The sequence below is a fragment of the Lontra canadensis genome, unplaced genomic scaffold (genome assembly GCF_010015895.1).
Source record: "Lontra canadensis isolate GAN:19392208 unplaced genomic scaffold, GSC_riverotter_1.0 scaffold73, whole genome shotgun sequence".
Taxonomy (NCBI): Eukaryota; Metazoa; Chordata; class Mammalia; order Carnivora; family Mustelidae; genus Lontra; species Lontra canadensis.
The window spans coordinates 8643882-8768188 of record NW_022631067.1 but is presented as its reverse complement, the minus strand read 5'-3'; the positions used below and the strand labels follow the sequence as shown (position 1 = coordinate 8768188).

At 41.1% G+C, this 124307-nt stretch overlaps 5 protein-coding genes across 13 annotated transcripts; 3 read left to right on the top strand and 2 right to left on the bottom strand.

The window, feature by feature from the left end:
* Positions 1-7534: 7534 nt before the first annotated feature.
* On the bottom strand, positions 7535-19450 carry POGLUT2 (protein O-glucosyltransferase 2). 2 transcript variants are annotated; one of them, XM_032881077.1, is made up of 10 exons: positions 18928-19450; positions 17100-17305; positions 16772-16977; positions 16338-16415; positions 13850-14022; positions 13491-13728; positions 11748-11957; positions 10957-11046; positions 9618-9725; positions 7535-7773 (listed from the first exon to the last, which is right to left on the bottom strand). In XM_032881077.1, exons 1-10 carry the CDS (start codon positions 19107-19109, stop codon positions 7756-7758), a joined length of 1509 nt encoding a protein of 502 aa, XP_032736968.1. In that variant the 5' UTR covers positions 19110-19450; the 3' UTR covers positions 7535-7755. The 2 variants fall into 2 exon arrangements, with proteins under 2 accessions (XP_032736968.1, XP_032736969.1); XM_032881078.1 differs by lacking the exon at positions 17100-17305 and having other exon boundaries at positions 18928-19016.
* A 123-nt stretch (positions 19451-19573) lies between these two features.
* BIVM (basic, immunoglobulin-like variable motif containing) lies at positions 19574-61183 on the top strand. Of its 5 annotated transcripts, none has more exons than XM_032881071.1 (10): positions 19574-19959; positions 25058-25657; positions 31602-31728; positions 38711-38806; positions 39420-39524; positions 39747-39841; positions 54438-54570; positions 55528-55611; positions 58226-58322; positions 59513-61183. In XM_032881071.1, the coding sequence occupies exons 2-10, from the start codon at positions 25180-25182 to the stop codon at positions 59804-59806; spliced, it is 1509 nt and encodes a 502-aa protein (XP_032736962.1). In that variant the 5' UTR covers positions 19574-19959; positions 25058-25179; the 3' UTR covers positions 59807-61183. The 5 variants fall into 5 exon arrangements, with proteins under 5 accessions (XP_032736962.1, XP_032736960.1, XP_032736965.1 ...); XM_032881069.1 differs by having other exon boundaries at positions 55525-55611; XM_032881070.1 differs by lacking the exon at positions 19574-19959 and adding an exon at positions 21248-21264 and having other exon boundaries at positions 55525-55611.
* LOC116881274 (basic salivary proline-rich protein 2-like) lies at positions 19766-20959 on the bottom strand. The gene has a single exon (XM_032880974.1). The coding sequence runs from the start codon at positions 20957-20959 to the stop codon at positions 19766-19768; it is 1194 nt and encodes a 397-aa protein (XP_032736865.1).
* Positions 61184-64008: 2825 nt separating the features above from the next.
* On the top strand, positions 64009-93483 carry LOC116881328 (DNA repair protein complementing XP-G cells-like). Of its 3 annotated transcripts, none has more exons than XM_032881068.1 (15): positions 64009-64530; positions 68002-68177; positions 70250-70365; positions 70865-70951; positions 72325-72385; positions 74715-74858; positions 77284-77491; positions 77929-79020; positions 81766-82013; positions 84518-84637; positions 84809-85022; positions 85786-85930; positions 89948-90148; positions 91292-91366; positions 92793-92904. In XM_032881068.1, the coding sequence occupies exons 1-14, from the start codon at positions 64443-64445 to the stop codon at positions 91344-91346; spliced, it is 2955 nt and encodes a 984-aa protein (XP_032736959.1). In that variant the 5' UTR covers positions 64009-64442; the 3' UTR covers positions 91347-91366; positions 92793-92904. The 3 variants fall into 3 exon arrangements, with proteins under 3 accessions (XP_032736959.1, XP_032736957.1, XP_032736958.1); XM_032881066.1 differs by having other exon boundaries at positions 64010-64530; positions 91282-91366; positions 92793-93483; XM_032881067.1 differs by lacking the exons at positions 64009-64530; positions 68002-68177; positions 70250-70365; positions 70865-70951 and adding an exon at positions 73467-73560 and having other exon boundaries at positions 91282-91366; positions 92793-93483.
* A 4474-nt stretch (positions 93484-97957) lies between these two features.
* Positions 97958-114395, top strand: LOC116881331. 2 transcript variants are annotated; one of them, XM_032881076.1, is made up of 7 exons: positions 97959-98090; positions 98213-98435; positions 99128-99207; positions 107328-107379; positions 109304-109464; positions 110190-110307; positions 113697-114395. In XM_032881076.1, the coding sequence occupies exons 5-7, from the start codon at positions 109342-109344 to the stop codon at positions 114098-114100; spliced, it is 645 nt and encodes a 214-aa protein (XP_032736967.1). In that variant the 5' UTR covers positions 97959-98090; positions 98213-98435; positions 99128-99207; positions 107328-107379; positions 109304-109341; the 3' UTR covers positions 114101-114395. The 2 variants fall into 2 exon arrangements, with proteins under 2 accessions (XP_032736966.1, XP_032736967.1); XM_032881075.1 differs by lacking the exon at positions 107328-107379 and having other exon boundaries at positions 97958-98090.
* The last annotated feature ends 9912 nt before the right edge of the window (positions 114396-124307 follow it).

Below are 124307 nucleotides of genomic sequence, written 5' to 3'. Positions count from 1 at the left end.
CCAGATGCACTCCAAGAAGGGGGACCCATCTCTCCCAGGGCATCCCAGGGGACCCTGAGATTGCTACAGTCTGCTCCCAGGCTACCTGCCCTCCGTCTCCACAGGAGCACAGCAGCTTCCTCAGGGCTCCACGCCAGCCATTCCACAGACCTCTAAAACTCCAGTTTTTGAGCCCTGCTGGTTATAAAAATTCACAAAACTCAACCCTTCTCATTTTCCCAGGCAACGGCTCTGGGGAAATGTTTTCCTTATGCAATTCCCTGTGTGTTCTCTCTTCTCAATCTATCTCTCTTTCTCACCTTTCTCCATGACAGGGCTCCCTCCCCCTGTGATCTGTTTCTCCCCCAAATCATGTCCCTGAACCTCCAACATTCCATAATGTGGCCTCTTCTCTCTCTGTAGTTTGCAGTTTGTCCTGTCGGTCCTCAGGTCAATTTTTTGGGCATTCAGAATGATTTGATATTCATCTAGCAGGGCTCCAGGGAAGAGGCAAGCCTGAGGTCCTCCTCCTACTCAGCCATCTTAGCTCCGTGGTTTTATATTGTCAAACAACAAAAACTCAAGTGACCAATTTAACAGATTGAAAAGAAGAAAATATTCTCTATCTTTTGAGATCTTCCAGGTAGACTAAGAATTACAGTTACATGAGACAGATTAACAGGAGAAAAAAAAAAACAGCAAAGTTTTATTACACATGCACAGAGGCCCAGTTATGAAATTGAGATCTAAAGAAATGATCTAGACAGGAAATTTTTATACTTTTTAGGCAGAGACAATAAATCTGTGAAGAGTTGACAGAACGAAGAAAACTCCGGGGGCTTTAATCCGTAAGGAATTCTAAACAGAATTTGGGTTGTGGAAGCAAATTAGTAAAAAGTAACAAAGATTGTTTATACAGCTTTTTCAGCTCTAAATTCTCCATCTCTGGTGATAAGGATAACTCTTTACCCACTAGTACAGAGAGAGTACCTTTCGCAGGGGAGATTCATTTCCTGCTTTCAGGGGGACAAAAGAGGGTCGGAGTGTCCTTGCATGAGCTGTCACATAAATAACTTTTATTTAAAATAATCAATATCCAAAGTGGCACATTTTAAGGCAGACTGCCCTTGACCCCTTCAAGATCCAATTGGCTTTACTGAATGATTCATGAATTGGGCAGCATCTAGCAAATAAAAGGGAGCTCCATCAAGCTGTGAAAGAAGAAAGGTTTTCTAAAGGCAGGGGGAGGGGTGTTGGGGGAAAGGAAATCATTAGCAAGTAATGCATTGTTTTAGGCAAGGTCCTCCTTGAAGGGGAACGGAAGGGGTCTCTCCGTAAATGTCCTAGTGCTGTAGTGCTAACCAGGAAATTCCAGGTTGACTGGTTAAAGGTTACATTGGCGGTGGGGGTGGGGATGGGAACTGCACTTAAGTTAGTATTAAGTCTTGGTATCCTAATGTGGGGTCTCACTATAAGTGACTCCATTTGGGGCCTGTGGTTTTCTTTTTAACAATGTGATCAGTCCGGTCACCTCTTACCTTTTTGTTTCCTACTGGTCATCTTCCCTAGCTCCTTCAGCTCTAGGCATCCAGGCCTCTTTACGATCCTCAAACTCGAACCCGCCAGACATGGTCCCAGTACAGGAATTTTGCCCTGGCTCTTCCTCCTCTAGTGGCTAACCCTGCATCTCCTTGGGGTCTCCACTCATGTGACATTTTCTCAGTGTGGCCTTCCCTAATCCTATGCTTCTATCCTGGTCCCCTAATATATTGTGAATATATTGTGAATATCCTTCTATCATCTCTTCCTATCCTCCTATCCTGGTCCCCTAATATATTGTGAATGCGTCTGTCGCCTCACTGAACTGAAAGCAGGGCATTTTGTCGTCATCATTTTACCTTGAGTCTCCTGTGTGTAGAATCATTCCTGGCAAATCAATATTTCTTGAATGAATAAATCTACCCCAAGCCCAGTGCAGGGGGTAACTGCCCTCTTTCCTGTCACTCATTTGTGGGGGTGTGTGTGCACATGTGTGTGGCTCTATGTAGTTTTATCACATATTATATTCCACTAACCAGCACTGTGATCAAGATATAGGCTGATCCATCACTACAAGTATCCCTCACGCTACTCTTTATAGCCACACCCTCTCTCCATATCTTCCAAGGTATGCTTTTTAAGAAAAATGTAAGACTATGGAAAGGTAGGTGAGGGGGAGGGGTGCAAGAGCCTCTGGCCCCCCGGGGTCCCAAATAGACCAGGTTCAGCTGCTCCCACTGACAAAATCCACAGGCAGAGAGATAAGTGGTGGTGACACAAGAAAATTTATTTCAATGAACCCAACACCCAGAAGACAGAGCATCTCAAAGACCATCTCCAAAGTGCCAAAAATACTTCCAGGTTCATATAAGGAAAATGTGGGGCAAAGGTTAGTGGGTACATGCAGGTGGGCATTGAGGGTCAGGTTGGTCATTGTGGAGAAGTCAATCATAGGGTGTCCTGTTGGCTCAGGAAGGTTCTTATTGCCTGAGGGGTAGTTTTGGTTCCATTCAGAGGATGCTTTGCCCCAGGGTCTTTTTCCTAAGTTAAGAGAAAACTGGAAAGAAGAACTTCATTAGGTTTGCATTCCACATGGAGGCAGGGAAAGTCCTCTTACAGAAATAGCTTCATGATATATTATGGTTTTCTTTTTTGTTTGTTTGTTTTTCTTTCTTTCTTTTTTTTTTTTTTTTTTTTTTTTTTTTTGGTGTTATCAATGGCAGGACTATTTTACTATGAACACTTGATGGGTAGGATAAATCTAGGCACATGCCAGACTTCCTTCTCCCTTCTCACACCATGAGGAGCATTACAACTGCAGGCATATCTTCCCATGATCCTTGAGGTATTGTTGAGTGAAAAAAAATTGCAGGAAAGTGAAAAGGTTGCAGAAAATGTCTTTTGGAGAGGAAAAAATTATATACATTTATATGAGCATATGAGGCTTTCAATTCAATTTCTCATACCCTAACTCAAATGTTCAAACTTAAGTCTGGTTCTCTAAACCAGACTTTGAAGGGAACTGACCCATGAGACTTGCCAAGGTTACCATCCATCAACAGGTCACACCTTCCACACTTAACAATCGAAGTCACTCTCCCTGAATTCCTTATTGGAATCTCAACTCTCCTCATTTATGCTTAAACAAAAGATTTATAAGACAAGAAGAGATATATTATGAATGCTGTCCTGTCAGCACCTACTTCTCTCTTATTTTTACAATGAGACACGGTGTTCAGAAGAGGAATTCTTGCTATGCTGTCGTGTCATTTGAGGCCCAGGGAACACACACAGGCCATCAGGGCCAGTGTCATTGTGATAGATTGAAATGGCAAACTTCTCAGGCTGAGGGGAGAAAAGACTCGTGCCATGAGAAGCACATGTCCCGGAAACATCTAGAGTTTTTGGTAAAAACTCCTAAGGCTTTATTTATCAGACTCATAGTAGACTCATAAAGTGAAGGAAATAATAATTCTTTAGCCATTTCAGCTGCTAAAGTTTATACTACTAGCATAATGTAGAGATAGTCTCTTTGCTGATTAAAAATATTGTTTTATGTTTTGTCACTAATCTTTCTGGAATTGATCTTTGGATGTAGTGTGTGCTAGGGATCGAATTGCTTTTCTTCCATTTATGGGTACCTGTGATATGTGATTTATAATAAGAAATATATGTAGTTGATCTTTATCCCCATTTCTGGCATTCAGCTCCTAAAACACTTGGAATTTTCTAAAAGAATGATCAATGTGTCTTTTGTAAGGGCAACGAGGTGACTTTTGTAGAGTAGCTAGGGGGTGGGGGCTGGTTGCCAAGAGAACCAATTAGGTGATTAGTGGTTTGGAACTTTTAGGTCCACCCCCCCAATCTCCCTTGGAGGGAAGAGGAGTTTGAGATTGAGTCAATCACTAATAGCCAATGATCTGATCAATCATGTCTCTGTAATAAAACCTCCACAAAACCCCATAAGGATGGGGTCAGAGAGTTTCCAGGCTGGTGAGCCAGAACCATGTGCCGCTGGACCCAAGAACATAAGCTCCTTTGTCAGGGATCTCATCCTCTGTATGTCTTTATCTGGCTGTTGATTCATATCCTTTGGTATCTTCTGTAACAAACCAGTAATCTAGTGAGTAAACTAGTTTCCTGATTTTTGTGAACCATTGTAGCAAATTAATTGAAACCAAAGAAGGGGGCATGGTAATCTATGATTTATAGCTCATTGATCAGAAGACAGGTAACAACCTGGATATGAGACTGCGGTGGGAAGTGGAGGGCAGTCTTGTGGGATGGAGCTTTTAACCTGTGGAACCTGATGCCATTTCTAAGCAAATAGTATAAGAATGGAGTTGAATTGTAGGACACCCAGCTGGTGTCTGAGACTTGCTTGGTAGTGTGGGGAACCCTCTCCATGTTGGAATGTGGACCAGAATCATTAAACCCAAGTGTCCCAGCTCCTTGCACTGCAATGTACAACCTTTCTCCAGCTTCTGCAGTTTTGACTATAGATTGAATTTCCATGTACACATGGGTCTGTATCTGTTTATGAAGCACTATTCTGTTACTGTTCTGTATTTTGTATCCCTGCATCAATTTCACATAGTCTTAAATACTACAGCATTATAAAAAGTCTGGCTGCATAGTGGGGAAAGTTCTTACAATTCATCCTTCCTCACGAGTGTTTAATTCTGGGTGGCTCAGATGGTTGGGCATCTGTCTTCAGCTCAGGTTATGATCCCAGGGGTCTGGGATCCAGCCCCACATCGAGTTCCCTGTTCAGTGCGGAGCCTCCTTCTTCCTCTCCCTCTGCCATTTCCTCCGCTTGTGCTCTCTGGCTTTCTCTATCTCTCTGTCAAGTAAATAGTTTTAAAAAAATATTTTTTAAAAAAAGAGTGTTTAATTTTTCTGCACGTCACAAACCTGTACATTTTTAAAGAAAACATTTACAAAGTTCCACATAAAAAGGGGCAGGGTATTTTTTGGTTGGGGTTACATTGACTCTATATGCCATGTGGGGGAGAAATAACATCTCTTATATTGATTTTGTCAATCCAGGAACATGTAATATTTTTTAAAAGATTTTATTTATTTATTTGACAGACAGAGATCACAAGTAGGCAGAGAGGCAGGCAGAGAGAGAAAGAGAGAAGGAAGCAGGCTTCTCACTGAGCAGAGAGCCCGATGTGGGGCTCGATCCCAGGACCCTAGGATCATGACCTGAGCTGAAGGCAGACGCTTTAACCCACTGAGCCGCACAGGCACCCCTGAACATGTAATATTTTTTAACTTAATTAGTTTTTTTTTTAAAGTTTTCATAATCTCTATAAAGGTCTTATACATTTTTGTTAGAATCAGTTCCTCAAATATATACTTTGTAGTTTTCAAAGCTATTCTAAGTGCTATCTTAAACATTTATTTCATTTTCTTTTACTAACTGGTATGTTGAAATGCAACTGACCTTTATATGTTGGTTTTGTATTTAGCAAATGCAGAATTCTCTTGTTAATTCCAATAATTTATCTGTAGATTTATTTGGGTTTTCTGCCAAGTAAAGTTGCAGATGTATATAATCTATAACCCAGAATTTTATTCCTGAGCAAATGGAACCAGGAAACATGAATAGGAATGCTCATAGTAGCTTTCACTGGAATTGCCAAAATGGGAACACACTAATGTCCACACTACAATAGAATGGATAAAAGAGTGATCCTATTCACACAGTGAAATCATGTATATGTGTATAAATGAGTGTACTGCCACTATATGCATCAACAGCAAGGAACAACAAAAATACGTTCAGTATGATCCCACTCATGTCAATGTAAAAATATACAAGATTCAATTACATCGCTTAGGGAAGTATATGTAGGTGGTAGAACTGTAAATAAGTGCAAAGAAAAGATGATCACAACCATCACAGTAGTGGTTACATTGGAGCAGGTGAGGAGATAATGGGGTGAGAGACAGAGGTACTTTTTTTTTTTTTTTTAAGATTTTATTTATTTATTTGACAGACAGAGATCACAAGTAGGCAGAGCAGTAGGCAGAGAGAGAGGGGGAAGCAGGCTTCCCGCTGAGCAGAGAGCCCTATGTGGGGCTCAATCCCAGGACCCTGGGATCATGACCTGAGCCGAAGGCAGAGGCTTAACCCACTGAGCCACCCAGGTGCCCCTGACAGAGGTACTTCTAAGGAACCAGCAGCATTCCATTTTTGAACCCGAGTGGTAATATCAAAGCAAAATCAGAGCAGACAGTAAAGTAGTAAAAAAAAAAAAAAAAAAATACACGCACACAGACATACATACATACATATGACTCAGGACTATTGCAAATGGGGGAAAGAGATCCCAGAATTAAACCAGTTCAATTCCAAATACAGCATGGGCAAATGGGAATTTACAGCCAAGGAACAGGGTGGAGGTCAATGGATAGAAAATTACTAAGGAGTCATCAAGGATGACTGGAGGGATTCTGGCAAATCTGACCCAATAGGTTCTTGCTGAGAACACATCAGCATGATCAGTCACTGGGGGATGGTGGAGGACCAGGAACCCAGTTAGATTACAAGAGTGATGGGATATGGAGGATGGGGATTCTTTCTAAACTGACTTAGCAGAGTGCTTGTCCAAACCAGATTTTACAAGGAAGTGCAGATGGCCCTTGAAGGTTCAGGAGCTTGACTGGAGCTTGGTCAAGCTGAATCTTTGTAATTACAGGGGTGTTTTCTAATTATTTTCAAGATGCAGATATGTTTTATATTCTTCTGTGTATAGGATAAATCCCACAATTTAAAAAATTTGAAATAGATTACTTAACCAGCAGATAGATGGAAGGGAAACTCTTGGGTAAAGGAAACTCTAGGTCATTATATTATGGTTTCAGTCTTAGGTTTTCTAACTCCTTTTTCATTCTCTAATCACATTTCAAAGTGATTTTCAATATCCACCCATTCGATATTGAGATTTTCTAGTTGCAGGCACCCTAGTAGATTACATGGGAGATCATGATCTCTATAGTCAAGTTGCTTCAAATCTGGTGAGGACGAGATCGCTACCACACCGTGGGGTAACAACAGCGATACAAGTTTGCAGGCGGGGAGATTCAAAAGAGGGATTCTTGAGATGTGCACTGGAGGGTACTCAAGCCAGAAGAGAGTCCTGGCATTCCAGAGCAAGAGGAAGCATAACTAAGTAAGGTAAGAAGCAAGACCCCAACAGAACGGTAAGGGGCTGGTGTTGCTGGACCTCAGGGTACATGTTAGCAGGTGGTGAGAAGCTGGATTAGAGAAGCAGGTAGAGGCCGGTTATGAAAGGTCTTGTAAGGTCTAGGAGTTAGAGTTATGTTTGGCCATGAGGCTAAATATCCAAAATCCCAGTGGCATGAAGACTTTCACTGCTGTGTCATATAGACCACGTGTGCGAGTAAGTGGTGGCTGTTGTGATGTTCCACACCGAGGCCAGGGTCCAGGCCCCCTGTGGGTCTGCTCCATGGTCCAAACACAGCAAATAATCAGCACAACACAGGCCTTTAAAATAAAAGTGGTTTTATTACAAAATTTAAGACCGTGCTTTAAAGGATCGTCCTGGGAATACTGCATCATAAGAAGAAACATATGTTTATAATCCAGGCAATCACACAGTGGATTTTATACTGTCCATGGAATTAATATTTAAAAAACATTCTTCTTTTCAGTTAAGAAGAGTCTTCAGAGCACCATTATGTGAAGGGAAGGTATTTTGCATATCAGAGTTCATCTTTGGTCTGCAATCAAGAAGCAACATATTTAGTGCCATCAAGAAGTTGTAGATGAGTTAAGAAAACTTACGTTAGTCTATTAATTATATTCCCCTAAAGATGGGAAGAGGAAAAAAGGCAAGTTGGTGCTAGAGGCTTGTGGGACCTAGGACCATGCTTGGAATCACCCCTGGGGAAAGTCACACTGTGGTATATGGGACTACTGATGGACAACACGAATATCTAAGCGTCGGCATTCCCGTAAAGGGCCCTGTGCTGTGAATCAGGTCAGTGAAGGGCTAGGGCAAACAAGGAGGAAGCTAGCAGAGCCCCTCAGTGCACCAGTCAGGGGAAGATATGATTCGGCATTCCTCAAAATCACTTAGACAAAGAGGTAAAGCGAAAAAAAAAAAAAAAAGGGGGGTGGGTGGGTGGGTGAGGGGACTGGAGAAAGGAGCTGCCCAGTTTCATCAGGAGCCAAGTGTTATGATACCAAATCACAAATCTCATGAGGAGGTACGTTTCAATTCTGGCGATTTTTTAAAAAAGATTTTTATTTTTCAGTTATCTACACCCAATGTGGGGTTGAACTTAAGACCTGAGATCAAGACTTGCATGCTTTCCTGACTGAGCCAGTCAGGCGCCCCCGATTCTGGCAATTTTTGTTTGCTTGATGGCTTTAATTCATTTTATGAACTTTCAGCACTGATGGGTTAATACTGGTGAAGTACCACTTCTCTAAGGGTTAGTTACTTAGTGGCAAGTCAGTACTCCCAATAAACAAAAGAAAAACAAAATAACCAAAACTGATTTGTAGCACCTGCTATTGTCACGTGACTCTCCCAACAGGCCGATTCCAACTACTGGAAATTAACCAGTGTGTAAAATTCCTGAATGTGTCAGATAGTGAGCTTGTATCAACTGCTTCCATCACACCACTTTATATGGAGATAGTGGTCACTTCATTCCTTTTGAACCTCTTTGTGAGACAGGCATAGTAATTGCCAAATCTGCCTTCTCATCTTTAGTCACAATACCAGTTTTGAGTTTGTCCATTTAGAGACATGAGGATATTGTTTAGAATAACGTCAAGCCTGTATATTATCTAGGTATATGTACGTATATAACACATAGATATGTGTGTGTAATATGTACTGTAATTTTATACAATATATGTTCATTCAAACAAAAAACAAGTATAATGCCATATCATGTCTTTACGCACAACCACACACACAGTCTGATGATGGAGACTGGTTTTTGGTCCTAACTTTGCTATAATCCAGCTAGAGGACTCTGAGCTAAATTCTTCTTCAGGCTCACTTTTTTAACCATAAAATGAAGGCATTTACTGGGTGACCCCTAAGGTCCTTAAGGTCCTTTTTAGCCTTATAAGTCTATGTGAATCTGCCTTTTATAAATGAAATCAGTATGTGCTGCTATCAATAGAGATTGCTTCTTAAATGAATAATGTGATAATCACGGTCATATATTGTTTTAATCTCTAAACCCAGGTAATGAACTTTGCCAAACCTATTTCACGTGTTGCACGTGAAAATACTTTTCAAACTGTAAGCATCTATTCAAATGCTACGTGATCTGAATTCTCAGATCATGTAGTCAAGTCAAGTTTCCTCCACTTTGCCAGGTGGAGGGAGTGGCGGGGGTTCCTGTGTCTTCTCTCTTCTCTTCTCTCTCATGTCAGCTGCCTCTCTTTGGCCTGGTCGTCCATGGCCTCTGCCCGGTGGACTGAACTGTACGGAGGCCCCCAGAGGAGCTCAAATACTTGTTGTCTGACTATCTAAAGAAACGAATGAGGACTTACTCTTACTTTGACAGTTCTTACTTGGACATTGGCCAGTTCTGGTTACCTTTTTCCTATGGCACGTGCAAGGAAAGAGGTCCTCCTCAGCCTGTGGTTCTACCCTCTTCATGCCCTCTCGGATTTGGGGCTCCCTCACCTGCAGGCTGGCATATTCCTGTGGAAGCAACAATTCAAAAGTGTTCTTAAAGTACATTCTTACTTTACAAGTTACATACTTATAACTTAAAGTACATTCACCAAATTCGATGCACTGGAATTTGCTAGAATATGCTCCTTTTAACTCATATGTGACAAGTTCTGATAAGCAAAATTCTTCACATTCCCCTTAAAAACCCCAATACCAGAGCTTCTGAGAGGTGGCTGTCCTTTGGACACTGGCTGCCTCTTGCTAATGGACCTCTTCTGATTCTATCCTTTATTTCTATGACTTGTAGGGTTTGGGTTTTACCACTGTCTGTCTTGAAGTGAAAATAATTGTGCACACGATCTCCCGTAGACTGGGAATTTTAGGATAGAGCGTATTCCCACCATGGCCTGCACAGCCTCTACCTTCGTTTATAATGCACTTGCCCTGTGTGAGGCTCTGGGCTGGTGATGATGCTCTAGTAAATCCAGTCAGAGTGAACGAACACAAGCCCGTGCATCTATGAGAATTCAGACAGTAAATCCCCAGATCCTTCAGTTTATACATTTCACCATCTCCATCACCATCTCCATCCCTTCACTGTTCCCTGGGGAGGTGAAAAAGGGGGGGAGGGGCCAGTGTAGACCAGAAACAGACCAACTTTGTTCTGTAGCAGAGTCTAAGATTTGGTGCTCAATACTGGCAATTCTGGGATTAAAACAAAAAATCTTAATTTACATCTAGTAGTGTTATTAGCAAATTACTTGTTTACTACTGTGTTTTTTTTTTTAAAAGAAGCCTTTTAAATGATCAGATATACTCTGATTATTCCTAAGTGCTTAGTTCCAGGAATACACTTTCCAAAAGACGCCATGGCTCATAGGGGGTTAGCACTGTAGGTCGGAAGATACTGGGCACCGTTTAGACAAGGAACTGGTAAGGCAGCAGCAAGAGAGTACACAGAGAAGATACAGATCTGCGTACAGTAACTTTGCAGGACCAGAAGCCAATTTCCTAACCACACAGCCCAGAGTGGGAACATAAACACTTTTCCCACATTGTAGCATTCTCCGCTAGCTAATCTTTGGTTTGTCAGTGTTTTCATTACTATTTGATGTTGATCCCTGGTTTTTGCCCACATAAGTATATATACATATCTCTCCTTATATTAATATGCTTTAAGAAATTATTAAGTGAAATATTATTTGCTGCTAACATGTCTGATTACAAATGTATGTCTATTCTCTTAGAAAGTACTGACCTGGAAAAGTTTAAAATAATAACAGAATATGTCATCTCCCATGAGATTATTTCTTGCAAACTCCTGTCCTGCTTTTGCTATCTTCTTTGCCTATGGGAACAATGACAACAAAAGCCTTTAATGAAACACATTTTTTTCCTCATGCAGACATATGCAAACTGATGTTCAGAATCCATGTATAGTGGGACAAAGGCAGGAAGAATATCTTTGAGGGTAATCTTATGTATTAAAGCAACATTTAAGAGGGTATGCTCAGATTAAAGGAGGTTTTTTTTAAGACTTGAAAGTTTGAGGAATCATACTAGACCTTCTAGAATTAAGCCTCTCTGGCAGAGAGGGCATACATTAAATGGAGTGACAATGACCTTGTAAAGTAAATGCAAGACAAAGTTTAACGCACTGCTTTAACACTTCTCAGCAATTCGTTTGAAGTGTACTTCATGCAATCCTGCCTTTTAATCTACAGCCATTAGTTTTTCTTCCTGCTGGACTGGCCATTCTTAATTTTCATATTGCTAGCAGAGATGAGGCAGTGCTTGGGGCTCTGACCAACCTGCCCAAAAGAGAGAGTGTCCTTGAGGCCAACATTGCAGCTTTTCGTTTTAAGTGCAGAGTGGACAGTGAACCCAAGCCCAGACGTCTGTGCTCACCCTGAGGGGGCTGATGTGCGCCATGGGGAGGCGGTGTCCCATTTACAGGTAAGGGTCCATATCTGAGCACCCTGAATGCTTTTCAGGGACAAGACATTTAAAATGAACCCTTGCTATGCATGTAGAAGAGACTGACCTTACCTCTTCATCATGATCTTTGGCCCACTGGAGCTTCTCTAGAAGATCACTCAGGTTGCTTTTGACAGGAATGTAATGTTTCCAGGGCTGCAGCTCGTTGTAGAAATGCTCGTAGTAGATGGAGTCCTGCTTTAGCACAACACTGTCACCGACAAGGAGATATGGCAGGCGATAGGCGGCGACAGTGCCATCGACGTTTATTTGATACTTATGCTGCAGGACAGCGGTAAAATAAAAGCCATCATTAGATCACCTTTCTCCACTCGTGATTCTCCTCCTCTCTCCAACTTGAAGCCTCATCATCGTCAGGTGCAAACTGGCCAGATTTTGCCCTCCTTCCCTGCCATGGAGTAAATGGTATCATAGGACACCTGACCTAGAGCTAAAGGCTTATTGCAGTGCTCTCCTAAATTTCCCAAAGGGGCCACGAGTCTAACGTTAAAGCAGACAATAAAATAGTAAGACTGCTGTCCTAGGAAAGACAAATTTATTGTGATTTTGTAATCCCTGTACTGCTTTACTGATCACCTGTACACACCTGAGGACGGCAGCCTAGGCCATATTAACCACCCCTTTTACACACCAGATGGCTACATGCAAGTCTTGAGGAAATTAACAAGCTCTGGGGTGAGAGCATCTATGAATAAAAATATTCACAGAACTGTTGGTAATTACTTAGTCTTTAGTTGTAGCAAATGCAACAGGTGGGAATAAAGAACATTCTCTGAAGGGGGATGGCTAAAGACCGCTCCCTCGGGTTCTAAGACCAGCTCTTTCAAAAGTCTTTGTGATATGCAGATGGAGGAAAACACTGACAATTCAATTTACGGCATTGTGTAGGTCCACCTGCTGGCATGTAACCCATCAGAAGAAAACGTGGCTATCTACAGCACAGATAGAGCTTGCTAATCACTTGCCTTCCCACATACACTGGACAGGTGACTACCTTTTGTCCACCGTTCATTCCATGACACGGGTCTTTAGAAAATGCTTAGTGGTTTGGAGTAAAGGGCAGTGCTCCACTGCCTAGCAGACAGAGTTAGAAAAAGGATCCCTGGGGCGCCTGGGTGGCTCAGTGGGTTAAAGCCTCTGCCTTCGGCTTGGGTCCTGGGTCCTGGATCAAGCCCTGAATCGGGCTCTCTGCTCAGTGGGGAGCCTGCTTCCTCCTCTGTCTCTGCCTGCCTCTCTGCCTACTTGTCTGTCAAATAAATAAATAAAAAAATCTCTAAAAGAAAAAAAAAAAAGAAAAAGAAAAAGGATCCCTCCCTAGGAAACATGAGTAATCCGCATTTTAGATACAGAAAGCCCTCCCTAATCCCCAGAACTCCTAGGCAATAATTTGGATGGGTTTCAAGACATTTCCCTATCAGAAAGTCTGAGAGAGACACCTGTTTTATATCTTCTTTAGGCTGTTGTGATGTTTTGGGAGAAGTATTTGTAAAATCACATACATGTATTTAATAATAAAGGATTTGGAGCTGAAATGTGCTTACCTTGAGGGTTAGTTGGGAAAAAAAATTCTAGCTCTACCCAGGCCCCACGCTCCCTTGCTGCATACTTAAGGTCAAGTCTGGGTGCTCTGTATAACCCACATTGCCAAAGCGGTCCCTGGGGCCTCACTCCTTAATGTTCACTAAATTTTGTGCTCACCTCTCTCACCCCCTATCGTTTATAGGCCTCAGTTTTCCTCCCCCAAATAAGGACATCTGGAAAAACAAAAAGGACTGGACACAACTGATGTCATACCTTGAAGAAATCGAAAAATGAAATGTGTTTCACAATAGGACCATACAGGCTTTCATCATGTTTAAAGAAGAAGAAGTTGGTGAAGGCAGCGTCTATGAGTTCCGGGTGTTTCCTACTGAGCTTAACCAGTTCGAGCCTCTCTTTGCGACTGTCGCGCCCTCTCCACACAGCGGTGGAGTTCTTGCTTTCCCAGGGCGGACCCGTGTTAGCTTGCACAGACATCATGTCCAGGCTTACTCTGGAAGACAAAAAGTGCAACAGATTTTCCTCCCAGACCATCACAGCACAAAGGTGGTTGAGAAAGAACTCAGCAAGGAAAGAAAACCAAGGCTCTGGGTCACCTTAGACCCGTCTCTCACCGGCCCATGGTTTCTAGAACAGAGTCCGTCAAGTCGTAGGTCGGCATCACGATATCCTTGGAATCTGTGGAGCCACACCAGGAAAAGATGGGATGAATATGTGAGCTGGATTTCTTCTTTTCCAAAGGCCAGTCTCCCAAATTCACAAAAAACTCCACATCTGGCATCTTCACCTGGAAAAAGAAAATAAAGAGCTTATCTACATTAGCTGTAGTGGATAATCCCTTCTGTGGGTCAGTGTGTGGGGAAAGGCAGCCTCGTGCATGCAGTCTTTCCACTCCTGCTTGGCCATGTAAGAATGGGTCTCAGGTCTGGAACACTTCTTTGCCAAGAGACAGAGCCTCGCAGTCTGGGCTGGGCTCACCTTGTACTTCTTGTTCTTTTTTTTTTTTTTTTCTTTTAAATATTTTATTTATTTATTTGAAAGACAGAGAGCACAAGTAGGCAGAGAGACAGGCAGAGAGAGGAGGAAGCAGGCTCCCTGCTGAGCAGAGAGCCTGATGCAGGACTCAACCCCAGGACCCTGAGATCATGACCTGAGCCGAAGACAGAGGCTTTAACCCACTGAGCCACTCAGGCGCCCCTGTACTTCTTGTTCTGCTCAAGCGCAGCTGTCCATGGCCCTCAGGTTGCCCAGCCTGCTGTATCTCAGACCCCACAGGAGGGTCCCGGGGCAGGGCTGGGGGAGCTGATCTGCAGGCCCAGGGGCACCGCCACACAGCAAGGATCCTGTTCCCTATCCTCTGCTGTAAATAAGTACTACAGCCCTTGAGGTGTGTATGTTTGCTGTCTATTCTCAGCAACCTCGAACCCCACACGGGTTTCTTCCTTGGTTTGCATTTACCTACCTTTTCACTTTGGCCGGATTCACGTAATACCCTCCCCTGAAGCACCGCTGACCACCCAGTGAGCAGTGAAACACAAGAAAAATGAGAACTTGTACTAAATGAAAGACCAACTTTACAAGCTTCCGGTGACGATAATTACCCCAATTTGAATAGTGGGTAATTTTTCAGAATACTCTCATATATATATGCATACTAGATACCCTTTCTGTGGACGTGCAAATTGGCCAATAGACTGGCTTCCAAAAGAGATGAAATGACGAAGAAAATCTCGGTTCTAAAGCTGCCGAGAGACTGGAGGATGATCAGAGACAGAAAGGGAATTACTGGAAAACAGTTACAGCTCAAAGCACTGGGACTCTAACCCTAGTTCCTGGTTAATGAGCCAGATGTGCCCAATTAAAATATATACACGCCCCACCCAGACCGTGGAGGGACCAGAATCTCAACTCTGGAAGCCCAACAACAAAGCCAGCTCCAGGGATTTCCCATCTAGACCACCTCCACTGACAAGTGGCACAGTGTGTTCGAAGAACCTGTTCTTCTTCTTCTTCTTCTTTTTTTTTTTTTTTTTAAATCAAGCCATAGGTAAATGTTGGGGGCTTTGGTCAGTCTGAGGAGCATCTCGAGAAACTGGAGTCCTGAAGAATAGTCTTATTTTTCCATGGACTGACACAGATGAGCAAGGAAAACCTGCCGGCATCCCGAAGTCTTTGCCGAAGGAGGCAGAATACAGATGCTTAGTAGCTGCCTATTTTCAAAATAAACTCACTCAAAGAGCTCTCAACCTGAGAAGGTACTGATTTTCCATGAGTAATTCAGTCAAGATATAGACACAGATTATCCAATAAACTGTTATTAAGCAACCAGTAACAATATGAGTATAGTTTTCCCAATCAGCCAGTTTACTATCACTGAGAGGTACCGCACTAGAACCCTGAGAAAATCACTTTATACCAAGGAACAGGATTCAGCATACAGTAAGCCTTCTCTGGGCTCCAAGTGGATTTAGTATTGAAACAATTTTATTTGAAGACATTTTCCCTTATAAGGTATTGTGTGGGTTGAATTCTGTCCCCCCCAAAAGATAAGCTGAAATCCAAAACCCAGTATCTCAGAATGTCCTTATTTGGAACTAGGGTTGCTGCAGATATAATTAGTGAAGTTGAGGTCATACTGGAGGGGGGCGGACCCCAATCCAATATGACTAGTGTCCTTGCCAGAAGGGAAGAAAGAGACACACGGGGGGAAGCTGTGCGATGGGCAGAGGCTGGAGTGAGGAGGCTGCCAGTCAAGGAGCCCCAAGGGTGGCCAGCAGGTGATGAGAAGCAGGGACAGGAAGGAAGGGTCCTGCCCTACAGGTCTCAGGGTGGTGAGGGAGGGGTCATGGCCCTGCTGACATCTTGCTCTCAGACTTGTAGCCTCCAGAACTATGAAAGAACAAACATTTCTGCTGTTTGCAGTACTCTGTGACAGTAACCCTAGAAAATTCATACAGGTAGCCTATGTGACATAAAGCTCCAGAATAGTATTATAATAAGGTTCCAGAATAGAACACTACTGATGCTATTATTTTTTAAAAATTATATGGAAAAGCCTGGGCTGAAACTGTCTATTATACCTAAGAGAAAAGAGACACTTACTTTTCGAGTCAAAGAAAGTAGTATGGCATCCATGAAAATTCGAAAACCTACATGTTCACCGTGAGTCTTGATATAAACCTAAAAGGGAATCGAACATGTATTAAGTTAACGGTTTATTTTCCATCGCCCTTATTTCCATTTTGTTTATTATGTTAATCTAAAAGTACTGGCAGGTTTCATTGAGATAAAGCTTATCACAATGATACTCAGAATGATTTTTTTCTAAAGATTTTATTTTTAAGTAATCCCTACACCCAACGTGGGGTTTGAACCCACAACCCCGAGATCAAGAGTTGCACGCTCCACCAACTCAGCCAGCCAGGCATTCCACAGAATGGTTTTTAATAAAACACTGTAGCTACTTCGAGCTGTATGGTCAGAACAAACAAATAAGCAAATCAATAAGGCAAACAAACCTTAATCACAAATCGTACCTTGTTATCCTTCAGGGTATAATGACATAAGCTTTGTCTTTGTCCAAATCTTTTTGGGATTTCTTCTGCAATCTTTTCTGGATCAACAGCAGGGAAATACGCCAGATCTCTCCGAATCTGAGTAATGGTTTGCGGGCAGTTCATCTCCTGTAACCAGGCTGCGCTATCTTCCAAAGGACAGTCACAGTTTTCATGGTAAACTGGCCCTAATGACACAAAAGAAACAAAATATCACAGTAACAATTTCACTCAGCACTCAGAACACCAAAGACCTACCCATGGTGTGGCTTCATAAATACTGCTCTTTTAAAATTATGTTACAAGTTACCTTTTAAAATATACGGAGATTTGGCAACATGTTGACCTTGGAATTTAACTTCTACCTTCAGATTTTGGTAGCTTGCATACATTCTGTATCTTACTATGAAGGACCCATCCTTTCGGTCTAAAACCTGGACTCCAACCCTAGTGAACTGCTCTTCTGGTGCCGAGATTTTAATTTGGAACACCTTTTCACCCGGAGAAGATGCGAACCTGGAAGAACAGCGAGATACAGAGATGATTTCAAGGCACAGATGCACAAAGATTATGCTCTCCAGTCTGTGAGCCTTAGCGTTTTCCTCCATACTCTCCCCCCAACACGTTTGCTCCTTCTCTCATATGCTTCAGTACCAGAATGAACGTGATGAATCAGAGATTTAAAAAAAGGGGAGGATGACAAATGTCCACACATAAACATTTCAATAGAAAATTGCAAGGGAAAAAAAAATTGCAAGGGAATATGTAAACACTACATATTTATATAAACCTAGAACCCACTTATTTATTCTATACATACAAATATTCTTATCAATCTACTATTTATTTCATGCAACTGGAAATTTGCCTCTAAAGACAATGACTTTTTGAAAAATCTCTCTCAAAAAGAGCAGTGTAACACATCATGCTCAGCACAATCATTGAGCATGCTTGTGTATCAATCTACATGCTCAATTGTGTAGACTGATACACAATCTACAGGCAAAAGCCAGTAGATTGTGTATCATTTAAGTGACACTGTATAAAAGGTGGTTATTTTTAAGTGAGTGCTTTTGCTATGAAGATTTTGAAGATGGTATTTAGTTCCCCCAATTGTTATAACCAAGTGACAAAATTGATAACTTTCCCCCCCTCTGCTTTGGAAAACTTCCTGGAAGTTTTTCTTTCTTTTTTAAATTTCTTTTCAGCGTAACAGTATTCATTGTTTTTGCACCACACCCAGTGCTCCATGCAATCTGTGCCCTCGCTACCTGGAAGTTTTTCTTAAAATATCCAAGATTTTTTTTCCCCCTACCAAATATACACGGTCAGCATCCACCAATAAAAAAAGACAATCATTTCAGGAGTATGTGAATTCTAAAACTAAGCTTTCAGTTATTTTAATTGCTGGAATTCAGTGGAATGAAATAATGTTCGTTACAAACACGCAGGAGATTCACACTTTGATACTTTCCCTCTCAAATGTAAAGTTTCAAATAGTGCTTCATTTTTCTTTCTGCGTTTCATATCATGCTTATCTGCAGATGTGTCCCTGAAAACAGAGGGTAGCCCCAGGGAAAGATGAACCAACTGTTTTTAACGACTGGGTTTACATTCCTTACAACAGCTTATGCAAAAGTGGGTGGAAATAGTACTTCCAGCAAAGGGCAGGGGCTTTGTCTCTCCAGTCCCGTGTGAGTTCCCACCAGAACAGCCAGGAGGGGGCACCTGGGTGGCTCAGTGGGTTAAGCCTTCAGCTCAGGTCATGATCTCAGGGTCCTAGGATCAAGCCCCACATCAGGTTCTCTGCTCAGCAGGGAGCCTGCTTCCCCCTCTCTCTCTGCCTGCCTCTCTGCCTACCTGTGATTTCTCTCTGTCAAATAAATAAATAAAATCTTAAAAAAAAAAAAAAAAAGAAGAGCCAGGAGAAAAGCTAATCTGGAATTACTTCTAAAGCTACAGAGAAAAACTGATTAGGACGGGGAAAGGCTGTTACAACCAGATGTGGATAGCATCCAAATATCCTGGAATTTAAACTGCTGTGGAAAAAAGAGTTCTTGGGCAGCTAAAACTTAAAAGGAGAAACAGTACATTTTAACTGCATTCCAGAAGAGTTAGGGAGCTGTTTCTCGACTTACTTATTTCCTGATGTATCCACCGCCTGAATGTAGAAATAGCGTGCAGGAAGGACGACGGCAGCCTTTAGCCCGGGTCCCCATACTTCGCTCTTCTCCGGACTGAGTCGCCTCTCTCCGCCGGTCTCGGCAAGTGCTGGCACTGTCCCCAGAAAGAAGCAGTAAAGCAGCAAAATGCTAAACATTTACAAGACCGACTCTCAAAATGACCCACGGATAAATGAAGTCTAAGAAGTGGTCGGAACCAGCCGCGCCTGGGGCGGGGGAGGAGGGGCACGTTGGCTGATCGCGGCAGCAAACACGACTCCAGAAGATGTCCCTTGCTGTGCAGGGCAGGCGCGCGGGTCTCCACTTTTCCCTAGGAAAATCACAGGCGGAGCCGGGGCTTGTCCGGCTGATGGATGCCAGTCGCTTTGCTCAAACGAGCAGGAACCACGCTACTCCTCCTTCTCGGGACAAAGATAAACTTCTGTTGCTCCTGCAACTGGAGCATCATTGGGGGCGAATCCGTCTCAGGTTCCAGCCCAAGGTGCAGGCCGAGGGGATTGGCCTGCGTGCCGGCGGGCTGAGTAAGGCCTTCTCCAAGTGGCTGGCTCAGGGGCGCCGGTGCTCAGAGGCTTCCTGGGACATGTAGTTCGCGACAGGACCTGCGGAAATCCTGCCAGGTTTCACCACCTCTCACTCGTTTATTTACTTTGCGGTCACCGCTTCCAGGCACCAGTTATATACTCGATGCCCAATAGAGTGGCATGCGGGGACACAGCTAAGATTTTAAAAAAATTGTCACCATATCCTCCGCACGTGCAGAGGGCAGGTATAAAACGATGAGAGGAAGGTGTTGTCAATGATATCTGAAAACCGGTCGCCGGGCACAGCCGTCCAGGGCGCTATCCCCGCGCGCTCCAATGGGACGAGAGACGCCAGCCCCAGGGTAACCAGAGGCGCGTCGCGGGCCGCGCGCGGGAAGCTGTGATCCAGGACCGGTGCCCGCTCTGAGGCGGCCGCAGCGACTCGACCCCGCCGCACAGGCCAGAGGTATCCGGGGCTGTGGGCTGGGCGGAGGTGGCGGCCCGCTGCTGTGCGCCCAGCGCGGGGGACCCTCCACCTGGCGCCCGCGCGCCGCGGCCCGGGCCTGCCACGCCCGCCAGCTCTGGACGCCCCCTGGGCTGCCTGGGCGGGGGGGGGCGAGGGGCCACGCCTCTCGGGAGCCCTGGGGCCGTCCGAGTGGAGGACGTTGCATCCGTGCTCGTCCTCCTCCCGGGAAAAAGTCGGGTGAAGAACTGGGCCGCAAAATGGGGGAAGTGTTAGGGAAACAAGGGTCGGGTGTTCTGGGGAACAAAGCCTGTCTTGGAGATGCCCGCGTGGATGCCGGTGGCTCCTGCCCGGCGCGGGTCTCCAAGCCACGCAAGGCAGGGCCTGGACCGTAACGGGCGGCGACCGTCCCTTCTTCCCCGTGTGCCCGCTCTGCGGCCCGGGGGTCACCAGGAGGGGTCACGGTCAGCTCCGGAATCGGACCCAGAGCCTCCTGCTTTTCCTCCCTCTTCCCTCTCGGGACCCTTGCCAGCTGCTCCCAAAACCCAGACCCGCCGGTTGGCTCCGCCGGCCAAAGCTGCCCTGGGTGGAGGCCCAGGAGGGGCTTTTCTGTTTTCTTTTCTTTCTTTTTTTTTTTTGCAATTGTCTTGAGTATTGATATCAACTGGTGCAAAGCTCGAATCGGCTGCTTCCTCTCGGCGCGGGGGCCATAACTGTCCGCGTCCCACCAGCCCTGAAGCCTCCGGCGCCGGGAGCCTCCCCTGGCCCGGGCTGGTTGGGGGCGGTCGCTCCAGCCGCCTCCGCCCGCTCCCTCTAGCGGCGAACTCCGGCTTCCGGCCCGCGAGGGAGGGGAGCGGAGGGGTCCCGAGGCCTCGCTGCGGGGGCGGAGACGGGGGACGCCCAGCTCCGGGGAGCGCTCGTGGGCCAGGGAGGCCGCGGGAGACGTGCAGGCAGAGAGCGCGGCCTCGCTCCAGCTGTCGGCGGGTGCCGCCTCCGCACACATCGCTGGGCGCGGCGGGGACGAGCCCGCGAGACTGTCGCCTCGGTCCCGGCGGCGCGACGAGCTTCGCAGAGTAGGGCCGGGGAGCTCCCTTCGCCTGCCGGGAGCCTGGGTTAGAAGCTGCCGCGGCGCGCGGGAGGACCCGGTATCCTTCGCAGGCCCGCGGCCTCAGCCGGGGGAGGGGCTCGGGTCCTGCCCGGCGTGGGGCCCGGAGCGCGTGGGGCTGACACCGGGGGAGAAGGACGGAGACCTGACCCGCTGGGGATCAGCGGATCTGGCCCAGCCCTGGGGCGCGTATTTCACCGTCAGTAAGTCACTTTCAGGCTCCTGCGTCTCCGTGGCCTTCCGTGCAGAATAGAGATCGTAATAGTTGTCCTATGGGGGAGGCTTCGCAGGAGACGCTTAAGATCTTCGTTCCCTAAGCAAACTTGATATTTAAACACACGGCTTGAAAATACAAAGAGAAAAGAAGGTAGCCTAGGCGATGAATATTGACCTTAAAAATGGAACGTTTATTTTACAGAACAATTCCTTCTAGTGACTTCTAAAAATCGTTACTCTAGTGGTGCATTTTATAAAATTTCGTTCACTCACAGTTCAACTGCGAGTTGCTTGCCCCGTGATCGGAAGAATACATTAAATTCAGCCTTAGGTCCTGCAGGTCAATCATTACTTGTAATATTTTAATAGAGCATCGGCTCTCTGGAAACTCAGATCTCACAGATGAGAACCAGGGAGGGAAAAAAGAGGCCTCTTGGCTAATAGTCCCCGGCTCCTGATTCCTGAGGCCTCTCCCATTAAATCCTGGAATCTAAGCTCCTAATCCAGAGCTTAAAATAATGCCCGGAATGATGTAGGCGCTTAAAGGTAATTATTTGTTGATGAGACTTTCACAAATGATCATCACTCAGGATAACCCTGGCAAACCTTGTGAAAGACGTCCAGAGAATGGAAAGTTGGAAAAAGCCAGGGGGAGGAGGGACGAGGGGAAGCTAAAGGAAAGGACCATGGGCCAGACAAGCGGTTGGCTTTTTTCTAAGAGCAGAAGGTTTTAGGGTGGGGATGGAATTGGGAATGGTTGACAAAATTAGGAACAAAAGGAGCTACAAGATAGGACAAAATGGTGGGAGCTGCAGGCTATTTGGTGGAGGGACAACCTGATGGCCTTATAACTCGGTGTTTCTTGAAGCTATAATTACAACATAATACAGTAATTGCTGTCTCTAGTGATTCTGTTCTCAGTAATAACTTGTGCTCAGTTCACTTGTAGGAAAGCCTGGGGACATGATAACTAGCACCCTTAGCCTCAAGCTGTCATGGACACGAGGAGAACAGACATGGATCTGGCAGAGAATAAGGAAAGAAAATAAACTCCAGCTGTGCTTGGGTCATGGGATTTGGATAACTTTCACTTTCTGTGTAATATCTTGGTACTTTGCAATATCTTTTTGTCATTTGTTTTACTTCTATGATAAAAATCTAGACATATCACCCTGTTTTTCAAAGAGAAATTTCCTTAAACAATGGTTCAAGTGAGAAAGTTTTCAGACCACTGGTGGCTTTTATTGACAATCAGTTTAAAATATTATCCCTACGTTGATGATATTCACTTTTTTTTGGTAGAGTACAACCAAAGAGATCATTCTTGTTTAGTGACCATTATTCAATAGCAAAGTCCAAATGCAAACAAAACCAGACTGTTAAACTTTTTATTCATCTAGTGCTATATTCTTTCTTTTCTTTAGCTTGCAGAAAGCTCAGTCCTACCCTTTATGTTCAAATGAACTGATTTCTTTTGCCTGTGTTTTTGATAAGCATATTCAATATATGTTCCAAGTGAAGCATCCTTCATCCGTACATTGCCACACAGAAGCTGGGCCCACGGGCAGAATTCCATTAAATCTGAGGATGGACGCTCTGGCAAAGTCAAAGCTAAGCTGGAGATGAAGAGATAAGAGTAGTCCCTGGAACATTTCTATCTCCCTCCTCTCCCCACCTGACCCAGACTGACTCCAACACTCTTTGGTCACCAACCCTTACTTAGCAGGACCCTATGCTCTCTTTCATGCCTCAGCCTACCACAACCCATCCATACACCCCCAATACCACAGATAATACCTACCTCTGCCCACCACGACGGCTCTTAGAGAAAGGCATGAGGATAACAGGTCAGTAGAAAATGCTGTGAGGTCATCTGCTAAGAATCAGAAACTGAATCCACAGAAAAGCCCAGTTTGGTCTGTGTGACCTCAGGCACTGACCTTCTCTTTGCATCTTCCTCCAACATGACCACGATGCCAGGAGATGAGGAAGAAGAAGGCATAAAAGCTTCCTGTCTATAGATCCCCTTTAAGTACTCCTAGGATTTCTTGAAAAACATTTCTAAAAGGATACAGTTGGGGTTTCCATCTTTGATGGTGAAGCTCCAGCCAATTCTTCCTGCAAAGAACTATAAACTGCACCAATTACTAAAAAAAATCAGGTTTGAATAGAGGGAAAGCAGTCCTTAAAAATAAAGATAATGGGATCTTTTCTAGGATATGTGGACTCCCCCTTGTACTGAGCTCCGTTGCTTTAAATTACACGAAGGACAGGCATTACCTTTACTGGTTTCTCCTCACAGACTTAGAGTGATCTTGGCCCTTGTGGCAATCATTCTTCCGTTATTTCTTATTGCCTTAGTGGTTTTTGTCATTCAGTATTTGTGTGATGGGTTTTATAGAATAATTTTTCTGGAACTTATGAATATTATTCTAAATTTTTAAAATAAGTGAATGGGTGGAGATATTAAGTAGTAAATGTCAAACTGGTCACCCAGGGTTGGGTTGTGTCTCTGGAACTACATCTCTAGAGCCCTGTGAAGTGGGCCCACTCAGCCGGGCGCCTGCATCGAGTACCCTCTACCACCTGTAATGGTCTGACTTATCAGGGTCTTGCTTTTGTATAAATCTTCAGCTTCCTCAAATGCCCTTGCTTGCTTTTTGAACTGTTCTCTTTCTTCCCTAAAGGAATTGGTGTAGACCTGAAAATCAGTTTTTTCTGAGACTGATCAGAAGTTAGTGACTATTAAATATAATCAATCGTGGTGATGAATGCACAGCTTCATTGAGATGAAATTCACACACTATACAATTCACCTGTTTAAAATGTCCGATTCAGTAGCTTTTAGTATATTCACAAAGTTGTATGTTCATCACCTCAGTCAATTATAGAATATTTTCATTACTCCAAAAAGAAACCCTTATCATCCTCAACCTCCTCCTCCCTCCCAGCCCTAGGCAACCCACGAATCTAATTTCGGTCACTAGAGACTTGCCTATTTTACATTTCATATACGTGGTATCACACACTATTAGGCTCTGGGGTGATGGGCTTCCTTCATTTAGGATCATGCTTTCAAGGCTCATCCTTGTTGTAGCGTGGGTGGGTGCTTCCTTTATTTTTGTTGTTCCCATTGCTTATATATACTACATTTTATTTATTCATTCATCAGTTGATAGGCCTTTGGGTTGTCTCTCCTTTTTGGCTATCGTACATAATACTGCTATGAACATTTGTGTGGATGTATGTCTTCATTCCTCTTAGATGTGTACTTAGGAGTGAGAGTGCTTGCTCCTATGGTAACTGTAAATGTTCCAGGACCTGTTTTCCAAAGTGACTGAACCATTTTGCATTTCCATCAGAAGAGTAGGAGGGTTCCAGTTTCTCCACATCCTCAACAATCCTTTTTATTATCTATCTTTTCGATTAGAGCCATCCTGCTGGGTGTGACGTAATGTCTTGTGGTTTCGATTGGCATTTCCTCGGTGTCTAGTGATGTTGAGCATCTTTTCATGGGTTTATTGGCATTTCTATGCTGTCTTTGAAGAAGTCACTATTCAGATATTTTGCCCATTTTTCATTTTTGTTCTTTTTGTTACTATGAAACATTATTGTAAAATAATGTTTTAATAAGACAGTGACCAGTGAATGTGGCTGTAGGTGTATAATGTTGTAAAATATTTATTGGATGAAGGCACATGAAACACTTGATCCATTTTTCAGTGCTTTTGGAGTCTCTCGTGGATTGTTGATGTTTCTTTCTCCTCCTTCTTTTCTTAGGAGCCCATCTTGCAGCTCTCAGGTTTCTGTAGAATGCTGTAAACGATTGTCACAGTTGGTTTTCAAGTCGTAGAAAGAGTTACAACTTCTCCTTTGTAACAGAACTTTTCTGGTTGCATTCAATGCCTAACATTGCAGAAGCAGAAAGGGCAAATGATTCTGGAAATGGTGAGCACAAATCCGAGAGAAAGTCTCGTGAAGAGGATCTACAAGGTGCTGTTCAGTCTTTCTGCACTCGTGCCTCGGGGACACCCTTGGGTCACAAAGGAGATGGTCATTACCCGTGGAGCTGTCCAGTGACCCACACTCGGGAGAAAATTTATGCCATCTGTTCAGACTATGCGTTTCTCAACCAGGCAACCTCAATCTATAAAACTCCAAATTCAACCCGCTCTTCTTGCCTCCCTGATAATACCTCTTTACCTGCTGGAAATAATCCGTCAAGATACATTGGCATCCCAACGAGTACATCGGAAATCATCTACAATGAAGAAAATAGCTTGGAACACTTATCCAGTAGCCTGGGCAAGCTACCTCTTGCATGGGAAATCGATAAATCTGAATTTGACGGGGTGACCACAAATTTGAAACACAAATCAGGTAAGGAAGGAGGCTTGAATTTCACATGTGAAAATAATCAGAAAACAACATAGCTTGTTTAAGCTTACCATTCAACACGGTTTCCTTTTATAATGCTGAACAAGGAACATTGCCATCTGTTTGTCGTCTGTCGTTGTAGTTAAAAAATAACTTTGGGCAGAAGACATTTAGTTCATTAATGGGTTACCACTGCAGACTTCACACATAACCTGTGCATTTTGAGAGCTTTAAAAAATCTAAGAATCCTGTAAAATACAGGTATTACAGGTAAGTATGTGGTAGCTTATAAATGGTTCACGAGGTGGCTAAAATAACATACTATTTTGTGGTTTTGCAGAGACATGATCTCATCTTTCCCAATTAAACATTTCATTTTCTTTTCTACCATATAACATTGTGGCTTTTTCTTGTGAAAATTTTGTGAGCGCCCAGCAAGGTCTCCAGGTACTGCTGAGTAGGTTGTGTACTGTACAATTTAAGAGAGGGCTATTCACCTAGCATGCAATACACAGCCTTTGCATTTGCAGTGTGGTGGCCCTTTGGCAGAAACTGCTGCTTTTCACTTCTTTCTTCTGAACTCATAGTAATATGGGATTTTTATGTGGTAGGTACTCTTGTCGTCATTTTATATAAGGTAAAGAAATTGGGGCCCAGAGGGGATGATAAGTTGCCTGTGGAAAGTTGATAGCTAGTACGAGGCAGAGCTAGGGTTTGTATTTTACTCCTAGGTGTCTCTGACCATTTGGTAAAACCTCCATACTTCTTGTTCATTTGCCAGATCAGTGTGTTTCACAGAATATTAGGTAAATTTGTCATTCTCACTGTGTTGAGGGGGTTCACTTTGTGTCTGTTTTTTATGGGTGATTGGTCTATAATTTTTTCATAATATCTTTTTTAGGTTTAGCGTTAGGGCTATGCAGGTCTCCTGAGACAAGTTGGAAAGTGATCTCTCCTGTTTTCTGAGGGGTTTTCAGAGGGGTATTAAAAATCTCTAATAATGTGATTATGGAGTTGTCTTGATTCCCATTAATTCTGTCCAGTTTTAGTCTGTCCATTTTAGGTAAGTTGTTGGTTTTGTTGGCATAAAGTTATTTCTAATAGTCCCCTTTATTCCTGTAATATCTACAGGGTCTTTAGTAATAACTCCTCTGTTGTTCCTGATACTGATCATATATGTTCTCTCTTTTTTTTCTGGCTACGGCTTTATCAGGTTTTTTCATCTTTTCAAATAACCAGCTTTTAGCTTTGTTAATTTTCTGGGTTGTTTGCTCACTATTCTTCTATTAATTTCTGCTTATTATTTTCTTCCTTCTGCTTACTTTGGGTTTACTACAACTTACGGATTCAAGACTTTTCCCCTATGAGCGTTCAGTGCTTTAAGCTGCTCTGTGAGGACTGTTTCAGGCACTACTCACACATGCTGGCCCGCCTTATTTTTATTATCACTTGATGTAAAGTATTTTCTAATTTTCCTTGTGATTTTTTCTTTGATACATGCATTACTGTTTAGAATTGTGCTGCTTAATTTCCAAATATTTGGGTGCTTTTGCTAATGTTGATTTCAAATTCCATTCCATTGTGGACAGAGGACATAAGACCTCAGTCTTTTGGAATGGGCTGAGACTCGTTTTTTGACCCAGCATACAGTCCACGTTGGTGAATGTACCATGTGCATCTGAAAAGACTGTGCCTATTCTGTAGTTGCTAGGTGTAGTGTTCTGTGATATTTACTGGATCAGTGTTTGAGAATGTTTTTCACATCTAAGTTTTCACATCAGTTAATTTTTGTCTTGCTCTATCAATTGCTGAAAATGGAGTGTTAAAAATCAATTATAATTGTCATCTTTTCTGCATTTACTTCTGTTGATTTTTGCTTCTATGCAATTTGAAACTCTGCTATTAGTGCACACACAATTATGATTTTTATTTCCTCTTGTTGCACTGACCTTTTGTTGTTATGAAATGTCCCTCATTATTCCTAGTAATAATTGTTTTTCTGAAACTGACTTTGATATTGATCTAACTACTCCAGCTTTCTTTTGACTGGTGTTTGAGTGGTATATATTATATTTATGGTATATAAATACCATGGTATAGGGTATATATATACCATATATATATATGGTATATATATATACACATGCATACATACATACCGTGGTATATAATATATTTATATTATAAATAATATATTATTTTCAACTTGTATCTTTTTATATTTAAAGTCCATCTCTCCTACTCAATCATAAAAAAGGATGAGATTTTGGCATTTGGTACAACACGGATGGACTTGGAGGGCATAAGTCAGACAGGGAAAGACAAATATCATATGATTTCACTTGTACATGGAATCTAAAACTCAAAACTAATGAATAAGCAAACAAACAAAAAGCGGAATCAGATCTATAAATATAGAGAACATAATGGTGGTTTCCAGAGGGGAGGGGGTGGGGAGATGGGCAAAATGGGTGAAGGGGAGTGAGAGATACAGGCTTCCAGTTATGGAATGAACACCTCATGGGAGTAAAAGGTATATACAGCACAGGGAACAGAGCCAGTGATTCTGTAATAGGGTTGTGTAGTGACAGATGGTAGCTACTTTTAAGATGAGCATAATACCTAAAATTGTTGACTCGCTATGTTGTGCTCCTGAAACTAAGGTACCATTGTGTGTCAGCCCCACTCAGAAAAGAAAAATAAATGATTCATCTTCCTCTTGATAAAAATCTTATAACTGAAAAAAAGAAGTGCCTCTCTTAAAGATAGCTTTTAAATATAGTCAATGAATTTCTTGTTTCAGGTATTGTTTATTTTATTTTATTTTTTTTTAAAGATTTTATTTATTTATTTGACAGACAGAGATCACAAGTAGGCAGAGAGGCAGGCAGAGAGAAAGAGAGGAGGAAGCAGGCTCCCTGTGGAGTAGAGAGCCCGAAGTGGGGCTCGATCCCAGGACCCTGGGATCATGACCTGAGCCGAAGGCAGAGGCTTTAACCCACTGAGCCAGCCAGGCGCCCCATCAGGTATTGTTTCTTTTAGTTCTGGAATTTACATTTTTTAAAGTAGCTTTTGTTTTCTATCTTGGATTTGCCATTCTTTTCATTCATTTCATTTTCATTCATTACTGGAAGATTGTGTCTATCTCATAAAGCGTAGTTATCATACCCACTTTAAAATAATTGTCTGCCAGTTTTAAGATCTGGGTCATCTCAGAGTTGGTCTTATCTTTTTTTTTTTTCTTTTTCTTGAGAAGGTGTCACATTTTTCAGTTTCCTTACATGTTTAATCATTTTGAACTGTATCCAAGGCACTGGAAATGTTGTGGTGATTTTTGATTCTGGTATATTCCTCCAAAGAGTGTTTTATTTTATGTTTGTTCATTTGTTTGTTTTTAATTTTAGCAGCATTGAATTTGGTTTGACTAAAACTGCCAATTTGGTCTCTGGAGGACATTTCAAATCTCTGTTCGATTTTTTAAGCCTTAGCTGTGCTGTTTGGGGTCTTCTCCGTGCATGCATGTTTCCAGGATCAGCCCAAGATTTGGGCCAAATGTATACATAAAATTTGAGTCTCCCCTTTTCTGGCTGTTTTATTTCTGGGGTCCGCACCCACCTCACTTTCCAGTGACAATGATTGCCCAAAACTCTGTCCCATGGTTCCTCAAGTCAAAAAGATGACAGATATTCTACTTATATTTGCTATCCTCAGACTTTTCTCTAAAAGCCAGTGTGGTGACTAGAGGTAGGTGTGTATGTATGGATGTTTCTTTGGTGTTGGGGCTAGATGGGTGTGTTAGGGGGAGGGTGAGGACTGGAAGAAGGAATAGGACAATGACAAGGGAAGGTGGGCAAAGGCTCCTGGAGTTGACGAGATGGGGAGACAGAGTATTTAGCTGTCGATCTGTTACGTTCCTCTCTCAATCTTAGCTTCTACTTTGCCAGAGCATCCCTCTCTCAAACTACATAGAATTTTCTCTGTGGGACCAGCTCTTCTTGTGGCAATGTGGGGATTTCGTGAAGGGTGCGCATTTGGAATGCACACTTATTTAGCCCAGGGGGCTCTTAGGAGTAGAGTAGAAGGGGACAGGGGGTAGGCTCAGGTAAGCTTTAGAGGAAAGTATGCGGGTCCAGACCACTCTGGGCACTGCTGGAGTCACAGATCACCAGGCTTCATTAGCCTCTAAGATTTTAAGTGGGTGGGAAAACTACGTAGGGCATTAAGGGATTATTGGGCAGTGAAGACATGGGAAGTAGAGATCTTCTTACACCCTAAGATATATTTTATTAGTGAAAGAAACTTTTCAGAATGAGATTTAACTCATGTTTGCCAGTGGTTGTTCAGCTCTGTAAAAATCTGTGTTCTCTGTGAAGACTTAAAGGAAATAGCTAGAGGAAATGGGGAGAAGCTTGTTTCTGGATATTATAGTGTTTGTCATTATGACATCTTATAAAAATCAGAGAAATCCCCTGTGTCACAAGAGTTTCCGAGTTCCAGCCGGTTTGGGTTTTATTATAGAGCAATTTGAGTGAATGAAACAAGCCCCTTTCCATGTCTGTTTTCTAGGCATATATCTATATAGTCTATGTTTTATAATTAGCATGACTCATAAAAATAAAATATTAACTTTTATTCGATTTTTATAACAGATTTGATTATTTCATTGAAAATCTAGTATGTGTGAAAAGTAGTAAGTATTTGAGCATAGCTGTCTGAAATGTTAATAGTATTTTAGTGATGCGAAACTTGAATTTTATTTATTAACATGTATTTTAAAGTTTTTATTTAGATTCATATGTTCAGTTAACATACAGTGTTATATTAGTTTCAGGTGTGCAATATAGTGATTGATCACTTCCATACATCACCCAGTGCTCACCACAAGCTCATTCTATAATTCCCATCACCTAGCTCACCCATCTCTTCTGGTGACCATCAGTTTGTTCTCTATAGTTAAGGTTTTAATTAAATAATTTTTGCCTGAATAATCCACTAGCATTATTCAGAAATAAAAAGTATAAACATTGGGATGCCTGGGTGGCTCAGTGGGTTTAAACCCCTGCCTTCGGCCCAGGTCATGATCTCAGGGTCCTGGGATCAAGCCCCACATCAGGCTCTCTGCTCAGCAGGGAACCTGCTTCCCTTCCTCTCTGTCTGCCTACTTGTGATCTCTTTCAAATAAATAAATAAAATCTTTAAAAAAAAAAGTATAAACATTAAGCAGAGCAAAGTCTAATTTCATTTTTGTCTTCTTTTTATCTAGCTCCCAATTCCCCTTAAGTAACTACTATTATTCGCCTTATGTGTCTTCTGGAGAGATTGGTGTTTGTGTATGCATGTGTGCCTGTGTGTGTGCATTCACTATTAAGCACACACACACACACACACACAGAGAAAGGGGACTTTGTTTTCCATTCTAGTTCCTGGTACTAAATTTGCATTTTAATAATGTACATGTAAGCATCATTCTTAATTCATTTTGTGGTATCTACAAGACCTGGAGTTATTTTTAAATATCACATCATTGCATTATTGGATCTAGTACTTTTAATCTTTTAACAGAGTTACATTAATGTGTTTTTATTGTTTTGTAGAAAGGATTCATTTTTGGAAAATGGCCTAGTTAAATATTTTACTGTTGGTAATTTGATTTTCTAAACCAAAGATTTTGTGATTGAGTCTTTTACTAGCTAAGCAACTAGATCAGGAATTGGAGTATAGGTATCTGATAGGAACTAACACTTGTGGTTGCTTAAACTTGTTTTTTTTTTTTCTCTCTTTAAGCTAGGGGAATATTCTTGAAGATACATGTATTTCTTCATTATGTTTGCAAGTATTTTGAGAACTAGTGGCATTGCTTTTTAGTTTTGTTACATAATTAATTGTATTGCCATGGTAGTTTATTTCATCTTGAGCATTTTGCTTATTTTGTATTCTTGTATTCTAGGCAATGTAAAGAAACAAGTTTCCAAGAAAAAAACTTCAGATAAAAAAGGAAGACATCAAAGGGAGTGGCCTCAGTATTCTCCTCTTGAAGATATTAAGCAGCGGAAAGTACTAGATCTCAGAAGATGGTAATCTCTAAAAATTGACTTTTTTCCTTAAGGACCACACAATACCATTTTCATACTTAATAAAATTAACAATATTTCCATAGTACCTGATTCCCAGGCTAAATTTAGATTTCCCCAATTTTTCTGAAGTACCTTAACACTTGGTTGTTCATAGTGAGACCCAACCATGAGCCATACCTTGTGTTTGCTTATTGTGGCCTTAATGGCTCTCTTAATCTAGAATAGTCTCTACCTCACTTCTCTTACCAGTTTTGGTTTGTTTGTTTTGTTTTGTTTTAAGTCTAGAAGATTGACTTTTTTTTTTTTTTTTAAAGATTTTAGTTATTTATTTGACACAGAGAAAGACAGCGAGAGGGAACACAAGCAGGGGGAGTGAGAGAGGGAGAAGCAGGCTTCCCGCCGAGCGGGGACCCTGATGCGGGACTCTATCCCAGGACCCTGGGATCACTATCTGAGCCAAAGGCAGATGCTTAACCAACTGAGCCACCCAGGTGCCCAGGAAATTGACTTCTTAAAGAGACTTGGCCAAATAACTTGTAGAATGTCCTATCTTCTGGATTTGTCTAATTTTTTTTCCCTCGATAGTTGTCTAAATTACTTCTATAACCTCAGTATTTCCTGAAAGCTGGAAACTAGACATAAAGACTTGGTTTAGATTCTGGTTGAACATTCGAGGCAAGAATACTGCCCACGTGGGATCCTGTGGCCTCCATATTGCATTGCATCAGGAGGTACATAGTATCTGGTCATCCAGTATTAGACTCTAAGAGTGATTACTGGATTTCAGTGGTGACAGCCTAGCCCACACTGCCGAGTTTTTTTGTTCCCCTTCTACAACTGTCATGTAATCAGTGGGGTATCATGCTAATGTCCTGTCCCCATTAACTTTCCACCTATTGGCTTTAGCCAAACCTGTTGACAATTATTCCCTGAATCCTTGTTGCAAAATGGTGATATTTCAAATTTCCATCATTTTTTTCTCCTTTTATTAGCTGATATTCGTCTAATAAGAAGAGCCTTCACCCACCAACTGGGGCTATTTGGTTACCTTAGAATATAGTTCCTATTCTAAAGAAAAAAATATTTAATTATTGATAGCTTTTAAATATTACTAGCCTATTATTGAGGTCTGAAAAATTATTTGTATGAGATTTAAAAAACGTTAGATTTTATCACTTATTTAATGAGCTTTGGACCCTTTACTGTGGGTCGAGAATACAGAGAAGCACGAAACATGGTCCTTGTTTTCTCAAGGTTTAAAATCTAAATGAGAAATGAGAACTCAGCAGAAAAATATCAAATATCTCAGGCAATCTGTCAGATGGTGAGTCTGAATAAACTACCAGCATGAGAGGAGGTAATGAGGAACTTGATCTTAAGAGAGCTTCACTGAGGAGCTAGGTCTTCAGGGAGGAAATCTGAGGGGATGGAGGGTCCAAAGGTCTTTGAATAGATGGTAGGAAAGTGTCTTGCTTTTTTTTTTTTTTTAAGATTTTTTTTTTTTTAACTTATTTGACAGAGATCACAAGTAGGCAGAGGCAGGCGGAGAGAGAGGGGAGAAGCAGGCTCCCTGCTGAGCAGAGAGCCCGATGCAGGGCTTGATCCCAGGACCCTGAGATCATGACCTGAGCGGAAGGCAGAGGCTTGAACCCAGTGAGCCACCCAGGCGCCCCAGTGTCTTGCTTTTTGATAATGAAGATCAGACAAGCTTGTCTGGAGTGAAGCTCAGAGAGCTAAGAAACTTGCCCAACATCATATGGTGAATAAGTAGATCTTGTATTGAAACTGAAGAGAGCCGGACTCCAATGTTCATGTTCTTTCTTTGTAACACCTGTCATGATCTATGTCTTGGACACCAGGCTAAGGTTTAGCTTTTTTTTATTCTGATGTAGAGAGAAGCCATTGATGATTTCTTAACAAAAAGGCATTTTACAATAAACTGGTAGTAATAAGTCTGTAGAGTGTGTTGGAGAAAGACACTATAGTCAAAAACAGTAATTTTAGCTTCTTTGTCCATTTTTGGTTCTAACCCCTTAGATTTAAGATATGTTTTAAGAACAAATTTGGATAATTGTATTTTTTTTTTAAAGATTTTATTTATTTATTTGACAAGGAGAGAGAGATCACAAGTAGACAGAGAGGCAGGCAGAGAGGAGGGGAAGGCAGGCTCCCTGCTGAATAGAGATCCCGATGTGGGGCTCCATCCCAGGAGCCCAAGATCATGACCTGAGCCAAAGGCAGAGGCTTAACCCACTGAGCAACCCAGGTGCCCCTGGATAATTGTATTTTAATAGTATAACATGGGAAGCCATAAAGGTTTGTATGAGGAGGACAGACGGGAGAAATAATGAGGGGAAAAATTGCCAGGATGACAAGCTCATATTCCACTGAGAATATTACAAGATTAGGGTTGAAGTGGAAACACCCATAGGAAATAGTATCTCCCCCCATTTCATATATTGAAATCCTAACCCCCAAGGTGATGGTATTAGGAGGTGGGACTTTTGGGAAGTAATTAAGTCATGAGGGTGCAGCCCCTGTGAATGGGATTAGTGCCTTATAAGAAGACGGGAAGAGGGAACTTCCTTTCTCCTCTCTGTTTCTGCTTCATGATGGGAGGATATAATGAGAGGGTAGGCATATGCTAAACAGGAGGCAGTTTTCCATCAGAAACTGGATTTGCTAGCATCTCATCCTTGGACTTCTCAGCCTCCAGAACTGTGAGAAATAAATGTTGTTGAAGCTACCAGGTCTGTTGTAATTTATTATGGCAACCTGAGCTAAGGCACCATATGATCCAGTAATCCCAAATCTGGGTATATATCCAAAAGAATTGAAAGCAGGACTTGAAGACATACTTGCATACTATCTTCATTGCAGCATTATTCACAATAGCAGAGAGGGGGAAGCAGCCCCAGTGTTCATCAATGAAGGAATAAAGAAAATGTGCTATATACCTAGAATGGAATATTATTCCGGCTTAAAATAGAAGGAATTCTGACACATGCTACAACATAGATGAACTTTGAGGACATTATGCTAGATGAAATAAGCTGGACACAAAAAGACAAGTAATGTGTGATTCACTTATAAAAGGTACTTAAAAGTCATCAAAATCATAAAGACAGCATGTAGAATGGTGGTTGCCAGTAACAAAAAGATAAATACTGTAGATTTCATTTATATGAAGTGTAAAGTAGTCAAACTCATAAAAATGGAAAGAAGAATGGTGGTTGTCAGGGCTGACAGGAGGGGAAAAAGGGTGTTGTCCAGTGGGTGTAGAGTTTCAGTCTTGCAAGGTGAGAAAGTTCTAGAGATCTCTTTCACAACAATATGAATATAGCTAACTTTAATCAACTGTACCTTTAAAAAAGGTTAAGATGGTGAATTTTATGTTGTGTTTCTACCAAAATTATTTTATTTTATTTTTTTTAAAGATTTTATTTATTTATTTGAGAGAGAGAGAATGAGAAGGGGGGGGGTCAGAGGGAGAAGCAGACTCCCTGCCAAGCAGGGAGCCCGATGCGGGACTCGATTCCAGGACTCTAGGATCATGACCTGAGCCGAAGGCAGTCGCTTAACCAACTGAGCCACCCAGGCGCCCCAAAATTATTTTAAATAGTCAACAAAAATGGGGGACAGACTTGACCATGGGGATCAAAGATAGGAGACAGCTCTTCAGTGATAATCAGCTCTATTCAAGGACGAGTAAAAATCAGAGTAAGCAACTTGTTATATGTATATCAAAGTTGCAAATAAGCAAAACCAGGGACAACTGCAGGAGGCATATACATCTTTGGGAGCGTTAGTCTAGGAAGTAAAGTTAAAATTCAAAATAAGTCCTTTATATCAAAAAAGTGGTAACTTACTCACTTTCTTGAAATGAAGTCAAAGAAGAGATTGTATGACAACAGAAGGAGATAATTGACGTGCCCTTGGAAAGAAGTAGAGGACAGAAAAAAAAAAAAAGTCATTGTAGAGGGGAAAACCACATTAGGAGCAAGGGAAAAAAACCCAACCCAGTGAAAAACATAATCAAGTCAATGGTGAGCCAGTGTGAGGAAATCGCACAAAACTCACATAGAAAAGAACAAATAAGTATTGGGGCTCCTGGCTGGCTCAGTCAGTGGAGCATGTGACTTTTGATATTGGGGTTGTGAGTTTGAGCACCACATTGTGTGTAGAGATTACTTAAAAAGAAAATCTTAAAAAAAAACACAAAAAAGAGCAGATAAATATGGCTAACAGAGGTTCCAGATAGTACTAACTGGTATTCTCGAGGAAGAGATCAGAACAAAAGAAAAAAAATAATTTGAAGACACAGTGGAAGGAATGTTCCCCAAATAAGGAAAGGCTGGAGTCTGCAGGTTTGAAAGGGTAAATTGGGAAAGAAAATTGATGGATGAGCACCAAGGCATGTTCTAGGGGAGTTACTGAAAGTCAAGCATAAGGAGTCCTGGGCTCCAGGTGTAAAACCAGTTGTACAAAGGGAAATTATCCCTTTGGTCTTGGTCTTCACCATGGCAGCACTGGCTACCAGGCTACAGTGGAATCATGTTTCTTGGGAGAGAAAAAGTAACCAAATGTCACATTCATGTTGTCATTCAAGTGTGGAAGCAACAGACTCCCATCACGTGAGAATTCAGTGACTACAATACTCATGAGCATGTAGCCATTCAACGAGGAATATAAACCACTCAAGGTATTGGAGGGGAAGAAAAGGAATGGAAAGCAGTAGGAAAAAAGTCATGTTGACTGCTAAGTACATTTGTAGGAAATTGAGTTGCAGAACAGAATGTTGGTGGGAGCTATGAATACCTCAGCACTTCCAGAAGTTAGCTTCAGAGTTTGAAACGAGAGTTTCTAGAATGAGAGTTCTGGAATGCTAACACTTTCTCAAGCCAGGATCATTTCTGTGCAAATAGATAGAAACGTTCATAATGTGTTCATTCGTTTTTTCTTTTGTGGATATAAACCAGTTTGTAGTCCTTCCTGGAGGATGATTAGTGTGTGCGTTTCCTTGGGCTGCCACAACAAAGGGGCATAAACTGGTGGCTTAGAATAGCAGAAAATCTCATAGCTCTGAAGGTTGGAAGTCTGCAGTCAAGCTGTTGGGCAAGGCCAGCCACATTCCCTCGGAAATCTGTGGGGTAGAATTTTCTGCTTCATCCTACCTCCCAGTGCTTCGATGGCAGCCCTTGGCATTCCTAGGCTTGCTGATGCAACACTTCCGCTTCCGTCTGTGTTTCCTCCCACTGTGTATCTGGGTCTTCGTCTGGTGACATTCTTGTCTCTGTGTGTCCTTCTTCTCTTTTTATAAGAACACCGGTCATCTTGGATTAGGGGCCCACCCCTACTCCAGTGTGACTTACCTTAACTTGATTGCATCTGCAAAGACCCTGTTTCCAAATAAGGTTGTATTCATAGGTACCTGTGGTTAGGACTTCAGCATATCTTTTTAGGGAGGTGTAGTTCAATCCATAGCAATTAGTGTATTATGGGGCTACATGATAACCATATAGTTGAGTGACCATAAACATCTTTTGTGTCTTAGTCTTAAAGGTCCTGGTTCAGTCTATAGATACAAGTTGAGTTGTTGATTGTATATGTGCCATTATGCACATTGTATGTACCTATACAAACCTACATACATAGATCTGTAATTTTTATTTTTGTAATCAATTTTAAGGTAAGACTAAACTGTGTTTAGTGGTAAGTCTTATTTTTCCTTTTTGTTTTGGCCACTATTAGCACCTTTATTAGAAAGCAGTTGGGAGGTGCACCTGGCTGGCTCAGTCCATAGAACGTGTGACTCTTCATCTCGGGGTTTTGGGTTTGAGCCCCACATTGAGTGTAGAGATTCCTTAAAAAAAAAAAAAAAATCTGGAGCACCTGGGTGACTCAGTCAGTTGGGCATCTGCCTTCCACTCAGGACATGATCCCGGGGTCCTGGGTTCGAGTCCCACATTGGGCTCCTTGCTCAGCAGGGAGCCTGCTTCTCCGTCTCCCTTTGCCCCTCCCTCTGCTCATGCTTGTGCTCTCTTTCTCTCTCTCTGTCAAATAAATAAAAATTAAAAAAAAAATCTAAAAAAAGAAGAAAGCAGTTGGGAAAAGGTAATTTGAAAGCCAATACTATTTCTTTTTTTTTGATTGCATGATCTGCTTCTTTTCTCCTCTGTTCACATTAGCTGCAGTCACTTCTCTTGATACATGACAATTTGGAACATTGTCTGGATTACTCAGTGCAACAAAATTGTGCCATGGAAGGCTTTTGTTTTACACTTTAAAATTCTCCCTGACGATGGAACCATTGCTTCTCATCCAGAAGTTTTAGTTGGACATAGTGTGTGATAAATGGATGTTTTTTAGTTTGAGTTGAAGAATCTGAAAAATTGTACTTTGTTTTGTTTCCCCAGTATTTTTTTTTTCTTTAAAATTTTATTTATTTGTCAGGGAGTGAGAACACAAGCAGGGGGAGCAGCAGGCAGAGGGAGAAGGAGAGGCAGGCTCCCCACTGCTCAGGGAGCTTGCCACTGGGCTCAATCCCAGGACCCTGGGATCATGACCTGAGCTGAGGGCAGCTGCTTAACTGACTGAGCCACCCAGGCACCCCTTGTTTTCCCAGTACTTTTGAGGTTGCAAATAATCATGTATGTAGCTCAATTAGGAGCTTATACTGAAATTTTAGTAGTTGTTGTCTACATGTACATATCATTATTTTTTTCCCATCAGTTTAGATAACATTCACTTTAACTAGTGGTTAAACTTAGCTAACTTTATTAAACTGGATGGTTTATTGTTGTTATACATTGATGATACATTTAATACATTTGAAAATATTTTAACTGAGTAAAGATTGTACATTGGCTTAGATGAGTGAAGTTCTCATCATGCTAATACATTTAACTGCCGTGAGTATTGTATTTCTACATGCGTATTTTGTATTCATTCAAGTGAAGAAAACAGTCTTTTGTTCTCTCAGGTACTGCATAAGCCGCCCACAATATAAGACTTCTTGTGGTATCTCCTCATTAATTTCGTGTTGGAATTTTTTATATAGCACAATGGGAGCTGGAAAGTAAGTATGTTAATTTATTGGTATCCCCTAAATTCCAATTTCAGAAGTTATTTGGTATTGCTTTTTCTGTAATTAAAAGATTTTTAAGAATAAGTTTTTCATACATCGAGAAAAAATTGCTACATTTTATTATAAGCCTTTAGCTAAAAATAAGAAGCATGCTTTGTGACAAAATAAATATTAAGAATGTACTTGACCCTTGAAAAACACAGGGGTTAGGGCAGTCTAAATTCCACATATAACTTTTGACTCCCCAGAAATCTAATGACTCATGGCCTCCTGTTGACCACAACCCTAACCAATAACATAAACAGTAGATGAACGCATGCCTTGAATGTTGCTTGTGTTATATGCTGTATTCTTACAATAAAGTAAGCTGGAGAAAAAATGTTGTTAAGAATATGATAAGGAAGAGAAATGTATTTAAAGTACTACATTTTATTAAAAAAAAAATCTGTGTATAAGTGGACCTGTGCAGTTTAAACCCATGTTGTTCAAGGGGCAACTGTATTCCTAAAATTGTTTGTAAATCAGGTGGATGTATCAGCCTTGAGACAGATTATATTTGCATATGACTGGAACTGTAAACTGAAAGGCGGTGTTTCTTTTGTAGTCTTCCAGCTATTACCCAGGAAGAAGCTTTACATATTTTGGGCTTTCAACCCCCATTTGAAGATATTAGGTTTGGCCCCTTCACTGGAAATACAACACTTATGAGGTATGATGTCCTCGCTTCGAGACAATACCTTCTTTCTAGTTCTGCAAAATAACAGTGCTGTAGATGTGTGTTGATGGTAAAACCATGGTTCCAGCTGCTGGGCCCCAGCCTCTAGTAGAGATGCCAGACTTGGATGCTGCCTGAATTTTGCTGGAATTGGAATAGTGGCAGCTGAGCTACAGAACTGTTATATGAGCAAATTTTCATATTTGTCATTTTTAGGTGGTTTAGACAAATTAATGACCACTTCCATGTAAAAGGATGCTCGTATGTTCTATATAAGCCTCATGGGAAGAATAAGACAGCTGGAGAAACTGGTAAGTAAATATGCAGAAGATTTTTACACACACACACACACACACACGTGCACAAACACACACACACACACACACACACACACACACACACTTTAGGATCCATCTCAAAGATTGGCTGATTTGGTTCATGGGGCATTATGCAAACCTTAAACACAGTCTGTTACTTTTTATGTGTCTTTATCCAAGGGGGAACTCATACTAGAGATCTGTAGGATACTTCTCTTTACATGGATGAATATTTTTAGCTCTTCTCATCTTTGCATGCAGAACTTTTAGAATTTAAAAGTGTGTCCTAAACACTACTTTGGTGCATTGCTTGAATTGTTTGGACCTATGGTGTGTGTACGTGCGTGCCTGTGTGTGTGCGCACATGTGAGTGCATGCCAGTAAAATTGTTTCAGGAAGCAACATGGAATGTGCAGCTCCTCTTCCTAAAAAGGAGTGCCAGGATTTTAGAATATTTGATGTTAGGCCTGCATAGTAACATTTAACAACAGGACAATGGATTTTTTTTAAAAGATTTTATTTATTTATTTAACAGAGAGATAGACAGCGAGAGAGGGAACATAAGCAGGGGGAGTGGGAGAGTGAGAAGCAGGCTTGCGCTGAGCAGGGAGCCCGATGTGGGGCTCCATCCCAGGACCCGGGGATCATGACCTGAGCGGAAGGCAGACTCTTCACTGACTGAGCCACCCAGATGCCCCAGGACAATGGATTTTGAAAGTGATGTAGTTCTGTTACAGAATAGTCTTGGTTATAACAGAGAGTAATGGAATTGATCTTCAGGATTGTTTTAGTTATATGCTAATTATATTGACAATCTCCATCTTTCACATTTCATCATAGACATTTGACTTTACTAACCAGAAAATTACAGTTAAAGAAAAAATTATTCTGACACTTGTTAAAATGATAAGGAAGTCTTCCTTCAAGACTGTCGTAATGGATTATTATCATGGGGGCAGAGATGGGATTCAACCCTGAGTACAACAAAGACTGCTGGGAATTTATTGTCAATTAGCAAAGTGAGCGGATGGTCAGCAGATGGGAGGTTACTGTAAGGGGACATGAAGGGGGGTTAGGAGGATTCTTGCTAACTGGTCTGAGAGGATTCTAATGGTAGGCAGGCCAAGGGCAGGCTACAGGCTTGGACACCAACAGTGGGGGATGAGGAAACTGGTCAGTGATGGCAGATGAGAGAGTTTCTCCAAACTGGCTTAGCGGGATTCTTGCTGAAGCTGGACGAGCCAAGCATAGACGCAGAAGCCTGAGGTGGAGACGTCGTAGAGAAGAAGGCTCCAAGAAACCTAACCAGTCTGGTCAAAGTGAGAGGGTACGTGGTTTATCATGGCAAAGGACTGAACAGAGAGTAGGATATAGTCTGTTGACCTGTAGCAGGTGTATCAAGTTGGTTCTGAGTGAGGCAGATTGGGAGTTGACTTGTCAGTTTCTACACACACTGGTTCTGTGACCTTGAACAAGGCATTTAGGACCACCTACTGAGCCCAGTGTAGACCTTCATCTTTCCATATCTGTACCCATCCCATAGGGTCACTGTGAAGATAAAAAGAGACGTATTTGTAATATACCTAGCTCCTTGTCTGACACAGAGTCAGGACTCAGTACATGTTAGCTTTTCTTCTTACTCCCTGAATTCTGTGCGTTTTCAGAGAACCTGTCCCTGTGGAAAAAGCAGCTTTTTAAATGAATGGTGTGTTTTCTTTTTTTGTTTCTGGGATTTTTTTGTGTGTGGTTTTTTTTTTTTTTTTCCTGTTTCTAGTGAGACTGTCAGCACACCTCCCTCAGAAACTGGTCAGACAATTAAAAATTATGAAAGTAAACCTGGCGATTCACAGACCTGTACCCCTGGGGCTAATAATATATTATATGTTAATAATAATAAAAAAAACTATGAAAGGATATACTTTCCAGTTTGCTAATTTTCTCTTCCAATGTTGTCTATTTGGCTTTTTAAAGAAATTGTCCATTGAATTTCAGTTTTTAAAAAAAATTGTCATGTTTTTCATTCCAGAAATATCTAGTTCTTTTTCAAACCTGCTTAAATTTTTTTTTTTTAAACTTGAGGTATAACTGGCATATAACATGATATTAGTTACGGTTCCATAACATAATAATGATTTGCTATTATATGCATTGCAAAATGACCAACACAATAGGTGTGGCTCACATCTGTCACCACTATAGTTACAGATTTCTTGTGATGAGGACTTTCAAGCTTTACTTCCTTTACAGCTTTCAACTCTACAATACAGCATCAGTAACCAGAGTCTCCTTGCTATACATTACATCCCCACATCTGGCTGATTTTATAACCGGAAGTTTGTACCTTTAACTACCTTCACACATTTCACCTTCCCCATTTTATTTTATTTTATTTTATTTTATTATTATTATTATTTTTAAAGATTTTATTTATTTATTTGACAGACAAAGATCACAAGTAGGCAGAGAGGCAGGCAGAGAGAGAGGGGGAGCAGGCTGAGCAGAGAGCCCGATGCGGGGCTCGATCCCAGGACTCTGGGACCACGACCTGAGCTGAAGGCAGAGGCTTTAACCCACTGAGCCACCCAGGTGCCCCCCTCCATTTTATTTATAAGGTCTCTTTTTTCTTACAGTTTCAAACCCCCTTTATTTTTTTGTTCCAAATACATCAAGCCTTTTTTCCCCCTGTATTTTGATTCTACTTTCTCTTGTTTCTTTTGGATTTCACTTGAGATGCTGTGTTTCCTTGTGTGTTTAATTTTTTAAAACTGTAATCTAGTTGGATCTACTTCTGTGGCAGTGTTTGGGGCTTGGTTTGAATTTAAGAATCTTGAGAGATTTGTATTTGGTTTTGCCCATTTCCTGGAGACTGGGACAGTTTTTATTTAAACTCTCTAATTGAGGATTTTTTTTTTAAGATTTTATTTATTTATTTGACAGAGAGAGATCACAAGTAGGCAGAGAGGCAGGCAGAGAGAGAGGGGGAAGCAGGCTCCCCACAGAGCAGAGAGCCCGATGCGGGGCTTGATCCCAGGACCCTGAGATCATGACCTGAGCCGAAGGCGGTGGCTTAACCCACTGAGCCACCCAGGCGCCCTCTAACTGAGGATTTTTGTTGTGATGATACAGATGGCATCATTTTGAACTGGCTTATGATTTTGAATTCTTAGGGGAACTCTTTCCTCCACTATCAGGCCAAAATTTGGACCGGCACATTTCTTCCATCTCTGTTCCGTGTAGTCAGTTTATTTCTGGTTCACCTTTAAACTGCATCGTGTTGCCCTAGCTTTGCATGGGCTCCCTCCTCTTGTCCTCTTGCAAGGGAAGGCAAATCTTACCTCCACCTGTCTTGGGTTTTCAGCTGAGACCTGTAACAAAAAGACAGATGAACAAGTTTATTGACATGTACAGCAACACTTCAGGTGGGAGAAACCTCAGTGAAAAGTAACTCAGCCTGGTGGCTTAGAACAGCTTACTTAGCATCAGCAACAAAGAACAATACATTTGTAGGGAAGAGAGGGGACATAGGGAGACTATTTGGGGAGCCCAGGGCTTCCCAGGGAAGGTTACTCATATGGGAGGGAACTAATGGAACAAGGTTGTTTGCAGATTCCTCTGGTGCCATATCTGGGCTAAGAGTCCTGTCTCCCGTAAAAGAAGAATTTACATCCTGCCTTTAGGTAGGGAAGGGGAGGGTTGAGAAAGCTTTTCCTGCATTTGTGTCTTCTTAATTGTCTTCCGCTCAAAATAATTTTTATGTCAAAGAGGCATATTTTGGGTGACAGGCATATTTTGGTTTCCTTCCCGCTCTGTCCTGGGCACCCCCAGCCTTATTTCCTGCAGCCCTCCTGCAGAAATCAGAGTAGAAGCTTACTTCTATGGGGTTTAGCAGAAACCCTCAGCACAAAGGTCTCTGGAGGACCTCCACTTTTATTTCTTGTTTAATCTCTGGAAATCCTTCAGTTATACATTTTAACAGATCTTTTAAATATTTTATCTAGTACTTTTGTTATGTCATTGGCAGGGTTTTTTAGGGTCTCTGTATCCCAAGGAAGAAAAACCATTTAAACCATGGATCATTTTAAAAACTTAATGTTTTATGTAATTGTATTTATTTTCACATTTATGTTCTGTTGTATGAAACAGTCCTAAACTCGGAATTCTTTAGACAGCAACATACTATGAATACTGTGAATATTTCTGTGATTAAGCTTATGTATTATGATCAATGTCTATCTCTTAATTAATTAAACCAGTCACAGTTTAATTAGCAGTGGTACTGTTGCAGGATTTTGGGATTCTGGTCTCACGGAGTCGGAGAATGAATCTTGAGGCACAAAAGGGTGAAGTCAAGTGAAAGTTTATTAAGTGAAGGTGAGAGCAGAAAGGAAACAGAAAACTCCCTAGATTGAGAGGAGTCCTGAATGTGTTGTCCCCGTGGGCTTTTGAGAACTGACTGGGAAGCTTGTGGCCTTGACATTCTTCTGCAATCTTGGTTTGTTCCCTTAGCTCTTGTTCCTCTCTGTCTTGGCATTTCCACCTGCCAGGAATAGTTCTGGAGCCCAGTTAGGGGAGTCAGGAGCCTCCTGTCTCTCCTGCCTAGACCTCTACCCCTTCCCTATTCTTGGGATGGGACCTGTGGGCAGAAAGAGCTATCCTGGGATCGTGAGGAGTGACTGATTGTATACGTTTTAATTAGTGGGGGTTAGGGGTAGCACAAGTCTCCAAGATCTGGAAGCAAGGCTTTCCGGACCTTGAGTGGCCAGCGGCTGCCAAGATAAATAAAGTTCCATTTAACCATGAAGGCACTAAGGCAGCCCCGGGTTCTTTGAGGAAGGTCACGCTCTGCATATTTCACGTGTCTATCAGTGGGCTGCAAACTGTTAAGGAGATTTTATTTTAAGCTACATTTCTTTTTTTTTTTTTTTTAAGATTTTATTTATTTGACAGACGGAGATCACAGGCAGGCAGAGAAGCAGGCAGAGAGAGAGGAGGAAGCAGGCTCCCTGCTGAGCAGAGAGCCCGATGCGGGGCTCGATCCCAGGACCCCGGGATTACCGAAGGCAGAGGCTTTAACCAACTGAGCCACCCAGGCGCCCCTTAAGCTACATTTCTTTTGCCTTTGTTTCTCATATCGGTACCAGTTATGGATATATATAGAGTTTTCCATAAGCTATCATTCAGATTAGTGGATTGGCTTTCATTTGGTATATTGATTATTCCTGCTTTAATACCGAATGTTTTATACAGTTTTGGGGTTTTAAGGTCTTTGTCTGTTTTTGTTGTTGTTGTTTGTTTATTTGTTTTTGTTTTTTAAAAAAATTAGCATTGACAAGTAAGGAGCATCTTTGGTAATCCTGCTGATTCCTTAATGTACTTTTTACTAGTATTTAATCATTTCTGCCTGTTAGCCCCAGACACATTTGCTAAGAATGTATATATGTTTTGTTCTAGGAAAGAGACATCTTATACTTTATTTCCTCAAATTAAAGGAAAATAATATTAATTACATTGGTTCTAGATTTTTATCCTTGCCAGGTGTGTATTTTAGTTGACGGTGATGGTAGCTTATAGTATCAGCCTGCCGAACAACATGCTCATCATTATCATGATTGTTTTATAGCTCATATTGACCATTGTCATCTTGCTCATATATTAGCTTTTGAGGGTCATTTCATTTATTTTAAAATTTTTTAAAAGACCATTTATTTATTTATTTGAGAGAGAAAGAGAGAGAATGTTTGACCTTGTGAGTGGTAGGTGGGGGGGTAGCAGGGGAAGAGGGACACGCAGACTCCTTGCTGACCATGGAGACAGCCACTGGGCTTGATTTCAGGACCCTGAGATCATGACCTGAGCTGAAATAGAGTCAGAGCTTAACGGACTGAGCCACCCAGGTGCCCCAGGTAATTTCACTTAAATGTGAGAGCATTTTGATATATTTTGCTTTATATTCCTACTTCTCAGTTTCTCAAAAATTAATTTTATAGTAATAAAACCATCGTTTAGTGGGAGTTTAGTGTGTGCTAGGCATCGTGCTGACTTACTTGCTTTAATTCTGTAGAAGTCCTGTACAGGTGGATCATTTCACCCTTTCCTGATGAGGAAGCAGACATGGCAAGTTCGATGAGCTGAACAGGGTTGCACAGCTAGCGAGTGGTACAGTCAGGTGTCAGACCTGGTCGTCCTGATTTCACATCTCAAACCTAACCACTTGTTGTTCTGTGGGTCCCGGTATTGGCTTCTTTTAATGAACCTAGTGCATTTTAGAGCTCTTGTATAGTCGATATTGTTTATAATTAACATATGTCATTTTCAGCAATAAAATTATATACTGATAGAAACATTACTAAACATTTTTTCCCCAAAATGCTCTATTTCTCCTTAGCACAGAGTTTTTTTTTCGATTTTCAGATTTTTAAAAGAGATTTCATTGATTTATTAGAGAGAGAGACAGAGATAGCAACAGAGATAGCAAAAGAGAGTGAGAAGCAGGCTCCCTGCTAAGCAGGGAGTGTGATGGGGCTCAGTCCCAGGACCCCGGAGATCATGACCTGAGCCAAAGGCAAATGTTCAACTGACTCACTCAGGTGCCCCACATACTTTTCTTGTTAAAAAAGTATTGCCAGGATGACTATTATCGGCATCAGTGTTACTGGAATGTCATCTAGTCAGTGGGTTTGGGACACTTTTTGTGAAAGGAAATGGATACTTTTTAGAAGACCTTTATTTTATTTTATTTTTATTTATTTTTTAAAGATTATATTTATTTATTTGATAGAGACAGACAGAGGGACAGCATGAGCAGGGGGAGAGACAGAGGGAGAGGGACAAGCAGACTCCCTACTGAGTGGGGAGCGCAATGTGGTGCTTGATTCCAGGACCCTGAGATCATGACCAGAGCTGAGGTCAGGTGCTTAAATGACTGAGCCACCTAGGTGCCCCATACCTTGATTTTATTATAAGATTTCTGCATTTATTTTCATAGGGTAAGTAGAATGTTTTCCTGGCCCCAAAGATTTAAACATTCTCCAGTTATTACAAAGTGAAATTATGATTCTATTCATTAAAGTTCTTAAAAAATTTACACTGAAGATGGAATTTTGCTGGAGCAAGGGTGTCACGGCACAGTAAGTAGTAATGTGAGCCAGCACCGCCCCTGTGGGACACCCACCCTTCTCTGGTGACTGAGTGTATGACATGTGACCTTTCATCATGCATGCTCAATCCATAGAATAAATATTAGCAAAACTTAATTTTTTCTAGTGTGACAATAAAGAAAAATAAATGTTCTAATATTTTGTTTCTGTGCCCCAAGGGGTCTTGTGTACCACTTGGGTGTGGCCGTGCTGAGCATCATAAACCCAGAGCAGCAATTGGCAGAACTTTTCTATAAATAATTCAATAATTAATGGGAGGATGTCACATGAATGTGTCTGAGACAATGGAAAAGTGCTGTGATATACTCCTTGGGCTGCTGTCCCAAGACTGCATTATGTGTGGGACCCCCCCAGGAGACATCAGCCTAAGACTCATGAGTCCTTTACTTGCTTGTCTTATTGCCTGCCAATCAGAAGAGGATTTCATCAGAGAAGTTCATGCATTTTTGTTGTATTCCTGTCAGAAGCATCCAGGTAGAGGATCAGGATCTATGCAGAGAAGGGCCTGTAAAATTTAAGGAAATCAGGGGAGTCACCAAGACTCAGAAATTACAATATGAAAGAAAATATGATATCAGAAAGAATATGGTATCAAAGAAAATCGGAGTATAGCAGAAGCATCAGTTATATAAATTGAATTCCCAAAGTAAGAAAATGTAGTTACTTATTAATGGGATGTGGGAAAATACTAATAGGGCTCTGGAGACAGTCGATTTAGGAACCACCGTTCTGGAATTTTAAACATGTTTTGCTCAAATATCCTGTTCAACTTTAAGATTTTATGCCCTACTTTTTTTTTTTTTTTTAAGATTTTATTTATTTATTTGACAGGCAGAGATCACAGGTAGGCAGAGAGGCAGGCAGAGAGAGAGGAGGAAGCAGGCTCCCTGCTGAGCATAGAGCCTGACTTGGGGCTCGATCCCGGGACCCTGGGATTATGACCTGAGCTGAAGGCAGAGGCTTTAACCCACTGGGCCACCCAGGCGCCCCTGCCCGACTTTTATTAGAAACTCCCTCATTTGCAGATGTTTTCAGTGTTTGTATTTTGTTTTATTTCCTAACAGCCTAGTAGTCCTTGATGACTTTTTTAACTTAATGATTTGATGTGTAGATTCACCAGCGTCCCTAGTCATCTGGGCTGTGTGGCGCCGGCCCCTATGGACTTTTTTTACCTGTATGTTCACACTTTCTCCAGTATCTGCCAGGTCTTTTTCACTGAGAATAGAATGAACTATGCATTCCCTTATTCCCCTGCCCAACCCCCTTTCCTTGGCAGGGGGAGCTCGGTTGCTGCCGTTTCTTCAAATGAATTTTAATTATATTTTCTCAGTTTTCTTTGTTTTCCTTTTCCCTATTACAATACTTGACTCCTGACTTTGTCTTTTTCTATGTGTATTTCCTGGAGGATTTGGCATTTTCTTGTCTTCCTCCTCAATAATCAGTTGTCCTGCTCAAACCCGGCTTTATCGCTGAAGCTCTCCCTGCCGCTTCACATGCCAGTCCCTCTTCATTCCTACAAGGCGAATTAATTGCATCTGTCATTTGTCGTTTGTCATTTGGCCTATGCAGCCTTATGTTTCATCTTTTCAGTGTGTCTGTCTAGCTCCTTAACTGTAGCCTTCAATAGCCCTGAGTCCATATATGGCGACCATGACCTCGCAGGGGCTGCCCTCCAACTTCTGACCATATTCAGAGGAAGGGGTAGTACATGTGTCAAGCAAAAGACCTTTCTGTTCTCCCTCTTTGTGGAAGAAAAAGTTGAAAAACTGGCTTTTCTCGTTTGTCTCTGGGATGTTCAGTAGTGAAAACCATTGTCCCTTGTTGCTGTTTCCTTGAAAAACACTTTAAGATGCATATTTTCTTTTTGTTTCTTTTTTTTTTTAAAGATTTTTATTTATTTATTTGACAGAGAGATCACAAGTAGGCAGAGGGGCAGGCAGAGAGAGAGGAGGAAGCAGGCTCTCCGCCCAGCAGAGAGCCCAATACGGGGCTCGATCCCAGGACCCTGAGGTCATTACCTGAGCCAAAGGCAGAGTTTTAACCCACGGAGCCACCCAGGTGCCCCTTCTTTTTGTTTCAATTATTTTTAAAGAATTATTAGGCCTATTTTCCTGGGTACTACGCTTCTTCGACTTTGGAATGCCCCAGTGCTTGCTGAGATGCTCATTTCCAGGGCTCCCTCAGTAAATGGAAACCAAGCTCACTCATGGAATAAAAACAAAATACAGGGGTTTTATGGAAAGAACCTAGATGTCCATCAACAGATGAATGGATAAAGAAGATGTGGTATATACAAACAGTGGAATACTATGCGGCCATCAAAAGAAATGAAATCTTGCCATTTGTGACGACGTGGATGGAACTAGAGGATATGCTTAGTGAAATAAGTCAATTGGAGAAAGACAACTATCATATGATCTCCCTGATATGAGGAAGTGGAGATGGGAGGTTTTGGGCTAGGAAAAGAATAAATGAAACAAGGTGGGCTCGGGAGGGAGACAGACCATAAGAGACTCTTAATCTCACAGAACAAACTGAGGGTGGCTGAGGGGAGGAGGGTAGGGAGAGGGTGGTTGGGTTATAGACATTGGGGAGGGTATGTGCTATGGTGAGTGCTGTGAAGTGTGTAAACCCGGCGATTCACAGACCTGTACCCCTGGGGCAGATAATACATTATATGTTAATAAAAAAATTTAAAAATTAAAAAAAATATAGGGGTTTTGTTGAAATTAACAGATTAACTGTTAACATGAGTAGAAGTATTTTTTTTTAAAGATTTTATTTATTTATTTGAGAGAGAGAAAGAGAGAGCATGAGAGTGGGGAGGGTGAGAGGGAGAAGCAGACTCCCCACTGAGCCAGGAGTGTGATGTGAGACTTGATCCTGGAACTCCAGGATCATGACCTGAGCTGAAGGTTAGTCGCTTAACCAACTGAGCCACCCAGGTGCCCATTTTTTTAATTACTCATGATAAAAGTTTGTGTGATAAGTGGGTCAACAACTAGTTTGAACATTGGTTCACTTATTATTATTTTATTACTATTATTATTATTCAGTTAACTTAAAACTGTTGGTTCACTTAGCCACCAACATTTGTGCCAGGGAAATCTAGATTAATTTTTAAAGATTTTAAAAAAGAGTTTATTTATTTATTTGAGAGAGAGATAGAGTTCACCAGTGGGGGCAGGGAGAGGGGCAAAGGGAGAGAGACAAGCAGATTCCCTAGGCAGCAGGATGTGGGGCTCAGTCCCAGGACCCTGGGATTATGACCTGAGCTGAAGGCAGGTGCTTAACTGACTGAGTCACCTAGGTACCCCTAGATTAATTTTTTTGACCAGGTAGCCTAACAATTATACCAATGTTCATGTATTTCATTTTTATTCTAGTATGTATTATACTCCTTAGTTTTGCTTAACCAATAATAGCTACCTCTACCCTTTCCCAGTAGGATACATATATAACCTCACTGTGGCCACTGTTATGAGCTTACCACAGTGCCTTAGCATGTCTCAGGTGGACTTTGCAGTAATAATCTGCTTTCCTCATCCCCTGGTTTCTCCATTTCTTATTAGACACCATGGCACTTCTCAACGTGCAGTACTAGTAGATCCTTCTACTTTCGGAGCTCTCCAATGCTTGCTTAAAGCATAAAATCCTTAGCATCATTCAAAGCCAATGCAGATGGGCCTTCCACTGCTGTCCTACATAGACCAGTTGCACTTAAAATATGTCAAGGGAGGATGAGCCTTGCAGGATAATGTTATGTTTCTGGATTAAAGAATCTGGTTCTTGTCTTTGAAGGTGTAAAATACATTATGATACATTCTTCCAGAGTTCTCTATAGTTTCCTATAGATGATCAGGGTCTATAGAACAAACTTGCATTAAACAGACTCAAAGAATACCAGAATGTTTGTATATTAACTTCGAGTGAGGAATATATAACCAAAGGGACCAGAATTCTCTTGTTGGCGGCCCAGGAAGTATGCTCCTCCTTGCTGTATAGTGGGCCAGCTGATTCTACTAGTTCTTTTCTCTTTGTGCACCATACAGTTCAGGCCTGGCCTGCGGTTGGAAGAGGTTGCTTTGTCCTGCAGGTTTTGGATTTTTGAGAAATACTCTGGTTTAGGCCAAGCATCGTGCTAAATTTTGTTTCTATCAGTAATACGTTTTTGTGCCTTCTCCTGCCTAGTACTTCCTTGAATGACAACCTTAATGTATTAAATACTGTGTTTACTGTCTTTTATTTCAGAGGGGGATCTTTTTTGACCTTATCCTGAAATTCTGAGGGTGCCCTACGGTAGGATTCGCTATGCTGTCGTACACCCTATACTCTAAACTAGCCCACTTGCTGTTCCCTGATTACATCCCTTCCCTGCGATGATTTCATTTTCTCCTCCTGGCTTTTCCTCTGTCTGGATTGTTGAAATCCTACCACTTCCTTAAGTTCTGTCGTGAATGCCACCCTTCTGGATTCTTCGGACCTGATGTGCTCTTTCTCCTATGAATTATATCCCTTTTCTGTGGTACTGTCCTATTATGCTCTGTAGTGAAGTTACTTGTTTTATCTTCTAGGAGGGCCGGTCAAGGTACTGTGCGTTACTTGCCTCCCGTTTTCCTGCCATTCGTGGTATAGTTAGTAGGTGCTCACAGATTTCTTAGTGCATTGAGTTAAATGGAATTTTCCTTTAACTCTAGACCAAGTCTCAAATGGGATCCTTGGACCAATATCAGCATCAGCTGCCAACTTGTTAGACCTGCACATTCTTGGTCCCCACTCCAGACCTACTGGGTCAGACACTCTGGGGTTGGGTATCAGCAATCAGTTGTTTAACAAGCCATGTGTGTCAGGCTGTAGTCTTTCTATCAAGAGATGGATCTTCCATTGATAGGAAATTCAGTGATTTTTAAATTGCGCTCAGTTGAGCCATGGGAATTCCATGGCACTCTTGGTGCTAAGAGTGGAGAGTACTGGGCATCCAGATTCCCTACTCCCTTTTTGGCCATGGCTTTTTGCCTTTTAATGTACTAGCCTGCCATATCAACTTTCCTTGCAGAAAGGTTCTATAACCAAAAAAGTTTGAAAATTATTATTAAATTAGGGGTCATCAAACTATAGTCCTTTTTGTAAACAAAGTTTGACTAGAGCACAGCCGTAACCATTTGCTTACACATTGCCTGTGGCTGGCTACATTCTACGATGGCAGAGGGGACTAGTATGGGGAATGCTCATGGCCCACAAACCTCAAATATTTGCTCTCTGGCCCTTTAAGAAAAAATGTTGGTAATCCCTAATCTAAATCAATCAGAACCTTGAAGTAAAGAGCATGAACATCCCTGACTAGCACTAAGCCCATAATTTTTACTCCATAGGAAACCCCCCCCCCCCCACCTCATGTCTTCTTCTGGAAAATGAGGACATGGTCAAAGAGTGATTGTAGCACCTGTACTCTTGAAAAAAAAAAAAAAAGAGTGCAGCAGACAAAAAGAAGTGAAGGTTAATGAGAACAGATTTTCTTACCTATCTCATTTGCCCCTAAGATCTTGAATATATTCCAGGACATTAGAGTCATTACTCTTCACAGTCACACTAATGAAGTCAGGTGTTTTATATCACATTTGACTTTAAAGAAGGAAAATGTGAAATACTTAAAGATATCCATTAAAAAGCTATAATAAAAATTCCTTTTATTATAAGCTTTAGTTATTTAGTAAAAGTTTTAGTTGGGAAAACTTTGTGTTTGACATTTTCATAATTTTAAAAAAGATTTTAAGAGTTTTTTCTAAACCAGTTATATGTATAACCATTTTTGTAATTATTGAATTCGTTAGGAGTCCGAATGCTTACATTTACATTTGCTCACGATCCTGGAGCCTGTCTACAATGACATTCAACTATGGTAATGACATAGGATCCTCTTCTGAATTTTAGTTCATCCATTAGAGCTGCCCTTGGATGTTAGTTTTTTTTTTTTTTGGTTTTTTTTTTTTTTTTAAAGATTTTCTTTATTTATTCATGAGAGACAGAGAGCCAGAGGCAGAGAGAGAAGCAGGCTCCCCACAGAGCAGGAAGCCCGGTACGGGACTCGATCCCAGGACCCTAGGATCACAACCCAAGCAGAAGGCAGACACCCCATCGACTGAGTCACCCAGGTGCCCTGGATGTTCGTTTTTAAATTGCCGAGGGAAGTCAACCAAAAGCGCCAGAAAGATTTATCACTTGTCATTATGAAATAGAAATTTTAGTGGAAAAGTTCACCTTGCCATGCAGATAATGTCCTGGTGGTAGGCCATGAAGTAAAAGTCTATGGGGAAGACCTTGAGGAAGCCTTGGAGAAGGAATTGAAGCTAGAAATGTTATCCCCAAGAAGCTCACAAATCGTGGTGTCTGCGAGGGGTGGGGTGGTGTCCTGCTGCCTTAGCTTTGCTGCAGTCATTGACCTGCTGTTCTTATTGGTCTTCAGCTATGTCAGTGGCCGGAAGGTCAATCAGGGAAATCGTAAATTGCCACCTTTCATCGACTTCGCCTATTTTTAGGATTTCTAGTTTTAACGGGCTATTTGTTCATGAATAATTCAGTTTCTTCCAGGAGATGCAACTTAATGCAACCTCACTTAATGGGTTTGAGTATCGAGTGCTGGTAAAAACTTATTGCTTATGGTAAGACTTTTGAAGTGACTTCACAACTAATAGAGCTGTGGGAAGTCTGAAAGGAGGAACGGTTATAAGAGGATTCTGTGGTATGAGCAGCCTGTCTGAGAGATGTTCTTATCTCATCACTTGGCTTACGAAAGCTGTCCTCTAGTCTGGGTAGCTTCTGTAGAAAGACTAAAGTGTGTGTTGCATTTTGGGGGTTTGTATCTTATCTGGAGTTTATATTTACCCATCCACATCAGTGTACATACCACCGGAGCTGTGCAAGATGACCACTGTGGAATGGGAAGAACATGCTAGAATGCCAGTATTTTAATTTAATTCAAGAATTCTTACCTTTTGTATATCTTTTACGAAGTCATATTAGACAGTAGTCTATATAGTCTGTGAAAAGTGCTTCTCATGGGCATGTCTCTTCAGAAATCTTCAGTGACAGATGTGCACAACCAGAAAAGTTGAGACCATTGTTGTATACACCAGGTATTGGGTTTTATGTGGTAATTAAATCCTGTAGACAGGTATGTGCTATTAGAAGGTTTTGATAAACAAGGGCTTCATTCAGGTCTTTAGTTTGCTGCTCAGTTTATCTGAATTTCAGTTAAAAGGGTAAAACTGAAAGTAAATGTATTAATATCTTTTGTATCTGTCAATAGTTTCTCACTCTTCCTCAGCAATGTCAGTGTGTTCCGAGTCACGTCTTACAGCCCTTAACTAGTTGTTCGTGTAAAGCATTGACAGTGTTTTATGGTTCTTCAGTTTGTTTGCTTTTGTTTTGTGTAGCTTCAGGGGCCTTGTCGAAGTTAACTCATGGATTGAAAGACGAATCGCTGGCTTATATCTATCATTGCCAAAATCATTATTTTTGTCCAATTGGCTTTGAAGCAACCCCTGTGAAAGCTAATAAAGCATTCAGGTAAGCATTTACATATCTTTTGTGGCTAATTCCCCAAGAAAATACGTGGCAGAAAGCATTTAAGAAATAGTTGCTCAGAAATTGGAAGATTTGGTTATTTGGTTTCTTTAGATCAAGTTAGACTGTTCTTTTTTTTAAAGGTAGACTCTTCATTTGTATTCCAGCTAATTCTTTTGCAGAGTGGCATTTGGTTAGTTGTGCTTTTACATTATCCACTTAGATACTGTTGTTCAGACTCATAAAGGGAAAGACTTTTGAAAGACTCACTCTTAACGTTTATTGTAAAATGATTGCGTAGGACTTCACGTATTATGTCGTGCTGTTTTCATCCGTTGTGCCACATGGAAAATGAATTATGGAGTCTAATATCAAAACATTGTCCCAACTGAGTCCATTAAGCAGCCTCTTCTTTCCTCATAGTGAAAAAACGTGGAATTTGTCAGTGTTCCCCCCTTTGTCCTGGGAGAGAGAGAAGGGGAAGCAGGCTTTCTGCTGAGCAGAGAGCCTGATGCGGGACTTGATCCCAGGACCCTGGGATCATGACCTGAGCCGAAGGCAGCGGGTTAACCCAGTGAGCCACCCAGGTGCCCCTAGAATGCCTTTTGAAACTTTTTAAATGCACAGTGAAAGGAGATGAATGGCTGGGGAATGCTGGTAGCATGCTAGGATGTTTTTCTTCTTTTTAGATGCTGAGAGAGGAGGTATGTTCTTTTTTTTTTTTTTTTCCTAGTCCTATATTTTATAATAGAAATTAAAACCTAAGTGTAATTTATGCTTTCTCTTTAATGGCCTTAAGAAATTTGTTCAAACCTGAACTCCAGTATCTATTCTAGCATTAATGAATGTCGTATTTGAATAAACATTAGTATATCTTTTATTAACATAGCTGAAGCGATATTTTCAAAGGAGTGAATGGCCTTTATTAAGCTTACTATGAATGAATTTTATATTTAGCAGGGGCCCCCTTTCACCACAAGAAGTAGAATATTGGATCTTAATTGGAGAATCAAGTAGAAAACATCCTGCTATTCACTGTAAAAAGTACGTTAATTTCCCATTTTCTCTTTAATTTAGGTAAGATTTAATATAGTGAAATGCACAGATCTTAATTGTGTCATTAGGTGGATTTTGGTAACTGAATGTACTTATCACCACCCCAGTCAAGATAAGGAAGATTTTCATTGCATTGAAAGTACCCTCATTCTCTTTTCCTGTTAGTCCCCAGAGACAACCTCTATCACTGTGGAATTGCTTTGCATGTTCTTGAAATTCACGTCAATGGAGTCGTACAATATTCTTTCTTGTCTGGCCTTGTGAGATTATCTACTTTGTCATGCATGTCATGCTTCTTTTTTTATTGCCGAGTGGTATTAGGTACCGTAAGTATACCATAGTTTGTTATCCGTGTCCCTGTTGATGTTTGGATTGTTTTGAGTGTGGTCTATTGTGGGTGAAGCTGTTGGGAACATTAATGTCCATGTCTTTAAAAAATTTTTGAGTAACAGCTTCATTGATATAAAATTCACATATCATAAAGTGCGCCCTTTAAAAATATAAAAAATGTTCAATGGATTTTAATGTATTTAGAGTTGAGCATCAGTCCCCATGACCTAATTCCGGGACATTTTCATAACCCCCACAAGAAACCCCATACCCACTAGCTGTCACTCCCCAGCCCCCTCCCCTCAGCCCCTGATCTACTTTCTATTCTCTGTGCATTTGCCTAATATGGACATTTTATATAAATGGAATCATAAAACGTGTGGCCTTTTGTGTGTGTTTTTGTTTTTTTCACTCAGAATAATGTTTTCAGTGTTCATCTGTGTTGTGGCATGGACCAGAACTACATTCCTTTATACGGCCAAATAATTTTCTGCTGTATGGATATGCCACATTTTCTTGTGCAAGATTTTTAAGGACATGTTTCTATGTTTTGTTTCTCTTGGGTAGATACCTAGGAGTGGAATTGCTGATTATAGTATGGATGCGTATTTAAGAAACTGGGAGAATGTTCTCCTGTGGGGTTGTACCATTTTATACTCCCACCAGCATTGTATGGACAGTCCGGTGGTTCTTCGTATCTTCAACAATATTTGATATTTTATTCCTTTTTTTTTTTACCTTTTTAAAAAAATTTTCCCAGCTTTATTGAGGCATAACGCACAAATACAACTGTATATATTTAAAGTGTCCAAAGTACTGATTTGACATTTATTTTGTGAAACGATTACAGCAATCAAGTCTTAATTAACATATCCATCAGCTCACATAGTTACCTTTTCTGTGTATGTGGTGATAATACTTAAGATCTACTCTTTTAGTGAATTTCAAGTATATGGTACAGTATTAAGTATAGTCACCATGCTGTACAGATCCCTAAGTGTTTTAATGGTATTGTAAACTGGTTTTTAAAAAGTTTTATTTAAAAAAATGTGTCTATTTTCTAGTTTTATTGAGAAATAACTGGCACATACCACTATATAAGCTAACAGGTCCAGCATGATGGTTTGATTTACATATATTGTGAAATGATGGCCACAATAGGTTTAGTTAACAAGAAGTCCTCCTTGTGATGAGAACTCTTGGGATCTACTCTCTTACCACTTCTCTATATATCATAGAGCAGTGTTTGCTGCAGTCACTATGTTGTACATTATATCCCCAGTACTTATTTATAACTGGAAGTTTGCACCTTTTGGCACTTTCCTTCAAAAATTTCAGTTCCTAATTATTTTCTGGTAGTGTACAAAAATACAATTTGTTTATATACATAGGACCTGAATACTGCATTTTTATCAAACACATTAATTCCAATAGTAGTTTTATAATCCAAAGTAATTTGTAATTGTTTTGGATTTTCTATACAATCAGTCATGTTGTCTGTGAATAAATGCACGTTAACTTTTTTTTTTTTTTTAAGATTTATTTATTTCAGAGAGGGAGAGAGAGAGAGGAAAGTGTGAGCATGTAGGGGTGGGAGGGAGCGGTGAAGGGAGAGGAAGAGGGGAAGCCGACTCCCCACTGAGCTGAGTGTGGAGCTGGAGGTGGGGCCATCACCTAACCAGGAGATCCTGACCTGAGCCAAAAGCAAGAGTAGAACACCCAACCGACAGCCACCCAGGCACCCTCATGTAACTTAAATCTTTTGAAAACTTGACTTTAATTAAAAAGGAAATATGGACTGTTTCTACTCTAGCCTGCCGGATGTCATGTAACAGGTTGATACATATGTATTTCTTTGTGAAAGTAGCCATTTTAAAACCCAGAATCTTTGCAATAGTTGGTTAAACAGAAATGTCATAAAAAAAAAAATTAAAGCTTAGTAGGTGGAACAACCTTGACAAGAGAATTATTGTCATGGTAATACTGTAGCAAATTGCTCATGTGCAAAGTTCCATTACAGGGGCACCTGGGTGGCTCCGTGGGTTAAGCGTCTAACTCTTGATTTCAGTTCAGGCTGTGATCTCGGGTCATGACATCAAGTCCTGCATTGGGCTCTGCACTCAGTGCAGAGTCTGCTTGTCCCTCTGCCCAACTCAAATAAATAAGTCTCTTTCTCTCTCAAATAAATAAGTAAATAACATCTTCTAAAAACATTCTATTACAGTGGTATTTTGTACTTAAAATGTGCTTTATCTTTCCTTTTTCACTATAGGTGGGCAGATATTGTTACTGATCTCAACACTCAAAATCCAGAATATCTAGACATCCGACACTTGGAGAGGGGGCTGCAGTACCGAAAAACAAAGAAGGTAAGAACACAATAGTATTTGAAGATATTTCCCAGCCAGCCAGTATGCAGTATACTATTCAGCACTCTTTAGGTTGTAAATAATGGAAATCCACTTCAGATTATCTTAGATAGAAAAGCGAGAATTACTTTTAGGACCCAAGAGTATCTTTAGAATGAAAAGCAAAGACTATAGCCTGGATTCGTAACAGACTGGTATCAGCTTGAAGAATGTTATCAGAGGCCAAGGAGCTAACTTGTCTCATTCTTTTGGGAGTTGTATGCTATTCTTATCTGATTATTTACTTCCAAAAGATCAGGAACTTCAACTTATATCTCGCTTTCAGATGAGCCGTCTAGACTGAGACTCACCTGCCTCTGGGCCTAGTTTGGGTCAGGTGTTCACTCCTGACCCTGTGAACTGTGGCCAGGAAGCAGAGCCATGTGTGCACAAGGTAGCTGGGGGAAGTTCTCAAGGAAAGGTAGATTCTGCGGATTGATATGCCACTGATATGATACTACTAACATTAAGAACATAGAAGAGACAGGAAGAGGAATGATCTTGGTGTTTGAAGATTTTATTTATTTATTTATTTGAGAGTGAGCCTAGTGTGAGAGTGAGTCGGGGAGGAAGGACAGAAGGAGAGAGAATCCCAAGTAAACTGCATTGAGTGCAGAGCCAGATGTGAGGCTCAATCTTACAACCCTGAGATCATGACCTGAGCTGAAATCAAGAGTTGGCTGCTTGATCGATTGAGCCACCTACGCGCCCCAAATTTTGGAGTTTGGGTTAGGCAAATAGGGAGGTAACAGTGTGTGTGAGTGGTGGAGAGGCATATGGGGGGAACTGTTACATTTTTGTAAAGGCAGCTGGTCAAGAAAGAAGCGTGTTAAGGCGATCTGGTGATGTCTGTTTTGAGGCAGGTGAAGGAGGAAAAATAAGGGAAATCATAGAAACCCACATTATAAGCATAATTCCTTTTCTTTTTTTTTTAAGATTTTATTTATTTATTTGACAGAGATCACAAGTAGGCAGAGAGGCAAGCAGAGAGAGAAGAGGAAGCAGGCTAGCTGCTGAGCAGAGAGCTGGATGCGGGGCTCGATCCCAGGACCCTGGGATCATGACCTGAGCCGAAGGCAGAGGCTTTAACCCACTGAGCCACCAAAGTGCCCCCCTTTTATTTTCTTAACCCAACTTTTTTTTCTTCTCAGGTTGGGGGAAATTTGCATTGCATCATAGCATTCCAGAGACTTAATTGGCAAAGATTTGGCCTTTGGAACTTTCCATTTGGAACGGTGAGACAAGAATCACAGCCTCCAACACATGCCCAGGGAATTGCCAAATCGGAGAGTGAAGATAATATCTCCAAGAAGCAGCATGGGCGTCTGGGTCGGTCTTTCAGTGCTAGTTTCCATCAGGACTCAGCATGGAAAAAGATGTCCAGTATCCATGAGAGAAGGAACAGTGGCTATCAGGGTTACAGTGATTATGATGGGAATGATTGACCATGCTGGGTACTGAACATTTTGTGTTACACACATGACTGGTCTATACAAGACTGCATTAAGACAGTAGAAGTCTTATTAAATCTACACTAAATAGAAACAGATCCTGTGGTATAAAACATACCCTTGTAGTTCTCCAGTAAATAAGCTTGTATATGATTATGATGGGAGATTTCAGATATATAAGCAGATAAGCACAGATTACTGTCCTTTTAACGTTAAGAGTATGAAAACATTATGGACAATTTTACAAAATCCAACAAATTGCATATAAAGAAATCAAACACAAATTTACTTAATAGCATCATGATTTGCAATACTTAAGCATGAAATTATTTCCTATGACTTAATCACCAGACATTTGTTGCAGATTGTTTTATTCCTAAACTCAAGATGTGAGGCACCATCTGCCCTTTTAAACAAAACTGGGGCTGATGATTTCTAGTTTCCTCTCATGGTTAAAGCTCATTTAAAATTTAGTGAATCTAGAATTCTTTTACTTGTACGCAGTATCTTGCCTGCCTCATTTGTTTCCTGACTAACTTTCTCAGGATCCTCAATAAAGAGGCAAAAGAGAAGACTCCAGAAAGTCATCTTTTCTACTGGTGCATTGATTTAGGATATTCTTGACTTTTTTGACTTGGTATCTTAGTGTACAATATTGGCAAGATTTTCAGGTCTTGAGAGCTTTCTTTCTACAATGAACCTTGTTTTGGGATAGAATAAAAAAAACAAGTGGGATCCAAAGTTTCTACTTCCAAGGTAATCTGTGAAATGAGATCTTGTGATATTTGATTAGTCCCTCAGCGTGGAGTCCTATGTTGTTAACAGCATTAAAGATGCATTAGGAATGTTATGTCACTCAGAGCGCAAATATCCATATTCCCAACTCTGAGCTGCTTCTTTTAAAAATCTGTACATTTAGCTGTTTGAAGTGAGTGTTAAGTAGTTCCAAAAGAGTGGATTTCATGTATTTGAGCTCCTGTCTAGTTGATGTCAATTTTTCTTCTGCTGCCAACCTATGACTTGTTCTTTCATTTCAGGGGCTGTTCCATGACTCAGATCAGTAACTTGATTATGACAAGGTGCTGAATATGTTGGTAACCATATTGCAATACACCTCAAGAAGAGGGTTCAGATTTTTATTTTTAAAATATTTTCATTTTCTTCTCTTTTGAATTTTATATCCATTTATCCACTCAGACATACCTAGCCTACCGACAGGGATATATATTATGAAATGGTCATTTTTCTGAAGAGAATATTTTGCGTGAAATGCAAAGGACTGAAAGAGATTTGTAGGTTGTTGATTTTGTTACTTCACACTGGAACTTTTAAGAAGTTTTCATCAAATAAAGTTTTGTTTTCTACTTTTAATAATGTGGATGTTTTGAACCTTTATTTTAGGGATTATCCTTGGAATTCTGTGTGAAGTATGTGACAACAGCACCTGAGTAGTGTGTTATAAGAAACTATCATGTATCAGACTTTTATAATCAATGAAACAATATACATTTTGACTATAATTTTAGATTCTGAAATAGAAAATTTAATTAGTTTGAACCAAACGAAGTTGTCATTTTTATAGGTCAAACATAGTTGAATATCAGCAATTTCATAGAGTTTAATGAAACATTTCAGAGAAGAGGCAGATAGGAAGAACCAAGAGGAAAGGAGACAAATGCAACATAATACAGTGACACCTAAGAAAGAGGATGAATTTATATAGATTGCCTATTGGCCATTAATAATTTTTACAAAAGTCTTGATATATATGATTACTTAATAACCTGACATATAAGTTCAGCTGTTATTAAGAGTAGAATGAGGTTTATAGAAACTAATTTTCCAAAAACTATGTGCAAGTTACTGCACACTTTTCTTTCAAGGTTAGTAACGTTCCTGTCATATTTGATTTTTTGGTCAACTCTTCTTAGGAGTTTCCGTAGAAGCAATGAAGGTTCAAATACTGGCTCTGTACTCGCTAGCTGTTTCACCTTGGGCAAGATTAATGTTTCTGTGTTTATTTTCTCATTGGTAAGGTGGGGATAATAGCATATATTTTATAAACTGTTTTGAAGAATAAATAAGTTAATGTATGTACAGTGTTTAGAACGGTGCTTTCCAGATAGTGCTTGCTATTGTTACTCCAAAAGATGTGTATTTCTGTTCAGAATCTTGAGAACTCTTTAAGCAGCATCTAAAGGATGCTGTAAGTCATATACACACACACCCCTTAGTTACTGTTCCTTCAAAAGAATATTTTGTATTTAAGACATGTAGCTCTGGTTTTAAAAGCACTCATAAATGCTCAAATGCCTACACTGGCTATTTGTTTTTACCCAGCTCGTAGGCATTAAAAAAAATGTTCATTTGGATCAAATCCTGAAACTATTCCTTTTCCCACTACTATGCTGGCCCATCATTAGGCCAGGTTGGTGCAGCAGCCAAAACACAATCAAACTTGCTTTTTCCCAGACACTAAAGGGGCGCAGGCAAGTTGCTCTGGGATCCATCGTTTGTGTATCAGTTTTACCCACAGCATTTTCTCCCTCAGTCATTCACTCAGCAAACTAGTTTGAACACCATTACCCATTAGGTGTTTCATATTAAATCACTGATCTCAGAACAACCCCAAGAAGAAGTTGGCATCTCCATTTTTTTACAGATTCTCATTGGTGAAGAAACTTGCTTAGGATCATAGAAGAAACTTGCCATTATAACAGATACTACAGACTCGGGGGCTTAAAAAAAGAATTTATTTTCTCACAGCTCTGGGGGCTGGAAGTCTGGTATCAGAATGTTGACCGTTTGGTTTTTCCTGAGACTTTCTCCTTGGCTTGCAGATGGCCACCTTCTAGCTATGTCCCCACAGGGTCTTTCCTCTGTGCACACATCCCTCTGTGCGCCCAAATTTTCTCTCATAAGGACAATAGATTGGGTCAGGTTCACCGTCACAGCCTCATTTTAAATTAATCAGTTTTAAAAGGCCCATCTCCTATCACCACGTTCTGAGGTGCTGGGGGTTAGGGCTTTAACATAGCAGTTTTGGAGCTGAATGCAATTGAGCCCACTAACACAGGGTTATTATGTGGCTCAGACAGGGTTTGGACCAATGGATGCCTGACTTGGGAGGAAATTCTTTCAGGAGGGCGCTAGATACAAGGGGAAGCTTTACACTAGAGGCTAAAAGAGGTCATTTAGGCAATATTTATGGAATACCTGCTAAGTGTCTAGAGTGTGTGTGTGTGTGTGTGTTGGGGGAACCGGCAAAAACGGAATAAGCAGTTTTATTAAACTCTGTAAAATACAACTAGTAACTATTTGTGGGAATTACTCCATTGATGGAGAAAATGCAAAACACTTTGTGCAATGGTTTTGCTAAAAATTATTTTTGATATTCTGTCATAAAGGGCTCCTTTAACAAAACCACCTCATTTAAACCAAACCTGTCCACTGAGCTTGAATTTCGTTTCAATACTTCAAATTAGAACCAGTGTGTATGATAAGGCTATCATTTAATGAATAGTAGTGATAAATGGTCTGCATACGTCACCTCCGATCCTCGCTGAAAGTCTGCCAAAACTGGTTTTGCGCTCAGTTTGCATGAGAAGAAACCAGTTCGGAACAAACGTTACTTGAACAATACTGATCACGAAGACGTGGTGGTGTGGCCGCCATCGGACTCTGAGCCCGAGAGTTCTAGGGCGCCCTCCCAAAAGCTACTCCGATAGTTAAGTTTCTTGCCATTTCTGACCTACAAGCCGTGGAATCCTACATTTAGACGCCAGAGAAAACCAAACTATATTTCAAGAGTGAAGGCTTTTTAAAAGTTGCTTAACTTAAAATGATGCCCTATTATCATCTAGCTCCTACAAGGTATCAGACAAAACAGTTACTAACTTAAAAACAGCAGCACAGCATCCACCTTTCTGTTGCCGCCTCTCACGTAAAACATTTGGTATTGAGAGTGCGGAAGTAGCGGCTGGTGGGGAGAGACTGAAACGCAGAAGAGACGCCAGAAAACTGTCACCTCAGCAAGAAGGCTCTCTGCGTGTACTTCCAGCGTGTGGCTGCGACAGAACGCCAGCGTGGAGAAAGCCCCGGAATAACAGGACACAGACGCACGGACCGATCCGCCCCCTCGCCTCGGGAATGGAAAGGCGCAGCGAATATACGTCACGCCGTGCGGCGGGACTTCCGTCTTGAGCCTCGTCTTTGACGGAAGCCGAGAGGCCCCATTTCGCGTGGGTTAACGCACTAACTCAAGAATCAGGCCGTGTCGCGGGGAACGTCTTCTGGCCGTTTATCTCGCCTGCGCTGTCCTCTCAGCCTGCTCTTCCGTTAAGAGTGTTTACATTTGGGCCAAGGCTTGGGCTTGAGGAGGACTCACTCCTTTCCGACGCCGGCCATTGTCTGGTCCTGCCTTTCTTCCGGGAGGCAGCGTCCGCCGCCGGGAAGTACCGTTCTCGCCCGTGCCGGTGTTCCCTGAAAAACCGCGTGTTCTGCATTAGTCTCCGCCTTCCCTGGGTGGGAGCAGGGGGAGCTCTGCCGGGCCCGGCGGTGGTGCAGGCTGTGGTAGAATTGGAATAGAAGGCCTCGCGCGACCCCGCCCTCGACTGTCGCTGGGGACCCCATGGGGGTCCACGGGCTGTGGAAGCTGCTGGAGTGCTCCGGGCGGCAGGTGAGCCCGGAGACGCTGGAGGGGAAGATCCTCGCCGTGGGTATCCTTAACGTGTTCCTGGGCGCCGGGATTCGCGTCGGGTTTTTACTCCCTCGGGGCTTCCCCCTGGGCGCAGAATGGTGTTGGTCAGATGACCGTCCCACTCGGGGTGGTAAGAGCATCCCCTTCACGACGTCGTCTCTCTCTGAGTGTCTGCTGGTCCCGCTTTGCTGTCACGCCAAGCTGGGTTGGAGTCCTCGGGTTTGATCACTCAGGGGCCCGGTTTTACGCCGCTCTGTGCTTTCGTTCCCTCGTTTGCAAAGTGGAGGTGATAATCGTAGCTACCACAGGGTTGGTGTGAGGAATAAGGGAGTTATGTAAGGAAAAGGAGCTTCGCTGACATTGCACAGCCTCAAAGTATCATCCCTCCTGGGAGGTCAGCACGGAGAAGGTGAAGCGGACTCCCAGCGGCAGTTTCGCCTGCTGTCCCGAGTCCTGCTCCGCTCAGGTTCGTTAGGAGGATAGCGTGGGCAGGTGTTTGACCGTTTTCCTTTTTTAAAAGTAATTTATTATTATTAGTTTTTTTTTTATTGTGAGTTTTGGAATAGGAAATTGATGTACCACACCGGAAAGATTTCAAAAGGTCCACAATGTTTCGTTTTGTCTCCTCCCAGCCTCTGGGATGGGCTTTTAAAGGACTGTCATTTGTGTATACGTCTGGCTGGTTTGGTGTTTTCGGAATTAAATGTTTTTCTTCTTTATCAAAATATGTGTATACTGTCTCTGCAATTTTGGTCATTTTTTATTCATTAAACCTTCTCCTCCACCTCCTCCTCCTCCTCTTTTGAGTGGTTGTTCGGGAAACTGGTGGTAGCTTAGGCCAGTTCCCAGCGCGCGCACCTGTGAGCCTAGGAGTTCATGAGCGAGGTGGAGAAGAGTGTCATGGAAATGACTGCTGTTGGTGGTAAATGCAGTTTAAGAATAGGTGGGATTTCTGCGGAGGGAGCCACTGAGAGAGGAACCGTTATTTGGTATGGAGACAACTTACACATAATGGGACATTGGTAATTTTTCAAAGAAAGTTAACATGGTGATGGTATTTTCTTCGGTGTGAATAATCTTGAAATACATCTATAATGAGTTTTGGCTTGCTTGAAAGTTTTTATGCGTGTTACCTTGTGTAGGGAGAGGAAAAGTGTGTGTGTGGCGGGCGGGGGGGGGGGGGAACACGACGGCGTGGCACATGTGCTATTGCTGCCCTCTAGTGGTTCTATCAAATCCCTGCTTTCTAAAGATTCTCTTTATTTTTTATTTTTTTAAAGATTTTATTTATTTATTTGAGAGCGAGACAGTGAGAGAGAGCATGAGCGAGGAGAAGGTCAGAGGGAGAAGCAGACTCCCCATGGAGCTGGGAGCCCGATGTGGGACTCGATCCCGGGATTCCGGGATCATGACCTGAGCTGAAGGCAGTCGTCCAACCAACTGAGCCACCCAGGCGTCCCTAAAGATTCTCTTTATAGACCTGTATGTGAAGGAAAGCCCAGTTTTCAGTAACAGCAACCCTTCAAACCTCAGCAAAGACTTAGGCATTTTATGTTGTAACCCCGATGAAGAATTAGTAATTTCTAAAATCTTTAAGATGATGCATGAAGTTCAGCATTCTAATTTTTTAGGAAGTTGTCCAAAGTAAGGAAGTTAAAGCATTTAATTTAAAATTTAGATTATCTATTTTTAGATGACTCAGGAGCTCTTTGGGGACATGAAGTAATTTTCATGAGGTTATTAAGTTTTTCTGAAAGAGCAAATCATTTAAAGAGGATGTCAAAAATCTTCCAGTGATAATTACAATCTCATATGTATTTATCTGTATAAAATATATATGTAAAAATACTTGATTGCTGTTTTATAATTGGTTTTGCTTTGTTTCGTTTTCATGGGAATTCGAATTCAAATATCTGATCTATATCCCATTTTTTGCCTTATTTGTTAAGAAATTATCCGTTACATACTAGGTTCATAACTTACTCTTGGATCCCTAAAATATATATTTTTAACCCATCTATAGGTGAGTGCCTTGTTTATTTATACAATCTAGGCCATCTAGTCTGGGACTCAGGATGGAGCTGTGGGGCAGCCTGGACACATGGGGAAGGTGTGGTGTGGGGTGCTGAGGTAGCCTGGGGAGCCAGTACAGCAGGAGGAGGGAAGGGGCCTCCAGGAGAGCTCTGCTGAAGTCGCGCTTGAGTGGTGAGTTAGAGGAGGGGACGAAGAGACTGAGAGTGGGAAAACCAGTGTGGCCACGTTCCTCTTATAGACAAATATGAAATAATTTGGTAAGAAGCACTTTTTACAAAAGTTAAATATAAGGAAGCTCCAAGGAAACATTAATTCCTTATAATTACAGAAGAGCTAACTGTTGTTAATATTTTGGCATCTGAACTTCTAGTTTTTTGTATTTAACATATCACATGTTATAAAATGTAATTACGCATTCCATAGTTTTGTAACCTGTTTTGTGTCCCTTTAATATTTTGTGACTGTCTTTCTTATCACTATAGATGATTCTGTAGCTTCCTTTTTTTTTTTTTTTTAATTTATTTGACAGACAGATCACAAGTAGGCAGAGAGGCAGGCAGAGAGAATCAGGAGGAGGCAGGCTCCCTGCTGAGCAGAGAGCCCGATGCGGGGCTTGATCCCAGGACCCTGAGATCATGACCTGAGCCTAAGGCAGAGGCTTTAACCACTGAGCCACCCAGGCGCCCCTGTAGCTTCCTTTTTTGAGGGCTATTTGATATTCCAGCAAATTGGTATATCACAATTTAGTTTAAGTAAAGACCTGTTGGAAAACTTTTACATTGTTTCTCATATTTTCATCACTGCAAACATTCTTAGAAGTAACTTTTTTTGTAAATTGGTGATGGTTTTCTGATAATTGTCTGGAGATAGAAGTAGTAAAATAGAATGTTGGTTTTTACATTTTTTTTTATATGACTTGCCAAATTAGTCTCCAAAGAGTTGTGATAATTTGCTAAAATTCTGTAGAGCGTATTAGTTTTTTTAAAGAAGCAACTGTTTGCAATTAGATTTTTTATTTGTATTTATTTATTTATTTTAAAGATTTTATTTATTTATTTGACAGACAAGTAGGCAGAGAGAGAGAGAGAGAGGAGGAGGCAGGCTCCCCACTGAGCAGAGAGCCGGGTTTGGGGCTTGATCCCAGGACCCTGGGATCATGACCTTAGCGGAAGGCATAGGCTTTAACCCACTGAGCCACCCAGGCGCCCCTGCAATTAGAGTTTTTAAAGGACACATCTGTTGATGTAACGCTGTAGTCTGTGAAGTAGTTACAGGGATTCAAATAACGTTAACGGATTTTAGTCAGATTCCGTCAGGGCTTAACATTTTTCCAATTCCACATGAACTATGATGAGGACTTAGTTTTAATGTTTAGATGATATCAGTTATTGGGAGGTTGAAATCATGGTGATGAGGGAAGAAATGCCAAAATAGTTTCCTTTAACAATTCTACCAGATATCAGCATTTGGTTAAACCAGGCATTAAGAGGAGTCCGGGATCACCATGGAAACTCAATAGAAAACGCCCATCTTCTCACTTTGTTTCATCGGCTCTGCAAACTCTTATTTTTTCGAATTCGTCCTATTTTTGTGTTTGATGGGGATGCTCCACTGTTGAAGAAACAAACCTTGGTAAGAATCATGTTTGTTTGTTTATTTTTCTTTCTGCATTATTAGAAGGAAAGAAAACTTCATGTAGAATTTTAATTTTCTCTTTAGAATTTTGGAAGCCAAGATTTATTTTGACATATATCCAACTAAATTTCAATTTTTTTTAAGTTTATCTTGAACAGTCACACTTCTTCCTTTAAAAAAGGGTTATTTGTGAGACTGTGGTCCTGGGTGCAATGATACAATTCAGCTTTTATTTTTTAAAAAGATTTTATTTATTTATTTATTTGTCAGAGAGAGAGAGAGAGAGAGCGCAAGCGAGTGCATGCACATAAGCAGGCAGAGTGGCAGGCAGAGGCGGAGTGAGAAGCAGGCTCCCTGCCAAGCACGGAGCCCGATGTGGGACTCCATCCCAGGACCCTGGGATTCTGACCTGAGCCAAAGGCAGCGGCTTAACCGACCGAGCCACCCAGGCGTCCCGATACAATTCAGCTTTTAATAGAACTACTGAAATTTTCTCTCTCATTCTCTCTTTAATAAATAAAATCTTAAAAAAAAAAGAAAAAAAAACCTACTAAAATTCTTAATATTCGGAGTTTTCCTTGTAGAGTATCTTCTTAGGTGTCCTATGTATGTTTCAGCCATGCTGCTGAGCATGATAGCCTGTTGGGAAACATGCCTCCTTGAATCTGAGATCGTGGGTCCTCAGTGTTTAAAGTAATTGGATTTTATGTGGTGCTAGATGTGACTAACATGGATTATTGAGGAAGGAAATTGGCCAGGATATAAAAGAGTAACGTTGAATTTCTTTATTCTGAAAGTAGGTTAAAACAGTGTTGGAACAAAGTTGTGAACTTTGGAGTAATTGTGTACCCCCTCCAAGCGACAGCACCCATTTGGCTGTAGGACTGTTACGTGTTGAAAATGCCAGCCCATCACTTCATAGTCACAGACATTGTCTAACTAAGTGAGGATGTAGGGTAAAAGTAAGGATCGGTAAATGCTTGGGGACATTTGTTCCCTCAGGAAAAGGTCTAGACTTGCCTGTTGCAGTTTAAAATTATCAAAGGCACATTCTATCAGGTACTCCTTGGAAGGAATAGACAGGAAAAAAGAACTCCAGAATTTATTTATCAACAAGGAAACAGCATCTCCCCACTTACCCAGCCCCACCTAAAAGTGTTAGCTAACATGACTGTAGTAATCATTTTGTGATATGTAAATGTACCAAAGCAACACATTGTATACCTTAACATGTTGTACACAGTGTTATAGGTCAGTTATATCTTAATTAAAAAAAAAAAGGAAAAGAATGTTTTGTTATTGCTTCCTTATATTCCACCATCAGCATGGAGAGGGTTTGATTTTTTCCTACATGGACATTTCTTACAAGATACTTCTAATACATTTAAGAATTTCTTATGATATAATCTTAAATGTCGAGGGACATAGTGGCATGCAAGTAATGTATTCTTTTATTTTTATTTTTATGTTTTGTGGGAGAGAGAGAGCTAGAGAAAGAGCAGGGGGAGGGGCAGAGGCAGGGGGAAAGAGATTTTCAAGCAGACTCCCCGCCAAGCATGGAGCCCGACATAGGGCTTGATCCCATGACCCATGAAATCATGACCTGAGCTGAAGTCAAGAATTGGATGCTTAACTGACTGAGCCACCCAGGTGCCCCAAGTAATGTACTTTTATAAAGACCAGTATCAGAAATTGGTTTTGGCACAGTAGTGACAATTTTAAAGAATACATTAACAATCCCTTTTAAGAAACATTTACTTAATTACATATTATTAAGTTATAGGCTTCTTGGGGACATGAAAGTCTATTTAAAAGAAACTGAAAGTAAATTAATAGTTTGTCAAATACTGTATCGCAGCCCGTCCATTTAGTAGTAGGTAGATGGAGACGCCATGTTCTTTACGTAGCAGAAACCTGCACATACCCACGGATAGGACAGTTGGGAGGAAATACTAAAGCAGTCGTAGCCTGAAAACTCAGACAAACCAAATGCTATGGAAAAAAGTCACAGAAATGTTTTTAATATACTAATACCCTGAAACAGAATCCTGTGTCCTTTGTTTTCACAGGCTAAGAGAAGGCACAGAAAGGATTTGGCAGCCACTGACTCCAGAAAAACTACAGAGAAGCTTTTGAAAACATTTTTGAAAAGACAGGCTATCAAAACTGCCTTAAAAAGCAAAAGGCAAGAGGCAAATTCCATTAATTTTAAAGATTAAACGCTTTTAACTTTTGCCTTGGGTTCTCGTGGCTCCCTTTCCCTGATTTTAACTTGGCAGAAAACACAGTGAAATCAGAGGGGTAAGTGGGCTGTCCATTTGACCCAGTTCTTGGAAGTTGTGCAAATTCCCTGTTCGGTGAGAGTCAGCTTAGATACGGAGAGAGAAAAGCCATAGTGTTGCACTGCCCACACTTTGTACTTTTCTAAGTGGATCTCCCTGCCTGCAGTTGAGGCCCTGGCTGAGGTGCGGGGAGCCGCAGCGAGCTTCCTGTTTCTCTCGAGGCCTCTCTGGCTTCCCACAGCAGCGGCCTGGGCAGCCGGGGCAGCAGGGAGAAACCTGTTACAGCCCCGTGTTTTTCCCCTTCTCACCCCCTCAGCAGGGCTTGTGTAGTGAGTGGGGGAGTCTTCCTCACCAGCGTCCTGTTTGCCATCACCTCTGCTTACCTCTGTGTGTGCTTTTCAGAGGTGAAGCGCTCCCCAGTCTTACTCAAGTTCAAAGAGAAGATGACATCTATGTTTTGCCACCTTTACAAAAGGAAGAAAAAAACAGGTAAACGTTTAACTCTTGAAAAATAGTAATTGTCTGTGTTTTCAGACAGATTCAGACCTTTGTGTTTTTAGCTACATGATAAGGCATGTGGGAATTAATGCATCTGCAAATGTGTTCTCGACACCTTTTAGAGTGTTTTTCAAGCACTAAATTATTTTGCAACTCACTTGTCCTTGTGTTTTAGTAGTTTGTGCTCCTTTGTCTCTTCATTCTGCAGACCCTGCGGTAGCACCATTCGTATGTGATTCCTGAAGCTAATGGATTTTCACGTTCCTACCTGTTGCTTACACATGCTATCTCTGCCTGTTTCTTAGCCTGTGTCTTCTGTCTCTCACCAGCACATGGCGAGACACACACAACTTCCTCCTTGCTAAATCCAGTAGACACTTTGCAGACGTCAGCTTACTGTACGTTTTAGCTGCACGTGACTCAGCACCTGCGTTATCCTGCTGTCTGGCTGTCTGGGAACCTCTCTGGCTGCTCTTTCTCAGGCTCCTCTGTGGACTCTTCTCTAGTTCGCTGTTCACTCTCAACTGCTTCTGTGGCTGAAATGCAGGCAGGGGGCCTGGCAATGTGTCTGTGCTCCCACTTGCCCACATTCCTTTCCCAGGGGCTCCTGAGACACCAAGTGGCTTCTGAGTCAGGCCAGTTCTGCTTCTTTTCATTGCTACCTTGAAGTACCATAAAGGCTTTCACACTTCTTTCTTTGTCTTTGTCTTTGCTCTTCCCCTTTTGCTGGAACTCCTACTCACCAAGTTCAGTCTCTGCTTTGTGGTGTAGAATCTGCTAAAACCCAAACCTGATAATGTCATTTCAGAGCTTGAAACACTTCCTAGCTTCTTACTTCTTTAGGATAAAATTTTAGCCCCTTAATCACACGCTTCTCCAACCTTACCAGGCCCTCTTTTTGTCATTATCAGGCCCTTTTTATGCCATCTCCAGGCAGGCTTTCTTTCTCTTGCTTCCAGATGTTTCTAGAACACACAGTTTCTGCTTGGAACACTTGTCTCCATGATCTTTCCCCAGACCCTACAACTATACCTCTCTCTTATTTGCAGCTAAGTCCAAGCAGTGCAATTGCCAGAGATTCCAAGAAACTTTACGGACCTCCCCCTGCACCCTGATTAGAAAGGGGTGACTCCCCTTACTGCACTTTTAGCATCCTGATCCTCCCTTGTGATGGATGTCATCAGATCATATTGTAATCGCTCCCTGGCACGCGTCCCCTCCCAACTGTGGGAATAATGACAGTGTGTTTCATAACATCTGATTCACCATCGTAGCCCCTAGAACTAGTGGCCCCTTGCCTCCAGAGATATTTTTATAAGTTGTCATTAAGTCATAGATACGGTAAATATGTGCTTGACTTTCAGTTCAGAAGAAGAAGATGAAAGAGAATGGCAAGAAAGAATGAGTCAAAAACAGGCATTACAGGTACTTAACGTAATTTTTGAATTCAGAGTATATTGTTATTTGAAATGAACAACATGAAAATGAATAAATGTGGTATGAAGTTCCTGGTAAAAAACAGACACACACCTTCTTTATTGTGCTGTGTGTATATGTGTGTGCATGTGTATATATGTACAAATACCCAGGGACCCATACACATTTGTATGGCATTTGCCTTTGTGCGTGTCTAGATATCCAAAACAAGCCATCTTTCTTTTACAACCAACCAACTAAACAAACAATAAGTAAGTATAAATAGTAATATGTACTTCTATAAAAATGCAGAAAACGTACCACCTATAAATAACTTCAAGTAACATTTTCATATGTATTAACCCATTCTCCCCCCACCCCTTATGGTTGAATATCCATGTGTGTATTTTAGTACATGTATGCATGTCAGGTGTACATGTATGCGTATATATGTAAATGTATGTCTGTGCTTCTGTTCCAGTTATCCGTTGCTGTGTCACGTGGTGGCATGAAAATGGTTGTTATCATCCTTTCACTGTTCTGGGGATTGTTGGGCTCAGTGAGGCAGTCCTCTCTGCACGGCTCCCTTGTAAATGCAGGCCGACTGTAGCTGGGGCTGGAGTCCCCTCCAAGGCTTCCTTACTCCCATGTCTGGTGGTTGACACTGGTTGTCAGAACACCTGCCTGTGGCTTCTCCGTGTGGCCTGGGCTTACTCACGGCATGGTATTATGTTCCATGGACAGGCATCCTGAGAGCAGGTGCCGGGCGGGACCCCGTATCTTTTCTAGCCAGCTTTGGATGTAGCACAGCCCCCCTTCCTATGCATTCTGTCTGTGAGAAGCTGGTCAGTGAGCCCAGCCCTTAATTAAGGGTGGGGAGGGATTAGATGGAAAGAGGTGTCAGAGAACCTGTGGTCCTAAAACAACCACCACACATATTTTAATGAATGACATTTGTACAAATTGAGGTGGTACTGTAATATACAAGTTTTTAGAGTTTTTTTCAAGTTTTTTGAATAGTGGATGATATTCTTTGATTCCCAAGTTAACTGGTTTTTTTATGTTCCTAATTTGGTGCATCTGGAGAAAGACTTGAGCTACAACCTCAAGATCCTTCAACTTGTAGAGGTTCTGCATTATTAATTCAGGAAATGACAGCAATCATGGTAAAGACTGTGAACATGGTAAAGACTATGAACATTTTGGTCAGAAAGACCTGCGTTTAAGTACAGGCTCTCCTGTGCACTAGCCATGTGATCTTAGACAAATTAACTTCTCCAAGGCTTTATTTCCCATCACTACCTCCTTTTTTTGTGAAACAAAAATCATAATGATGCCTTCCTCACAGGGCTGATGGAACATTAAGGTGTTCCCTTCATATAGGGAAAGCATGGGGTGTTCTGAGCATGACTGGCCTGTCCTAAGTGCTGGCTGGTTTGCCCATATACATACAACATACCTACCTACAGGAAAGCAAATTTTATTACTAATGAAGAGTTTTAAAGTACTTTCAGTAATTAGTAAAAATTTAGAAAAGGTTTATCCTTTTTCTTTTTTCTTTTTTTTAAGATTTTATTTATTTGACAGACAGAGATCACAAGTAGGCAGAGAGGCAGGCAGAGAGAGAGAGGGGGAAGCAGGCTCCCCACCGAGCAGAGAACCCGATGCGGGGCTTTATCCCGGGACCCTGGGGTCACAACCTGAGCCGAAGACAGAGGCTTTAACCCACTGAGCCACCCAGGCACCCTGGTTTATTCTTTTTCATGCCTGTGAATTTCTCACTTGTCTTCACTTTTGATTATAGGTTAAGAGCAAAACAAAACTCATTACGACAATTACAGATATTTTTCAAATTCCTAAGGCTCATCCCTACCTTAGGGCTCTGGTACTTGCTGTGCCTGCAGCCTGGGATGTCGTGATCAGTCTCGCTGGTGTCCTTCAAGTCTCTGCTCACCGTCATTTTTTATTCTTACCAGATTAACCTGCTTTATTTTCTTGTTCATTTGTTTATTTATTTGGTTATTCTATGTCTTACTCTACTCCTAAGAGTAGGGACTTGATCTCGCACGATACCCTAGCACCTAGAACAGTGCCTGGCACATTAGGGGTGTTTGATAGGTGTTTTTTCTTTTGAGTGAGTCAGTGAATGGATGCCTGTATTCCCTAATCTCCCTGTTCACTGATACCTGTTGCAGATTATGTACAACTGGGTTTCGTCTGTTGTAGATTTTGTAGAACTATCATAAGTTCAATAAACTTACATCAGCAGTAAATATCAGGGTAAATAGAGTAAGTGTACACAATGTAAATTTCATGGTTACGTTTTTACTCTTTGCAGGAAGAGTTCTTTCATAATCCTCATGCCATAGATATTGAGTCTGAAGACTTCAGCAGCCTGCCTCTTGAAATAAAGCACGAAATCTTGACTGACATGAAAGAATTTACCAAGCGAAGACGAACCTTATTTGAAGCAATGCCAGAGGTGAAATATACAACAGCACATTAATGCTTAGAATGCGCTCATGCTTAGAGCTTCAGCAAAATTTTTTATTAGAAAAAAGGAAATCGATAAGTATTACTTACATGGTCTCTGTTTTGAGTAAACGTCGTTTGTGTCTCAGAGATCCTGTGAAGCATCATATATTTGTAAGTTTGAACTTACACATGTTTCTTCAAAGAAGCCTTTCGACTTTCACTTGAGACCAGGTCTTGGGATGCTTGGGTGGTTCATTCAGTTAAGCTTCTGACTCTTGATTTCAGCTCCGGTCATGATCTCGGGGTCATGGGATTGAGCCCCTGCTTCGTGCTCCATGCTTAGCGTGGAGTCTGCTTGAGATTCTTTCTCTCCCTCTCACTCTTCCCTTGTGTGTGCATTCTCTCTCTCTTTCTGAAATAAATAAGTCTTAAAAAAAATAAAATAAAAAACACTATAATAAAAAAACTCCTGCTCTGTGTTCTCATAACACCCTGAAATGTCTATGGTTCTTAGCATCCAGATGTGCCTGTTTTTCTCACTTCTGTATTTTCAGCACCTAGTTCAGTATCTTTCACATAGTAAGTGCTCTGTGTGTGCTTAGGGGGTTCAATTCTTAGGTTAGTTCATGAAAGTTTTTTTTTAACCCACAATATACCTTGTCTGTAGAATACTAATAGTAATATAGAGTGTAATCTAACTTAAAATTCCAGGTGTCTCTTTTTTGGGTGCAGACCTAGAAATGCAGTTGGACCATCACCTTCCCTCTTCCTCTTTCTAGACAGTGGCCATAGGAAATTGAGTGGTGAATTCTTCAACTTGGAGCATCTGCTGTTGGCTCTACAGCCACAGAAACTTGGAGCAGGTGGTGTGCAGAGTTGGGGTCAGGCCTTGTCTCCTGATAATGCTACACCATTAATTACTACTACTTTTAGTAGGCGAATGAGCTTTGTTTTCCTTTCTATTGCTACCACCTATTCTCACACCATTCTCTAATTCACTGTAGGACAGAATATATGTTTTGCAGTAGTATTGTTCCTAATGAATGGATGTAGTGGTTTTTTCCTACAAACTTTTGAACGTTTCCTAAATTGATACCAAAATATGAAAACGGTAGACAGGTCCTATTTCTTTCCCTTTGTTTTTCCACGAACAATGTGTGAATGCTAAGGTGCACAGAAGTGATATAGGAAGGACAGAGGTAAATTCATTTTCATTTCAGGGGAAAAAAATCCAGGTTTAGTATGTATATCAGGCACTTTATTTCTTGAGTATGAAGGGCTCTCTGGCTGGCCTTTGAGGAAGTAGAATTTGGGTTATGTAAACAACATTGGGAAGGCATAGGAAGAAGGGAGATGGTCCCTAATGATTTGCTCCCTTTTCTCTTCCCATCACCATGGAGCTTGGGATCGGTAGATGGTAAGGAAGAGGGTAATGTGGCTTAGCAGCCCATGGAACCTATAATTCTGATAGGGAAGGCATGGTCTGAGTCATTCATGTTGGACCTTTGTATCATCTGTGCGTTGGGCAAATCAATATTGAGGATAGTAATGATGGTAAGTAATAACTTATAGCAATAGAAGCAATGTAGGATTGGCAACCTGTTTTTGATTCCACATCTACTACTTACTAGCCTTGTAACTCTAGGGAGGTTAGTTAACCTGTTTGTCTCAGCTTCTTCATTTGTAGACTGGAAATAATGACATATGTCTCATGGGGTGGTTGAAATAAAATGGGATAATACACATAAAAGCTCCTAGAAGTTCTATGCCTTCATTGCAAATGCTTTATAAATGTTAATGATTATCAATAATTGTGATTGCTATGAATTATTAGGTGTCTTTATGGGTCAAGGACTGTGCTAGGCACTTTATTTGGATACATTTTTCTTAAGATTTATTTATTTGAGAGTGCATGTGGGAGAGCATGAGCAGGGGGAAGGGGCAGAGCGAGAGAATCCTCCAGCAGACTACCCGCCCCGAGTGTGGAGCTTGTCTAGATTTCCCAACCCATGAAACCGTGACCAGAGCTGAAACCAAGAATTGGACACTCAACCGGCTGGACCACCAGGCGCCCCACTTTACTTGCATATTTACTTGCATTCCAGAAGGTTGTCTGTTTATTAAGCTATAATCAAAATGTCACAGTGCCGGTATGCATTACTGCCTAATAAATGTTTTTTGAGTAAATGATTAAGTCACAAACATTATCCATGATTTCTTTTGCCTAAGTCTTTTTGTTTTAAAGGTTACTTTTTAATAAGGCAGCTATAGTTTTTTCCTAGTTTCAGATTTTATTGTTATAATATGAAAATGTCTCCAGTGGAAAAAAATCAGTTGCTCTTTGTTCCTTCATCCTTTGGGAAAAAGGATTGAAATGTGGGAATGTTATCTGTATTTAATACAAAAAAATAATTTCACTTATTTTATTTTAGGAGTCTAATGACTTTTCACAATATCAGCTCAAAGGCTTGCTTAAAAAAAACTACCTAAACCAACACATAGAAAATGTGCAAAAGGAAATGAATCAGCAACAGTCAGGACAAATCCAAAGGCAATATGAAGAAGAAGGGGGCTTTTTGAAGGAGGTAGAGTCAAGGAGAGTAGTCTCTGAAGATACTTCACATTACATCTTAATAAGAGGTATTTAGTACCATCACTTACCTAATGGTTAAAAACCAAAAATAGGTTGTATCTCTGAATTCTAGGAGCTACCACCCTACTTATGTAATAATATAGCTATATATATAGCTATTAATGGGTTACCTGCTGTTGTACCAACCCTCTTTGTTTTTATTGTTTATTTAAATTTTATTTATTCATTTACTCCCAGTATAATTAACATATGTGTTACATATTAGTTTCAAGTTTACAATATAATGATTCAACAATTCTGTACATTACTCAGTGCTCATGTACAAACCTACTTTAAAATTAAATAACAAATTAACTCTTAGTGCCGTTTAAAGGAAAATCTATAACTTCCTCCATGAGAACCAGTGTTCTTTTATTCATCTTACTAGAAGTATGTTGTCTCACTGTAAAACTACATAATGAGACATGTTTTAATTTTTCTTAAGGTATTCAAGCTAAGAAAGTTGCAGAGGTGGGTTCAGAATCTCTTCCTTCTTCCAGCAAAATGCGCAGCTGGTTGTCTGACGTGAAGTCATCTCCGTGTGAGACACTGAGGCCAGCGAAGGAGCCTGCCGCTCCCCCTCCTTCTCCAAGAACTTCCCTGGCTATGCGGGCTGCCATGCCGGGAAGCAGCTCAGAAGAGGAGCGGGAGAGTGAGAATCAAAAGCAGTCTGATGCGAAGAGTGCACCTGTGTCCCCGCTTACTCTCTTAGCTATTCAGAAGGTTCTCGACGACGATGAAGACATGGAAGCACATGCTGGAAATGACATGCAGATAGGAGGGTCAGCAGTGAAAACGCTGCTTGGGAACAGTTGCCAGGAAGAAGCTGTTGAAGGCCTTAAAGCAGGAGATGGAGAAGGAACGCGGTTGCCAGCAGGACCCCATCTGACCCATGTGAACTCTGCTCATGAAACCAGCCCTGACACCGGCGGGAGGCTGGCAGACTCAGCTCGTTTGTCCCATCCCGTCTTCTGTCCAGGCAGTGAATCTAGTGTTCCAAAAGAAGAAATGTCACTTATTCGTGTGGTGAGTGAAGCCTTTCGGAAAAGCTGTGAGTCTACAGTTAAGGAGAGAAAAGACCCCATTCCTTCAGAAAGCATAGTGGTGATGCACAGCGATGCACCTGGGCTGCAGAGTGGGGGAGAACTGACACCAGTACCTTCGATGAGTTCAGGTTCTGTATCAAGGAATGAAACATACACCAAAGAGCCTGAGCTACAACCAGACCTTTGTCCATCAGGCGGCAAATATGATTCCTCTCTTCTTTCAACTGATGATGAAACAGAAGGTGAAAAAAATCACGTTTCTGAAATCATTGACGCTGTCAGTTTGCAAGAAATGAGTAATACACAAAGTATCCCTTCAGAGGCAGTAAGTAACTTGGAAAATGCAGTATCCTTTAATTCTAAAGAGCATGAGAATTTCCTGAAAACCATCCAAGAACACAAGACAATGGACTCTGTAGACCAGGACTTAATTTCAGTTCCAAAGTCCATGGAGCCAATGGAAGTAGACTCTGAAGAAAGTGAATCTGATGGTAGGTGCTTGTGCTCTTCCAGAGATACAGAACTTCCTGTAGAGTTTCACATCTCCAGGAACGGAGATCCTGCAGTGTAGTCTAGTTCCCGCTTTGTTCAGATGATGAACTAGGAGCCCAGAAAGGTGAAATGACTCTCCCAAGGACACACAGCTGGTTCTTTGTTGTTGTTTTTTTTAAAAGGGGAAGTATCAGTTGGAAAAGGTAAAAGTGAGTCTTCTAGTTTTTTTAACTTTTTGTTTTGAAATAATTACAAATTTAATAAAGTTGAAAGAATATTACAGAACATTCTGGTTCCTTCACCCAGTACCTCAATGGCTAGCATTTTACCACGTTTTCTTTATCATAGCTCTTTATACATATTTATATACATGTACATGTTTACTGTATATTTGCATCTATACAGACCTTCTCTTTTCTTTTTAAAGATTTTATTTATTTATTAGGCAGACAGAGATCACAAGTAGGCAGAGAGGCAGGCAGAGAGAGAGAGAGAGAGAGAGAGAGGAGGAAACAGGCTCCCCGCTGAGCAGGGAGCCTGATGTGGGGCTCGATCCCAGGACCCTGGGATCATGTCCTGAGCCGAAGGCAGAGGCTTTAACCCACTGAGCCACCCAGGCACCCTACTATACAGACTTCTATTTGGTCACTTCAGAGAATTATTCAGATTCTCATTATTCAGATTATTCTTATTTGTGAAATTGCCTACTTATTAAAATTTATTTATAACCCCAGAATCAATACTCAAAAGTAGTATCTTTGTGGTCATTCATGGACCTGAGTAAAGTGGCTAGAAGTTTGAATTGCCAGTACTGGTCCCAGCTAAGGTTGAGCAAGGTGTCACTCTGCCTTGTGTTTTAGCTATCCCACAGAGGTGACCAGAAGGTGAATATGGGAGAGAGCAGTGCGGTCTAGATCAAGAAACTCTGGCTTGGGTTAATTGGATGGGGTTTGAATCCCAATTCTGTCACCTGTTGGTGGGGCAGCCTCAGGCAAGTCTCTTTAACCCTCCTAAATCTCATTTTTTCCTTTGTAAGATAAAGAAGTTAGAATTTACCAGGATGGGTTGTTTATAGGATTTACAATTATGAATATATTTATTCTATGAACAAGGACGTATATGTGGATTCATTGTTCACAGTGACTTTATAGAACACACTGCTGTGAATAACAAGAATTGCTTGTACACACACAAGCTAACTTTTTCCCTGATGTCTGCTGAGTTTCTCCATTCTAAAGTTACCATTTCTCTTTGTAGTTAGTATTTTATGGGAAGGCTGTGTAAATATGTTGTTCCTGAGCAAACCTTTGTCCACTTATTTTAGCATTCATTGATGATTTTTACCTAAATAAATGATCACTATGATGGTTGCCAAATGGCAGTTTTCTAGTTCCATTATTCCTTATATATTTTTCAGTTTACAACCTCTTATAAGGAAGTTCTTCCCCTCCTCCCTACTTTTTTACTACTGTTTACTACTTTTTTATATCCTGTGGATTCAAGAATTTGTATTTTATTTCGTGATTTATGATGCTTTTGTACTTTATGGTTGGAATTGCCCTGGCTTTGGCCAGTGGGGGCCCCTCTTCAGGCTGGCTTCTGGGACTTGACAATTCCCCCTTATATGTTGAGGATTTCTTTACTTTCTGGTCAAGATGTTCCAGATTTATCTTATTCTTGCCCTGCCCTGCCCTGCCCCTGGATCCAGCTCTAGTTCCCTGGAATAGAGCATGATGTTTAGAAACCAAGATCTGGACCCTGAGTGTGCTCGCTGGTACTGGGGTGTCATGGCTTCAGGCCCTTTCAGGGACAGAGCTAGGAAGTATATTTATGTATATACCCACAAACATGTGTACACACCCACCTGTATTTACTTCTCTACAAATACATATTTATGTATAAATGTTTCATATATAAAAATCTATTGAGTTCGTACTGATACTGATTCCAATCCAACATCACAGATTTCATTTTAGCCTCCACTTTTGTTACAATTTTCCTTCCTAACACTGAGAAACCTTACTACCATTGTCCTAATATATCGACTTATTACTTATTTTTTCTTAATTTGTAACCATCTCCTGGTCCCATTGGTGTTCTCCTTGGTCCTGGCTATCTCCTTGGCCCCAGTCCCCACTCAGATCTCCAGCCCACTCTGTCCTGATTGCATCCTGAAATTCATGCTCCTCCACCTGAAGCAAAAGAAGGGAATCAAATATATATATATATATATATATATATATATATATATATATATATTTAAAGACAAGACAAGACACAGGAGAGGAGGGAAGGAAGGTGGAAAAGAAGAGCTATTTCTCCTGAGTACTTATTCGGATTCTTTACACTAATTCACCGCTTTATTCTTTGCTATGTTCATAGTGAAATAGCATGAGAACATATAACAACCTACATGACTGTTTACATTCTCTGATAATTCTCCTTTTTGAACTCTGAAACAATATTAGTTAACTTATTGTGTTTGTATAAAGTTTAAAATCTTTGAAAGCTTGTTTCCTAATTTTAAAGGTAGTGCCAGTTTAATGGAAAAGTCTTATTTTGAAGTTACAGGCATTTATATTAAATTTATTTAATAGTAATGTTTTACCCTTCCATGTTTTCTAGTAAATTCTGATCTTTTTGGGGTAAAACACTTTTCAGGATACTTTGGAATGCTCTCAATGATTTTGGGATAATTTTAATGTTTCACTTATAAACAAAGTGACCTTGTTGTTTTGGTACAGGTAGTTTCATCGAAGTACAGAGTATAATTAGTAATGATGAACTTCAAGCTGAATTACATGAAGCTTCTAAATCTCCCTCCAGACAAGATGAAGAAGAACTGATAGGAACTAAGAAGGAAGAAGCCACTGGTGACTCTGAGGGCCTCCTAAGACACAGCTCTGGAAGAGAGGCTTTGGACGCTGAGCCATGTGAAGAAGCTGAAAAAGACACAGACAGTTCACTCAATGAATGGCAAGATATTAATTTGGTAACAATATGAGATCAAGTCTTTACTGCTAAAAAAGAACCAAGTTAAATAGGTTTTGAGCTTTAAGGAGTTACTGGTTGAACATTTATTAGCTTTTTGCATGCTTTTTTTTCCCCTTAACTATTTTTTCATCATTATGGGGATTGGGAAGTCTACGATCAAGGTGCAGGCTAATTTGGTTCCTGGTGAGAGCTCTCTGGCTTGCAGATAGCTGCCTTCTTGCCATCCTCAGGTGCTGGGGAGAGGGGGCTGAGGTCGGGGGAGAGGGGGAGAGGGTAGGATGGGAGGGAAGGAGATATCTTTCTTTCATAAGTCTACAGTCCTTTTAGATTAGGGCTCCATCCTTATGACCTCATTTAACCTTAATTACTTCCTAAAGACACCATCTCCAGATGTAATCACATTTGGGGTTAGGGTTTTAACATAGAAATTTTGGGGGAACTCAATTCAATCCACAGAAAGAACCACATACAATACCACCTAAAAGCATAAAATACTTATAAGTAGGGCTTATAACATATGTGAAAAATTTGTATTTCAAAACTATAAAACACTTGATGGTAGAAATCAGGGAGGACCTGAATAGATGTGGTTTTGGGTGGGAAGATACAATATTAAGATATCAATTCTCCCCACACTGATCCATAGATTCATGGAATTCCAATAAAAAACCAATGATAGATATTAACAAGCTGATTCTAAAATTTACATGGGAAAGCAAGGAAGCTAGAGTAGTCAAAACAAATTTGAAAAAAAAAAAATTTAAAGAACTTATACTACCTGATATTGAGATTTACTATAAAGATAACAGTAATTAGGAGAGTATGATATTGACTAAAGGATGGATACATAGATCACTAGAACAAAATAAGAGTCCTGCAGCAGAAGCAAACAACACTAATCAAGACAGTTTGCTCTTGGCATAAAGATAGACAAATAGATCAATAGAACATAATAGTACAGAAATGGATCCATGCATATATTGTGAACAAATTTTCAACAATGCTAGAAAGGCAGTTGAATGGAGGAAGGAGAGTCTTTGCCATGGTGCTAGGAAAAAAGGCAACTTTGGTGCTGTGTATGATACACCAAAATCAACTCAAAACACATTACATACTGTAGTTTTACGTTAACTCTTTAAACAAGACAATAGGAGTGTGAATCTTCCAACTTTGTTTTTCTCAAAGTTGTTTCACTTTTATAAATCCTCTGCATTTCCATATGAATTAATTAGGAATTAAATCTTAGCAACACTCTATCTTCTGATCCTTGAACACAGGATATGTCCTGATTTATCCAGATCTTTTAAAATTTTCTCAGTGTTTTGCAGTTTTCAGTGTACAAATCTTACACATCCTTTGTCAGATTTATCTCCAAGTATTTAATATTTTTAAGACTATAGAAATTGACATTTTATTTTTTACAATTCATAGCTTTTAGTGTAATTCATAGAGTCATACAACTATCACAATCTTAGAACATTTCCATCATCCGAAAAAGAAGCCCGGTACCCATTAGCAGTCACTCCCTGTACCTTCCTCTCCACCTCTTCGACGACTCATCTTCTTTCTGTTTCTGTGGATTTATCTTTTCTGGACATTTCATATAAATGGGATAATACAACCTGTGGCCTTTTTTTCTGGCTCCTTTCACTTAGAATGTTTTCAAGTCCATCCATGTTGTAGCATGTTTTAGTCCTTTATTTCTTTTTATTGCCAAATAGTATTCCATTGTATGGATAGGTACCATATTTGATTCAGTCATCATTTAATGGACATTTGGGTTGTTTATACTTTCTGGCTATTATGAATAATGTTGCTATTAACATCTATGTACAAGTTTTTGTGGGATGGACATATATCTTCATTCCTCTTTGGTATACACCTAGGAATAGAATTACTGGGTTACAGGTAGCTGTGTTTAACCTTTTGAGTCCCTGTCAGACTGTTTTCCAAAGTGGCTGCACCATTTCCACCAATAGTATATAAGGGTTCCAATTTTTCACATTCTCATCAACACTTATTTGTATCTGTCCTTTTGATTCTAGTCGCTCTAGTGGGTGGGAAGTGGTATCTCACTCTTTGTGTGTGTTTGTTTTTTTTTTTAAGATTTTATTTATTTGAGAGAGAGTGAGTGAGAGAAAGCATATGTAGGGGGAGCAGCTGGCAGAGGGAGAAGCAGGCTGCCTGCTGAGCAGGGAGCCCAGCCCCCAGGACTCTGGGATCATGACCTGAGCTGAAGGCAGATGATGCTTAATGGACTGAGCCACTCAGGTGTCCCTCACTCTGTGTTTTCTTAAATTCAATTTGTTTAAACTAAAACATGGGTGATTTTGTGAGGGAACTTTGAAGATATTACAGACTTGCTCAGAAATCCAAGTGGGAAATTTCATAAGGAGGAACACTTATTCGGTAATTGAGTCAGACTAAATGCAGGCTTTTTGTAACAAATGAGTTGAACTGGATCATTAATATAATGATCTACAGATGAAATTTATTTTGCAGGAGGAGCTGGAAACTCTGGAAAGCAGCCTGTTAACACAGCAGAATTCGCTGGAAGCACAAAAACAGCAGCAAGAACGGATTGCTGCTACTGTGACCGGGCAGATGTTCCTGGAAAGCCAGGTAGGTGTACCAGCCAGGCCTCCTTTTGCAATTCCCACTGCTGGTTTTACTTAATCTGATCCCCCAACGGCATGTCTTCAGTGAAGACATGTGTGCAACACTGCTCCCATTTCTGGTCAAGGCCCATTTCCCGCATTTCACGGGGGTCACAGCGTGTCTCTGACTCTCCAGGAACTTCTTCGCCTGTTTGGCATTCCCTACATCGAAGCTCCCATGGAAGCAGAGGCACAGTGCGCCATCCTGGATCTGACCGATCAGACTTCTGGAACAATCACCGATGATAGTGATATTTGGCTGTTTGGAGCACGGCATGTCTATAAAAACTTTTTTAATAAAAACAAGTTTGTAGAGTATTACCAGTATGTGGACTTTCATAACCAACTGGGTAAGACTTCAGAGTATGATTACTTTATGAGATTTACCTTTAGAATTTGTGTTAGGAATTTTTTCCTTTCCAGGGAACTCATTTGATGTATTAATTGGGAAATGGTAGGTCTCTACCGTTCTCATGTAAGTGATCTTTTGTTTCTAGAGAGGAGTAGGATTTTTAAATTAGAATTAAGAAATTAAAACCCTAGAAATATGTAGGGATTTCCTGCAGAATTAATTACCTGACCTGCTTAGACTTTGACCAGTTATCCTAGATCTCTGGAGTAAACCAAAGGTGGTGGAGAGAGGAGGCAGGTGGAGTCAGTCCTGCTGGAGTCATGAGCTCCATGGCCCCATGGTGGTGTTTCTGGCAGTGATTCTTTTTTTTTCCCATTCATCTAACAAATACATATTGTGTGATTCCTGTATGCCACTTCTCGTTCTTGGCAGTGGGGAAATGGGAGAATACAAGTCTTGTAGGAAAAGGAAATAATAAACATAATCCATGTAGGAAAAAAAAGCTGGAAAACAGGAGAGGGTGACCTGCAGTCACAGGAAGTGTGTGTGCTGTTGTATATGGAGCTGTGGTCAGGAAAGTCTTTACAAATAGGTCATTTTTGGGCTAGGGCCTAAGGAGAAGAGGTAATGAGTGTTGTACATGCCCTAGGGATGAGCATGTCAGACAAAGGGCCTGGAGAGTGTAAAGGCCCAGAGGCAGAATTTTGCTTGGTGTGTTCTAATAAAAATTTAAAAAATATAAAATGTTTTTACTTTTCTAGGATTAGACCGAAACAAATTAATAAATTTGGCCTATTTGCTTGGAAGTGATTATACAGAAGGAATACCAACTGTAGGTTGTGTTACAGCCATGGAAATTCTCAATGAATTCCCTGGACCTGGCCTGGAACCTCTGCTAAAATTCTCGTAAGTTCTTTCTTCATTTCTTTAACTCAGGTGTTTATGTAAATACCCAATTTAGGGTGCCTGGGTGGCACAGTCAGTTAAGTGTCTTACTTTTTGTTTTGGCTCAGGTCATGGTCTTGGGGTTGTGGGATTAAGTCCACATTGGGCTTCGTGCTTAGTGCTCTGCATGGGGGTCTGCTTGGAATTCTCTTCTCCCTCTGCTCCTCTCCCTGGAACCGGCAGGCACACTCTTTTGCTCTCTCTCTCTCTTTCTAGTAAATAAATAAATCTTTAAAAAAAGATACCCAGTTTAAAACAGAACTATTACTTGCATCATGAACTGTCACAAATCACCAGAATTGATAGGGTTACCAAATTTGTTTTCCCTCTTCTAGACTTCAGTGAAATCAGACAATTTTTTTTAGAGGCACTAGGCTTATCCTAGTTCAGGGGTACATAGACTGGTCTGTGGGATTTCATAGGCAAGTGGAAATCTCATTTCATTCATTCAGAGATTGAGTGAGTAACTGCTATGTGTCAGACGCCCTGCTAGGCTGGGGTAGGAAAGTTGACTAAGCCGTAGGCTGCATTCTCAAGGAGCTCCACGCTTGTGGGGAGCCAGAGAAGCAAACACATCCCTGTACTTCCATGTGTTGAGGGGCTGAAAGAGGGGCCAGAAGGGGCATGGAAATAGAATGTTAAGAACTTTACCTTGTGCCCTGCTGTCCCTTTGTTGCTGCATGTACTCGGATGTGTTTAGTGCTGGTGCATCCCACCCGAACCCACCATTCCGCTGCCCTTGGGGTGCACTTCAGTTAGGAAGGTTCTGGGACAGCGGTATTCACGAGGATGTCTATGGAAGGAGCTCTGTCTTAAGGTTGGTCCACCATGGCATTTTAAAAAATTGGAATGTAAGTCACCTACCATAAATTTCACAGTTCAGCGGTTTTTAGGCTACTCACAAGGTTTTGATGGCACTTTCTAACCACCAACTTGTCATGAGATACTAGTTGGTAGGAGTTGATTTAATGATTCTTTGAAGTTCTTTCCAGTTGTATCTCCTGTGTCTGAAAAATTCTCAGATATTCTGGTATAAGAATCAGTTACTACAATTAAAACTTAAATGCAGAAGTGGTCTTAATGTTTGCTCTTCTCCAGCTGTAGCACACATACCAATATATTTATTTTATGTTTTCTTTATCTCTTTCCTCATAATTTTCATAGTATTGAAATAATACAGTGGCAGTAAGTTATTGGGTAGCTCGTAGGTCATGGTATTTAAATAACTTGAAAGGCTACAAATAACTTTATTGTATAAATAATAATAGAAAAATTATGAAATATGAATTAAAAAGATGGTTACAGTTAACATTTTGTTTTATATAATTTTAGACTTTTCTATGTATAGTGTACGCTTATATTATATTAAACATATATATGTATACGTCTTTACTCATGCAAGTGTGTATTGTTTCTTTTTTTAAGAATGGGATGATGCCATATAGTTTTTATGTTACCTGTAACTCATGTGGTGATAGAACAAGGCATACTACCAACAATGTATAGATGAGTAACAGTTTTGAGTGACTCCTTAGTAGTCTTTTGATGTATCATGATTAATTAGTCATATGCCTATTGTTATTTCTGTTTTTTAAGTCTGAACAAACATGATTTGAGTGTCTTCAGAGACATATCTTTGGGTTCTTATCTGATTATTGTTTTAGGATAAATGTGTTTAGATTTTCAGTTTGATATCCTAAATTTTCTTGTTTGTTGAAAATTTGCATTTCTGGTAGAGTGAATGCCTACTTATGCCATATTTCTTTTCTCTCAACAGTTGTTGCTCATCTGTTGTTAGTTGAGTGGTTTTCATTTTAGCCGTTTCTGCTCTGGCTGTCCAGCTGATGGCCGGCAGACAGGGGTAGCTGGAGCTGTGCATGGCTCGGGAACGTGAAGACAGATGCACAGTTAGAGAGCAGGAAGAGAGGTGGAAGAGCAGTGAAATTGAGACTGTTTCCTTGCTTTCTTTTCTGCTTTCCCTTTCCCCTAGCTAGACTCTGGCTCGTCACCCACCTTTTAGGTGGAGCTACGCTGGACCTGCCCGCTGAATTCAGCCCAGCTGTGTTTGGTTAGGCCTGCACAGTGCACTCGCCTGTGGAGCCTTCATTGTGAATTGACTACCGACATTTAAATTAGGGGAGATTTCATAGAACATTTTGGGTTCTCCTGGGGGGAAATGAGATCAGAAAACACTGGGCCCAAATGCTCAGATAACCCTGAAAGAACTGGGACAGAGCATAGTCACCCCACTGACTTGGCCAGGGCACAGATCCTTCAGTCCTAGCACAGTTGCTCCTACTCCCTGTCGTGTCCCCCACAGCTTAGCTGATCGGCAGATGCCATCTTTCATCTTTATGGCAGTGCCCGGCCCTCCTGCTTTGTGCAGGGGGAAATTCTCAGTGCGATGAATGCTGGGCATGTTGTGCTGGTCGTCCTCGCTGACAATCCTCCTTGCTTGTCGCGACGATGGAAATTCAAAAGAGAGTAGGTGAGAATGATAGGTGTTCTGTTAGTGCACTCCTGGAGACGGTATTGTAAAACTGATGGAAGATCTGAATTCCTTTTTGCCTTTTGATGTTGCCGCGAAGACTGCAGTTAGTCTTTTACAATGCTAGGTGGCGCTCCTGCATCGGTGAGGTGAGACGGAGCACATCTGAGTCTGTGTCCGATACCCCCAAGTATGTGAAGCAGAGCGAGAGAGAGAGAGAGAGAGAGAGAAGAGAGAAGAGAGAGAGAGAGAGTTTTGTTCTTTTTAACGTTTCATGAATGCATTGATTAGTGAGGGTTTTCTTTGTTTTTAACTTTATGCTGTTCATTCTTCCTAATTGTATTAATTTTTCTGGTTATCTCTTGCCGCATCATAAGATACTTTAAACCTCAGTGGCTTCCAGCAGTCATTGGTTTTGCCTGTGAATCTGCAGTTTGGCGACGCTGCGTGGGCACGTCTCGTCAGGCTCCGTGTTTGTTGGGGGCAGCTCAGCTGGGCTAGAGGATCCGCTGGTGAGGGACCACGTGTCTGGCCAGGGGTGCTGACGTCAGCCCGGAGCTCAGCCAGAACTGTGGGCGGGGCCTCGGACCCCCTCCATCTGGACCCCCTCACCAGCTGGAGCTTCCTCACAGCATGTCAGCTGCTTCCGGGGCAGATATTCAAAGGTTCTGGGTGTGGAAACCGCAGGCTCTGAAGACCTGGCACAGCTTCCCTTCCTCCATCCCAGAGCCCACCCGGCTCAAGGGAGGGGACGTGGGCCCCACTTCTGGATGGGACGAGGAGCACAGAATGTGCGGCTATCTTTAATTTGCCATAGTAATTTCTGTTCACAATGGAAAAACTGAAAACGTAATAAAATATGAAGAAGAAAATGAACAGTTGTATCCTTGCTTAGAACACTGCCTAACACAGTAAAATAATAGTTGTCGTTGCTTTTATTATTTTAAATTGCTTTGTCTGTTTTTTCTTTACATATATGCATCTTCTCCAAAATTGAGATCTTACTTTCTGTAGAATCATGTTCTGCATTTTTAAGATACGACATGATGTTCTTGGTATTTTTACATATTATTAAATATTCTTGGGTCTATCATTGTAGTTGATTTGAGGTAAATGTTACAGATATTTGACCTCATTTTCCTAGTGAGAAAAGAGCCCCAGAGAAGTTGTGGGCTCTGAGGGTGATTCTCAGGGTCTGACCACGCCAGTGCCAGCTGTGGAATCTTGAGCAGATGGTGACTTGTGCTTGGGGTGGGTTTCTTTCTCTGTGGGGTGAGGCGGGTGGTAGGACTGAGCTCGGGTGATGATCGGGGCGTATGGCCGCTGACGCGGAGCCAGGTGCAGCGTAAGCTCGCATCGGTGTTTGCCGTGGTTTTGCTGTGGCTCATGGGATTTGTTCTGGGGCTTCAGTTTACACCTTCCAAGCACGGCCGTTGGTCTGCAGCGCATCTGCTGTAATGTCATGAAGTCTCGTCTCCTTTGCCTTATAGAGCGTGGTGGCATGAAGCTCAAAAAAGTAAGAAGATAAGACCTAACCCCTATGACACCAAAGTGAAAAAAAAATTGCGCAAGCTGCAGCTCACACCTGGCTTTCCCAACCCGGCTGTTGCAGACGCTTACCTCAAACCTGTGGTGGATGAGTCTAGGGGGGCATTTCTGTGGGGGAAGCCGGATCTGGACAAAATTAGAGAGTATCCTTTTACTCCTTAAAGCACAAAGGAGCACTGAGCCAAATAATGTGTTTTGTTTGAATCATAGGGAACACTTGGATCGGTTTTTTCTTAATACTTTGTTTAAGATGCTCCTTTTTCTCTCTCCTTAGGGTTTGGTTTGGTTTTGTTTTGTTTTGGTGGTAAAATACGCATAACAAAATTTGTCATTTTAACATTTTAAATGTACCATTCAGTGGCATTAAATATTTTCGTATTGTTGGGCAACAATCACCAGTCACTACATCCATCCGCATTCTTTTCATGTGAAAAGAACTGAAGCTCTAGACCCCTTGACAACAACTCCCCATCCCCTCCCCTCAGCCCTTGGCAACCACAAGTCTACTTTCTGTCTCCAGGGTTTTGAGGATTTGAGTACCTCATACCAGTAGAATCGTTCTGTATTGGACCTTTTGTGTCAGGCTTTTTCACTGAGCACAGTGTCCTCAAGCCTCAGCTGTAGCACAGGTCAGAATGTCCTTCTTTTTTAAGGCTGAATAATATTCAATTGTGTGGATATGCCCCATTTTGCTTATCCATTCATCTCTTGGTAGAAACTTGGGTTGCTTCCATGTTTTAGCTATTAATAATCTCTTTAGGGCGGAGAGGATCTGTATTTGAAATAGGTAGTGATAAGCATGCATAGATACAACCACTAATTATTACTCATTCTGAAAGGATAGAAGAGATGATTAGTTTTATTCTTTATTATTATTTATATGTTCCTTCATGCATATTTAAATCATCATTTCAATAGATACTTAAATGTTTGCAATCGTATTAGTCCTACTACAGTTTTTTTTTTCTCTTGAAGTATGTATGATATCTGAAACTTGTTTTTATTCTAGGTTAACCTTTTCTCAGAGTAACGAGTCTTTGATATCCTAAAATGAGAGTTGGATATGTCTTATCTTAGAGGACATTGAACAGGAGACACTGCCACAGGATTATGTTGCAGTAATTTGTCATTCTGTTCTCTTACCACTTTATTCTTTATAAATATGAAAATCTTTAGAGATACAGGGAATGGAATTATGGGTGAGTTTTTTGCACCTTTTTATTTATCACTTGTTTAAATATCTTTAAAAACATGTAGAAGCCTTAACTGCCTGCATATTTTGTCAGCGTTATTTTGGGTGGAACAGGACGAAGACAGATGAGTCTCTGTTTCCAGTATTAAAGCAACTGAACGCCCAGCAGGTAATCAACTCTTTTCCTAAGTTCAGGGTGAGGAGTGAACATAGAAAGACTGCCAGTGGCAGCTATTAAAGATCCTTTACTCTTTTATTTTAGAGCATATAACATACATTTTAAAGTTATTACACTTTTAGATAAGAGAACAGAGGAAAACAGAAGGGGAAATGGCACTTTTTCTTCATTTCTCAATTTCACTCTTAGGGTTGGACTTCAGGGTCTGTGAGTGTTTATTCGGACTTTGAAAAAAACAGGCTAATAATGGATTGCATACTGAGATGTTTATGGTTGACTATTTTAGTTTTTCAGAGCTATTTTCCTTTAAAAAAAGTTCAGGAAGTGTCCAGTCCAAAGCAAATCCTGATCATTAAATTCTCTTCAAGTGCAAATGCGCCTTCAGTCTATAAATGAATCATCATCACTATGGCACATTGGCAGGAGAGATTTTTTTTTTTTTAAAGATTTTATTTATTTGATGACTTTCTATAATGTAGCCATTATATGCCAATAGCCAAGGAAAGCTTATTGGCTTCGTGACTGATTACTCCTTAATTTCAGATAAGTTTTTTTGTAATATGTTTCTTCCTTTACATTAAAGAAGTTAATATAAATTTATTTCCCCAAAATTAGGAAGTGAAAAAAGTGAATTAAAATGATCCATTATTTACTTTTTCTGACACAGATATTAACATTTAGCTTTATTTTCTTTAATTTCCCCCCTCCTTTGCACATATATTTGTTATCATACATAAATACAATTTGATCTGACTCCCCCCTTGTACTTATTAACATAAGACTTTTTTTTTTTTTTTTGTATATTGCATGGTTCTCATAATTTCAAATGACCAGATTACATTGCATCAAAGAGATTTCATTTACGGGTTCAGTTCACTTAAGTGGACCCTTGATTTTCAGGTTTTCATACATAATGCTGTGATGAACATTAGGCATAAAACTTTCTTCACATTTAACTGTTATTTTAATAACATCTTGCTAAAAGTGGATTTGCTAATCAAAGGATATGACCATGTCCCAGTATGCAGTGCGGTTGCCTTCTCAACGTACCACACGATGACCGTGTTTTTAAGAGAAGGGAAGAGTGGAATTTAGAAACAGACCCCATGAAATTGTGCTGCTCCAAAAGAAGATGGCACATTTGTCTACTGAAAAACACCTCACCGACTCTCTGAGTGCCTGGGAAGGGGGTTCTTATTGGAGATGTGGACGGAGGGTTTCAAGTCTGGTCTAGGAAATAAAATTTATTTTCAGTAAATCCTGGGGGAGAGATCTGGCTTTTGAGAGATGAGGAATGCACATTCTCTGAAAGAGTTATCCGAAGCTGGTGACTCAAGGTGGAGAGCTCTTTGATATGCTACAGAAAGTTGACTGACTGGCTTTTTTTTTTTTTATTATTTCATTTCATTTTTTTTAGACACAGCTCCGAATTGATTCTTTCTTTAGATTAGCTCAACAGGAGAGACAAGATGCTAAGGGTATTAGGAGCCAGAGACTTAACAGAGCTGTGACATGTATGCTGAGAAAAGAGAGAGAAGCAGCAGCCAGCGAAATAGAAGCAGTGTCTGTTGCCATGGAGAACGATTTTGAGTTCCCTGATAAGGCAAAAGGAAAAACCCAGAAGAGAAGCATAGCAAATAAATGGAAAGAGTCATCAAGCCTGAAAAGAAAGAGGCTTTCAGATTCTAAGCAAGAGAGTAAATGTGGCGGATTTTTGGGGGGGGGCTGCCTCTTGCCGTCATCTGGGACCTCTTCAGGGGAGGATTGTGAGTGTGTGTCTTCAGTGAACGTGCCACAGGAGAGAGCGGCCCCAGAGGTACCCGCTAGCCGCCCGGGTCTGCAGAGCACAGCGACCCCTGCTCCTGCCAGGGACCAAGATGCCATCAGCAGCAGCTCTAGTGATGATGACGGAGGGAGATTCGCACCAGTGCTGGTGACCGCCAGATCTGTGTTTGGGAAGAGAAAGGGGAAGCGGAGAGGTACAAGAGGAAGAAAGGGAAAAAGCCAATTAATTTAAAAATCATGTATTCTCCATCATCGGGTGCAACTTAACATCTCGTAATGAATTTGTTGTGAGGAAATAATAGAATTAAAAGCATTTGCCTGATTTTTGTATTGTGTGTTATTTTAAACTATGGATGCAAAACTTGACATTTATTTTCCCACGTGTTACGCTTCTCTGGTGTTTTATGTGTCATTGACTATTTCCTTGTATTTAGTCTTTGCTGGTGTTTCTATTATTGTACAACGTCTGATGCTTTCTGCATTAACAAAAAGAAAAAAGGATTTCTGTTGATCAGTAGTCACTGTCAATCAGCATTCCCTCTGACTTTCTGACCCAGATGAGAAGGGATATATCCAAATTTCTTATTCCTTAAGAGTAGCTGTTTCCCACACCTACATGAAGTCCTGTCCTCTGCTGCTTCCCATTTTTCCTCAGGGTCCACTTAAAAGGACAGCAGGAGGGAAGCTCACCGCCGCAACAGACTTTGAAGAGTATGTTTGCTGCGGTTATAGCAAGATAATTAGGAAACCTAGATGAGGTGCGTGATTTCCCCTGTGGGCATTAACCAGACATGGAGCCTCTGTACCGTAATGTTTGTCTTTAAAATGCTTTAGTTGTCACGAGCTGACTTCTGTGTAAATGGCTGTGGGGGGCTCAGGGCTGTGGTCGAACCAGTGTAGGCGGGCCACTGTTAGGAGTGGCTTCCAGGGGTTGGTTATTGTTCACGGAGACGTTCTTTCCGAGCGGCCTAGCCTGGGTTAGTTTATTCTTCCTCCAGCTCCCGCTCTCAGAACAGCAATTCCCAAAGTTCTGATTGCTTACAGTTACGAACAGCCTGAGGAGATCGTTGCCAGTTACCTTGAGCTTGGGTTCTTTGGCCTTCAGAGCGACTGTCTACCCAAGTCTGTGTCTTTTCTGACATCTTTGGTATTTCCATCTTTACCGACTTTCTTCCCTCCACCTCCAAATAATTGAAAATCTTCCGTACGCCCCCCTACCCCCATGAGTACTAAATGCAGATACCTTTCAACAACCTTGGACTGACTGCTGGATGCCTTTTTTTAGGCTTTCATTTATATTTACTTTTCAGCCCAGCTTCTCAGATACTTGGTCTATAGCTGCGCTTCTCTTTGCTTTATTTACTCTTTACTCTTTCCTAATTGGAAACATCTCCTCTGTTTGTACCAGTCTTCTCTAGCAGCTTGCTTCTAGAGTTGACAATGACTTCCATGTAAATAAACTCCGATCTTTTTTTAATGCTGCTTCTCTCTGGAGGTATTGGAAGCAGAACACTTTTCTTGGGGGGATGGAGTAGGGAGACATTAACTTTTTCATCTTATTCTCGTTTTTCAAAGCTACTTATAATTGGGAGTTTTCTGCATCTATGTTTGTAAGTAATACTCTTGTTGAGATTGAATTGTGTTGCCTTTCAGAGACAGTTGACATTTGTTTTGCACTGCACTAGTTGGGTAGAGGCTAAGCTGCTTGTAGCAAAGAGATGTTCGTATACAATGGTCTACACAAGCTGGACCATTATTTATCTCTTACTCAACAGGCTGGCCAATCTGAGCTGGTTAGGCAGCTGTCCACCATGAGGCCACTCAGGGCCCTGAGTTCAGCCATCTCCTAGGCTGCTGTCTTGCTTGTATGGTCTCGGTCATTGCTGTATCTGCATTTCAACCTGCTGGAAGAGGAAAGAACCAAAGCCCCGGCGAGCACAATGTCCTTCGTTAAAAAGCATTTCTCCTGTTGGACTGAACCGAGCATATTCTGCAGGGTATGCTAGGAATACACCGCGATGTAATTTCTCCCTGGGCTATGTACCCAGGAAAAGGAAGATTGGATACACAGCTTATGCCATAAATACAGCACTTACAGAACATTTTGATATTTGTCCTTTTTTCTCTTGACCCTCTGACCAAGGCGTATCCTTTCTTACCATTGAAGAAAGCAGCTTGGAGGTACTAACTGACTTAACCAAATTCACCCATCCTGTAGGAAAGTGTGACCTGAACCCAAATCTTTTTTGTTTTTTCCCCCTCAAATCTTCTTCTGTAATTCAGGGCGCAATTTTACCTATAAAATAGGTTGTCTGTTTAAAACTATCAGCAGCAAAGTATATTTATCACTATTCAAAGAGAGTTGGGTACTCATGGGTACGAAGTAGGATGACACCCATCATACACTTTTTCTATACAATTATCTTTCAGCTTACTAATCTTTCTCCAGCTCTCTCTACCTTTTGCTGTTAAACGCATCTGTTGGGTTCTTTATTTCATGTATTTTCAGTTCTATTCTCTTGACTAATTTTTATAGACTCGAGTTCTTTGGTGTCATTCTTGTCATCTACTCTTGCAGTATCTTCATCACAGTTACTTTAAAGTGTGTGTTAAACAATTCCAATATCTGGGTTACCTGTGGGTTTGTTTATATTTTGTTTCTTTGTGTGGTTAGTAAACTTGGAGTGAATGCTGGACATTGTATATAAAAGATTGTAGCTATTTTGGATCTTCCTCTGCAGAGGATTCCAGAAGGTACTCTGCCAGGCAGCAGAGGCGAAGATCGCCTGACTGTAACCAGGACCGAGTGGGTTCCAGGCTGGCTGGCAGTCTTTGTAAGACTTCATGTTCCCGTTTCTGCCTCTTACTAAAAAAAGTAGTTTTTTCAGGGGTACCAGCTGACAGCTGGGGTGTTTCTTACTTTGAACTTTGCTCTGCTTTCAGCTACTCTTCGTCAGAAAATCAGCCTCTTGGGTGCCTGGGTGGCTCAATGGGTTGAGCCTCTGCCTTTGGCTCGGGTCATGATCCCAGGATCCTGGGATCGAGCCCCACATCTGGCTCTCTGGGGAGCCTGCTTCTCTGCCCTCTCTGCCTGTATCTCTGCCTACTTGTGATCTCTCTCTCTCTCTGTCAAATAAATAAATAAAATCTTAAAAAAAAAAAAAAAGAAAGAAAGAAAATCAGCCTCTTGCCCTAACATCTTACTGAGTAAATGTCTTGAGTGAGGAGTTGGTGCTGAGTGTGGGGTTTATTTCTCTCTGCTTCCTGGGATCTTGGGCTCCCAATTCCTGGCAGCCTTGCCAGCTCCAAACCCCATTCTTTGTCTTCCCAGTTCTGTGCGATCACCTGAAGTTCTGCTGGCATCCTTCCTTGTTGTCTTCCCTTTGGCTTCTCAGCCTCTTTAAAAAAAAAAAAAAATTACTTTTATTAACATATAATGTACTATTTGCCCCGGGGGTACAGGTCTGTGATCATCAGGCTTACACATTTCATAGCACTCACCATTGCACGTACCCTTCCCAGTGTCCATAACCCAGCCACCCTCCCCATACCCCTCACCCCCAGCAACCCTCAGCCTCTTTTTTTAAATCATTAATCAGCAAAAACATGGAATTCTTGGCTGCCTTGGCAGCTCTCTCCTGACCTCTAGTGTGTGTGTGTAATACGCTTTTCTAGTTTTCAGGAGCAGAGGTGTGCTATAAGCTACTTACAGGTGGAGACAGAAGTCTATGTACTTTTCAAACAGTTCAGTGTAACTGAAATAATCATTGTCTTGTCAGTTTAAGTGATCGATTTGGGGATTCTGCCTCTTAAGAAATCTAGCACTGAGGTTTCATGATCTTTTAAATAACTCCTTGAAAAAGACAGGTAATTTTTATTCACCAAATGATTCTTTATTCTTGTTTTAAAGAAAGCCAAAATAAAGAGAATGTACTCTGCCCAGAATTAACTGCCTATGAATAATAGTTTTCATTGTTTAGGATTTTGCAGTTTGCAGAATGGTTATTTTTTTTTAAATTTTTTTTTACTTACCATATTCCTTCCACAAATATATATTGAGAACCTTTTATATCCCTGTTTATAGATGAGGAAGCCAAGAAGCACATTAAGTAAATGCCTAAAATCACAAGCAAATTTAAAATCAGGCTCCCAGACTGCTAGTCCCATCCAATATGTTAATGTGACCTCAAGTCAACTTTGTATAAAGTATTTCTTAGAAGCTGTACCTACCCTCCTCTAAGTTTATTTAACTTTACAATATTGCTCAATTTTGTTACCTGTAATAAGTTCTTATTAAGGACATTCTCAGTGACCAGGGAGATTTATACGTGCTCTGAGATGCAGCCGTGCGTGTACACGTGCAAGTGTCCAGATAACAGATACCCTCGGCCCAGTCCTAGTAGGAAGGAATTTTAATTTGATGCCTGTGCTCAGAGCACGACTGCACACATTTTCGAATTCTCTGGCGCAGCTGCCTGATTTTAAAAATGATACTCACACTCAGACAGGTTACATAAAAAGTATGCTGCCTCCATTTCACTGGACGTCATCGCTGTGGAGTCCTAAATAACTCTTGGCACTGAAGTTAAAAAAGGGGTGACTTTGCAGATAGTCTTCACTCTCTTGTAGGAGTGGTTTACATTCACTTGCTGGCTCTAGGTCTATTCAGGAGACACTCGCATCGAGCGGTCCCATTCTTCAACCCCCTCGTTTACGGGCATTCCAGCTCCACTGCTGTGCACCCGGAGGCTGGGAAGTTGCAGCTGTCAGGATCCTAATCCCTCCTGCGAGGACTCGCCAGAGTGTACAGTAGCAAACTGCAGGCATGCTTCGGGGCTGACCTTTCCAGCACCCTCTGAGGTCTCTCCAGCAAAACAAAAGTTGTGAATGATACTTTTTAAGCTTCTAGAAACTCAGCTAACCCATTTAGGTATATCCAGACTTAACATTTAAAAAATGTTGACCTTAAGGTAGACAGGTGTAATGAAGACTGCTTTTCTTTTTCTTTTTTTTTGTTCTTTTCTGTCTTTTTTTTTTCCCCCCCAATGGAAGAGGAGCTAAATTGGGAACAAAAGGCGCGTGACCACGTTTGCTGTTGTTTAGCCAGTGACCTCAGGGACGGGATGTAACTGAACTTCACACTTTCCTCACTCGTAAGCTGCAGGGGAAAATGATTTGTCTTCTGACTTACTGAGACATACTGCAAAGAACAATGCGGTGGCTGTGAAAAGTGTTCGGGGATCCTTGGAAGAAAGGAGTGCTATATAAATTCATGGTAGTACTGTGATTATTTATAATATGAACCAAAACTGAGGTGTAAATTATCAAATCGTTTTTTCCCAATGTTGGAATAACTGCTCATTTAAACTTACTTGCATGATATGCTTTATTTGAGAGGCACAAAATACTTTAATTTCTTCAGTTTTAAATGTACTTGCTGAGATGGTATGGGTTCTTTAAAGGGAAAGCTCCTCAAAAGGCCATTTGGTGGTGGGGCTATTAGACATTGGGTACTTACTAATGTTGTGCTGATAGAAACAAGTGGACTTTGCATGTATTTTAGATTAATCCTATGGTTTTTCACTACACTGAACGAAATTCATTTTCTCCCAATGTTTTAACACCTCTTAAATGTGGAGATTGCTATCTGACCAGTCATTATAAAGATGATGTCTTTCTTGGTGATAGCTGAGGTAATCTAGAGTGAAGTAATGTCTTTACTTCTTCCAGTAGCTTTTAAAACTTCTGACTCTGAAGCCTTTGTCTGAATTTTGATTTGTATTGGATAGCTTGTATGTTGGGGGGCGTCTATCTTAAATCATGATTTATTAATATACAAAATTTTGATAGAATTTTCTATGCTATGTTTGATGTTACTTAAGCTTTATGAGGTCAATGTAAAAGCACTTAAAACATGCTTTTGAATTGATTATTACCATTTGATATCTTAATGTATTATTTGCCTAGTTTTCAAGAAATGATCAAGAAAACATCAGTATATAGCCATCGATTAGTTCATTGCTTAATGGATCCAGGAGCTGAAAAAGGTAAATTATTTTATGTTCTTTATATAATTTGACCAATTCTAAGAAGACAGACAACTAATAGAATATAAGTGCTTACCTTCTCAGTGTTCCCTAATGTCTTAAACAGAGCTAGGACTTATCAATTGCATATTGTATCTTGGTTTGTGTTTGCTGAGAATATCTATAATGTGAAATGTCTACTGCTATACCTATGGTCCTGATGGTATGTTAGAGATTATTTTGACCAACAAATTAAATATATAGACTTGCTAAGTGTGTAGAGTTTTTTTTTAATATGAAAAAGAATAGATTTTTTTCCCCCAAGTGCTATACACTACCTACATGACTGTGATTTCTAAAATATTTCTTTTTAGATAGGAAGGGAGATAAAAATTGTTTTGTGAAAAGCTACAAGTTTTTATGAATGCCTGCATTTAAGATGTTTTTAAACTATAAAAACGTTTTTAGCCTGTGTTTATGGTTCCTCCGAGGTATTAATAGAGACAAATATATAATGTGACTTACCTTTCAGTGTAAGGAGAATTTAAGTTTGAATTCTGCTCTAATTGTAGTTATTTGAAACTGACCTCCAATTTTTACATCATTTTTAATATTAAGAGTGACTTTACATGGATTATGTTAACTAGCCCCATTGTCTTGAGATAAAAAGTGCAGACACACACTGTTGATGTAGACCTGAAGAGCTAGTACTACGTTTTTGTAGAACATTTGTTGTACAAATTTAATTATCTTGGCTTCTTTCTTCTCCTCTCTCCTTTATCCACACATGGACATTTTCTAAGAAATACAGTCCTGGCTTTTTTTTTTTTTTTTTTTCCTCTTCCTTCTTTAGGCATACCAGGTGGCCTCTACCTAGGTAGGCATATCTTTAGGCCAAGAGAGCTGGGAGTATGCCCAGTGTTGGCAGCCTACATGTCTTCAACACAATGGTTTTACTGTAGTGATTTTTGCAGACCTAAACATTTAAAGTCATAATCACTTAGAGAATCCAGCCATTTAGAGGTTTTGAATGAAGATTCAGTTTCTGTGCAGTTTATGAATAAAATTTCACCGTTATCATTATCATTAGTAACAATGCTTGATTTCAACTGTGCATACAATAATTTGGCAGATTACAAAGGAAATGGAAGAAGTTCAAGGTAAGGTTGAAACAGAACTAGTATTAAAATATAACACAAGAAAACACACCCCATAATCATCTAGATAGCCAATTAAAGCTTTAAAAATATGTTTGCAGGCAGACTAAGTGTGTGCTGTTGGGGCAGGATCAGATGGCTTTTTGTTGGAAAGACTTCCACTAAACAGAGGAACACTCAGTTCTTCAGTGCTGAAGGCTATTGACCTTACCTCTCCCAACTATTATACTTAGTATGTTGTGCTTGAAAAAGATGGGACAAACCTATAGCCCAGGTCTTCTATTTCCCTCTTGGCCTGAAGGTCCAAGAATTATAGGACATCACTAAGTTACACACAGATTAAATTTAGGACTATGATACATACCAAATAGTCCTCTGTGTATAGTTCCTAATGCTGCATTAAGAGTCTAAGCTTCTAAAACCTTATCCACATTAACTATTATGAGTATCTTGTGTTGCCCACCTTCTGGTGACAGTTACTCTCTAGCCGTTAGTCCACAGAGCAGTGTTATAAAATAGCTCCACAGGGCCTGGGGCCCTAGAGCAGGTTCCTCCAAGCCCCGGGCTCAGTGATTTCTGTGCATTTCCTGCCCCTGCTTACTTAATGTCCTCCTTACTACCTTGTGTCTGTTCAGAGCCCTCTAGAAGCAGATGTCCAAGTGGGATTAAATGTGCAGGAGATTTATGGGGGGGAATGTTTTTGGACGATAAAGAAAGAAGGGACAGAAATGGGCGGGGAGAGCCATCAGATCACGGTGCAGGTCTGACACGTGAGAGAGGAGAGGGAGCGAGTCACCTGCTAGCTGCGTGTCGTCTGTGAAATGGGAGGGAAGTGGCATTAGCAGGCAGCCCCAGGGGAGGCAGGGCCTCTGAGGAGTCAAAGGGACAGAGCTGGAGACGTGGCGCAGCTGTGCTCCCAGTGGTACCCTCCCTTAATCTGAACGGCATACCTCTGTGGCCAGCACGTCATACAACAGAGTAACACACATCAAAAAAAATTATTTCCCTTTGCAGATTTACACCCCTGCACAACCTATATTTTCTGTCTCAGTTTATGGCAACTTCATTTCTCTGGCTGCCCAGAAATCTAGAATCATCCTAGTCCCTCTTCCTCATACCATTCATCGTTCCATCCCATGTGTTTTTACCAACTCGTGTTTCCTGACCGCTCCTTCCCTCTGACAGCAACGATTGCCTTCCTTCAGATCTTTATTATCTCTTCTTGTGCCTGTTGTAAGTACCTCCTACCTACCTGGCTGCCCCCGCTCGGGATCAGCACCCTTTCTTTATCCTCTCTTTGTCCTCCTCTGTAGCTGCATGATCTTTTCTAAAATTCAAATCCTGTCACATTCGCCTTCTGCCTAAAATTCTTCTGTGCCTCATTATCTAATAGGACAAACTCAAGGCTTTTTAGCATGACATAAGTATTTTACCTCATGCTACAACCCCCACTTATCCTACATCTTAGTTCTCAGAGTTTCCCAAACTGGAAAACTGGTCAAGAGTCTTGTTGCCAATGGGCTTTTGCACGTGCTGTTTTCTCTGCACGAAGTGTCCTGTCCTCTCATTTGACTTGCAGACTCATCATCGTCAGGGCTCACATGATTCTTTCCTGAGCTCTCCAAGATGTGGAGCTTTCTCTTTCTACTTTTGAGTCTATCTCATTGCTATCTATCTATGTTGCTCTATCTTTATATTCATAGTGCCCAGATAATGAATAAAATGAGTGAATAAATGAATTAGCTGTAACTGAGGCCTGTTGGCTAGACCTGCAATTTGTTCATTGATAATGATCTCACGTTCCCGGTTCCCAGTTCATTGCCTCTTCTCAGAATCTAGTATAATGTATTATTTAGGGATATCAGATGAAAATCTTCCTCAAGCATCTTTACACATCTTTACAGAGTTGGGTTATGAAGAAGAAAGTTTGAGTAGTTCTGTTGCTGTTTAAGGGACATATCGAACTATAGTCTGAGGCAATAATTTTAATGTGATGGTTGATGGACTACACGATGTCTAATCTAATTACTAATGTGAGACTCACTCATCAACACATGGTATGGTTTAAAAAGTAACCTGAACAACTACCTACAAAGACTAATACATTTTCCACATACTGAATAAATTCACTCTTAAATATATCAGTCTGCCTTAAAGGTCTTCAGAACACAAGTTTGAATGTCAAGTTTGCATGTCGATTGTTGCCCTGGAGGGGAGGTCTTACCACTACTTCACAGGCTCAGAAATTCATACTTGGCTTCTAGACCCAGTGCTGCTGCCTTAGTTCAGCTCTGGCATCTTTTGCCTGGACTATTGCAATAGTCTTCCAAGAGCTTCTAACGTAGCCTTTAGCTGCTGCTACCAGAGGTGAGTGCCTCAATGACAAATTTGCTCACGTCAATTCCTGCCCAAACTCCTCACCTTGGAGAACAAAGGTCAACATTTGCTCTGTTTGTTCCCACAAGTGCAATCCCAATCTGCTTCCTTAGGCTTATTTTCTACAACACCCCAACAGGTACCTTGTACACCAGCTCCATGGGCTTTTTGACCACTCCCCTGGCCCGTCTCCCCATGGGCAGGTAGTTCATCTCCCTTCTCTGCCTGGCAACCTCCCTCTACCTTCCACATACTCAAATATCTCCTCCTTAAGAATGCTTCTCCTGATTCACCAACCAGTGGTGCTTCCCAAAGCACTTTAGAAATACTTCTCTTACTATGTTTATCGTGCTTCTTTTACAATTATTTAGGTGTCTGTCCCCACAACAATCCCAGCAGCAGACTTTGAGTACAACTCATTTTTTTTCTTTCCTATTTGCATCCTGAGCAGTCCAATAAAAGATGAATTGTCTTTCTTCTGTAAATGTAACATCATCTGACCCACTTGATTAAAGAGACAGCCTCTGTCTCTTTAACTAAGCAGACCTCCAGACAAAAAGTATCTCTGAACTCTTTTCAGAAATTAGTTTTAACATCAGGCCCAAGCCCTTGACATTGCTGAGGCATTCATAATTCGATCTTTCAGGTTAGCCTGTGATCACTTACTAATCAGAAAATACCTTTAACATCTTTTTTTTTTTTTTAATCTCTAGCTATTTCTAAGAAGCACATGACATTCATCTTTGAATAGAAGATTCAGTTGAATGACAAGTCTCTTTCATTTAGTAGAGGTGATTTTACTTTAAATTTTGCTGACAGGTTTTCATGACAGCCCTCAAATGGAAGCTTAAATTCACCTGTCATAGCTATTAAAGACATTTTTTTTTCAGTGTATTTCTGTGATCTGACCCTTTCATTTATTGTTGTTATTGACCTTAAAGTATAGAAGAGAAGAATCTAGAGAGTGCTTCTGTTTTGGAAGGCTTGTGGCAATCTAGCCTCCGAAGTGAATTCACTGTTAGATTTTCATCCTAAGAAAAGCATCATCATAACATACCAGAATCCTGCTAATTTTCCCTTCATGCTTGAAATTGTTAATTCTCAGGAGAACAAGAACACCTGGTAGATTTTATTCACTATCAGCAAAGATTAGTAGCAGGAAAATGGTGTTAAATCTTTTTTGTATCAAAGAACATTAAAATAAGATGAGCCCCAAACAGCAACATAATTGTAATATTGTCTTGATTATGTTTTATTTACAGTTTGTTTTGAAATTTATGTTTTAATATCAAACTCATTAATAAAATGATGCTCTAAGATTACAGTAGATAGCTTTTATCTAAAGATACAGATATCAGCTTTCTGCTTTTCATATAAGAAAGTCAAGATTCAACATTTTGTGTGAAATTACTCAGTGTTAGTTACTTGTCTCAGGGCCAAAGTGTTAGGTAACAAGGACAGAATATGTGTGTGGAAAAAATATTCTTCAGAAATGCAAATTAGGATTCCATTGTATGATAATGCTATTAATTTTTGGAGGAAATTGTTCTTCAAATCTTAATGAAAGGTCAAAGAATATCTACTCATTCATTAATCTTCTCAAGATTCAATCGCATATTCATTAAATAATTAAGCATGTATTTTAAGAAACATATTCTTTGAATAATATTTGGGGACTAGATTTCTCCTTCTTATTATGAGGCTCATGTAAGGACCTATGGTGCATCTTACAGATTCGTTTCAGAGGCGCTTGTAGAATATTGCTAAAACTTAATATTAAACACATCTTTTGACATAACTTAATGACTACTGTTAAAATTGTTAAATAACTAACAATGTAAATAACTAACTACTGTTAAAACTGTTACCTCAAAATCTTTAAATCAAAGTTAATGGTGAAAAACAGCAAAGTTTTAAGATAGAAATAGCTGCACATGTGTATTTGCTTTTAAAATCCTACATGTTATATATAGACAAATTATTTTAAGTAGCCAAGTTTGGTACATTTTGGTTTCCTGTTATAAATTATGCTATCTTTTTATCAGACTGACTTCTTCAGGAATGCCTGTAGTGTTTATATAGTATTTAAATGCAAAAGAAAATATTAATATGAAACATTATCAATTAAATTTTATTCAACCTGATAATATCTTCTGTACAATACATAGTCATCTTAGGTGTATAATTAATTTTGAATGACCACATATAGATGGATAGAGTTTTGCTCTTTTAAGTGCTCTTTTAATCTGCAATTAATAGTGGCTATTGTTGTTTCATTAAATCTCTTCAAAGATCCTTTATTGGGAGGATAGTATAAGTAATTTTTGATTATAATAATATATTCACACATATGTTTTAAAATCTTACTTCCTTATAAAGGTAAAGATGTGGCCATCCTAAAAAAATATGGCTGGTTTTGTTTCTTTAGAGTAAAAAAACCCCAGGAATCATTTGTTATTATATTGTTGTTAGGACCATAGCACTAATCTGGTCCACTAACCTTTAGAAGAAACTGCAAAGTCAGAGACGTCAGACTGTAGCTGTAAATATTCACTGGCAAATTTTTATCTCAAAGACTGGAACTTTAGGAGATGCTCCTGGGATTTAGTATACTCTAACATCTATTAATCCCTGATACCTTGGGTGGCTTGTCAGAAAGTGCTCCACTTACCAAGAGTATGCAAGGAGGCCCAAGAGGGCACATTCAGCGAAAGGTCAAGGAAGCAATTACTGTTTCCTGCTTTTCCCTTAAGAACTTCCACAGCAAATGCTGCCCCCCTCCCCCACCCCATCTTAGCAAGGCCTGTGAATAGAATGAAACGGAAGTTCACCTTCCAGTAAGACACATTACCAATATTATTTGGTTCTTAGAGCTCTTCTTGCATGTGAATGGATGCCATGTGAAGAAGTACAGTGACATCGATTTGAAGAGGTGGCTCTTGCTGAAGATGATCAGTTTTTCATCTCTTTGTTTTCCTGTATCTCTGCCAAGAGTCAGTGTTTGTGCTGGTGGTGGAGCGGGCGTACACTGGCCCCTTCCTATGGCATGAAGTCAAGTTAGAGTTTTTTTGAGGAGTACCTGGTTCTGTGTGGATCCTTAGAAGGATGCTACAGAAGGATCACAGAATTTAGGACAGGAAATATTTTTTTTTTTTTAAGATTGTTTATTTATTTATTTGACAGAGAGAGAGAGAGGGAGCACAAGCTGAGGGGGAAGCAGGCTTCCCACTGAGCAAGGATCCCGATGTGCGCCTTGATTTCAGGACCCTGGGATCGTGACCTGAGCCCACTGACTTCGAGTCTTGTTTCTGTTCTCTGAGTCTGGCTAGAGTCCTGCTGGCCACTTCCCCGACCCTGGCACTAAATCCAGGCCTAGTTCTCTTCAGCATAGTTCTCAATACTTAAAAGAGGATGTAGGGAAGGGCAGGGGAGGGGAGGGGAAGGAAGGAGGAAAGGAAGAAGAGGGAGGAAGGAAGGAACAACTAACAACAACTAAGCCACCCAGGCACCCAGGACAGGAAATCTTGTTGACAAAAAGTGCCCCCCGGGACTGTGGCCTCTGAGGGTCAAACTTGATCTACCTCCATCTAGCCATTCTGCTCCCTGAATACTGGGGAATGATGTTGTCGGAGCTCCTAGGACAGAGTTGGAAATAACATCTCTTAGGACTTAAGGACTTAAGACTGTCACTTCTACTTATTCTTACCTCAATGCTGTGGAAAAGTTTGAAAGTCTCTTGAGGCTTTCCCATGCTCTTGAGTCCAGAATTTTTAAGACTGGAACCGAAGGGGCTCCTGGGTAGCTCAATGGGTTAAGTCTCTGCCTTTGGCTCTGGTCATAGTCTCAGGGTCCTGGGATCAAGTCCTGCATCGGGCTCTCTGCTCTGCAGGGAGTCTGCTTCACCTCTTTCTCTGCCTGCCTCTCTGCCTACTTGTGATCTCTCTCTCTGTCAAATAAATAAATAAAATCTAAAAAAAAAAGACTGACACTGGAGAAATATACATATATTTATATAAAAATATAATATATATAGAATATATATATATATATATATATATATATATATATATTTCTCCCCCCTACATTTTCCTCTATCCTAAAATTTTGGAACATGTTTTAAAAATGAAAGTTTGGTCACCTTGGAGCTTACTGTTAGGAGTAATAGACAAAAAAATCAGTGGTGTCAGATTTTGGCTTAGTATTGAGAAGAATTTTCAATAATCATTTTCTAAATGTACCTTGTGAAATAACATATTTATCCTCATTGGAAATATCCAAAGAGGCTGACCAAGCTGGATATGTAGTTTACACCCAGCATGAACATGAGGGGCAAGGGTAGACTAGAAGGTATCTGAAGGGTTTTCCATCTTGACATTCTAGGATTCTCTGATATTTTATTTTTGAGTGGTGCATCTGTTTTAAAACTTTGAATAATTGCAATATTGGAAACTGAAAGTTTTTGATTTTTGAGATTTGGGAAATAAGTTTTCTAGGAGGAGATTTTCTTCCATGAAGACCAGAATGAGAAATTTTTGTATTGCTCCCAAATTTCTTGGAAATACTTGTATTTGTTATTTGTTTATTTACTTGCTTATTTTTGGATCTCAGGACTGAGGTGTGATTTAATCATCCCCTTCAGGTCATGATACACTCCCATCAGGCAAGACTATACTGTTGTATGTATATCTGTCTGTATGTTCCTTCCTTCCTCCCTCTTCTTCCTTTCCTCCTTCCTTCCCCTCCCCTCCCCTGCCCTTCCTTACATCCTCTTTTAAGTATTGAGAACTATGCTGAAGAGAACTAGGCCTGGATTTAGTGCCAGGGTCGGGGAAGTGGCCAGCAGGACTCTAGCCAGACTCAGAGAACAGAAACAAGACTCGAAGTCAGTGGGCTTTAAGGATTGGTATAAGAAGTACATAGCTTCTCTATTAATGCAAATCATAGATCAAAGGTTAAACTTAAGACACATTTCCTTCTTGAAGCCTTTCCTTATTGACCTTCACACCGCGCATTCCCCCTTCTTTATTTAACTCTAGAATTTTCTTTTATTCTAGAGGCATAATCGACTAGTAAGAATTGTTTATATTTAAGATGCGTGAATTATGTTTTGATATATATAGATATCTGTATAGATACATAGAAATGAACATGGCAATCAAGCTAATTGACATTATCCATCACTTCACAGAGTTACTGTTTTCTTGTTTTTGGGATGAGAACAGTTAAGATTTATTCTCTTAGCAAATTTCAAGTATACATTATTATTAACTATAATCACCATGCTATGGATTGGATCTCCAGAATTTATTAATCTCACGTAAATGATACCTTGCCCCCTTTGACCAATATTTCTCCATTTCCTCCACCCTTGCCCCTGGCAACCACCATTCTACTCTCTGCTTCTATGAATAAGTATAGAATTTTCAATCTGGTACCTCACAATTCAGTCTTTTTGTTTGTATGGTGATCTTGTTATATTATTTAGTTTCATGACCAAGATATAATAAATTATAATAATGATAATGATTTACTGAGCTCCATGTAATAGCCAAAGTGCTAAGCACATTACATACAGCATCTTGTTTAAATCTTCCAGCACTATTTGGTGGAATTTCTTCTATCTTCCACATTTTACAAAGGAGTTAACAGAGACTTCGAGAAAGATGTGTATCTTGCTCCATAACTAGTTTGTAATTCTTAGAGACAACTAGTTTTTTAAAATTGCATTCTAGCTTTTTAGGAGTAGAGAAGAGGTTTTGGAACAATCAGAAAAGAACTCACATTTTGGCTCCTTCATTTATAAGTTACATGAGCTTGGTCAAATTAATAAGGCTCTCTGAATCTTAGTTTTTGTTACCTATAAAAGTGCAAATAATAATGCCTACCTCACAAAACTGTTAAAAAATTACATGAAATAAAATGAAATTACATATTGAAATGAATATGTAATAATGAAATATCACATACAATATATTTAACATGGTCTAGTGTGTTAACTATATACTCAGTAATTGGCAATTTTGCTTATGAACTTGACTTGATGTCACAGACGTTAAGATGCCATGAGTTGCCCCAAAGTAATAGTATAAAAAAAAGTAATAATAGAATAATACAAAGGTATCATGTTGGATGGTATTAAATATCTTTAGCCTGGGTAAAGGTGGGTCATAAAGGGTTTACTGCAATACATTATTGACATAGCAGCTTACACTATGTAGTCAATGTGAACAGTCAAGATCTAATGTTCCATCATCAATCTTCCTCTTGTTCTAGATGAAGAGATTGGTAGCCCTTGAAATATGTTGCTTTTTTAAAAGGTATACCAGTTATAATTTGTTTCACGTGGCTTTGCATAAATGGAAATCACTTTGGTGAAAATCAGAAAGCTGTGGGTTTTAGCTTGGAAGAAATGGATGCTTATAGTATGAGTTATTTTAAAATAGTTTACCTTACTCTTACGCTGCGCCTAAAGTCAATGAATGTAAGTAACTTAGAATGAGTAGAAATGCTCCATTTCCATCAGGTTCTTTTTTCCGGTTCTTACCAACACAACCACAACCACTGACCTTTTCTTTTCCTTTCAGTGAAGAGAGATGATGACAAGAAGGTGGTTGCAGAGATCATGGCAAGATGTTTTGTCCCAAGTCTAATAACAACCACCCCCTGGGAGGAATTTCATTTTGTCGGTCATGAGATTCGGATTACGGAAGCCATGGATTGTTACGGTGCTGTTGTTTGGCCATCGGTATAATTTCACACAAAATCTTCTATATTTCAATGGTTTTCTAGTCAGTTTTGTTCCTTGTCGTGTACCATTTAGAAAGAAGAAATAGGTCCCATGCTTCTATTTTGTGAACTCAAATAATGTTAAAACTTGTAAATCACAAAATTGGGAAAATGCTTCCACCAATTAATCCCATTTTTGACTTGTAGGGCTAATAGAGATTGCTGTTTAAATCTCCAGTGTTTTGTGACTATGGGAGTTTAGAATAGCAAACATTTTTATTTCCTGTTCAACTGGTTCCATTTGAGTTAAATAATTGTAATGAAATCTATCACTCAACATGCAGAATGTTCTACAAGGCCACCAATCCTTTACCAGTTGTCCCGAAGGGTGCAGAACCCCCCTTCCCTCCACTGTCTGCCCCAATCCCACACACTTCTTTTAAATGACTATTATTAGAAGTTGCTTTCTTTAAAGACAATCAAACTTAAGCAACTGAGTTCCATAGTTTCTGTTTTCTCATCTCCCCACAATCCCCAAGGACTTTTTCTAGTCTAAATGTCGAACCTGTTGGAGGATGTGCTTCTGTTGATAATTTTCTGTGTGGTGTGTACATATTCATGCATATATTCACATGTGTACACATGTCATAACATTAGTGTATATGATTTATCTAATAGACTTTAATTTTAGTTTCTGATATTACTTGCAAAGCACTACTCTTTTCTTTTTGAAAACTTTCATAGGCCCTTGTTCTATGCTATTTTCTGGAAACAAATGCAAAGCACTATAATATGGTTGACAAAAATGTGATTGAAATTGGAGCTGGAACAGGGCTAGTCTCCATCGTGGCAAGTTTACTTGGTAAGTAAGTAAGTACTTTTGATTGAATAGGGTCAGAGAATTCAATGATCAGATGTCATTAGCTGCTTTTACTATCCAGTTTACTCTGACCTAGGCCTATTTTTAACTCCTTAATTGTTTGAATGGGCTTCATCAGAAACACTACCAGTTTTGGTTTTTTTAATTTAAGATTATTTATTTGACACAGAGAGAGAGAGAGAGAAAGAGATCACAAGTAGGCAGAAAGGGAAGCCGGGGGGGGGGGGGAAGCAGGCTCCCCACTGAGCAGAGAGCCCCATGCCTCTCTCCCAGGGACCTGGGATCTCCCAGGGATCTCTTTTTCAGGACCCTGAGATCATAACCTGAGCTGAAGGCAGAGGCTTAACCCACTGAGCCACCCATGCCATGAAACACTACCCGTTTTAAAGTCACCTTACTGGCTTATTTCAGAATTTTCTGTGACGTCATATTAATTCTGCTCATGGAGCACCAAGTCATAAGTGTATTCTAATTGGAAGGTGCACTCAGGCCTCCTGGCTGCTTGAGGAGGCATGTGGGACACAAGGCCCAGGCAGAATCTACTGCTGCTGACTCTGGTGGTCTTTATTGAGACGTTTACCATATTTCAACATTCCCAGGTAGCTGTCCATTCCTTGTAGGTTTTGAAGTCCTATGCTTTCATGAAAAATACCTATTAGAAGAGAGAAGGAGTATTACCAATTGTGTCTGCTTCTAGGCATTTTCCCTTGCACTTCTTTTCTTTCTTTTTTAAAAATTTATTTTATATTATTATTATTTTTTAAAGAGTTTATTTATTTATTTGACAGAGAGAGAGATCACAAGTAGGCAGAGAGGTAGGCAGAGAGAGAAGGGGAAGCAGGCTCCCTGCTGAGCAGAGAGCCCAATGCGGGGCTCAATCCCAGGACCCTGAGATCATGACCTGAGCCGAAGGCAGAGGCTTAATCCACTGAGCCACCCAGGCGCCCCTTTATATTATTTTTAAAAGGGATTTTACCTATTTACTTGAAAGAGAGAGCGAGCGAGTCAGCACAAGCAGGGGGAGCAGCAGGCAGAGGCAGAGGGAGAGGGAGAAGCAGACTCCCCGCTGAGTGGGGAGCCTCATGTGGGGAGCCTGATGTGGGGCTTGATCCCAAGACCTTGGGATCATGACCTGAGCAAAAGGCAGACACTTAATCACCTGGGCCACCCAGGCTCCCTTTGCATTTCTTTTCTCGGTTCATCTCCATTCTTCTTTGGGGACCCCCTTCTTTTCTCACCAGCATTTCTTTTTCTCATGACACGTGTGACAGTCTCCACACATGCCTGAGCCTGCTTCACTTTGGTCTCACTCTGTTGTTGTTACCTGTTTCATTGCCTTAATTTAGCTGCCTTTTCTGGTGTGTGCTGCCCAAATATGTCTTGATTCCCTTGGTCTTTAGAATTGCACACCTGCCACTCTAAAATCTTGAGAGGAAATGAAGATTTAGCAATTTACAACTTTCTAAACACTGGGGAAATATGGGACTCTTGAAGTCCTCCCTCAATTTTTTTTTTTTTTAATTGTTCCTTCCTGATATTGCTTCCTTAAGTCACCATTCCATTTGGTATGGGTAGTCGGTGGCACCACTGGATTTATACCCAAAGGCTTCCTGATCAGGAGCACATTTGTGCTTTGGGAAGTCATTTGTTTCACTAAAAAGAATTGATCCTTTTAGGCTGCTTATATAACTTGACACAAATAATAGAAGATGGAGGCTCTGTTTAGTTAGTGTTCTACGACTGGTGGTGTTTACCTCTCTAGACACAAAGAACTTAATAGTCAGATAATTTATATTCACTGTAGACAGAAGGAATCTTCCTTATCTTGGGATTTTTTTAAATTTATTTTATTTTTTAAATTTATTTTTTTTAAACATATAATTTTTTTATCCCCAGGGGTACAGGTCTGTGAATTGCCAGGTTTACACATTTCACAGTGCTCACCATAGCACATACCCTCCCCAATGTCCATAACCCCACCACCCCTCTCCCAACCCCCCTCCCCCCATCAACCCTCAGTTTGTTTTGTAAGATTAAGAGTCACTTGGGATTTTTAAAAGGATTTATTGAAAATGACAAACCCACCCACACTAGAATATGCCAGCATATTTCTGTGATAAGCATATTGCCTTCCCACTTTAATATTTCCCACAAAATACAATCAAAACGACCAGAGAAATTTGTCATCGTGACAATGGAATGAATGGGTTCGTAACTGGTCTGGGCTGCACTAGACTTCTCCCAGTTCTGCTTTCCTGTTTCTTACCCCAGTCTATTCTTTTTTTTTTTTTTTTTTTAAGATTTTATTTATTTATTTAACACAGAGAGAGAGAGAGAGAGAGAGAGAGAGATCACAAGTAGGCAGAGAGGCAGGCAGAGAGAGAGGGGGAAGCAGGCTCCCTACTGAGTAGAGAGCCCAATGAGGGGCTCGATCCCAAGACCCTGAGATCATGACCTGAGCCGAAGGCAGAGGCTTAACCCACTGAGCCACCCAGGCACCCCTACCACAGTCTATTCTTGCCTGATGGAAGAATGGAATGGAATTGGCCAATCCTAGATTTATTTACACAGTATTTTCAGGCTCTGCCACAGCTCATCGTTTACTTTAAGGGCCAAATTTTATTGATTATTGGTTTCTACAACTTTGCCTCTTCCAATTTCTTCCTTCTACTATTCACTTTTAATTCAGAGATTGTTTATATCTTCTCCATCCAAGTAGTCTTTCCTGCATCTGTGGTCTTTGGCTGTAGGAACACTATGCTCACATGGTGGCTAGGTTTTAAACATTTTTTTGGTGGGAATATTCATACTTGTAAGGGGGTCAAGTTGAAAACTTGGACATAAATATGGATGTTGCGACACTTCCAATGTGATTCTGTTGAAAAGCCCTCTTTCCACGCCCTGCACCTCCTGTTCAATCACAGGATGCCCGGCACAGTCTACACTCCCTTGGCCTCGTGTGACTCGGGCTCAGAATTCTTTTAGTGAAGAACAGGTGCGTCTTTCAACAGTGACTTCTGATCGCTCCACAGAAGGTTCCAAATTTTACTTTCTCTAGCATATTTTTCTGTTAGCAGGTAGTAGATAAATAGCAAATAGCCACGGCAACAGTAATCGAACAAACAGAAAACCCAGGAGAACAGAAAAATGCAAGGGAGTTAAGAAGTGCTATGGGAATCTCAAATTTTTTTAAGGGGAGGCATAAAGCTGCCTTAGCATCTGTTTTGAAGGGATTTCCCTCCTGTGTGTACTGACCAGTCTTTCCTTGGGGTTAGCCATTGTGCAGAATTGCAGATGCATGCTGGCTTGAAACCTGATTGCTTTACCTTATCCCTCAAGGGTTACTTTTCCTACTGTTCTTTGTTTCATAGGTGCACACGTGACTGCCACAGATTTACCTGAATTACTTGGAAACCTGCAATATAATATTTCCCAAAACACCAAAATGAAATGTAAGCATTTGCCTCAGGTTAAAGAACTCTCCTGGGGTGTAGCTTTAGATGAGAACTTCCCCAGGTCTTCCAACAATTTCGACTATATCCTGGCAGCTGACGTTGTCTACGCCCACCCTTTCCTAGAGGAACTCCTCATTACCTTTGACCATCTGTGCAAAGAATCTACCATCATCCTCTGGGTCATGAAGTTCAGGCTGGAGAAAGAAAATAAATTTGTAGATAGATTTAAGGAGTTGTTTGATCTGGAGGAGATTTCCAGTTTCCCTAGCCTGAATATCACGTTGTATAAAGCTATGAAGAAAAGTCGGAGGAGTGCGTGATACCCTCAAAGGAGGGCTTTGAAAGCAAAGGTGGTTTCTAGTAGAGTGTTCCTTTAAAGAAGATCCTGGATGATCTGATGTAGTACTGCCTTTCCCAAGTACCCCCTCCCACCCCCAAACTTGCCTCACCCCAGACAGGGAGTTTCCCAGATACAGCACCTGGTTCTGGAGGGCGGCCCAGTCATACCGTGTAGTGATTGATTAGGACAGGGCCTGCTTTCCTTATCCTTCTATAGCACCATTTATTATTATTGTTATCATTTTAATAAATGGTACTATTATTTTTAATGTATAACTATAGGATAATTTTTAATATCTCTAAAATGAATATTCTTATTGTTTTAAATGTAAGCTTCTCTGGTTCTCTCTTTAGGAATAAAGAAAGAGCTTATAATGGGATCTGCAAGTAAATCTGAAAAGGCAGATGCATAATGTGATGGCAAACGTGAGATTACATTTTGTGTTATTCATCAGTGCCAGTTTTTAGGTGGTCTGTTGTCTCTGCTTGGTGGGGCGGGCCTTGAGCGCAACCTCTGAAATCAATCACGCTTGTGGATTTGAGGTTATGGGCAAGGACATTTCACTCTAGTAGATGAAAAATGAACGGAAGCAAACGTAAACACAGTTGAAAGTTTGGAGGAGTTATTGTTTTCTTTTTAAGCCAAGAACAGTTATTTTGTATAACAGAAACAGAGATAAATATAAAAACTTTGGGTTGAAAATACACATGAAAAGATTCAGGCCTCTAATCCCTAATAACCAGACATAGGACGGGTTTTAAAGTTGAAAGCTTTTGTGATGCACATATATAGACTGAGATATCTGAAATCCTGTGTGATTTTCTTCACATGGACCTTAGAGATTAGAACAAAGACCGAAGTAATTAAGTCAGTGCAAGGAGGGTAAAAAACAAGGATTGCGTCCCAGTGGTTCAGGCTCCGTCGGTGGGTGGCTACTCCTGGAGTGTTCTTAGGCTGTCACAGGGCCCTGGGGCGGTGCTTATTCTCCTAAACCCAGCCCTGTGCTTTGCTGGAGGTTCTCAGGGGTCCAGCACAAATGACAGAATGACTGCTCAGGTCCCGGGGCGTAAGGACGGTGCAGAGGTACTCCCAGTAGGTTTCGGGTTGTGCGGACCCTCGGGCTGCCTTCCAGTGACTCCTGCATTTACGTGCTCTCTCCCAGTTTTCACAGCCCGTTGCTACAGGAAGGCATGTGATCCTATGACCTTTTTAAGAAGCTGAGGGAACATCCTTACCCCTACTTCACAACCAGCGCTGCTGGGGCTGAGGGGGTGGTGGCTTGTCCCGGGCCGTGGCCGCACAGGGCTTGTCTAAGCCTGGGGCCTGTGTTCTTACCACTGCACTGCTTTTAGGCTTTTAAAGCAGCAGTTCTCAAGCTCTTGTAAATGAGTGAAGTCCTCTCTTCAAAAAGGGATCAATACCCACAAAGGAAAGCAAGTACATCAGGAGAAGTGCGAATTGCGCTTCCTTACGCTTTCCCTCTTGTTTCTGGCTTTAACTGGGTGGTCAGGGCAGACGCGTTTGGAAGGTGACATGTAAGCAGAGCAGGAAGGAGATGAGGGGAGAAGCAGTGTGTATATCTAGGGAAGCGGGAAGCGTGTTCCACGCAAAGGGGCAGCTGTGCCCCAGGAGCAGGCCAGTCGTCTAGCAGAAACAGCAAAGGCCAGTGTGTCTTGGAGCGGGGTGAGCAGGGGACACTGGTTCGTCTCAAAGGGGGCCAGGTCACATCTAATCTTTATTGCTATCTGGCTTCTTCACTAGCAGACTCAGGTGGAATTTGGTTTGCCAGTCGTTTATCAGGGAGGGAGTGCCTCTAGGATGGAGACCTGTGGGGAGGAGGGGGACAGAGGCAGAGGTCGAGCTGCAGTGCAGGTCCAACCACACGGGGCCCTGAACTGAGAGTGGCCTTTCTGAGTGGTCCTGTGTTGGGGTAAGCCTTCTGGCCTTGATGACCCATGTCACTCCGTCCCTGGATATGGGCTGCCCCGGGAAGGCTCTGTGACCTTGCATGAGGTGACTCTTCAACGGAGGGTGTCTTGCAGCAGCCAGGTACTAAGTTTTTCTGACGGGGATCTGGGCAGAGCATCACAGTGTGCACCACTGCCCCTAGGGCTATTGAAAGAACTTTGGCTTTTTCTCCGGCGAAGGCGAGAATCACCAGATGACTTGGAGTCGAGTGAAACAGTATTGCTCTGCGTGAGGACCTCTCTGGCCGCTGCTTTGAGAATACTTACAGAGGGCCAAAGGGACCAGTTAGGAGGTTGTGACAGCTGTCTAGATAGGTGAGGAGGAGCCTGCAGCAGGGAATGGGCGCTAGAGGTGGTGAGAAGTCGTCCTTTCTGCATGCTTGGAAGCTAGAGCCAGCAGACCTTCCCGCCATATTGAGGAGTCAAGCCTGACTCTAAATTTGTGTTTGATCCCAGCTGCTGGATGTCAAGTTAGAGTCATCGGTGTAGAGAGGGTTTGTAAAGCTCATCGGGGGAGCAAGAGGAACAAGAATAAGACGAGGATGGAGCCCCCAGGCTGGCCAGCATTAAGATCAGACTTGTTTTTGAGACTTGTTTTTGAGGTTCTGCCCCTCACCCACAAGTTATGTTAATATCTGTTGACTTTTGAAAGATTTGAATTTACTACCACAATGGTTTTTGAACTGGTCGGTAGAGTTCTAAATTTCCCTACAGCTGACTCGGGGGTTTCTGGGGGTGTTTTAAGGGTAACGACTGAATACGGTGGCTCCTCTGCTAAATGTTTGAATATCACTACTAAGCTATTTTTAGGTAGAATAGATAAAATATCCTTCTTTTCAAAGACTGTGTTAGAACCAAACCAGCCATATGGTTCCTCCTTCTCTAGGTGTCAATCTGTCAAACACAAGGGTTTCCGCAGCCATTGTTTTATTCTGTTTATAGCATTCACTTGCAGATTTTGACACCCACCCCCACACACTGTGTGCACATCTACTTTTATCTTTTTGCTGTAGGTTTGCCACATTTGTCTAGATTCAACTTCATAATAATTTAATTTCAAAAGATGTAATTTGAGTAGGCTTTTTTTCTTTTTAATGGCTAGTTGATGCGTTAACTTTAGTGCAAGGGCGTTTACTATGAAATTTGCCTTTACTCTACTTTTTTCTCTGTGTATAGTGTGTGTGTTCTTTTTTTGACAAGTTAAACTATGCTACTGAGAACCTGTCCCAACTCTTGTAGTAACTTCCCAGATTTCTAATAGACTAAGCACACCGATTGTCAAGGGTTTTTTTTTTTTGTTTGTTTGTTTTTTAAAGATTTTATTTATTTATTTGAGAGAGAGAGAGTGACAGAGAGCATGAGAGGGGAGAAGGTCAGAGGGAGAAGCAGACTCCCTGCAGAGCTGGGAGCCCGATATGGGACTCGATCCCAGGACTACGGGATCACAGCCTGAGCCGCAGGCAGTCACTTAACCGACTGAGCCACCAGGCTCCCTGTCAAGGTTTTAATAGAGGTTATCACAGAATAGTTTTTGCTTCAGGGTAGACATACCAACTTGCCAGTGATACTTTTAAAGTGTCCATGTTATAGACCTGTAACCATGAAGGTTGTGCCCCAGGCTGTATCAGTCGCCTCTAGGAAACTCAATACTGTATTAAGATCTTCTATCCTAGAATTTACTAATATATCCTATTTCACTTGTGCCAATTTTTGTCAACCAGAATTTTTCAAAAATTGGTTTTTATTCCATATTTACATTCTGCTTCTTTCTTGGGTAAAGAATTGTGACACTGGGTAACTTCCTATCAGATTTGGAGCCAGTAGTATAAATCCACTGTTGTGGAAGAAAAAAGAGAGGAAACATGACAGAATGTTCTTTTATTTATTAATTTTTTTTGAATCTTCTTTTATTTTTTGAAGAGCATGGTGTTCTCTGTAAATGCCTGGTGTTTAGAGACAGAGACCATCTCCCACTTGTTTTAAACGGTGCTGTTGTTGTGCGGACAGATATATAATTTCTGAATATCCTTTGGAGCTAAAATATGTCCACTGGGTAGGACTTTCATACACGAAAAGATTTGCACATATGAATTTTGAAGGCAAACTGGGAACCTTGGAGTCTAGAAATAAAAAGTATTTGATCTACATAAGGATTCTTATTGAGAAGCTTAGAAGGAAATTAATGCATTGTGCCTCCTCTTTCAACTCCATTTTAACTTGGTTTTCAATGAAGTCTGCATGTAGAGGAAAAAAGCCAAATATGTGCATTTCTTTCTCCACTGAAGTGTAAGGCAATAATAAGAAACAAATTTGGGCCTGGAACAGACAAATAATTTCACAAAGTGTAGGGGATCAGGGCAAAGTAAATTTAAAAACCATGGACATTTATGAGTATGTTTGTGTATCTAATTCTTTAGGTTTTCTTTATGAAGCCTAGAGATAGTTCACAAATGATTTCTACAACCAGGTTTTTGATATTTTTGAGTTTGTGATGTGACATTCAGTCTAGAATATTTACCCGCAAGCCCAGTTTCAATGTCTCCTCTTCTTCCAAGTTCCACACAAGGTCAAAGACAGTGTCCCGTATTCTTATGGGGCTGTATTAATGGGGTAGTTGTGTCCTCAGTGGCTTTAGCTAGTATCAGTTAATTCCTATTAATTCCTTTATGAAGAGGGCGCAGGCTGGACACTGGTGTGTCCTTGGCTCACGTATGGCTGTGTAATGCTTAGATTGCTGGGCATACACCGCTGGGTGTCTATTCTACCCAACTAACCTTTGGCCTCTGTCTTGAGCAGTGCTTTGATTGGCACAGCTCCGAGAGGCAGGACATTGTTTCTCCTCAGTTCTCCTAGTTTCCTTGATTCGAAGGCAGTTGTCTTGCCCTGAAATCCAATCAAGTTTTAGAATTGGTACTTGAACATCTAGGAATTCAAAAGCATCATTAAAAACGAAGACAGATGTCCAGGTCAGTTTTGTGATAAATGACATTAATAGAAAAAAATAGAAGAATACGGGATATCTGCTGTTAACACGTTATCATACCAAAAAATATTGTTTGGTGTCCCAAACAAAAGCACAGCCAAATAAAATTTAAACAGTCTCTTAAAAAATGTTTTAATAGTCAGATGTTATTTTGTCATGCCACAAATACAGGACACAAGGCTTCTGAAAATTATTTATTTGGTAAATGCTAGATTTGTAATTTAGGATTTGAGAATTTTCATATTTTCATTGTCCATAATTTTAATTTATGAGTAGCCCCTTACCTTCACTGGATTTGTGTGTGTGTGTGTGTGTGTGTGTGTGTGTGTGTGTGATGATTTAATTTGGGTTTTCTTATCTAGTGCCATGATTTAATTTGGGTTTCTTATCTCTTTCTGTGTTTCCTTTGTTGGAAGAATATAAATCATGATAGCAAAGGTTGTCTCTTTGTCACAAACCATCATAAATAAGCCCAAAGAACAGGCCATAAAGATGTAAGAAATTCTTAGATTAAAAAACATGAGTAATGTTTTCTACCCACCTGGTGTTCAGAGGTAAAAGTACACTTTGCATCTAGTAAATTATTAACACTTTTCTAACCAAAGATTTCCTCCTTCCTTAGGATCTCTGTGATTTATAGGTAGTCAATTTAAGAATTAGATGTCAAACATGATAAACAGATTTCATAATCATGTATTAAAAAGAGGAATTGAGGACTAATTATACAAAGGTTACAATTATTTATAATACAATTATTATTTTTTAAAGATTATTTTAGAGAGAGAGAGAGCATGTGCAAAGGGGGAGGGGCAGAGGGAGAAAGTCACAAGCAGACTGCCCACTGAGTATGGAACCCAATGAGGGGCTCGATCCCACAACCTATGAGATCGTGACCTGAGCCAAAACCAAGAGTCAGATGCTAAATGACTGAGCTACCCAGGTTTCTTTATTATACAATTATTATAATAAATGCATATAATAAGAGTATACAACATTCTTGGGGTGGGGAGGACAAACTGCTACTGTGGGGTGGGAACAGATTCTCTATTTTTGAAAGAATTCAAGGAGGGTTAAAGACAATTATAAGAAGGCAAAATAGCTAATGCAACTACTTCACTTTATTTGGATTTTATTCTTCTCTAGGAAGACATCTGATGGCTGTCATTCATTTGCTTATCAATTCGGTATTTGTTGAAAACCCACAATATGCCAAGGAGGGGCTGTAGACACACAGTGAATGAGGGTCATGGGCCGTTCCTCCTGGAGACCTCCGGTTAGGTGTGATGCGCTGATGGAGAAATCGGTGTGTGGTGGGGGAAGCGAACCACCCCGATAGGAGAGGACCTAATCCACCACCAGGGAGTCAGCGAGGGCTTCTGGAGAAGACAACTGCATAGCTTCACAAAGGAGCTGGAGAGAAGGAAGTGGGGACACATTCTGGGCAGAAGGAACATCATGTGGGAAGCTTTAGAGACAGTGAAATACTCGCTGGAAAAATGGTCGCCTCTCCTGCCCCTCGACGAAATAACTGCATTTATGTTTCTGGCTGTGTTTTAGATAGTTTACATGTGGCATCTCACTGGATACCTTTAATGCCCTAGAGGTATTAGCCCAATTTACATATGAAGAAACCGAGTCTCAGTGGGGGTGAACAGCTTCTCAGAGGTTATAGCTGTGTCCCATCCCGTGGCACCAAAGCTCCTGCTTTCTTCAGGGTACTGCTTCATGCCCCCTTTCCACTCTCAGTCCTGCAAGAAAATCCTGAATTTTAATTTTAGTCTAGCGAATTCAGAGCAATCCAATTTACTGAATATTGTCTTTCTTTGTCTCCTGAGCACAAATTAGCTTTAGTGGAACACTACCGAGATGAACTCCCTTTCCCAATATATCAAGAAGAGTCTGATTTTATAAATGTATTCGTATAGCCAGCAAATAATTTCTTCTTTGCAAGGAAGATTGATCAAATATTACATTAATTAAAGATATGTAGTGTGGGGGTCAGAAAAGACCCTCTTGGGCACCTGGGTGGCTCAGCCGGTTAAGCTTCTGCCTTCGGCTCAGGTCACGATCCAGAGTCCTGGAATGGAATCCCACATCAGGCTCCCTGCTCAGCGGGGAGCCTGCTTCTCCCTCTGCCTGCCATTCCCCTGCTTGTGTGCTCTCTTTCTCTGGCAAATAAATAAATAAAATCTTAAAAAAAAAAAAAAAGACCCTCTTTTATAAAAGGTAGCTTGGAGCAGGAAGCAAAAGGTGTTCTTTTTCTTGCAAGATGGCACAGGCCGAATGAAGGTGCCCTCGGGTGACTTTTCAGCAGGAGAGGCCAAGGGGGTGGGGCTGAACTTTAAAACATCATCCGATCTGTCTGTCTGTGACGCTGGTGTTTACAGGCCTGTTACTGGGTGGTGACGCTCACTGCATCAGCATAGAGCTAAGCCCTGGGGTGATGTGAGCACACCAGTTCCCAGAAACCACCTCTCAGCAATCTTTCAAGGTGAGGCCAGGCTTGGCTCAGGCAGTGGAGCCTTTTAAAGCCAAAGAGAGGGCAAAGGGACTCTGACAGGGAGACTGGAAGTTTACCAGCATCTCCATGGCAAAGTGCTTGTCTCAGTGGAAATGGCCCGAGGTTCATCTGATGACAGGCACCTCAGTTCTGGGAGGCTGAGATTGCTGACCCAGCCTCACACCCTGGCTGGAGGCCTGGACAGGGGCCGGGACACGAGCCGCTGCGGTTCAGTGTGTGCTTCCCTGATGTCAGAGGCAAGGGCATGCTCCCGGAGACAGTCGTGTGAGCTCGAGGACCGTGCTGAGTGCTACTGACGAGTGATGTGAGCCAGGGTAGCCGCAGAACGTTCCAGGGTCCAGAGGAGGGAAAATGATGTATCCGAGCGTTCTGGTGGGTAGGGGCTTCCGGGGCAGTCAGTTTCAAAGGCAGGATGGTAGGAACAGAAGCTCTAGGGAGCAAACCTCAGGTTATTGAGGAAGAGGAATCACAGGATACTTTTGTCTCTGGTAGTCTTTCTGTCGGATGTAGTCCTGGTTGATGTTTACACCGGCCGGTACGCACTGAGGCCTGCTGACGGACGGACGTCTCTAGTAAGCAAGTGGCTGGACGAGGAGTCTGACCGATGCAAGGAGTTGAGGCCGGCATCTGAGGACATTTCAGCTCGGGTCCCGACTTAACCTACCGCAGATCAAAAGCTGGCTTTGATTCCATCCTGTTCTAACAAGTAGCTGAAAAGTTAAGGGTTCGGAAGCCATTCCTCCAAAGCTTCCAGAACAAAAGCCGAGTCTGAAATTGCCCAAGATTGCCACTGGGAGGCCCCCGTACTCTGTAAAATGAACATTCCCTGCCAAATAAAGAAGTGAAAATAAAAGAAATGATTTAAACAAGTGAATTGAATTATGAAAGATTATATGCAAATGCATTAAGAGCGGCAAGGGGTAAATACACAACAGTATAATGTGATAAATGTGTGGTGCCGTCCTCCTTAATTAGGGATTGTTTACATTCCACCCTTCGCCTCAGCGCTGTGCACAGTTAGGAAACAAACTCCCCAAGGAAAGGAAAGGAAGGGCTGGCTTCCAGGTCTTCGAATGCCGTACAAGTGTTCACCGGGCTGCGTGTGCGTGTGCGTGCACTTACGTGAGGGGGCGGGAGGAGAGGGCGGAGGAGAAGAGTATGAGAAGGGGGAGAGGTAGCTGAAAGACACTGGGCCACAGTGGGAAGACAGGTTCCGGTTCTTATAGCCTGAGGAGAGGAAATATCTGGCCAGACTTGCCAGATTTTGATTTCATTTTGGTTCTCCAGTCTGTGTGCATCTGTATCACCTGGTGAGCTGATCAAACACAACTAGCTGGGCTCTGAGTTTCTGATTCAGTGGATTTGGAATGGGGCTGGATAACTTGCATTTCTTTTTTTCTTTTCCCCTTTTTTTAAAAAAAATATTTATTTATTTAAGAGAGAAGGAGAGAGAGAGAGAGAGAAGGAGAGAGTGGGGGATGGGCAGAGGGAGAGCATCCCAAGCAGACTCCCCATTGAATGCGGAGCCCAATGAAGGGCTTGATGTCATAAGCCTGAGATCATAATCTGAGCTGAAATAACGAGTCGAACACTTACCCAACTGAACCACCCAGGTAACCCTCCCCCCCCATAACCTGCATTTCTAACCGCTTCTGAGGTGATGCTGATGCTCCTGGTCTGGGGACCCTACTCTGAGAATCACTGTTGTCATACATTATACTGCAACATTTGGAGTTCTTCATCTGAGACTAGGGCCTTTGACATATGAGGGCGATCCCTCCATCTAGTTGTGCTGTGTATCCTCTATTCAACTCGTCTTCTGTATCTGGTGATTCACATCTTATAATGCACCCTCTTCCTGGAATGAATCCTCTTCCCCATGAAGCCCTCCATGAACGCCCTAGGTAAATCCCTATAGGCTCCCTCCTTTCTAAGTTGTTGGGAGGACACATTTATTCAACATTACAAATTACAGACTAACCTTTTTTGCTTGTGCTTAATGTTCTTTTATGTTGATGCACCATTTATGTCCATTTTGAGTTGCACACTTTAGGCATAGTTATAAATAGATGGAAGTAAAGAGGGAATGAGAAAAATGACACAGATTATTTCACAGTCAAAGACTAAAGGGATATTTCTTGAAATTCTAGCTTGGGGACTCTGAATATAAAATGCTTGTAAGCTATTAAAGAACAGACAGTGACAATGTTTAATTTTATTGCTGCTGCATGTAATAACTTCATATTCAAATGGGCTTTTAATTAAATTATGTGTTGATGCTCTCATACTAGAGATTTGACTCCCAACCCTTATATTGTCTTTACAGGGGAAGTTCCATATATACAAATAGTAATAGAATTTGGGGCAGGATCTGTGGTGGTGCTAAGCAGTTTTTCAGGGGAAGGTTAGGGTGGGGAGAGCTCAGCCAAGAAGAGTTCTTGATCTCATTGTTGTAGGACTGTACCTTGCCGGGGTGCTTGGGTGGTTCAGTCAGTTAAAGTCTGCCTTTGGCTCAGGTCATGATCCCGGGATCCTGGAATTGAGCTCCGCATTGGGCTCCCTGTTGAGCGGGGCGTCTGCTTCTCCCTCTTCCCTTTGGGCCTTCCCCTACTGGTGCATTCTCTCTTGCTCTCTATCTCGAGTAAATAAATACAATCTTAAAAAGAAATGTACCTGGTTAAGCACCCCTTTGGTCCGTAAATCTACCATTACCACC

What these genes read in the sequence shown, in the direction of transcription:
- LOC116881328 (XM_032881066.1), top strand. Translation starts at nt 64,443, where the DNA reads ATGGGGGTCCACGGGCTGTGGAAGCTGCTGGAGTGCTCCGGGCGGCAG. An exon ending in CAAAAGGAAGAAAAAAACAG is followed by an intron (nt 70,952 to 72,324) that starts GTAAACGTTTAA and finishes CTTGACTTTCAG; the next exon opens with TTCAGAAGAAGAAGATGAAA. An exon ending in TGAAGAAAGTGAATCTGATG is followed by an intron (nt 79,021 to 81,765) that starts GTAGGTGCTTGT and finishes GTTTTGGTACAG; the next exon opens with GTAGTTTCATCGAAGTACAG.
- POGLUT2 (XM_032881077.1), bottom strand. Translation starts at nt 19,109, where the DNA reads ATGTTTAGCATTTTGCTGCTTTACTGCTTCTTTCTGGGGACAGTGCCA. An exon ending in CATTTTTCGATTTCTTCAAG is followed by an intron (nt 11,958 to 13,490) that starts GTATGACATCAG and finishes GCTGTCCTGCAG; the next exon opens with CATAAGTATCAAATAAACGT. An exon ending in ATTATTTTAAACTTTTCCAG is followed by an intron (nt 9,726 to 10,956) that starts GTCAGTACTTTC and finishes TTGCTTCCACAG; the next exon opens with GAATATGCCAGCCTGCAGGT.
- BIVM (XM_032881069.1), top strand. Translation starts at nt 25,180, where the DNA reads ATGCCTAACATTGCAGAAGCAGAAAGGGCAAATGATTCTGGAAATGGT. An exon ending in GTACTAGATCTCAGAAGATG is followed by an intron (nt 31,729 to 38,710) that starts GTAATCTCTAAA and finishes TTGTTCTCTCAG; the next exon opens with GTACTGCATAAGCCGCCCAC. An exon ending in AGCACAATGGGAGCTGGAAA is followed by an intron (nt 38,807 to 39,419) that starts GTAAGTATGTTA and finishes TTTCTTTTGTAG; the next exon opens with TCTTCCAGCTATTACCCAGG.
- LOC116881331 (XM_032881075.1), top strand. Translation starts at nt 99,138, where the DNA reads ATGATCAAGAAAACATCAGTATATAGCCATCGATTAGTTCATTGCTTA. An exon ending in GTGCTGTTGTTTGGCCATCG is followed by an intron (nt 109,465 to 110,189) that starts GTATAATTTCAC and finishes AAACTTTCATAG; the next exon opens with GCCCTTGTTCTATGCTATTT. An exon ending in CATCGTGGCAAGTTTACTTG is followed by an intron (nt 110,308 to 113,696) that starts GTAAGTAAGTAA and finishes TTTGTTTCATAG; the next exon opens with GTGCACACGTGACTGCCACA.
- LOC116881274 (XM_032880974.1), bottom strand. Translation starts at nt 20,959, where the DNA reads ATGTGTGCGGAGGCGGCACCCGCCGACAGCTGGAGCGAGGCCGCGCTC.